Raw genomic sequence first — 127,387 nt, forward strand, 5'->3', positions numbered from 1 at the left:
AATATGACTTCTGGATGATACCTAACGAGGGAGAGAAACTTTTTCCTTCCTGTTCAGTAGTTAGCCATGCTGCTGAAACTCCACGGGTTCACTCAGAAACCATACTTTTCACAGAGGGTCCCTTCGCCATTGTAAGTCAGTGAAAGACAGTGGAATGGCACCTTCAGCTGGTATCTCTGCACCTTACAGGATCCCCAAAGCTTTCAAATCCACCTCAAGCCCAGGCAGTGGCGATGCGAGAGGAACTGAAAAAGCAAAAATAAATATTAAAGTGCATAAGAATCAAATATTACCTATTTAAATAGCAATTATGCAGTTGAAAACAAGATCATCACACCTGTACAAGAAAAGGCACGCAAGCCAAAAACATCTGCTTGGATCCACCTGCCAGGCACCTGTTTTGCTGTTTCAATGCCATTTGATTGCTGGAGATGTAGAGGCTCTTGTGAGGTAATGAGTGATTTTACATTATGCATGATTGAAAACAGGTGTTCTAATGCTGTACAATTCTATGCATGAATAATTCAGTTTGTTTAGAGCAAGATCTTTAAAAGAAGTACTGCATGGGCTTTATTATTTCTATAAACATGAAGGTTATTTTTTTTAATGTACAACGATTGTTCCTTTTCAGTCAGCTTGTTTATGGCAATTTTTGTGTAATTTTATAGATGAGGAGTAATATCTTGAAAGGTAAAATTGATCACACTTAAAACATGTAAGAAGTAAAATTGAAAGGTCTGTTAGCAAGAGGAAAAGCGGTATTAAAATTCAATGTTCTAAGTGAAAATGCCTGATTATTTCCTTCCTGCTTTGCCTGCTTTCTGATGGTAACAAAACATTCGTCTGAGAGCTATAATTAAGGAGGGGTGAACTATTTGGGAAAATAGAGAAATTGTTTTGTATCTCAGCCCAAACACTGAGCAGAGCCCAGACTTTCTTAAAGATAGAATTGATGCTAGCAGCCTTTCTTTTCTACTTACATATCATGAGTTCACACCCTCTTGTAATCCACTGTAGGATACCACTGAGAGAGACAATCTCTTTTGCTCCAATTCCCACTTCGAGTTTTGTCCACCCTCACTTTCTGGTGTCAGGAGTGTTATTGTCAGAATGTTGTGTTTCAGATAGTAAGTAGAATCCCTAAACCCCCAATGTTAAGAGTTAGAACCTCACCAAGAAGATATGAGCCTTGTTCTCTTAGAGGCTGAAGACACTATGGTGTTTCAGCCACATATCATTACATATTTAAAATTTCTGAGGTGTGACAGATAGAAAACATATCTGCTTCGATTAATGCTCTTTGAGTAACGGCAAGACAAAGGAGATGGAATTATAGTCAAAATCACATCACTGTTATTAATTTACATTTGTTGAGTGTTTCGTGCCATATAAACCATAGTATAAGAGAGTTATTGACACATAATAATTCCTTCCTAAAATATACCACCTCAGCAAGTAGTCTTGAGCTTTGAGGTTTGGCTCCCTTCCCTCATTTTAAGAGCTGTGGGGAGCTTCACAGGGGAATCTATTATTGAAAACCTTTTCTGTTAGAAGTGAATTGTAAGACGGGTCCTTCATGTGGGGAGCAACACTGGGAAAGTCACAAAGAAAAATAGAAGATTTGGTATGAAGGAGAACACTTTCATTGCTATTGACACAGTGAATTGACCTTATTCCCTCCTATGGGGAAAAGGTTGGAGAGCAGGCCTTTACAAGTATTCACCAAATATAAGCATTGGCCTCATAAACTTAGAGAATCAATGCCAGGAAGGGCTTCAGGGATCGGGACTAAAGGATATAAGTAAGAAGAAGATAGAAATGTTGGTCTGACAATTCTGAGCTAGCATAAAATGACCTTTTTCTATAAAAGTTAAGATAGCAAAGCTTTCTGATTCTGCTAAATATTTACACAAAATGTTTTTTGTTTTTTTTTTTTACTTCACATCTCAATGTTGATGGACACCTAAAATTTTAAGTTGAATCATGACATTGCAATTCTTGTTGGTCAAAGCTGATTGAATATTAGACATTTCATATGGTTCAATCTACCTCTGCTAAGCGTCTCTCAGTGGAAGGCATTCTGTATTCACGAATATGATAAACCACAACTTTCATTGCATGAGATGCATAACTAGTAATAACAAACAAACAAACAAACAAACAAACAAAAGCATGCTCTCTGGTAGAAGGCAACCACTTTATGAGAAGGCCTTGCACTGTGGTAGAAGTTGGTGCCCCACCTCATACCAAGAGGTGGAGTCTACTCTCCTTGTGAACCAGCTGCTTTGTTTAAATTGTTTTCATGTTTATTTATTTTTGAGAAAGACAGAGTGTGAGTGGGGGAGGGGCAGAGAGAGAGAGGGAGACACAGAATCCGAAGCAGCTTCCAGGCTTCGAGCTGTCAGCACAGAACCCTACACAGGGCTGTAACCCACAAACTCTGAGATCATGACCTGATCTGAAGTCTGAAGTCAGATGCTCAACCGACCGAGCCATCCAGGTGCCCTGTGAATCAGCTGCTCTTAAGGATTGACCAATAAAGATTGAGGCAGAGATCTGTGTCTCCTGCAATGATAACCGTCAAGATTCTGTGAGAATCCAGCCACCACGCTTGAGATTCTACATAGTGAGATTGTGTATAGGGTAGGCACCCTAGTCAACAGCCTTTCCTGAGCTCTCAACTAGTTGCCAATATTAGTTTGCAATCACGTGAAGGAGCCAACTTGGCCGTGCAGCCCAAAGGAGCCTTTCAGATGCCTTCAACCCCAGCCGCCACCTGACTACAATTGCTTAATCGATTGAATAGGCTGCAAATACTTAATTGATTGACTATAGCTGCAAATGCTTTGACACTCCTCCCATTGAAAGGTGGAGCCTATTTCCTCTTTGCAAATGTAGGTAGGCAGCCTCTGGCTACTTTGAACATTAAAATGAGGTAAAGTTCCCAGTCTACTTGTAAGAGGAATGCTAGTTTCTGCTCCTTTTCTCTGGGAATACTTGCTCTAAAAAGTCAGCTTTCCACTGTGCTGTGAAAAGCCCAAGTTACATTGGGAGGCTCTGGATGATGAGACACAATATCATCTGCTGAGGCAGCAGGTATTTGAGGGAAAAGTAGATCTCCAGCCGCTGCTTCTCCATATGATGCCACATGGATCAGAGATGAACCCAGCCAAGCCCTTCCCACGTTCCAGACCTACCAATTTGTGAGTGAAACCAAATGGTTATTTTAAGCCACTAAGTTGTGTGGAAATTTGCTGTGAAGCAATAGATAACCAGAAAGCGCTTTAAGAAATAACACACACTCAGCCCTAAACAGGTATGTGGATTTTGAGGAAGTTGGTTAACCTCTCAGCCTCAATTTCACATCTCAAAAATAGAGTACTGATATCATCTGCTTCCAAGGATTGTTTTGAGAATGAAAATGTGAAGTATTCAGAATTGTGCTTAACACATACAAAACCCCAAAATTTGTGAGCTGTTATAATTCTTGTTATTCAAGGCTTTACACAGAAATAAAATGTGTAGGAAAATTCTTAAGAGAGAATGTCTAAGCCACTGTCTGTAGCAATGCAAAACTCCTTGAGGTGATCCTAGATTGTTACCTTCTGCTTTTTAGGGTGACAAATGTAGGTTTCAGCTAGGAGATATTCACCTTGGGAGATAGACTGTGCTGGAAAGTTGGGCACCATGCAAATGTTAATTACGACTTTAAATGGCAAATATCACTCAGAGCATGAGTTTAAGGTACTTCTTTGTGCTTGTCTGAGGTGTCCAAAAGGGTAGATATTGTGGAGGGAAATTGAAAGATGGAGAAGTTGACAAAGATATCTTAGTTTTCTTCAGGTCAAGACTCCTTTGAGGCACCTGCTATGTGCCCGCGGGCTGATTATGACCAGTGAGAAGTTTCCTATGGACTAACAAATGGTTCGCAAGCCTATCAAAGTGTCTCTAGTGTGTAATTATCGTCCGCATTTAGGAAAGCTCAATGGCTGTCAGAGGTATGGTCAGTGCTTCGAAGGCATATCATCAGTGGTCAGTTGAAGCAGATGAGTATTATTGATCATTTGACTGTAAGCATCTGTACTAAATTGTCAGCATTTTAACTGTTGGTACTTTAGTACTGACTGACATTGTCAGTGCCTTCAGAGTAGAAACTATATCGGTTTAACTTAGAAATGCAGAAAGAGTCTAAGCTTGTTTTAACTGGGGAGGCAGCCTTTGTAATGGTCAAGTGCCAGGTGCTGACTCCTAGTTCACAATTTAGTAGCTGTGTGTCCTTGGGCAAATTACTTAACCATTTCATGCCATCGTTTCTTTATAAAGTAGGGATACTAGAAGTATCTACTCCTTGAGACCTTATGAGGATGAACCAAATTAATATTTGTAGAATGCTTAGAACAGAACCCAGCACACTGCAAGTGCCATGCAAGTATTAGTTACATAAATATTTTTTCTTAATATTTGGAGATGAGGAAATTGAGCCTAGACAAGTTAAGTAACTTAGTTGTCCTTCATATCCAGGTCATAATAGGACAAGACTTAGAACACGTACTACAGGAAAAAGATAATTATCCCAATACTGCTAAAAGTATGTGGATATAATAAAAATGAAGCTTGAGGTGAGAAATTAATGATTATATAAAAGTGTTTAAGATCATTGGGAAGTGCTGTTGTATGTTGGTTTATATTAACATATGAAAAGGTAAGACAAAGAAAATTTAGAGCTGCACAAAGTTATGGTTGTTTAAAATGGTTCAAATTAGGGATACCCTTGTGGCTCCGTCCGTTAAGCGTCCGACTTTGGCTCAGGTCATGATCGTGGTCCATGGGTTCTAGCCCTGCGTTGGGCTCTGTGCTGACAGCTGGAGCCTGGAGTCTGCTTCACATTCTGTGTCTCCCTCTGCCCCTTCCCCACTTGTTAGCTGTCTCTATCTCAAAAATAAAGAAGCATTAAATATTTTTAAAATAATAATAAATAAAATGGTTCAAATTAAAGTGGATCCTCAATATTCACAAACATGGTACTGTTGTTGCAATTCAGAAGCAAATGTCACTACAACCTTCATAGTTTTAAGTTTGGGAAAGCTTAAAGGATGTCAACACAATTGAAAACTTCAGAGAAGTGTTCTAAAGTTGAATGATAGCAACATGTTTCTCCAGGAGTGGGTGAGGAACTTTTGCAAAGATAAATAAAATGCCTCATCCTGAATTGATAGGGGTCAGTTGAGGAATGAGGATGTAAATATTTAAGTCAGCCCAAGGATAGAACAGGCAGGGCTAGTTCAAGAAAGGGCTGGAATAGTTGTCTGGAGCAAATCCACACACGGGATGAGGAGTCTACAAATGGAAAGGAAAGAGTGAGTGTCCTGTAGCTGTCATATACAGCGAGGGTGAAAAAGAAGCACATTTGCTTAAGATTAATTAAGTAAATGTGAAATTCGTAAAGTTTGTGAAATTGCCATCGAGTCTGTTTATGAGACCTGCTCATCGGGCAGGGGTTCATTCTACTCCCCCTGCCAGTCTGGCTAACTGCTTCCTTCCGATTCTCCAGTCATCTATCCTTCCCCAGTTGATGGCTTTCTTTGAAATCCATCTCAGACATAGTCCCTTCAGTTTGCTTATACATTGTAGATTATGTCTGTATCTACATCTGGAAAAGGAAACTTTGCTGTATAGTAGGCATGAATGCCAGGTCACAAATTGAGGTGTCTAAGGAATCTAATTTTTCTATAACTGAATTTATTTTCTCTTTTGAGCTTCCTTTCACTTTGTATTGCAAGTTAAATTCCTATTGAATATAGTTTCCCATCCCTAAACTCTGTTCTTGAGAAAGGAATACCTGGTGTTGAGACAACATGGTAAGAGATGGGTGGGGCAAGAGGAATCTGGTCCAGGTTGTCCTCATCTGATCACAGTGACCTCTTTGTAATGTGACCTCTGCTTCTCAGCAAATGCATGTTGTTCTTTTCTCCTTATTGCGAACCCTAGGCCTCTCCAGTCCAGCTCTCTCACAAGAGATATCGTGCTCTTCTCTGGCTCACAGATTACCTTTATCTGCTTCTGCTATGGAATTCCTGGAAATACGCTGCTGCCAAGGTCTTTCTATCTACATGTTCCATGAAGCCGTTTCTATGCTACTGCCCATTTACGAGGCTGGGTAGTGGGGAACACTGGATCTTGCTGGATCGCTGGACTTTCTTTAGATTCTAGGGCACATTCACCTTTCTCTGACATCCCAACCCTAGGCAAGGGCTGTATTATCCTTACCTTCCTCTTTGCCCTTCCTCAACCTGTAGAATTTTCTTTGTATTATCCGAGGAGACCTACTCTTACTTATTAGGAATCAGTCCAAGTCTTGTCAAAATTTTATTGCACAATACGTTAGTGTTCATGAACACAATAATCTTATATTCATTGGCATTCCAAAGCCGTTTTCAAACTGATGATATTTTCTGTTCTGATTTATCAACCGTCTGTTGGCACAACTGATGTCCCATAGCCTAGCAGACAAGGGAGAAGTCACTGAGTATAGGAGATAAAAAGGAAAGCACACCCATTAATATTAAAAGCTTATCCAGCTATTTGTGAATCAGCAAATCATAACATTTCTAGATCTGGCTATAATTGACTTCCTGATAATTTCTCCTATATACTTCCCAAACTTTCTAGAGCCCTCAACACGAATCCTATATCATGCCTTTTCACCTTTGCTCATGTGACTCCCCTTATCCCAAACATCTTCTTTTCCCTCTTTGCCTGGGCAATTCCACACTCAACAGTAAAGCTTAATGGAAAAGAGTGTGGTCTGGGTTCAGACCTCAGAGATTTAGCTTTACCACTCACTCCATGTGACGTGATACACAAATTACTTAACCTCTCCTCACCCCATTTTCTTCAGCTGCAAAAATGGGTATAATAAGAGTGCCTTTCTCAAGGGTTTGTTATGGGGATTAAATTATATAATATATATATAATATATTGTATAAATATATAGATTATATATAATAAATATATAAAAATTACTTAAAATGGTCTATTTACTTAAAATAGTAGTCACTCAATAAACATTGGCTATTTTTACTCACCTTTCAAGACTTACTCATGCTTACCCTCATACTACACCCATTCATCTGTCCTGGCTGTCATTAAGGCTGGAGGCCATACTGTATCTCCTGAAGATGGAGAAAAAAGGGCCGGGGTATTGACTGGAAAAGGCTTAGGGTGCATTTTCTCAGAAAGCAGACTTTTACATTTCATAGAGTAACCTCTTGCTCCTATATGTGCTGCAGTATCTTATGTTAAATGAGTCTGTTTCCTTCTCCAACCACACATAATATTATAAATCCCACTTCTGCTGCTACATTAGCACACCAGGAGTGGCAGGGGAGTGAATGTGGAAGGAAGAAAGAGATTTGTACCAAAATACTACTAAAACTAGTACCGCTATCCGTATTTTTTTCAAAGGAAAATAATGGTTAATCGAGACAAAATGACATAGTCAAGTTCATAGGCCACATGATAAGTAGTTAAATCATGACTCTGTTCAGCTCTTAAGACTTCTATCATCTTGGTGTTTAAATGTAATCCCACTTCTCATGGGAGTGTGCCTTCTCTGAAGAATAAAAGTGGTATCTAGGCATAGAAGACAGAGAATATTTTAGTTCTAGAAACTGGACCCTGGCTTCTCTCACTGCGCTGCAGGACCCGCCTGGCTTGTTTGGGTTGTAATCCCAGTTTCTTAAAGCCTTACTATTAAACTTATTGACTTGAGTTTTGTCCCAAGGTCTCAAATTTCTTTCCTCGGATACAGTTTTTATCTTAAGGCAAATCCTTCATTTTCTTTGCAGAAAATTCCAGGGCCTGGATATCATCTAGTCTTTGGGTAACATCTTCCAGATTTGTTTTAAGCTGATTACATGTTGCTGAACAATCAGATTTTCTGCCCTAAGCAGCACAAAACCAAGTGATGACAGCCCTGGCTCCTGGCCACCAGCAATGTAATGATGCAGCATGGGTCTTTGATAGTCTTGATTTGATCTTGGGTGTTCTCAAATGGCTACATATCCCTAAAGAGCGGGAAAGGGAGACTCCCTCACGTCCCGACACGTGGTGTGAAAGCTCATCTGTTATGGCTGTTTGTGCCATCCCTGTTCCCCCTCTTCTACACTCGACCTACCTTGTCACATTCCCTTTGCACAAGCCTACGTTTTTATATACTTAAATTTCTAATTGAGGCCCGTTAAGTGTTTTAACAAAACTACTTTACGAAATGGAGTGCCAGTGGAAATGTAGGCAGAACTTGGCATATGTATTTGGGAAGTATGAAACCTCGAATGTGAAAAATCTGGAGATAGGTTTTATTTTTCTGGTCTAAGTGTTCCATTCAAGTTTCCCTCTTTCGTTTTGTCGGTCTGTCATTTCCTGAGCTGCAGTTCCCGATGCCGTATGCCAACGCGTGATGGTGATTGCTGAAATTTGACGTTTTCCAATCTACCACAGTAGGGGCTACCTGTAGAGGCAGAAATGCATACCTAGAACAGGCAGCTTTATTCAGCTTCTCAGTACCTGCATGCAGAATTCTGGGAAGTGCTCGTGGCTTCCACCGTACAGAATGGAGCACTACAAAAGAGAATGCAGGGAATGAGAAAATGACAGTCAAGCAAAAGGTTCACTGAGCTTTAGTAAATTCTTGCCAGGAGTGGTGTTCTGGGGTAGAACATGCAAAGGACACCACATAGAAAAGTGTCGGAACTTCAGTTTGAAGAAAGCCAGCATAATGAAAGCTAACTGGAAATACTGAACATGACATACGAAGTATCAACATAGTTCTGGAGGAAACTATTTCTGGAAAGGATTAGGAAGTAAGGTGGCTTGAAATGATGAGAGGATGCTTACGAAATCTGGAACCTAAACTGGGATGTGAAGAGAGAGCAGGAACAAGATATATTAGAAGCAGAGAAAAGGGCATTTCAGGTGAAAGAGAGACCAGAGCAAGATTTCAGAATAGAAAAAAATTGAAGGATGAGCATGGGAAAATTGAAGGGGTTAAGTTTGGCTAAAGGGCTCGCACAGGTGACGGTGCCTGCCACCCTGTACGATCCAAGAAACATCTCTGAAATCCATGGGCAAGGGTTAAAAAGATGGGTTGATGTAGCATTATGATACATGGCTATTTTCTCTGTACTTTTTCTAATTGGTTAAAGGTGATTGTTAATGTGATTGACGCTAAACATGGAATCTCAGTTTAGGCTTTCTAAATACGTCTAAACCTTAATCTGCATCAGCCATGTACAGAAAAGGTGGTATAATCACAAAGGGAACAAGGTAAGATCATGAGAGTGGGTGAGATTAGAGTCATCTGCTTTCACTGGAAAAGAACCAAGGTATGTAAGAAACATCCAGAACACCTGTCTATAAATGGGCCCTGTGAAAGCCAGCACTCTGGAAATGACATTCTTTTCCAGTTTTGCTAATGAGTTTGGCTGCAAAAGTAAGAGGGAATACCCTGCCTTAGACTGGCTTGTTTGACCCTCTTCCACTGGGTTCTAAACTCCTAGCCTCAGTGTTGCAACCCTAGCACCTAGCAGAATCCTTACCACATATCAGTGCTCGCTAGATATCTGTTGCTTGAATTGATTTATCAAAATATGTCATGTGGTTCTTTCATCCAGAACAAGTCAAAGTTCTTTAATTGCATCAAGTCAATAAAATGATGAACTGAGACAAACTAAGTGCACACAATGGACATGGCTGGATTCCCCTTGTGTGTATTAAACTGTAAACAACTACAACCGAGTAACTTACAATAGTGTCACCAATGTCTGTCTCTTCAGGTATGGATGAGAGAACAGTATCTAGGTTGGACTTATCTGCATTTCTCTACTTGATATGTTTTCTGAATTTGCTGATGCTATGTTTGGTTCAAAAAGGGGTCATTTCCCAGTGTTTGCAGATTTAACAGATTTTTGTAATTGTTCAAAGTTTATTTTTAGAACCATCTTGAAATTCCAAGGCATTTTGTCCTCTCCAATGCCCTGCAACGTGATTTTTATTAATCCCTTATTGTCCTGGAAATGACCAATTTGTTTCTGTATAACAACAGCCTTCACCTGGAACTGGTGTAATTACCAAAGCATCCCTAGTAGTCTGGATTTTGCAGCAGTACCAGGAAGGTTTTGTTATATCTTGATCATTTTCATGACAAAACAATTTCTTGATTGGAGTATAAAGATGATATTTATCCTACTTTAACAGTCGTCTAAATGTGATGCAAAGAAGTATTTAGAAAAATAAGAGCAAAACAATGAAGAAAACCTGCAAAATATTTCTATACGTATAGTCTTTATTATTTGTTGAAAAGATATATTTTATTATAAATACTTAAGAAATAAAGCAAGCATAAAAAAATCATATCCCAAAATCAAAGTTTTATATATGTATATACATGTGTATATATATATGTATATATATATGCATGTATATATATATATATATATATATACATATATGTGTAGTCACATGCATATAAAACAAACTATCAAATATAATTTCACTTTAATTTAAGATAAGAATTAAAAAGAAAACCCTGAAAATAATGTTGAAGAAATTGCTGAAGTCCAGATGCATTTTACATTTTATTTCTATTGGAGTATAATTAATATGCAATGTTCTATTCATTTCAGGTATGTACCACAGTGATTTGGTGATTCTATGCATTATTCAATGATTACCATAAATGAAGTCACCATCTGCTACCATACAACACTATTACAATATATTTTTTTTATTTTTTTTCTTTAATCTTTATTTTTGAGACAGAGACAGAGACAGAGTGAGAGTGGGGAAGGGGACAAAGAGAGAGGGAGACACAGAATCTGAAGCAGGCTCCAGGCTCTGAGCTGTCAGCACAGAGCCTGATGCAGGGCTCAATCTCATGAACCGTGAGATCATGACCTGAGCCAAAGTCAGATGCTTAACCGACTGAGCCACTCAGGTACCCCTCCAATATTATTGACTATATTACCTGTGCTGTACTTTTCATGTCCATAACTTATTTATTTTATAAATGGAAGTTTCTAATCCCCATCACCTATTTCACCCATTGCCCACCCACCACCTCTCTGGCAACCACCAGTTTGTTCACAGTATTTAAGTGTCTGTTTTTTTGCTTTTTAGATTCCATATATAAGTGAAATCATATGGTGTATCTCTTTCTCTGACTAACTTTACTTAGAATAATATCCTTTGGGTCCATCTATGTTGTCAGAAATGCCAAGATTTTGTTCCTTTTTCTGGTTAAATAATATTCCTTTGTGTGTACACACACACACACACACACACACAAACACACACACTACATTTTCTTTGTCCATTTATCTATCCATGAACAACAGGTTGCTTCCATATTTTGGCTATTGTAAATAATGCTGCCATAAACATAAAACATGTGTCTTTTTTATTTAGTGTTTTAATTTTCTTTGGGTAAATATCCTACAGTGGGATTACTGGATCATATGGTATTTCTATTTTTATTTTTTTGAGGAACCTCCATACTGTGTCCACAGTGGTTGTACTAATTTACATTCCTATCAATAGTGCATGAAGATTCCATTTTCTCCCACATTTATTATTTCTTGTTTTTTTGTTTTGTTTTGTTTTGTTTTTGATACTAGCCATTCTGACTGGTGTGAGATGATATCTCATTATGGTTTTGATTTGAATTTTCCTGACGATTAATGATACTGAGCATCTTTTCATGTATTTATTAGCCATCTATGTGTCTTCTTTGGGTCTATTCAAATCCTCTGATAATTTTTTAATTAGATTATTTGTGGGGTTTTTTTTTTTTTGGTGTTGAGTTGTATGTTTCTTTGTATATTTTAAATTTTAATTCCTCATCAAATGTATCATTTGCAAATATCTTGTCCATTTCATTTGGTGGCCTTTTCATTTTGTTGATGGTTTCCTTTCCTGTGCAAAAGTTTTTAGTATAGTCTCACTAGTTTATTTTGCTTTTTTTCCCCCTTGCCTGAGAAGACCTATCCATAAATATGCTGCTATGCCAATGTCAAAGAGAATACTGCCAATGTTTTCTTCCAGTTTTCTATTTTCAGGTTTTACATTTAGGTTCTTCATTCACTTTGAGTTTATTTTTATGTATGGGATAAGGAAGTGGTTCAGTTTCAGTCTTTTGCATGTAGCTGTCCAGTGATCCAGCACCATTTACTACTGAATAGAGTGTCTTTTCTCTCTTGTAGATTCTTGCCTCCTTTGTTGTAGATTGATTGGCCATATAGGTGCAAGTTTATTTCTGGGCTTTCTATCCTATTCCATTGATCTATAGGTCTATTCTTGTGCCAGGACCACACTGTTTTGATTATTATAGCTTTGTAGTACATCTTAAAATCTGGGATTGTTATACCTCCAGCCTTCTTCTTGCTCATGATTGCTTTGGCTGTTCCAGATCTTTTGTGGTTTTATACAAATTTTAGGATAATTTGTTCCAGTTCTGTGAAAAATGTTATTGACATTTGGAATTGGATTGAATCTGTACATTGCTTTGGATAGTATGGACATTTTAACAATATTAATTTTCATACCATGACCATGGTATATCTTTTCATTTATTATAAATTGTCTTCAGTTTCTTTCATTATTGTTGTGTCGTTTCAGAATACAAGTCTTTCACCTTTTCAGTTAAGTTTATTCTTACATTCTTCTTGGTGCAATTATAAATGGGATGGTTTTCTTAATCTCTCTGCTACTTCATTATTAGTGTATAGAAATGCAACTGATTTCTACATATTAATTTTGTATCCGACAGCTTTACTGAATTTATTCTAATATTTTATCTCATTTAATCTAATATATCTTATTTGAATCATTTTTTTGGTTAAACCTTTAGGATACTGTGTATACTATCATGTCATCTGCAAATTGTGACAGTTTTACTTTTTCTTTACCAAATTTCCTTTCTTTCTTTTACTTGTCTGATTGCTGCATTTAGAACTTCTAGTACTATGTTGATAATAATGGCAAGAGTGGACATCCTTACCTTGTTCCTGATCTCAGAGGAAAATCTTTTAGCTTTTCATCATTGAATATGTTGTTAGCTCTGGTTTTTTGTTTTTTGTTTTTTTTTAATATATGATCTTTATTATGTTAGGGCATGTTCCTTCTAAACACTTTCTAGTTTTATCATAAAAATGTACTTTATCAAAAGCTTTTTCCTGCATCTATAGAAATGATTATATGACTTTTATAATTTCTTTTATTGTTAATATGATGTTTCCTCTTAACAGATTTGCATTCCTGAAATCAATCCCATTTGGTGAAAGGGTGAATGATTGTTTTATAGCGTGGACATTGTGGTGGATTATTTTTTAATTGTCTTTGAATTTATGTTGCTAATATATTTTTAAGTGTTTTTGCATCTATGTTTGTAAGAGATATTGGTTTGTACTTTTCTTTCTTTTTTTTCTTTTTCTTTTCTTTTTTTTTCTTTGTAGTGTCTTTCTCTGCTCTAGATATCAGAGCAATGCTGGTCTCATACACAGAATTTGGAAGTTTTTCTTGTTCTATTTTTTTTAGAATAGTTTGAGAAGAACAGGTATTAATTTTTTTAAATGTTTGATAGAATTCAGCTGTCAAGCCATCTGGATCTGGGCTTTTGTTTGTTGGGAAATATTCGATTACTGATTCAATTTCATTACTAATAATTAGTCTGTTCAAATTTTCTATTTCTTCCTGATTGAGTTTTGAGAGGTTGTATGTTTCTAGGAATTTATCCATTTCTTCTAGGTTGTCCCATTTGTTGGCATATAATTTTTCATGATATTCTTTTATAATGCTTTATAAGTCTGTGATGCAGTTGTTATTTCTCTTCCTGCATTTTTAATTTGAGTTCTTTTTTTCTTGACAAGTTTGGCTAAAGGGTTATCAATTTTGTTTATATTTTCAAAGAAACAGCTCTTGCTTTTTTTCTCTTTGTCCCCATTTCATTTATTTCTGCTCTGATCTTTATTATTTTCTTGTTTCTACTAGTTTTGCTCTTTGTTCTTTTCCTAGCTTCCTTGAGTATAAGGTTAGGTTGTTCATTTGAGATTTTTCTTTTTTTCTTGAGGTAGACCTGTATCACTAGAAACTTCCCTCTTAGAACTACCTTTACTGCATCACAAAGTTTTGAGACTGTTGTTTTCATTTTCATCTGTCTCCATGTATTTTTTAACTTTTTTTTTTTGCTTGGCACATTCATTATTCAGTACCAAGTTGTTAAGCCTCCGTGTGTTTGTATTCTTTCCAGATATTTTCTAGTAATTTCCAGTTTCATATACTATGTGGTCAGAAAAGATACTTGATATGATATGGTTTGAATTTTCTTAAATTTGTTGAGACTTGTTTTTTGTTTGTTTATTTTGTTTTGTTTTCCCCTAACATGTGATCTCTCCTAGAGAGTGTTTCATTTGCAGTTGAAAAGAATGTGTATTTTACTCTTTTGGACAGAATGTTCTCTGTGTATCTGTTAGGTTCATCTAATCTAATGTGTCATTTGAAACCACTGTTTCCTTGTGATATTCTGTCTGGATGACCTATCCATTGATGTAAGTGGGGTGTTAAAGTCCCCTACTATCACTATCTTACTGTCAATTTCCCCTTTTATGTCTATTAATAAATTGCTTTATATATTTAAATGTTCTAATGTTAGGAACATAGACATTTACAGTTGTTATATCCTCTTGTTGGATTGATATCATTATCATTATGTAGTGCCCTTTGTCTCTTCCTACAATCTTTATTTTAAATTCTGTTTTATCTGACATAAGTATTGTTACCCTGCATTTTTTTCTGCATTTTGTTTGTCTTTCACTTTTAGTCTATGTCCTTAGATCTATAGTGCGTCTCTTGTAAGCAGCATATAGCTGGGTTTTGTTTTTTATCCATTGGATCATCCTATGTATTTTGATGGGAGCATTTAGACAGTTTACATTTAAAGTATTTGTTGGTTGACATGTACTTATTGCCATTTTGTTAATTATTTTCTAATTGTGTTTGTAGTTCTTTCCTGTTCCTTACTTCTCTTGCTCTCCTCCCTTGTGGTTTGATGGCTTTTTTTAGTGTTGTGCTTGGATTCCTTTATTTTTTGATTTGCAATTACACTAAGTTCATATATAACATTTTATGTATATAGCAGTATACATTAAGTTAATGGTTATTCACGTTTAAATACATTCCAGAAGCACTAAATTTTTATTCCTACTCTACCTTTTATGTACATTATGTCTTATATTACACCCTTTTATTTTCTGTATCCCTTGACTAATATTTGTAGGTATTATTGTTTTTTGTTTGTTTGTTACTTTTGTGTTTAAACCTCCACACTGGTTTTGTAAGTGATTATTCTACCTTTACTATATGTTTGCTTTTACCGTAATTGTTTTATTTTATAATTTTCTTCTAGTTATGTCCTTTTCTTTTAACTTAAGGAATTCTCATTAACATTTCTTGTAAGACTGGTTCAGTGATGATGAACCAGTGGTGATGATTACTTTAACATTTGTTTGTCCAGGGAATTCTTTATCTTTCCTTCAGATCTGAATGATAATCTTGTTGGATATTCTTGGCTGTAGGTTAATTCCTTGCAGAACTTTTTTTTTTTTTCCAACGTTTTTTATTTATTTTTGGGACAGAGAGAGACAGAGCATGAACGGGGGAGGGGCAGAGAGAGAGGGAGACACAGAATCGGAAACAGGCTCCAGGCTCCGAGCCATCAGCCCAGAGCCTGACGCGGGGCTCGAACTCACGGACCGCGAGATCATGACCTGGCTGAAGTCGGACGCTTACCGACTGTGCCACCCAGGCGCCCCAAGAACTTTGAATATACCATAACACTCCCTCCTGACCTGCAATGTTTCTGCTGAAAATCAATTGAAAACCTTATGAAGTTTCCCTTATTATAAATGTTCTCTTTTCTCTTGCTGCTTTAAAAATTCCCTTTATCGTTACTTTTTGTCCTTTTAATTATTGTGTCTTGGTGTGGACTTCTTTGGGTTCATCTTGTTGGGGCTTCTCTGTGCCTCCTGGATCTGGATTTTTGTTTCCTTCCCCACATTAGGGAAATTTCCATTATTTCTTCAAGTAAATTTTCTGCCCCCTTCTGTTTCTTCTCCTTCTAGGAGCCCTATAGTGCAAATGTTTTTAAACTTGATGATGTCACTGATTTCCCTTAAACTATTCTCATTTTTTTTTTAATTTTAACTTTTTTGTTTCCAGCTTGGTTGCTTTACATCACCCTGTCTTCCAGTTTGCTTATCTGTTCTGCATCTTCTAATTTGCTGATTTCTTTGAGTGCATTTTTTATTTCAGTTATTGAATTCTTCATCTCTGATTGGTTGATTTGTTCTTTTTTATATTTTCTATCTCTGTTGAAATTCTCACTGAGAGCATCCACTCTTCTCAAGTCCAGTGGGTATACATATGACCATTACTTTGAATTCTTTATTATGCATATTGCTTATCTCCATTTCACTTACCTTCTTTACTGTAATTTTGTTCTATTCTTTCATTTGGGACATATTGCTCTTTCTCCTCATTTTGTCTAACTCTCTGTGTTTGTTTCTATGTATTAGGTAGGTCAGCTATATCCCCTTGTCTTGGAAGTAGTGGCCTTGGGTAGAAGTTCTGTAATGCTCTGTAGCTCAGTCCCCCTGGTCTCTAAACTTAGGTGCTATAGCGGTGTCCCTTGTGTGGACAATGTGTGTCCTACTATTGTGGCTAAATCATGATTACCTTCAGCTCAGCTGGGTGTGATGACCCATTTTGTCTGTGTGGGTGCACTTGGCAAGGTTTTGTCCCTGTACCATTGAGGGGCCTGTCTGGAAGCTCCTTGGTTGGAAGGAACAGCAATCTGACTAGGTATCTGCAGTTAGCCTTCTTGCCACAACTGCAGGTACACCAAAGGGCAGGGCTTATTCCTTGCACAGACAGCTGGATGTAATGCTGGAATTGTAGGCATGCTGGTGTGTGGGGATATTTGCCTTCCTTCCCTGGGCAAGTCACTTTGGTGTGGCACAGTGCACTGCCAAGGCTGCCTGCAGGGTGTGGGAGAGCAGGAGTAGCTCTGGAGGAATGCCTACCAACATGAATAGGTTAGATGGGGCTGGTTCACAGGGGGATGCCAATGTATGGCACAGCACAGCATGGCATGTGATGCTAGCAAAGTAGAGAAGGTTAGAACTGCCTCAAGCAAGAGTCTGGCTATCTAGGCTGGGGTATGGAAAGAGAAATGACACCTGGCAGCACTTCTGCTCCTGAAGAAATCTCTTGAAGATCTCTGTCCCTCCAACACACATTCTAAGATTAGTCAATAAATTTCCTTCACTTGTATCATGGGTGCTTTTCAAATTGCTGCTTTTGTTCTGTGTCTAAGGCCAAGTTATTTATTATGCTGACCCTTTAAAGGCAGAGGCTCAGTTTTCTATTGCCTAAAGGCAGAGGCTCAGTTTCTATTACCTTTTGGTTCTCTCTGGGCATTAAAGTTACTGAATTTTAAAGTTCCTTAAGTTAAGACTTAATGGTTTTCAAAGCCAGATGGGGACTTGTCTTCCCAGTGTGAGATCCCAGTGCCAGAGGTGACTGGTGTGAGATCTGGTCCTCTCTACTTCTCCATGCTTGTGATGTCCATCCCATTTGGAGGTTGCCTTGTGGGTTCACAACCATGTCTCACCCTTCCAACTATTTTTGATGTGTCCTCCTCTCTATGATTAACTGGGGGAGGTCTGCTCTTCAGGTCATTTTTAGAGTTAATTTTACAGATGTAGATGTTATCTTAGTGTATCTCTGGCACGAGATGGGCTCTGGATCCACCTACTCTGCCATCTTCCCTGGACCACCTCTGAATGCATTTTAAATCACTCATAGGCATACACATTACTAAAAGTATCTCTCTTAAGGAAGATTATGACAGATATTAAGAAGCTAAGGGCAATATTTTTTGATACGCTATACAAAGAAACATGAAAATGTACTTTTTCTACCTATCTACTTTGGCTCTTAATGATTTTTTAAATTATAAGTAATCATGTGATGTTAAAATTTATAACGTTATTACATTTCATAATAAAATTCTCAGTTATTTCAAATTAGGTTTACATTTAAATTTATGGAGATGCTTATTCCTGGTTCTTTTATCACAGTTTATTTCTGAGTTAGTTATTTGGAACTAACTCTTGGTTGGCTTGAAACAAAAAAGTTCATTGGTGCTTAATTATCTTAGCATTTTCATGTTTGAAAATGTTTTTTCTCTTCCTGTTATATTTAAATAGTATCAGATCTGCATTTAATATTTTCAGAACTTTTACACATTGTTCCACTGTCTTCTGTATTGAATTAGTGAGAAGATAAACTCTATGAGGGAAGGTAGTTTTGTCTGTTTTGTTTTCTTGTGTTCTGAACAAAGTCTTATTCAGAGAGTGCTTCATAAGCATTTGTGGAATGAACAAATGAATACTGGTTGATACTAGCCTGAATTTTATTACTGTTCAGGTGCCTAAAAAGTTCTTTAATAAATCTTAAATTTTAATAGCTTAACCAGAATCTATTCTAGCATTGATTTTCCTTGTACACTTATTACTGCAACAGAAATGGGCCTTTCTTATGTTTCAAGAAAATATTCCTTTATGCTATTGTTAAAAATATAAAGTTAGGGGCAACTTGATGCCTCAGTTAGTTAAGCGTCCGACTTCGACTCAGGTCATGATCTCATGGTTCGTGGGTTCAAGCCCCACACTGGGCTCTGTGCTGACAGTTCAGAGCCTGGAGCCTGCTTCAAATTCTGTGTCTTCCTCTCTCTCTGCCCCTCCCCTACTTGTGCTCTGTCTGTTTCCACTCCCCTCTCTCAAAAATAAGTAAACATAAAAAAATTTAAAAAATAAAGTTAGACAAATTCCTTTCTGAAAAATGGGATGGTGTATTTAAATGAGTTCATACAAATAAAATATTACATGGTTATAGTTATTTGATCTTATACATCCTTACAATATAATTATATCACAGATTTCATATTTTTACTATGTGAATGCTATTTAAAAACGATCCACATAAGAAACTATACTTAAGTTTCTTGTATGAACAACTTGTGGTTTTTCCCTGGAGTTAATAGTTATCTTATTGTTTGCTTAGTTTCTCTTGTATTAATTATTAATTTTTTCCAAAATCTTACCTAGTAGAAACATCATTTCAATATGTCCAAACACATCAATTGTCTTTCTTTGCTTTTTTAAAAAAAATTTTAATGTTTATTTATTTTGAGAGAGAGAGAGACACAGCATGAACAGGGGAGGGGCAGAGAGAGAGGGAGACAGAATCTGAGGCAGGATCCAGGCTCTGAGCTGTCAGGACAGAGCCTGACACAGGGCTCAAACCCACAAACCATGAGATCATGACCTGAGCCAAAGTCAATGCTTAACCAATGTAGCCACCCACATGACGCTCAACTGTCTTCCAATTGTATAATCTTTGGGACATCCCTCCCTGAGCCCACTAATCTGGACTAGATGTTTATTCTTCATGCTTGCTACACAGCTATTACCCCAGGTCCCCCTCACCATCTGCCTGAATATTCAATTTGCTTTCTTACATTATATTCCTGTGTCCTTCTTAGATTACCCTCTTGTTTGCCCATCTTTCAGTAATTTCCCTAGAAGGATGTACTCAAATGGCCTTGTCCACTTTATGTTTGCTTTGTTTGCTAGTTGTCCTTAGTGTTTATGCCTGTAAGTTGCTCAACTGTAGTTGCCTTCAGTTATATTTAATCTATATACAGGATAATCTAGCAATACCTAGCATATGCATTTAACTTGCTTCAGTTTATCTTTTTATTGAATTGATAAAAACAGACATAAATTTGTGTATATGACTAAACATCATTAACTAGAAGCTTCTGTTAACTCATTGAGCACTTCTATATGTTCCCATCTCTAATTTGGTAACACTAAGTATTTTTATATTGTCTGTATGTTCGTGACTTTGTTAATATTGTTATTTCTTCAGTATCTTTATCTCTTCTCTACAATCACAAAGATTTTATGAAGCCTCCCTTGCTGTTAGGAATATGGGTCATGTACACATTGTTTTATTTTTTTTACATTTATTTGTAGTGATGTTCTCTTAGCTACACAAATTTTCAATTAATTCTTTAAGTCCCTCATCTCTGAATAGCTCCAGTTTAAATTCCTCTGCAGTGTGAACCACTCATAGGAAACATGATTTTGAACTTTGTTATTTCGACCTTTGTGTTATATTTTCTTCTAGACTGAGATCTTCATGTGTTTTTTTGTATGTTATATTCATTTATTTTTTTACTTTAAAGTATTTTTACATCTTGTCTTTGTATTTCTTTTTATTCTCCTTGCTTTGGCTTAACAGAGAATCTTTATTTCAAGCTTTTGTTTTGTTCCAATATGGGTAAGTTCTCCTGTGCCCTTTTGGCATCTTATTTAAGGATAGGTTGTTTTCACCTCAGAACTACAATGTGCTTTTTCTATAGTTGTAATAGATGAAGTATGGGGCTGAAGGGGAGAAAGCAGAGCTCAGCTGGGCTATGTATGTGTTGCTGGAGGTTGTAGATTCTGCTCTTTTCTGAGATTTTGACACAGCAGTAGTTGGGAACATAGGAGGAATGATCCAGAACTTTGAACGAGTCAAACACTCTCTCCTCTTTTCCTCTGTCATCCCTCTATCTTTTCCTGATTAAACTTAAAACATTTGCTTCTATCCCAGAGCCACCACTTATTGATTTTTTTCTGTTTCTTTGCTACTTGAAGTATTTATGGGCCAGCTGAATAAGCATCACATGGAAGCTTGTTAGAAATGCAGAATCTCAGGCCTCACCCCAGATTTCCTGAACCAGAATCTGCATCAAATAGGGAATATATTGGGATGCCTATGGCACCAATGTTCACAGCTGGGGGAGAGGAGGTCACGTAGCATCTGGAGTTTCTTACGTGCCCTCCCAATTTTTCTACTTCTAAAGATGTTATCTTATTTATTTTCTCCTTATATTCAATTATAATAAATCCCATTTTACTACCTGAGACATTTAGCTCCATTTGATTTTTTTATTTGAGAGAGAGAAATAGTGTGCACAAGTGTACAAGAGAGAATCTTAAGCAGGCTCCATGCCAAGTACAGAGCCCAATGTGGAGCTCAATTTTCATGAAACATGAGATCATTACCTGAGCCAAAATCAAGAATTAGATGTTTAAATGACTAAGCCACCAGGCACCCCTGATTTTTTTAAGTGTCTTTATTTTATTTTGAGAGAAACAGCACCAGCAGGGGAGGGGCAGACAGAGGGGGAGAAAGAGAGAATCCTAAGCACGTGCCGTACTATCAGCACAGAGCTCAACATGAGGCCAAACTGAACTTTGAGATGGTGACCTGAGCTGAGATCAAAAGTCCAATGTTTAACCACTTAACTGACTGAGCCACCTAGGCACTCTTCCCTGATTTTATTTTTAAAGATCTATTTTTAAGTAATCTCTATACCCAACGTGGGGCTCAAACTCAAAACTCCAAGATGAAGAGTCCCATGTTCTACCAACTAAGCCAGCCAGATACCCCAGCTTCATTTGATTTTAATTATTAGCTGCTACCTCTATGGTTTCACTACCCGGCCCAAAATAGGATCCTTTATGATGGGGAAAGCCCAAGTGATTCTTTCTACCTTGTCCACTGAGATCATGTCACTGTAGCTAGAAACTTCTCCCACTAGCTTTTCTGTGATCACCTCTGACCCAGGCAGCTATTCATGCTTAATCTATTTCTAAGTTGGATAGTTTTCTTTAAATTTTGCCCATTCACACTGTCTCTCCCGAACTATCTCTAGGTAATGAAAACAAAGACCTAGCAGTCCAGCAAAACTACAAGCTACACACGAATCTTGCGTTTTCTATCCTTGGCTTCTATATCACGTTTATCTTTTTTCCATTGTTGTTGAGGTAGTCACGGTGATGGAGGGTATCCTTTTTTTATTTTTCCTGAGCAGAAAGGGGAAATTGTGGGGAAAGAAGCAATGTGTTTTAGTTTTACTCTACCTCTATCCTTAGGTCCCATCTAAACTCATTTTAGAATTAATGTTTGTTTTTTTTGTTTTTTATGGAAGCACAATCTTATTAAGATAAATGAATGTTTGTGAGTGTTGTCCTCTCCCCAAGGAACACTGAAATAAAAACAACAAAAGGATGCATTGTGAATTTGAAATCTCAGTGTTTTATCTTAAAATGCTTTAGCAATTGGATAATGCTGGTATTTTTTTTTTTTAATTTTTTTTTTAACATTTATTTACTTTTGAGACAGAGAGAGACAGAGCATGAACAGGGGAGGGGCAGAGAGAGAGAGGGAGACACAGAATCGGAAACAGGCTCCAGGCTCTGAGCTGTCAGCACAGAGCCCGACGCGGGGCTCGAACTCACGGACCGTGAGATCATGACCTGAGCCGAAGTCGGACGCTTAACCGACCGAGCCACCCAGGCGCCCCAATGCTGGTATTTTTAAGACTTAGGTACTGATGGAACTCCATTATTATGGGTTTTGCTGTCAGGTACTTTTTACTTATATCTCCTCGCTACATTCCTTTCAGCCTACTCAAAAATGCCCAGTGAGCTGTCCTTACTAAAGTTGTGTTGTATTCACAGCTTCCTAAGCTGCGAGCAGCATTAGTGCGAGCTTCCATACATTTCTTTCAACCTTTACCAGGAAGGGCAAACCTCCTAGGGTGAAAGATAATTCTGTTTTTATGATCACTCCTGCTGAATTGTACTGTATTATGTGTGATCTGACTGGAATGGTGCAAGTCAGTAATGTGCCACAATACCTCTAATGCCGAGTAACAGAACACAAAAGGACAAACAAAAAAATATTGTTATTTAGACAAAGAAAGACCCATGAGCTATATGCTATCGACCTAGCACATACATGGAACTTTAGCAATTCAGGGTAACATTAAGTAGCTCATGGATTTCATGTTCTTAGTTAAGTTAGGAAAGCAACTAATTTTGAAATATAAAATAAGTGATGTCAGGAAAGGGGGGGGCAGTGAACGAAAGGGAAAGGTGAAAAGAGGAGGGGACAGGAACAGATAAGGAAGATTAGCATTTTCAAAGCTTATCTGATTGACTGATGATAGTCTATTTGAGAGTGCAAATAAATTTATGCATAATTCACACCGTGAAATCAAATTGTTCTTACATGGTTACTTCTGGATTAAGCTCAATTTTTTAAAAAATTTTTAAAGGAATTTAAAGGAATTTTTTTAAAAAAATATTGAAGTATAGATGTACTGTATATAATTGTATGCTATGTTATGTTAGTTTCAAATGTACAACATAGTGATTTGACAATTCTATACATTATTTAATGCTCACCATGAGTGTAGTTATAACTTGTCACCATATAACATGATTACAATATTATTGACTATATTTCCTATGCTGTACTTTTAATCTCTGTCATTAATTTTATAACTGGAAGACTTTATTTCTTAATCTCCTTCACCTATTTTGCCCATTACCCCACCCTCCCTTCTCTGGCAACCACTGCTCTGTTCTCTGTACTTATGGGTCTATTTCTGGTTCAGTTTTGGTTTTGGTTTTGTAGATTCCACACATAAGTGAAATTATATGGTATTTGTCTTTCTCTGTCTGAATTCTTTCATTTAGCATTTTACCTTCGAGGTCTATCACTATTAACGCAAATGGCAAGTTCTCATGCTTTTTTGTGGCTGAGTACTATTCCACTACATATATAATATGTCTCTATATATTATATAGAGAGAGACATACCTATATAGAGAGATATTTAGAATGACATATCTATATGTAGAGATATAGAGATATATCTATATATAGAGTTATATATAAAACACAACTTCTTCATTCATCTACCAATGAACACTTAGATTGCTTCCATATCTTGGCTATTATAAATAATGCTGCAATAAACATAAGGGGTACATATCTTTTTGAATTTGTGTTTTCATTTCCTTTGGGCAAATACCCAGCAGTGGGATTATTGGATCACATAGTATCTCTACTTTTCAATTTCGGAGGAAGCTCCATACTGTCTTACATAGTGGTTGTACCATTTTACTTTCCTACCAACAATATACAAGGATTCCCTTTTCTTCACATCCCAGCCAACATGTTTGTTTGATATTAGTCACCTGACTTGTGTGAAATGATCTCTCACTTACATTTCCCTAATGATTAGCGATGTTGAGCATCTTTTTCATAAACACTGAATTTTTCATTTTAGCATCAGAAGGGACATTTTGGTGACATTATTTCCTCTCAAGATTACTTCAATTTTTAAAAGAAAAGTTTATCTATTTTGAGACAGAGAGGTAGAAAGAGAGAGAGGAAGCAAGTAAGGGAGGAGCAGAGAGAGGGAAAGCCAGAATCCCAAGCAGCATGTACACTGATGCAGGGCTCAAGCTTGCAGACCATGAGATCATGAGCTAAGCTGAGATCAAGAGTCAGATTCTGAACCGACTGAGCCACCCAGGTGCACTGTAAAATTATTTCAAATTAATGGTATCTCTCCATTTTGTCGAAATGCATCTTTAGACATGAAATGGTTTGGATTTCTTTTCATGTGGTAAATTTTTTAATACAACAGTGTGTTTCAAGTAGAAGAGTCACAAATCTCCCTATGTATTTAATAAATCAGGAAAAATGTGAGAGTAAAGAGAAGAGGTTTTTAGTAGATTTCATGTAAAGTATGTTTAGATTAGCTTCAATTTTCCCTCTGTGCTCATCTTCCAAATTCTGTTCTTCCCTAAATGGAAGTGTAGCTATCTATGTACAGACCATCTCATCAGTTTAGCCAAAGTTTTCTTACCAAGCAGACAGGTTGCTCAAGCAATTATTACATGAGAGTAGCTACTGATTTCACTGACCACTCGTCCCTGATTATTAATATTTCAGAGCTGAGCTTATAGGAAAATAATTCTACTTGCTTGGAAATATGTCCAGAGTTAAGGGAAGGAAATTTCCTCCCAGAAAAAATGTATCTAGAAAGAATCACAAAAGGTGATTCCTCAATAACAATGGTAAATATTTTATTTCATATTACAAACATTTACTGAATATCTTTTAGCTTCCAGAAACCATATCAGGAACCAATAAGCTCACCCCTTACATCATCCTTAAATCAGAATATTAGAATAAAAGGGAGAAGTATTATATTTTACATAAATTTAAATCTATCAAGTTGGAACATGTATTGGAAAATCCATACTAATTTACTCTTATGAATTGTTTTGTGTATCAAATTATTCATGTATTTTTTTTATTGAAGTATAGTTGATATACAATGTTACATTAATTTCAGGTGTACAACATAGTGATTTGACAACTCTATACATGCTTGCCATAATAAATATAGTCACCTTCTGTCACCAAATAATATTATTACAATATCATCATATCACCAATGCTGTAGTTTTCTTTTTTTATGTAAAAGAAAAATTTTAATGTTTATTTATCTTTGAGAAAGAGAGAGAGAGGCAGAGAGTGAGGGAGACAGAATCTGAAGCAGGCTCCAGCCTCTGAGCTGTCGGCGCAGAGCCCAATGTAGGGCTCAGACCCACAAACTGTGAGATCATGATCTGAGCCGAAGTCGGACGCTTAACTCACTGAGCCACCCAGGTGCCCTTGCTGTACTTTTCACCTCAGTGACATATTTACTTTATAACTGGAAGCTTGTACCTTTTAATCCCCTTTATCTATTTCACCCATCCCCCACCCACCTCCCCTCTGGAAACTACCAGTTTGCTCTCTGTATTTAAGTGTCTGTTTGTTCAGTCGCTTTCCTGTCTTGGTTATTATAAATAATGCTGTAATTTTTGAATTAGTGTTTTAATTTTGAGGGGTTAAAGACTCTATGGTATTTATATTTTTATTTTGGGGGGAAACTGCATGCTGTTTTCCACTGTTGTACCAATTTACATTCCTACAAATGTTGCACAAGGATTCTCTTTTCTCCACATCCTTGTCAACCCTATTTCTTCTCCTTTTGATATTAGCCATTCCAACAGGAGTAAGGTGATATTGTGATTTTTGTTTTCATTTTTCTAATGATTAGTGATGTTGAACATGCTTTCACGTATTTGGTCATTTTTATGTCTTTGTAAAAATTCTATTTAGGCAGGTCTTCTCATTTTTTAACCAATTTTTGGGGGTCTTTTGGTGTTAAATTTTAAAAAGTACTTTATATATTTTTACATATTAACTCCTTAATGAATATATCAGTTGCAAATATCTTCCCCCATTCCATAGGTTGGCTTTTTGTTTTGTTAATGGTTTCTTTTGCTTTTTTATTTTAATGTAGTCCTAGTAGTTTATCTTTGCCTTTGTTCCCCCTGCCTGATGAGACCTATCTAGATAAATGTTCCTAAGGCTGATATCAAATATATTACTGTTTCCTTCTAGGAGTTTTATGGCTTTAGCTCTCACATTTAGATTGTTAATCCATTTTGAGTTCTTTTGTGTGTGGTGTAAGAAAATGGTCTGGTTTTACTCTGTCCGGTTTTCCCAGCACCATTTATTGAAGGGACTGTCTTTTCCTCCTTGCATATTCTTGCCTCTTTCCTCACAGGTTAATTAACCACATAAGGGTGGGGGGGGCTCATTTCCTGGCTCTCAGTTCTGTTCTATTGATCCATGCGTCTATATTTGTGCAAGTACCATACTGTTTTGATTATTGTAGCTTTGCAGGATATCTTGAAATCTGGAATAGTGCTACAGCCAGCTTTGTGCTTCTTTCCCAAGAATGCTTTTCTATTTAGACTATTTTGTGATTCCAAACCAATTTTAGGATTATTTGTTCTAGTTCTGTGACAAATGCCAAAGTATTCTGGTAGACATTGCATTGAATCTGTAGATTGTTTTGGGTAATATGGACATTTTGACAATATTAATTCTTCTAATATGGAGCATGGAATATCTTTCCATTTGTTTCTATCATCTTCAGTTGTTTTCATCAGTGTTTTATGGTTTTCAGAGTATGGATCTTTTACCTCCTTGGTTAGGTTTTTCCCCTACGTATTTTATTCTTTTGGTGCAATTACAAATGGAATTATTTTCTTAATTTCTTTCTGCTACTTCATTACTAGGGTATAAAAATACAAGAGATTTCTGTATATTGATTTTGTATCCTGTGACTTCAATGAATTCAGTACTTCTAATTTTTGGTGGAGCCCTTAGAGTTTTCTATGTGTTGTATCATGCCATCTGAAATAGTGACAAGTTTTCTTCTTCCTTACCAATTTGGATCCCTTGTCTGATTGCTGTGGCTAAAATTTCCAGTACTATTTTGAATAAAAGTGGTGAGAGTGAATATCTTTGTTTCCAATCTTGGAAGAAAAGCTGTCAGTTTTTTCCACCACTGAGTATGAGGTTAGCTGTGGATTTTTCATATATGGCTTTTATTATGTTCAGGCACATTCCTTCTAGAGCTTTTGTTTTTATAATGAACAGATATATGTGTGGATTTATTTTGTTATTTCCCCCTTTGTGGATTTCTGTCAAAAATTTGGTAAATACATGAGTCTTGCAATGTCAGAAGTGGAAGGAACCCAAATGATCATCTTATCTAGTCTATTTCAAAAATTGGTTAAGAGATGACACTAACTAGGGACCCAGGAGTAGGGAAGTCTTCATGAGTCCTAAGGTACTCAAAGAACAGATCAGAGAAAGAAGTGCTACAAGATGGAACTGACAAGAAGTAGCCAGTGAGAATGTGGGAAGATAGTGTATTGCCTGTCTGGATTTCATTCGTTAAATATCCAAGCTATGCAAGGTGTCTTTTCTCAGCCTTGCTGGCTAACTTACAATACTTACCTAACTATGCTCTAAGTCAATCATGAAACTATTGACATTTGAGCTGAATAATTCTTTGTTATAGGGGCTGTCCTATGCATTGTGAGATGTTTTGTAGCATCCCTGGTCTCTACCAACTAGATGCCAGCAACACCACCCCACTCCAGTTGTGACAATAAAAAATGTCTCCAGACATTGCTAAATATCCCTGGAGGACAAAATCACCCCAAATGAGAATCACTGCTCTAAAAAAAAAAAAAAAAAAAACTTAATCTGTAGTTGTATTGATTCCTACTAGCTAAAGGGGTAGAAGAACCTGAAAATAGGTTTCTAGTCTTATAGCAAAATTTATTGAATTATTTTGGAAATGTTTTATGGCTTAATACCATAATATCAATAAATGTGATGTGTACTTTTCTATACACTCAGAAATTGCATTAGTAAACAGTCCTATAAGCTCAGGTAGAATGTTTGGAACATAAGCAAACTACAGCTTTATTTTTGGCTGCCACTATCCCTTTCAAATTTAGTCAAAGAAAGCCTTTCCCAGTCACTAGAGAAGTTCCAGCAAGTCCATTTCCCCTCTGGGCCTTCACTGATAAAAGTCCTCTGGGTGCTTTCAGTCACAAACCTAGTCTCAATTCAGAAAATAGAACCTTCATGCTTTGTCATAGTCCTGATCCCTAAATTGATCTGGCACTAAATCCTCTCTCCCCCCAGGCCAGGGCTCACTTGCGGTCAAAGGAAAAAGTAGCACAGCACGGGCTTCTACTTGGTTTTCCCTGCCATCCATTTCTCCTCCTCTAGCATTCTGCTACTTCTGACTCTTCATTGATCAAACTGAGATGCAAAATATCATGGTGAATAGTCTAGCACGGTGTGGCAGGTACTGTTGTCTATCAGCATTGAGACCCTCTTGGGGGGCAGATTTGTAAAGCTGTCATTCTACAGGCACATTTACTAGTTCTTCCTGCCTGCAGGGTTCCTCTGGCAATGCTTTGTGGCATGGATATTGTGTCTTTATTCCTTTGTCATTCCTCCTCACTGCCTAGTCTTCCAAAGTCCACTGCTCCCAAACTCTCCTTGCTGGGGTCCATGCCCTACTGGGACTTGCCCTGGTCTCCGACAGGAATCCCAAAAGCCACGTGTAGGCCCTCTTTTCCAGATGGGTCCCATTGGGTACACTGGACTACTCACATCCTCTGGCCCAGGAACACTTTGCAAGTGCAGCCCCAACCTGTACCCAGGCACAAGACTGGGGGGCCAACACAGTTACTAAACAGCCACAGGCACCATTGTTCCCTTTCAAAGAAGGATCCTTATGTAAATAAGGTTTTTCTAGGCTTGAGGAACCACACCCAACCCAGCTCCCAGGAGAAGTGTTTAATAGCAGTTCAGAGGCTCTTTTTAAAAACTTACTATACAATACTATCTTAATTGTGAACTTTGACTCTGTTTTGATTCCCAAAGAAAAGGTGAGTCTCCAAGAATCAGGTAACTGGGTTCTGGATAACCATTTTAAAGGTTTTTTAGTGGCCTGTCAGTGACTACATCAAACTGTCATTTTGACCTTTTGATCTAGCTATGTAAGTTTTTGTAACTTTAGTTTTAATTCTAACTATTATAGACCTTTAGCTCCATGATTTTTAAAAGTTCACTAAAATCTGTCTGATCTCTAGGTAGCAATCTATAAAATGATTGGATTACACCAAATTATTATTCAAGTTCATAAAAGACTTCAAATTGAGTATGTGCTATAAATTTCAAAACAAGACTGTATAAAAAAAATTTCCTTGGTTTTCATTAATCTATTTTTTATTAGAAGAAAAATTACATTTTCTTAATATTATGCCCATTCTGGAATTTTAAAGCATGCACAGTAATCAATACATACTAGTTACTTGCCATGGACCAAGAACTGTGCTTTAGAGTATGTTAATAGTGTGGTACAGTTTCTACAATATTCTCCGGTGCGTATTAGGATAAATTAACCTACCCTTAAAGCACCTCGCAATGGTAGGAGACATCTCATGTGAAAGTACAATGATCATCTTGCCACAGGCTCTGTAAATCTTTAGGACATACGTAGAGTTGTATTCTTTATTAACTAGAGCTGTCACTGGAAGTTGCTAATTCTTTCCCTAGCTGTGTCTTAGATTTATAACAGTTGCAACAGTTATTCCCCAGTTCAAACAACGTCTCCAGGAAGTTTTTCTAATTTCCCCAGTTTTATTTTTATGTATGTTCTATAGTATCTACTGCCATGATATGTAGTAAGGAGAAACAAAGAATGAAACTAATGGTTTGAATGGCATTACTCAGTGTTCATTAAAAATGAATCCAATTCCATCCCAGGAAAATGACTGACTCAGACATCTTAATCTTTCAAAATAGTTGTATACCAGTTAAATTAACCTCTATTTTCCCCAAATACAAAGCAGGCTAAAGAGAATATGATCATTTTATGACACTGAAAATTCTCAATTGCCATTCAGAAGGACTTCAGATTTTAGAGAAAGATGGGTTGTCTTTGGGAGAGAAAAAGTTTTCATGTCTAAAATTTTAATTTTTATACTGATCCACAAGATTCCTCATATCATTCTACATCATTCCTCATACACATTTCCTAAATAATAAAAACTGTAACAATAGCACGGCAGCTGGGTGGTGCAGTCAGCTATGCAACTGACTTCAGCTCAGGTCATGGTCTCACAGTTCGTGAGGTTGAGCCCTGTATGGGGCTCTGTGCTGAGAGCTTGGAGCCTGCTTCAGATTTTGTCTCCTTCTCTCTCTGCCGATCCCCTGCTCACGCTCGCTCTCTCTCTCTCTCTCTCAAAAATAAACATTAAAAAAAAAATTAGCAATAGCTAATATGTATTGAATGCTTAATATTTTATAACATCATTTTGTAGATATTATGACAAATTCCATTCTGTCTTCAATTATTCAGTTCACTTGTTTCCATGTTGATGTCACCTTTACACACCAAACCAGTGTGTATGACAATGCAGTCAGCACAGTATTAGGCTGAGACTTCACTGAGGAATCCCTTTTATGGATTCCATGGAGTCCTCTATTTTGAAGGGAGTTGTGGCAGCCAGCAGCTATGGATTCATAAGTGTGTAGAGTAACATAATGCAGAAGGGAATAGAAATGTTGAAGCTTTGGCCCTTTGTGATGCTATCTACAGAAGAAACCTAAAATATATGCATAAAGATCATATTTGCTAGATTTGCTTTCTGTTTACATATTAATATCCTTTTTTGACCCCTGAGGAAATTATAGTTAGAAAATAGGAGATGACCCAAATAAAAAAAGTACCAAGGCATTGGCTCATTTTGTTAATAATTAAGATATTTAAGGATTTCACACAGACCTCTTGGATGTACCTCTAGTCTGCCTGTAAAAATTACTGCCGTTGATTTCATTCCCCTTGGTAGTCTGTCGTTGATGACGGTGCTAATCTAATGACTATGCTGTCACACCTTGTATACAAGGGCTGATCTGTGGGTGGGGGAGTAAACAAGAACCCTGACAAGGACCACTTTTTTAACCACTTTTAAGTCCATGTATTTCCATGAGCGGATAGAGGAAAGGGGTGGGATGTTGGTTGTGGAAAAGAGAAAACTCTAAATTCGTGATAATTTCGTGTTGGCATATGGATCATCAGAATCTGCCCATCTGTCTTCTCACAACCTGTCCCCACTTCCTCTTTGGAGTTTTTTAAATTAATCATTTTTTGTTTTTTGCACCTTGATTACTCTCTTCCCTTCCTCTCTCCCTTTCTTTCTTCTTCCTCCTCCTCTTTCTTCTCCATTAAGCTCCTTCCCTTCCCCTGCCTTTACTTATCTCCTATGGATAGTCATAATTTGTTCTTTGAACACTTTCTCCCCCGTCCACTAATTTATTTTTAGACTTTGCCTCTGCAGTAGATGAAATTCATTCTATTTAAGAGCACATCAGTCTTAAGCAGAGCATGTAGAACGGTGGCTCTACTCTGGAAAAGAACAAGAACAGAATTTCTTCCAGGGCAGGTAGGCAGATTAACTTGGTTGCTGAAAAATTAGTAGCTCAGGGCCTTCTTTTCTCTGAACAGAGTCTTGATTTCTCTCCAGAAATGCTTCCCCACCACATAATGGAAACAATGTGTTCAATTAGGAATTGATAAGTGAATATATTCCATAATTTATTTGTTATGAGTAAACAAAGGCTCTCTCCAGTGGAAACCTTGATTCCTCTCCTGTATGGATTTGGATTCTTGTGCCAGAGGCATTCATTCTTCGTCTTGAACACACTGGTGACCAAGATCAGTACTTCTATTTCTTGTGCACTGTTGGAAAAATAGACCACACATGTGAGAAACAAGTTACAGAACACTTTGCAAGGCAACATGTCAACAAGTTGAAATCAATTTGGCACAGTACAAATTGAATACAGAAATGCCCCTCACCTGCATTATTTACAACTACATAGCTCCATGAAGTCAGAAGTATAGTAAAGGTTACAATTATTACATTAGTTAGGGTTAATATTTATTGCAGGGAAGATAACTGAATTTGGTATCAGAAGTGCCATGTTCAAATCCTGCTTAGCTATGCAAACTTTGGTAATTTACTTAAATTTCAATTTGATAATTGGTGAAAGTAATAACAGCAATACTGATAAAGTAATGTCTTTATTTCTAATGTGGAATAAAGGAGATAATTTTAAAACGTTGATTTAAGAAATGATGAGTAAATGCACCTCATCTAAAGGTGATATTGAGCCTTTATTCTTTTCAACAGACTTGGTATTTAAATTTTAATCTTAATGGCCTTTTAAACAAAATAGTATTAATCAAATTTCACAAAGTTCTATCTATTTACTCAACTTTGTCATATGGGAAAGTTTACCTAAAATGTGGGTAAATGTTTGCTTTACTCTATAAAGTAAATAAATTACAGCCACCAGGAATTAATGTTTTTATTATAAAGAATCCTATGGTGAAGCTTTTTATAAAACAAGCCTACTGTTTTGTTTTTTAATTTCTATAGATCTTTTCTCCAAGCTATTGCAAAGCTAATACTGCAACACCTATAAACAGCTTCACAACAATTAAAAAAAAAAAAAAAAAGCAACTACCAATTTGCCACCACATAGGCTCTGGTGTTAAAGGAAATGGGTTAATTGTAAATAGTATTTACAAAATCGCCATGTATCAACTTTTCAAAATCTGTTCCACTGGCTTCAAACCTTTCTACCTAATATTCAGACCTATAGATAAAACTGGCATCATACAAGGAAAAAAAAAAAAAAAGTGTAGTTGGAATCCTTACTGAACATTGTGGGAGGAGACTGCAACTCTTCAGGTAATCAGGTTTAAATGTAGTTAAACAGATCATTGTACATTCAGCATGAAGGTGGCTCCCTTTAGATCCCAAACAGGGACAGTACTGCAATATAGTGGCAAATAGCAACTTGATCGAGATTTTTTCTTAAGCATCTCCACTTAAAATAGCACCATCCACTGCATGTACAATTCATGTGCCCAGTGTCTTTCTTGATATATTGCATATCAAGTATGTATAGTTTCAGCAGGAAACCATAATGGATTTTTTCCTAATGTTCATTTATTTATTTGAGACAGAGAGTGAGCAGGGGAAGGACAGAGAGAGAGGGAGAGAGAGAATCCCAAGCAGGTTCCTGTACCATCAGCACAGAGCCTGATGCAAGGCTCCATCCCACAAACAGTGACATCAGGACCTGAGCTGAAATCAAGAGTCATACGTTAAACCTACTGAGTCACCACGGTGCCCTGGAGTTTTGTTTTTTTTTGTTTTTTTTTTGTTTTTTTTTGTTTTTTTTTAAGATCAAGCAGTTAAAGTTGTGGTTAAAAGGAATGGTGGTGTATCAAGACCTTTATAATCGGATACCAATTTTGTATCCTGCACTGTGTAGAAAGCATTTTGTAGCATTTCTTCTTAGTAGTATGATTTCCTCAGAGATCTAGTTTGAAAGCCAGAAAAAGGGCTTATAATGGGGGATGTAGGGGAGATGTCATTTGTAACTAAGACACTCATGTTTATAACATGCGTACTTTTAGATGTTGCTAAGTGTTCCAGTCTAAAATGCAGAATAGATTCAAGTTCTTCTAGTAAGTTTTAGAAAAAAATGGCAATAGTCTCTTTAGAAGTTCAGTGAAATACATGGACAGCCAGAGAAAAGTCAGCCTGCTTAAAATTTGTTGTGCTAATTCTGAAAAGGGGGTTATGTCTGTATGATTAGTATTACCACGTTGAAAGTCGGGATGTCCATTACTGTTTGATGCAATTTTTTTAATGTTTTAATGCAATTTGCTTATGTAGGATAAAGTTTTTGGTGCAGTTCAATATTCTGAGAAGACTTATCTAGAACGTCTCACCTCCATTTTTGGTAACAAGTTAACAGACCAGGGTCATTTGCTTCCTGACTCGGACTCTGTCCAGATGGGCTTTTGCCATCATGCAGATTTGTTCCAAAGGGTCAGACACTGAGCACTCAGACTGATGGCGAGAACCAGGTGTTAAAAAAGGAGGCCATGTGTGTCGTTGAGCTCTTGAATGCAATGGCTATTTCTGTCAGCTGCTGTGATTGACTCTGCTACTTGTTTAAGTTGTTCTTTCCCAGAAGGCTCCTTGAGGATTACTTTGCGGTCCTTATTGACACCTTTAAACTTTCAATAGCCATTATATTTACACTTTTTTTTTATCCTGTCATAACATTTTCCATCAGAATTATATTGATTTCTTTTTGTGAAAAATAATCCTCATAGTGACTGAATTTTTTCTATTTCTGCCAGGAAAAAAAAAGCTATTAAAACGCTTACACATCTCTCTCAAAGTGATCCTGTGCATTTAAAATACTTTTGTAATAATAAATACCACACAGACATATGTATCCAGTAAAGGGTTTCCATTTTTATGACACTTGCTTCTCAAGAACAGACATATTCTTTAAAGGAAAAAAAAGAAAGTTGCCAGCTCTGAATTGATTGACATTTGTTTACTTAACTCTCTCCTTTTGAAATCCTGCACACCTATTTCAACCTTGAACAGTTTCCAACTGTGGTATACTGGAACATTTTTTCATTTATTAAGTTCAGTGTTGCCAACCCAAACAAAGTATAATCAGCGATGATCCGAGCAGACCAAGCTGTCTAGCACCATACAATGTATCTGCATACTAATTTCCAAATTCCCTCACATTTCCAGAGAACTAATGGGATCATTTTCATTCTGTTACAGCAACTCAACAGTTACTGAATCACCATCTGTGTTTTCGTTAACCTGAATCAGATATGAATTCTGTTATTGCAAGGTAGAGCAGCTTGTTTAATGATTCTTAATCTTTTCTTTAATTAAATCATGCAGCCAACCTGAAAAATCTATCTTAATGCAAATTAGGAGGTTTTTTGGCATTCGCTTACAGTAATGCACTAATAAGGTTAATTTATGAAGGTTCTCTTCCAGTCTGTACAGATGATATTTGTTCACTGCATATTTTTAGCATATTGTCCCTTTTTGTAATATTTTAAGTAATAAAAACAGAGTTATTTTTCACTTACACAAATGAGAGATACTGTAAGCAGCACTCTCTGTTAACCAAAACTAAGTACAAAAAACAAAGAATTCTAGGTAAGGGGAGAATTCATTTTGTTGAATTTCAAATGCCAGTTCTCTGGAAATAATGGTCTCTCTTCAACCATTTTCAGTTTCTTAGGAGAAGAGAGCTGAATAATTAGGTGAGGAGGTCCCCGGAACTTTTTAAAAAACCTTTTGGATGGGAGTTAGTAATATAAAAAGTAAAGAAAATAATTTTATCTAAACTTATCAAAATGCAATTCATTGACAGTTATGTAACTGATAATTTCAAACGACCTTGTCTAAATTCTTTTCAGTTAGGTATTTATATTTTCATAATGCTAGATTCAGGATAAACATATAATTTTGGAGCTGGAAAAGACTATAAAAAATAGTATGGGATAAAATGAAATAGCAACTTCTAAGAACAGTGGGATTAAAAGTTAATAAATGAAAGAATGATACTAACTTTATCATTCTAATTACCTATGAGGCTTTCCTTCATGACCTGGCTCTAATCATCTTATGTGGCAAATCATGTCATGTCATGATCAAGACTTATGGTTAGTTCCTGTATCTACTGAGCCTTCTAAATCTACATGGAACAAAAGTCATTTGCATGAGTTTGTCATGGTAACTATATGAATTTCAGGGCCATATATATGCAAAGTATGTTACATACATGGAAAACTGTAAATATAAACAAGGTAGTAGATCTACTGTCAGAAACTAAAATTTACTGGAGGGATTATTAGCTTTGCTCAAAAGGTTTTCTAATGTGATTTCAAGTGAAGTATCAGTATTTCAGGAAGCATTTGTATTTCCCTTGCATGCTTTGGCCAATTTGCATGATTTCTCTCTAGTTAGACTGCTGTTTGCAAAGAATGGACTAAACTTTTAATACGATTAACTTCTGTTTCACATTACACTTTGAAATGTTCCGTATAGGATAACTTTTTTTTTTTTTGTTTTGATCTCGTCATTTATTCCTATGACATTTAAGCACAATCTCTAAATGATCGTCTGATTAAATACATGTAATTTTTTTTAACGTCTATTTATTATTGAGAGACAGACACAGAGCCTGAGCAGGGGACGGGTAGAGAGAGGGGGAGACACAGAATCCAAAGCAGGCTCCAGGCTCTGAGCTGTCAGTACACAGCCCGAGGCAGGGCTCAAACTCCCAAACTGTGAGATCATGACCCGAGCCCAAGTCTGTCCCCCAACAACTGAGCCACCCAGGCACCCCTGATTATATACATTTTAATGTCACAACCTATTTCTTTAGAACATAACTAGGTATAAGCTATTTCCAAAATGAAATTTCCTTGTTTGTTACTTATGAGGAAAATTAAAGTTAACTTTTCTTTAAATGCATTTTGGGAGATTTCATTATGGAATTCTGTGGTATGAGTATGTCATCTATCGCCCAAAGCACTGAGAAATAGTATAAGTAAAAGATGAGTGCTGTGGCCTTAAAAAAAGTAATAAATTGCAGAATACATTGCTTTGGTTACGACTAGGCCCCTAAGCTTTACCTCCTTTATCTATAGTATAAATATATGCAAATCTTGACCCATGGTTTTATTTCTCCTAGACTTTGAAAAGATAAAAACAAGCTGATTAATGAGGTAACAAATGTATTATTGCCTTTAACTTCCAAAGTCCAGTATGGCTGTTGACTATATTTATTATACCTCCAGGTAAAATTCAGTCCACAGGGAACTGAGCCCAACAGAAAGCATCAGTCATTTGAAGAATAATTACATAGCTTAATTATAATTAGAATCAAAGCAAGACACTGGTATTCAACTGCCACCAGCAAGTGGAATAAAGTATTTCAAATACCTCAGGTCAGAGATTAGAAGATATACAGGCATTAAAGTAGAGATATTCTCTGGCATGAGTGAAACCCAATGACACAGAAATAGTTTTATGTAGCAAATTGGTAAGTTACATTGCCTTTTTGCTTCTTTGAGGCGGAATCTATAAAATACTGAATTATTACCTTAGAGCAAAGCTGCTATTTTAAGAATTTTAAACTAATATTGACTGCTGTCAGATCAGTTTCTAGATTTATTGACTTAAGAAGTAGATATAAACTGAGGTGAAGGCAAGGTCAGGTCAATATTTATCTTGTGAATCAATAGATTTTGATACTAACAAAAAATGAAGCTCAATAAATATGTGGTTAATAGGAAGAAGAAAAGTCGGATCAAAAAGTTTGTAATTTTGAAATTTCCCGAGCAAATTTGACTCGCCAGTTTCAAATATTATGGAGTATTATATGCCCTCGGGGTATGCAGGAGAAAAGAATTCTGACTAGTAGTACTGAGAACTTAAGCTGTATAACAGGCATGTGCAATGTTCCTGTCTCTGTAAGACAAATGTTTTTCAATCATATTGTTTTATTAGTTATTAAGTTATTTCCTCATTGTAGCTTTTATTTATCTGCCCCAGAAGAGAAAGAAACAAAGAAGAGGATGTTTAATGCTGAAGTGGGATTCTGTTCAATTTTTAACCTAATGTCACTTGAGATGTGGTTCCTGGAACGAACTAGAATTGCTTGGTTTGACTTGTATCTTAATTCATCTTTGTAGCTTCTGTGTGCTCCAAGCTACCTGACTGTCTTAGTCTGTTCAGGTTTCTGTACCAAAATATCACAGACTGGGTAGCTTCTGGAGAATAGAAACCTATTCTCACAGCTCTGGAGGCTGGAAGTCGGAGAGCAGGATACCAACATGAGTATGTGAAGGCCCTCTTCCAGGTTGTAACCTTCTCATGGTAGAAGCAGACAAGAAAGCCTTCTGTGGTCTCTTTGATAAGGATACTAATTTCATTCTGCTCTCATGTCCTAATCACCTCCCAAAGCTCTATTAATTAAGATGACATTGGGCATTAGGATTTTAACAGGAAGTTGAGGGGGACATAAAAATCCAGATCATAGCACTGGCATACTGTAACACCAAAATGTTTAATTAGTGAACAGATTTATTACTTTTCCATAATTTCGGACTGCAGATTGAGACACTTCAATCCCTCCAATCAGTTCCAGCCAATAGAAAGATGGTCCAATGTACTGAAGGCCATAAGAAAATTCTACACAACATAAGGTCTCTGGTCTCCAGGTTCTTCCCATCTAATGTGAGTTTACAGAGCATGACAGACCCCGAGGACTCTTTATGAAGGATCATGTAGCTAAATAAGAATTGTCATATTGTAAAATCTGCACATAAGACCCAGAGATATGAAGTGCAGTTACATCAGGGGAGACTTTTGGGGTCCTAAATAAAGTAAATTGGGAGTAGATCCATAGTCTAGTCTGTATCAACAACAAAACACAAGATAAAGATATTTGTTCATCTAGTCTATCATCAGAATACTTAATATTTTGGTTAGAAAATTATCACAGAAAAATATGTCAAAAGTCTAAGCTGAAATATAACCTTCAAAATTATAGAGGGTCACGTTTTCCCCAGCCCCTAGGAAATTTCTTTTTATACAAACCACCTTTTGTGTGTTATATGCCACGTCTAAGCTTTTACAGGGCAGAGAATAGGACGTCATCATTCTACACCTTCAGTGCCAAGTAAAGGAGTCTGCACATAGTAAGTCCTTACTCAACAAATGCGGGTTGAATAAAACTTGATAAAAAAAATTACTGTAATAGATCACTACTGTCCTCAACTGGAATTGGTTGTTAATGGATTCCCTGACAAAATGTTTCATTACCTAGATGTCTGTGAGAAAAGATAGTGCTGCATTTTTTGGAATAAAAATTAAATGCATTAGCCATCGTGTGTGTTCCCATAGTATTTTCCACATGACGCCACAGTGTGTCACAATTTAAAGAAATATGTCTACTTGGTGTACTAGATTATTGGACTGCGTTTTCTTTTTATTTATTTACTTGGCACCTATAGGGCCTAACACCTTACCTTCCTTCTAGTGGAGATTCAGTCTTTGTTGAAATATTATCCTTATATAGAAACTTGTGATAAATGAATTACTGTAATAAATTTTAGCAAATGAGGGAAAACTTTTAGGACTGCTTCTCTTTGCTGTGAAGACACTCACTTTGTGAAAAATAGGGGGAAAAATAGACTTTTTATTATGTCATCTTATTTTGTTTCTATTGACAGATTTATCAGGATCTTTTGCACAAAGTAGATTTAAAGTATATAAACAATTTTTTTCTAGGTTTACAGACTCAAAAACTCCACATTTTAGTGTGAATGCTAGTAACTTTAAAATGCAGGCTTATTTGGATAATTCAGACACAAACTAACAAGGTTTGAATGCATTTTTATAGAAAAAGAACACAGAAAACTGGACAGTGGCAAGAGTCACCAGGAAGAAGACAACCATTTCAAGGTACAGAAGTTTATTGCCAATCTGACAATCATTTCTAGTCCACAACCTCCAAGTGCTAATTGCAAACTTGGGGGCTGTGCTTCACCAAGAGGCAGAAATTACGCATTTCCCAAAGTGTGGTCTATGGGTAGGGTGAGCACATTGTCGGGCATCCAAACCTAAACACTTAAAGGGGGGGTGTGCTTAATAATGTCTATTTATTAGTATTAAGAGTAATGGTGGGACTATCAGGCCAGGAAAGATCATTACCCAGAGGGGACCACTCGTATTGGCATTATTATTTGGCGTCCTTATTTTACAGAGTGAATTCTGGGCTCTGGTCTCATTGAATTCGATAGAATCTAACACTGGGCTGGGACTCGATGTTTTTACAAGCACCTGAAATGGTAGCAATGCAAATTTATGTTGGGTAAGTTGGAGTTGCAGCAATAGGTCAAAAAGGGGCAAACTCACCATAAAGAGACAGTTTACACAACTTCACACTTGCCCAGGACAATTTCACTCCTTAGCACACCTGAACATGTTAGACTCCTGAGTCTGTAAGATTTGCAAGATTTAGTATATAGAATTTTATAGTGGGGCCCCGAACATATAAATCCCCTATTTTACAAATTTGGTCCATAAAATCAGGCTGAGTAAAGAGAACAAGACTTCGTACAAACTGCAGTCTTTTACCAGGCATCACAAACGTCTCCCGGTGACTTACCCAAGAACAAATATGGAAATTAAACAGGTGGGATTTAAATTTTTCTTTAATTTTATCTATTCTTGAGTGGGGGAGGGAGGAGAGAGAGAGAGAGAGAGAGAGAGAGAGAGAGAGAGAGTCCTAAGCAGGCTCCAGGCTGAGCTGTCAGCACAGAGCCCTATACAAGGCTCGAACTCATGAACCCTGAAATCACGACCTGAGCCTAAGTCGGATGCCTAAACGACTGAGCCACTCAGACATCCCTGAAACAGGTGGGATTTATATAAACTACTTTATTATCACCCCTACCCCCACAATCCTAGGAGCCCCAAAACAAATATAAATTTAACAAGAGACAAAGCTTTTTTTTATCCTCAATAAAAACTATAAAGATTCTTCAAAACTAGTGTTTTAAGATCACATTTTAACTTAAAATACTTTCCAGAAGATTCAAAGGAAATATATTATTCTCAGAAAAAATTTTCAGAGTCCCTGATTATTGCACCCATCATTTCACTATGGTGAATTCTGGCCTGTAAAAGGCAGAGTACAGCACTGACCGGAACCAAACAGAAATCATTTATATTCAACTTTTCCAAAACATGACTCTTATAGTGGATTTTCTAAAGAATGTTATCTGCCAAGAAATAAGCAATGGGAGGAATAACCAAGTGTAGAAAAAAAAAAAGTTTTTTTTTAAATTTATTATCAATTGTGATACATGCAGATTTCTATATTTAATATGAAAACATTATAATTATAACTTAAATGCTTAAATATTATTTGACCCGAAACACAAGAAAAAAATCAAACGTGGTTTCTCAAAGCTGAAAGAACGATTTCTCATCTAAAACAAAAAAGGCACCATTTGTTTGATATTTTGATGAATAATTAATTTTATCACAGCTAAGATGACAGCTAATATTAGAAAATTGAATTATTAATTTTCAAATGTGCAATAAAAAGCAGAATAAACATAAACTGAGATGTGTTTTACGTATGGGTTGTATTGCTTACATATTCTATTTAAGAAAAATATCAAAGGAAACAGAAGGAATTAAAAATCTTGTCAACACTTCTGATGAATTCTTTTACTCAGTACTTTCTGTGCCACTTTAAAATATAAAGCACAAATAACATTATCTGATAATAAATGTGATTATTGAATGCTAAAGATAGACATTATCCATATCTCACATCTTTGTGTACTAATTCCAGGCAGGACAGCTAAATTACAAAGCAATAATGAGAAATATCTATGGTCTTAACAAATTCACCTCTAATCTTTACTGGATTAGTTTCAGAGATGAAAAGTATTTCTTTAGAATAGGCTTGTTATTTTTTTAGTCATGATCTTTTTGTGACAGCTCTTCTTGTTACTTCATGGAATAAAACTCAAAGAGGTCTCAGTCTTCCTCAAATGCACAATGTTCAAGGTTCAGTCCAAAAACAGGGAAAGACTCTATACAGCTCTGTTGCACTGGGGGCCAATGCTGATGCCCTAATACCTCCTCATACACCTCCCCTGAACTCTTGAGCCTTCAAAGCCTTAACACTTGATTCCTAATTAAGAAGGTATTTCCATAGTGTTGGCGTCCTAAGCACTTAAGCAGTATAGAATAGGACCACTACTCAGAGCAAAAGGACAACTAGAGGACATGCAGAAGTGGCTGGAAGGCCAACAGACCGACGGACATTTTTAGGCTGTAAGTCCTTATTAGAAGAAAGCAGTTGTTTATCCCTGACCTCACAAGGATTTAATCCAGATAAAAGATGAGTTCATATCCATTAAAGCAAAATGGCTTTTGTTCTTCATTGTGCCATTTACTATTCAGGCACATGCGTCAGGGAGCGCAAAAAAGAAACTTTCACAATACTGAAGTAGGACCCCAAGTAGAAAGTGATTTGACTTATAGCTCATCTAATCTGGACAAGAATGACTCTAAACAGGAATGCTTCTGTGATGATATTCAAAACAATAATGTTTAATCACTATTTTTGTACTCTACCATACCATGTATGCCCCCACTGAGGGGTCTATGTATGCTACTAGATTTTTTTAAGTTTATTTATTCATTCTGAGAGACACAGAGACAGTGTGATCAGGGGAGAGGCACAGAGAGAGGGAGGGAGAGGGAGAATCCCAAGCAGGCTCTACACGGTCTGTGCAGAGCCAATGCAGAGCCCCATGTGATATAAAACACATGTTTTATATATTATATACATCAAGTGACACACTTATTAATAATCCAATTAACCTATGAGACAGAGAGAGAGAGAACAAGCAAGGGAGAGGCAGAGGCAGAGAGACAGAATCCTAAGAGAGAAAGAGGGAGAGGGCTAGATCTCATGACTGTGAGATCAGGACCTGAGCCAAAATCGAGTCCAACACTTAACTGACTAAGCCATCCAGGTGCCCCTATGCATCTTTCTTTAAAAGATTAAATAACTTGCCTAATATTGTATAACTGGAAAGAAGCTGAGGTAGAACTCAAATCCCTTTTCCTGATATTGCACCACAATCTATGTTAAACTATTAAAGTGTCTGAGAATTGGGGCACCTGGGTGGCTCAGTTGGTTAAGCATCCAACTTTGGCTCAGGTCATGATCTCACGGTTTGTGAGTTTGAGCCCCACGTTGGTCTCTGTGCTGACAGCTCAGAGCCTGCTTCAGATTCTGTGTCTCCCTCTCTCCCTGCCCTCCCTCCCTTGCTCATGCTCTGTTTCTCTCTCTCATATATGTAAAAAAAATTCACATATATTATTATAATAGCCTCAAAACTGGTTTTCCTGCCTTTGTTCTTGTTTCCTATGGCAGAAATTTCTAGACTTGTATGTCTATTTTCCTTGAAGGTGGACACCGAACCAAGAACTAAAATTCCAAGCCTACTAGTCCATTGGTGGAACTATGTGAATAATTATAGCCAATGGAAGGCAACTGGTTGGGTCACGTTTCTAAGTGGAGGTTGTTGAATATGCAGTAACTACTTCTCACATTCCTCTTCCTCAGAAACCATGGAGATCTGTTGTGGAAGGCCACTGCATCACAGGATGGAAGGAGTATGGATCCATATGTCACTAATTAAAAGAGCATGATCCAAGAGAGCTACTCATCCAGGGACATCAACATTGGAGTTTGTGTGAACAATAAATACAATTTTAATAAGCCTCTGATATTTTCAGATTGTCACTACCTTTATGCTAACGGACATATTTCCCTACAGCCTATTCTCCACCAAGCTGAGTGATGTTATTAAAACAAAGCTCAAATTACACCACTCTTTTGCTCATGTACTTTACTCCAGTCACACAGGCCTCCTGGCTATGCCTGGAATTCACCACTATTCCACTTCAAGCCTTTTTACTTTTTCTATGCCTACTTCCTTGTCTTGTCACCCTCTTAGCCTTTCCTTGACCAAATTATTTAAAATGAAATCTGAGTCTTACTTACATCTTATATTGCCTTTCCTGTTCGAATTTTCTCCAGAGGACTTACAACTATCACACAATATTTTATTTGTTTTGTGTTTTGGCTGTTTGAACTCCCACACCTTGAAACACATCGAGAACATTGTAGGAAACCAGTAAATATTTGTCAAATTAAAGAATGAATTGATTCAACAAATTCATTACAGTTTTAATCTACTCAAACATTCGACATTCACTGAGTTCAATACATGTCTCTGGGTTACAGAATACACACACACACACACACACACACCATCCTTCATCTCTCACTAACCTTTTAGGTATCAATTTAAATATTGCTTCCTAAAGCCAAAAGCTCAATTCTCCTTTTTTGATGCCTTCGTCCATTATCAATCATGCTCTGCTCATGTTATCATGCAAGTTTTTATATATAGCCTATCTGTATCTATTCCCAACTATATGTACTTTCCGTAAGAGCAGGAATCATGAGTATTATTCAACCTTGCATCTCTACCATTTGTCACAGTTATGGTTCATAAAGTAAACTTTGAGTTCAGATATAAAACACTATTGCTTTGAATTTAGCAATTTAGAGATTTCTGTTAATTATATGGATTACGGTTTCATGGTATGAAGAGTGATAGGAAGAAACTAGAAGATTGAGGAGTAATTTTTATAAAAGAATAGAAGCTATTCCCTTCAAGCTTATGTGGCCTGAGGCATGAATCAAGGGTGATTTTCTGGCACCAAATGTTTATGGTGAGGCAAGGAGGGTATGGGCTAAGGGCCTTGAAGGGAGAGAATATTCTCACTTTCTGTCTGAAGGCACAAAAGGACCCTAATTACATGTGTCTAAGCCTTTTAAAGACAATTTTGACCAATATCAAGCCCCTAGAAATAATTACCCTGGTACTTCTTACTTTGAAAACTTAGTTGGTTATCCACAGGTTTGTTCGTGTAGTCATTTAAATTATTTTTCAGCATATATTTATTCCCTCCTTATCCCTAACTTAGTTCTATGTTCTCATGGGGGACAGAATGTACTTTTCTACTCCTTGGCTTGTTTGGACAATTGGATATTAGATTATGAGATGGTGTGATGTTCAGAATATTCTTACATTGTCAGACTTGTGCTCTTACATTCCTGTATTATTGTATGAAAAGAACATGCCTCAAATACATATTACTGCTGGCCCAAGGAAGAGAGATGTGTGGGACAGATCTGAATCCAGCCCACATTCTGAAGTAAAGTCCAACTAAACCTAGCCTAGATTAGCCCAGATTTGGACACCTGCAGATTGTGACTGAGAAGTCTCTAAGTTTGGAGATGATTTTTATGTAATTATTGTGAAAAGAACTGATAGAGAACTGTCCTTTTTTTCTTCCTTTCTTTCCAAAAATTTTTAAGGAGGCCAGGCAAGAAGTTTTACTTCTACATCTCTGATGAAAGTACTAGATATTTCAGAGAAGGGCAGGGAAGATGGCAGAGGAGGAGGATCCTGAGCTTACCTTGTCCTATGGACACACCAAAACAACTACTTATGTTACAACTACCTCCGGAAACAAGCTGAATGCTGGAAGAATCGACCTTCTATAACTGGTTATAGAGTGAAGGCCACATCAGAAAGGGTAAGGGGAGCAGGGATGTGGTCAGGAACCAAACCCCTGGCCTGACTGACCACTAATGAGAGGAATTAGCACCGAGAAACGAGGGGATCAGATCACATACCAGGTATCTCTGGCCCTGGGGATACATGCTAAGAAGATGAGTCCCCATAACATCTGGCCTTGAAAGTTGGCAGGGCTTAACTCCAGGAGACCCAGAGTGCAATAAGAAACTGAGTCACAGTATGTTAAATAACTGTGCTGGAGGTACAGCACAGAAACAGCTTGAAAACAGTAGCTGGGATATATGTGAAGCTATACTGACCAATTTTAGGACACGTGCCAAAGCGGCAGGGATCTGCAGATTTCTCCAGGAACAAAAGTATTAGTGGTGCTATTTCGCTTGCCCTCCTGCAGCCTAGATAGCTGGATGCTTGTGGGAGCTAGTTCTAACACTCCCCATTTACCTTGATAGCACTATGTGAGCTGCCCTGATGTCCCCTCCAGATCTGTCCCACCCAAACTGCCTGCCTTGGCAGGTTACCCTCCAAAGTGGCTCCTGCCTCACCACACCATCAGGTAGCTCCAGATGGTATTGGTGTTCCTCCAAAATGATTCCTGTCCTGGGGGTCGGAAGATAACCCAACATACGAGCATGTCCACAGGCACCTAAGCTAGCTAAAAAGGGAGCAAGCCCTAACCTTTCATGTACCCACAGCTGTCAGAGCTGATAAACACAAACAACCAGGATGTGGGCCAGTCTTGTACACTAGCAAGCTCATGGTACCTGTATCTGGGCTTTAACAGTGTTAGGAGCAAACTCTTCCCAGTGTGTCCACAATAGGCAAAGCAGGTCACTGTAGCCAGCTGAGCTAAGTGCCAGCCCCAACCACCAATGTGCCCACAGCAATCATAGCTGAGCAACAAAGGGATACAAACAGCCCACAAAAGGGACACCCCTGGAGCTCCTAACTCTAGAGACTAGGGGGATTGAGTTACAGGACAGCACAGAATCTCTTCTACACAAAGCCACTATTTTCAAAACCAGGAGGATATAGTTGGCCTACCTAATATATAGAAACAAACACAGAGAGTTAGACAAAAATGAGGAGACAGAGGGATATGTCCCAAGTGAAGGAACAAGACAAAAATCACAGAAAAAAAAAAAGCCCTAAACAGCATGAAGAAAAGTAATAAAATTGGTAAAGAGTTCTGAATAATGGTCCTAAAGATATTCACTAAACTTGAGAAAAAAGGGGATGAAGTCAGTGAGAATTTCAACAAAATTATAAAAGAAATGTATAAAAAAATAAGAGCTGGAGAATTTAATAACTGAAATGAAAACTATACTAGAGGGAATCAAAAGCAAATTAGAGGATGCAGAAGAACAGATCAGTGATCTGGAACACAGGGTAATAGCAACCAAGCTGAACAGTAAATATAAAAAATAAAAATGAATGAAAATATGTTGAAGGAACTTAGAGACATCACCAAGTGTAATAGCCTTTGTGCTGTAGGGGAATCCAAGGAGAAGAGAAAAAAGAGGGCAAAAACTTATTGGAGGAAATAGAAGCTGGAAAATTCCCTAATCAGGGCAAGAAAATCCAGGAATCACAGACAGCCCCTAGAAGTTGAAGCCAAGAATTTTGACACCAAGACACATAATGGTTAAAATGTCAAAAGGTAATGATAGAGAATCTTAAAAGCAGCAAGAGAGAAGCAACAGATAACGCACAAGGGAAACCCCATAAGGACAGTCGCTGATTTTTCAGGAGAATATACAGACCAAAAGGGAATGGCATGAAATATTCAAAGTACTGAAAGAAAAAAAAAAAAAAAAAAAAAAAAAACAACCCACAACCAACAATACTAGAATACTATACCTGGCAAGGTTATCATTTGGAATTGGAGATATAAAGAGTTTTCCAGACAAACAAAAGTTAAAGAAGTTCATCACCACTAAGCCAACTTTAAAAGAAATGTTACAGATGATTTTTTAAATAGAAAGGCCATATCTAGAAGAAAATTATAAAAGGAAAAAATTCATAGGTAGAAGCAAACACAGAATAAGATTAAGTACTTATAAAGCCAGTAAAGAGGTTAAAACATAAAAGTAATAAAATTTAAGTATTATCTACAAAAATGATTCAAGGGATAAAGATGTAAAATATTTAAAAAATGTAAAAATATGTAAAATATAACATTGTATATATATATATATATATATATATATATATATATATAAAACATGGAGGGAGAAGAAAAGTTCAGTGCTTTATGTGTTCAAACTTAAGTGACCCTCAACATAACCATTATACCCAGAAGATGTTATATATGAATCCCATCATAACCACAAATCAAAAACCTGTAATAGATACACACCCATAAAAAATAATAGGAATCCAAGCATAACAATAAACAAAACCATCAAACCATAAGAAAAAAGAAAAACTAAATACAAAAACAACCAGATAACAATTCACAAAAATGGTAATAACTGCATACCTATCAATAATTACTTTAAATGTAACTGGTCTAAATACTCTAAAACTCAAACAGTGGCAGAATGGATTTAAAAAAAAAAGACTCATCTATAAGCTGCTTACAGGAGACTACTTCAGACCTAAAGACACATACAGACTGAAAGTGAAGGGATAGAGAAGGTTATTCCATGAAAACAGAAGAAAAAAAAAAGACAAAATAGACTTTAAAACAGACTGTAACAAGAAACAAAGAACGATGTTACATAATGATAAAAAGAGACAATCCAATAAGGGGATATAACAATTGTAAATATCTATGCACCCAATATAAGGGCAAATAAATACATATAGCAAATATTAACAGACATAAAGGGTGAAATTGACAGTAATACAACAATAGGTAACTAATACCCTACTTACATCAGTGGGTCATCCACACACAAAAAATCAATAAATAGTGCTATGAACAACACATTAAACCAGATGAACAGATACAGCCTGAAATTTCATCCAAAAGCAGAATATACATTATATTCAAGTACACATGGAACATTCCCAAGATAAATCATGTTTTAGACCACAAAAAGTCTCAATAAATTTAAGAAGATTGATATATATCATGTATCTTTTGAGACCATGATGGAGTAAAACTAGAAAATCAATCACAAGAAAAAAAAACTGAAAAAAAAAAAACACAAACACATGCAGGCTAAACAACATAATGTTAAACAGCCAATGGGTCAGTGAAGAAATCAAGCAGAAAAAAACAAACAAAAAATGCATGGAGAAAAATGAAAATGAAAGCTATCTGAAATCTTTGGCACACAGCTAAAGCAGTTCTAAGAGGGAAATTTATAGTGATACAGGCCTAAATCAAGAAACAATAAAATTTCAAACAATCTAACCTTACACCTAAAGGAAACAGAAAAAGAACAAAGCCCAAAGTCAGTAGAAGGAAAGGAAGACAATAATAAATGTTAGAGCAGAAATAAATGAAATGGCGACTAAAAAAAACAATAGAAAAGATCAGCAAAACCAAGAGATAGTTCTTTGAAAAGAAACCAAATGTATAAACCTTCCATAAGACTCATCAAGGAAAAGAGAGAACCCAAATAAAAACCAGAAATAAAAGAGAAGTAATATCCAGTAATACAGAAAAACAGGATTATAAGAAACCACTATGAAAAATTATATTCCAAACAATTGGGCAACCTAGAAAAAATAAATTTCTAGAAACATGCATAGACAATCTAAAAAGCCTGTTACTAGTAGTAATATTAATCAAAAAAAGTCCAAAAAATAAATGCACAACAACAACAGAAACAACAAAAACACATCAACAAGGAAAATTCCAGACCCAAATGGCTTCACAGGTGAATTTTACCAAACATTTAAAGAATTAATACCTATTCTTCTCAAACTATTCAAAAACATACAAAAAGGAAAGCTTCTGAATATATTCTACAAGGCCAGAATTACCCTGATACTAAAACCAAAGACACTACAAAACAGGAAAACTTTAAGTAAATATCTCTAATGAAAATAGATGCAAAGGACCTCAACAAAATATTAGCAAACTGCATTTATCAATACATTAAAGGGATCATTCACCATGATCAGGTGGGATTTTTTTCTGAGGATGCAAGGGTGGTTAAATACTCACAAATCAATAGGAATTATCATATTAACAAGAGGAAAGATAAAAATTATATGATTGCCTCAGTAGATGCAAAAAAAGCACTTGACAAAATTCAGCACCCATTCATTACATAAATCCTCCACGAATATGAGAAACCCACAGCTAACATCATACTCAATAGTGAAAAACTGACAGATTTTCCTCTAAGATCAGGAGCAAGACAAGGATGTCCACTATCACAACTTTTATCAATATAGTACTGAAAATCCTAGCCAAATCAATCAGGCAATATACATATATACATACATGCCTTACAAATTGGAAGGTAAGAAGTTAAACAGTCAATATTTTGAGACATGATACAATATATAGAAAAACCTAAAGACTTCACACACAAAAAACTATTAGAAGTAATAAATGCATTCAATATGCAAGAATCAAAATGCAGAAAAATTTATTGTGTTTCTATACACTAATAACAAAGTAGCAAGAAGAGAAATTAAGAAAACAATCCCATTTACCATGATACCAAAAAGAATAAAATACCTAGAAATAAACTTAACCAAGGAGGGAAGAGACCTGTATTCTGAAAACCATAAAACACTAATGAAAGAAATTGAAGATAACACAAACAAATGGAAGAATATTCCATGATCAGGACCGGAAGAATTAGTATTGTTAACATGCCCATACTACTCAAAGCAATCTACAGATTCAAATGCAATTCCTCTCAATATGCCAATAGCATTTTTTCACAGAACTAGAACAAAGAATTCTAAAATTTGTATGAAATCACAAAAGACCCTGAATAGTTAAAGCAATCTTGAGAAAAAAGAATAAAGCTGGAGATATCACAATTCCAAATTTCAAAATATACTATAAAGATGTAGTAAGCAAACAACATTGTACTGGCACAAAAATAACATACAGACCAATGGAACAGAATAGAGGCCAGAAATAAACCCACATTTATAGGGTCAATTAATCTATGATGAAGAAAGAAGGGATACACAATGAAAAAAGATAGTCCCTTAAATAAATGGGCTGAGAAAACTGGACAACTACATGCAAAAGCATGATACTGGACCACTTTCTTACACTACACACAAAATAAACTCAAAATGGATTAAAGATCTAAATGTGACCCCTGAAACCATAAAACTCTTAGAAGAGAACCCAGGCAGTAATTTCACTGACATTGGCTAATGTAACACTTTTACAGTTAGATCTCCTCACACAAGAGAAACAAAAGCAAAAATAAACTACCAGGATTGTATCAAAATAAAAAGGTTTTGTACACTAAAGAAAATCATCCACAAAACAAAAAGGCAACCTAATTAATAGAAGATATTTGAAAATTATATATCTGATAAGGGATTAATATTCAAAATATATACAAGCTCATACAACTCAATACCAAAACAACAAAACAAAACAAAAACTTAAAGGACAAATAATCTGTTTAAAAAATGGGCAGAGAACCTGAATAGACTTTTCAAAGAAGACATACGAGGTGACCAACAAATGTGAAAAGATGCTCAACACCACTAATCACCAAGGAAATGCAAATCAAAACCACAATGAAACATTACCTTACATCTTTCACAATGGCTAGAATAAAACAAGAAATAACAAGTGCTGGCAAGGATGTTGAGCAAAAAGAAATTTTGTGTACTCTTGGTGGACACATAAATTGGTAAAGCCACTATGGAAAACAGTATCGATGTTCCTCCAAAGAGTAAAAATAGAGTTAAAATATGATCCAGTATCTCCACTACTTGGTATTTCCCCCCAAAAAACAAAAACACTAATTCAAAAAGATATATCCACTCCTCTATTTATTTCAGCATTATTTACAATAGCCAAGATATGGAAGCCACCCAAGTGTCCGCTGATAGATGGATAGATGGATGAAAATACACACACACACACACACACACACACACACACACACACACACACACACTGGAATATTACTCAGCTAAAAAAAGGATGATCTTGCCATTTGTGACAACATGGACGGACCTAGAGGGTATTATACTAAGTGAAATAAGTCAGCAAACAATGACAAACCATATGATTTCACTTACATGTGAAACCTAAAAAAAACAAAACAAATAAACAAAAAGCAGAATCAGACTGATAGAGAACTGATGGTTGCCAGAGGTAGGGGGATGGGCAATGAGTGAAGGGGAGCAGGAGATACATATTTTCAGTTATGGAATGAATAAGTCATGGGAATAAAGGGTACAGCATAGGGAACACAGACCATGACAGAAGGTAGCTACACTTGTGGTGAGCACAGCATTAAGTATAGAATTGTTGAGTCATTACTTTGTACACCTGGAATTAATGGAATATTGTGTGTCAACTACAATCAAATAAAAATATGTATAAAAAATACATTTTAAAAATGCCCATAGGGCTCCTGGTTGGCTTAGCGGGTTAAGCATCCTACTCTTGATTTCAGCTCAGGTCACAATCTTGAGGTTTGTGAGATCGAGCCCAGGTCAGGCTCTGGGCTGAGGTGTGTGGAGACTGCCTGAAATTCTATTTCTCCCTTTCTGCCCCTCCCTCATGTGCATGCACACACGCTGTCTCTCTCAAAATAAACTTTTTAAAAAAAGTAAAAATGCCTTAAAAATATTAAAGTAGAAATTCCATATGATCCAGTAATTGCACTATTGTTTTTTTTTACCCAAAGAAAATAAAAACCGTAATTTGAAAATTTATGCACCCATATTTATTATAGCAGTATCTACAATTTCCAAGATGCAGAAGCAACCCAAGTGTCCATCCGCAGATGAATGGATATAGAAGATGTTATACACACACACACACACACACACACACACACACACACAGAGGAATATTACTTGGCTATAAAAAATTTAAAAAAAAAAAAAGAATGAGATCTTGCCAATTGCTACCAACATGGAAGGGAGTAGAGGGTATTATGTTAAGTGAAATAATTCAGAGAAAGACAAATACCATATGACTTAATTTATATATAAAATCTGAAAAATAAAACAGATTCATAAATACAGAGAACAAACTGGTGGTTGCCAGAGGAAAAGGGAGCTGGGGGGATGGGCAAAATAGGTGAAGAAGATTAAAAAGTCCAAGATTAAGAAGTATTCTTAAATCACTATGTTGTACACTGTATACTAATACAACATTATATATCAGCCATACTTTAATAATAAAAAATACTAGAAATTTTATTGTTCTTAATGCTAAATCACTGGAAAAAGGATAAGTAACCTGTGGATCCTTTAATTTTTTATAAAACTCTTTTAAGTACTCCTGTGAAATTGTTCCAATTCACATATACATTAAAATGGCTAAAGAGCTTTCCACTTAAAATACACAATCAATTTTTTTTCCCAATTGTGACCAAAACCCACATGTATCCTTTGGAACGGGGGATCAACAGAGTGAAACCACTCAGTTGTGGCTTATAAATGTTGTCAGTTCCTGAAGCTGCTGGCTGCACTCTGGGAGTCCAGGAATGTTTCAGGATAATAGCTAACTGCATGGAAAATTGAAAGGTAAAGGCTAAACTTCTCTTAAACATGATACAGTCTTTGTGAGAACAGCCTATCATTTATTTCCTCAGACACATTCAATACAATGTTTTGTTGCAGCCGAGGTGCCTTTAGCCATGCAAAGCAGCATGTTATTCTCTTCTATCTGCTGCCAGAGGGACTGGAAAAGCAACAGCCTTATAGGAAATGTAAACATCTTTCATTTAGCTAAATGGAGTGTGATCTAGAGTCGCTATATTAAAGAAGGAGCCAAAGTAGACAAACATACACACGCATGCATACACACATGTGCATACATACATACACACACAATCTTCTGGCTCTCACCTTGATTCTATGAAAACTCGAAAGACAAATTCACAAGTCTATCAGTTTGTCTTTTTATACTTCATGAAGAATACCTTACAGTGTTTACTCTTGCTATGTGATTACAGTATTTTATTTATTTTTAAGTTTATTTTCAGAGAGAGAGTACATGCAATTGGGGAGGGGCATAAAGAGGAAGAGAGAGAATCCCAAGAAGGCCCTTCACTTTCAGTGTGGAGCCTGATGCAGGGCTTGAACCCACAAACTATGAGATTATGAACTGAGCTGAAATCAAGAATTGGACGCTTGGGGCATCTGAGTGGCTCAGTTGGTTAAGCGTCCAGCTTCAGTGCAGGTCATGATCTCACAGTTCGTGGGTTCGAGCCCCACATCCAACTCTGTGCTGACAGCCTAGAGCCTGGAGCCTGCTTTAGATTCTGTGTCTCCCTCTTGCTCTGTCCCTCCTCTGCTCTCTCTCTCTCTCAAAAATAAATAAACGTTAAGAACTTTTTTAAAAAAAAGAATTGGATGCTTAACCAGCCAAGCCATCCAGGTGACCCTGTGATTACTGTTGTATTTTTTTTTAATGTTTAAGTTTTTATTTATTTATTTTGAGAGACAGAGAAAGCGAGCAGAGGAGAGAGAGAGAGAGAGAGAGAGAGAGAGAGAGAGAGAGAATATCCCAAGCAGGCTTTGCACTGTCAGTGTGAAGCCGGATTTGGGGCTCAAACTCAAACTGTGAGATCATGACCAGAGGCAAAGCCAAGAGTCAGACATTTAAATCACTGAGCCACCCAGGGGCTCCACTACTGTATTTTAAAATAGCAAACATTTATGTAGCTCTTGAGCCATTGTTCTAAGCATTTTATTATTAATTCACATAATTTTCATCATAACCCTATAAGGGAAGTAATTTTATTATCCTCATACAACTCATAGTGTAACTAGGGCACAGAGAACTTAAGTGATTTGCCAAAAATCACACAGTGAATGATAGATTTGTTTCCAGAATCCATGCGTATTAAATCAATGCATAAATAAGACAGGCTGCAGTTTTTAAATGTGATTTATTTACAAATTATGATTTCAGATCTCACTGTGTATGCAACTTAGTAAAATCAGAACATTTCAAAGGGTAAGATTCTTTTATCCATCTAGTCATTGATTACTCTCTTCTATTTAAGGCTAATTATGAAAAACATTTACCTTTTTCTGTACACATCTTATTACCTAACTGTAACGTGAATTCATCACACACATAGAGAAAGCCTTGTTTGAGATATCAAGAGTGGGGCAGGAAAGAGAAAAAAAGATGCCCAAATTAAGAAAGACAAAGTACACGATGGTCATTTGTAAAATAGATCAATATTTTCAACTACTATAAAGTCAAAGGAAAGATAAACGACAGCAAGATGAATTTAGCCAGCTTTAGCGATAACTGCTATTATCTTTAGACCATTATTGGAGACTCAGCTCTATCTAAAGAGTGCAAGTGCATATGTAAGAAACTTATTTATAGGTAGTTGAACATTCAGTATTTCAGATACGTTAAGTACTTTACACATGGTGTGGAGTTTAAAAATAAAGTTGCACGGACTAAATAAGCATTCTGGTCCAAGATGGCAATGTAGGAAGACCCTGAACTCACTTTCTCCATAGACACACCAATTCAATACCTATTTATAGACCCATTCCTCCTGAAGAAAAACTGAGGGCTGACTGAACAGTTTCTGCACAACCACAGATAGACCACAAAGAAAAAAGCAAAAGAGAGAGCGCCAGTAATGAAGGAAACCCCCACCCCTGAAGCTGCCAGCTACTGTGGGGAAGGGAAGTGCTGAGGGAGAGTGAGAAGATACATCCACCCTGGGGCATGGAAAAAAAAGCTGCTGTTTAAAATAGTGATTGGTATATAAAAGACCCAGCCTTAGAACTCCACCAAAGAGCAGGGGAACTGTTGGAAATCTATCTGGGTCAGAAGAGCTGGCAGCACCACAGTTGATGTTTGCCCTCCATCTTGGTAGTTCAGAAGAGAGTGGTGTCTCAGGTGCCATAGCTGGCCTGCTGCCTCACAAGCACCAGACCTCTAGCCCACACCAGCCCCAGCCATACCTCAAAGGCAGCCACACAGTGGCATACACCAGGATGCACCCCTAGTCAGTGCTCATTACACACTACAGCTCCAGTCATTGCACCAAGGTGATAGAGACACAGAGCACCCCAGAACACTCAGGGCCCACACTTTTTGGCTCCAGACAGCATGCTAGGGCACAGCATTCTGGGATCTCCTGGCTCACAACTGCTTTGGCTTCAGGTACCTGGCCAAGGTGTCTTTTCTGTAGAATGCCCAAGGACCCCCTTCCTGCACCCGACCTTGGCCCCAGCTAAGCCACCAAGGTGCCCCTTGTGTGGAGTGCCCTAGGATACCCCAGCCCATGCTGCCCCTGGCTCCAATCACACTGTCAGGGTACCCCATGCACTAAGGACCCCAAGGTACCCTGGCTTCTACCCACTTCAACCTCAGCTGTCCTCCCAGGGAGCCCTCTGTGTGGAAAGTTCTGGCACTGCTGTGGACAGTGCCCATGTCAACCACAGGTGTCCTTCCAGGGTGCCACCTACCTTGGCTCCAACTGCCCTACCCAGGTGTCTCCTGTGCAGAACACTTGGTACCCCTGTCTCATGCCCTGCCTCAGCCCCAGCTACCCTTCCAGACTGCCCTTCATGTAGAGAGCCATGGGATATCCTAGGTTGCATCCAGTTCAGCTCCAAGTATACTGCTAGCATGGCCTCTCTGTGGAGAAACCAGGGCTATCCCTGGACCAGGCCATTCCACCTTAACCTGTCTAGCCAGGGCACACTCTATGCTGAGAGCTGTGGACCCCCAGGCTCACAAGCAATTCAGTTTCGCTATCCCGCCAGGGTTCTCTCTGTGCAGAGAGCCCGGATTACCACAGTCCATGCCCACTTCAGCTCTGGCTATCCCATCAGTGAAGCCCCAGCACAGAGTACCCTAGGATTCCCAACCCACAGCACCCACAGCTCCAGCCAGACAGTCAAAGTCACCGGGCACACACACTCTATACAGCGGGTGACCATACACAAGGCCATTCTTTTATTTTTAGGAAAAGTAGCTATTCTGCCTAATTCATAGAAACAAACACAGAAAGTCCAGCAAAGTGGGAACACAGATGAATATCCTCCAAGCAAAAGAACAAGACAAAACCCCAGAAAAATAACTAAATAAAATGAAGATAAGCACTCTGTTTGATAAAATGTTTCAAGCAGTGATCATAAAGATGCTCACCAGACTTGAGAGAGGAGTGGAGGATCTCAAAAATTCAACGAGATAACAATTAGAAAAAAGAACCAATCAGGTGAAGAAGAATGCCATAAGTAAAATTTTAAAAAATACATTAAAGGGAATCCCCAATAGATTAGTAGATGCTGAAGAACATCTCAGTAATCTAGACGACAGTGTAGTGGAAAGCACCCAAGCTGAATAGTAAAATGAAAAAAGAATTTAATTAAAAGGTAGATAGGGTAAGGGATCTCTTAGATAACATTGAGCAAATAAAGATTCACATTGTAAGGCTTCCAGAAGGACAGAAAGGGGCAGAAGACTTATATGAATAAATAATAGCTGAAAACTTCCCTAACTGGGAAAGGAAACAGACATCTAGGCCCAAGAAGCTAAGAGATTTCCAAAAAAGATGAACCCAAGGAAGTCCACATCTAGACACTCAATAATTAGAATGTAAAAGGCTAATGTTAAAGAAAAAAAAATGTAAATCAGCAAAAGAGAAGCAAAAAGTTATTTACAAGGGAAATCCCATAAGACTATCAGTTAATTTTTCAGCAGAAACTTTGTAGGTCAGAAAAGAATGGTATGCTATGTTCAAGGAGCTGAAAGGAAAAGAAAACCTACAACCAAGAATATGCTACACAGAAAGATTATCATTCAGAATTAAGAAATAAAGTGTTTTCCAAACAAAAATTAAAGAATTCATCATCACAAAACCGACCTTACAAGAAATGTTAAAGGGACTTTAAGTGGAAAAGAATAGGCCATAATTGGAAGACAATTATGAGTGGAAAGATATAAAATATGACAAACGCATAAAACCTGAAGGAGGGAGTAAAAAAAATTCTTTTATGAATTTTTTATGAACTTAAATGACCATCTATACGTGAACCTCAAGGTAACACTAAACCAAAAATCCATGATGATACACAAAAAATAGAAATTCAAGCATAACACCAAAGAAAGGCATAAAACCACAAGGAAAGAACAATAACAAAAATTACAGAATAACTACAAAAAATAATCAGAAAACAGTATGGCAATAAGTGCATACCTATCAATAATTACTTTAAATATAACTGGTCAAAATCACCACTCAAAAGACAAAGAATGGCAGAATGGTTTAAAAAACAAAACAAAACAAGACTTATCTATATGCTTCCTACAAGAGATTCAATTCAGACCTAAAGACACAGAGAGTGAAAGTGAAAGGATGAAAAACATAGAACATGAAAATAGAAGCAAAAACAAAAACAAAACAGTAGCAATACTTATATCAGACAAAATAGACTTTAAAATAAGGTGAAACAAGAAACAAAGAAGTATATCATATAATGATAAAAAGGTCAATCCAACAAGAGGATATAAGTAGTATAAATATCTATACATCTAGTATGGGAGCACTTAAGTACACAAAATAAGTATTAGCAGACCTAAAAGGAGAAATTGACAGTAATACATTAATAATAGGGGAGTTTAACAACTCACTTGCATCTATGGATATATCATCTAAGAAGAGTATCAACAAGGAAACCATGTCTTTGAATGACACATTAGACCAGATGAACTTAACAGATGTATACAAAACATTCCATCCAAAAAACAATAGACATTATTTTCAAGTGCATATGAAATATTTTCCAGGATGGATTACATATCAACCCACAAAACAAGTTTCTATAAATTGAAGAAGTTTGAAAGTGTATTGTGCATCTTTTCTGACTACAACCATATGAATCCAGAAATCAATCACAAGAAAAAAAAGAAAAAAACTGGAAGAACACAAACACACACAGACTAAACATCATGGTGCTAAATGGTCGATGGGCCAGTGAAAATCAAAGAGGAAATAAAAAAATGCATGGAAGAAATTAAAATTAAAACCTAACTATCCAAATTCTTTGGGATGCAAATAATCCAGTTTAAAAGGAAAATTTATAGCAATATAGGTACAACTCCAGAAACAAGAAAAATATCATTCTAACCATACACCTGGAAGAACTAGAAAAAGAAAAACAAAGCTCAAAGTTAGAAGTAAGGAAATAATAAAGATGAGAGAAGAAATAAATGAAAGAGACTTAAAAAATTAGGAAAAATAAAAAAACAACAATGAAACCAAGAGCTGGTTCTTTGAGAAGATAAATACCATTTATAAACCTTTATCCAAACTTATCAAGAAAGAGACAAGACCCCAAAAAACAAATTCAGAAATAAAAGAGAAGTTAACAACTTACATTAAGAAATACAGTGGATTATAAGAGAATACTACAAAAAATTACATGCCAAAACTGGACAACTTAAAAGGATAAATTCCTAGAAGCATACAATTTTCCAAAACGGAATCAGGAAGATATAAAAAATCTGAAAATATCATTACTAGAAATAAAATTGAGTTGGTAATCAAAAACTGCCAATAAATAAAAGTCCAGGACCAGATAAATTCCCAGGTGAATTCTACCAAACATTTAAAGAAGCGTTACTACATATTCTTCCCAAACTGTTCTAAAAAATGGAAGGGGAAGCAAACCTGCCAAATACATTTCATAATGCCCACATTATCCTGATATCAAAACCAGACAAAACACTACAAAAAAAGAAAATTGCAGCAAATATCCCTGATGAAAATAAATGCAAAAAACATCAGCAAAATACTAGCAAACCACATTTAACGATACATTAAATGAATAATTCACCACAATCAAATGATATTTATTCTGGGGATGCAAGGATGGTTCAATATTCACAAATCAATCAACATGATACACCACATCCAGAAAACAAAGAATAAAACTTATATGATCATCTCAATAAATGCAGAAAAAGCATTTGGCAAAATTCAACATCCATTTAGGATAAAAACTCTCCACAAATACGAAAACTCCACAGCAAACATTATACTCAATGGTGAAAAACTGAGTTTTCCCCCTAAGATCAGGAACTAAATAAGGATGTCCACTCTTACCACTTTTACTAATCATAGTACTAGAAGTCCTAGCCACAGGAATCAGACAAGAAATAAAAGCATCCAAGTTTTTAGAAGAGAAGAAGTTAAACTGTAGATGTTAAACATTTGCAGATAAGATGATGCTATGTGGAGCAAACCCTAAATATTCCACTAAATATATAAATATATATATATATATACATATATATATGTTTTTTATATATATATTTATATATATGTTTTTTATATATATTAGGTAATATATATACATACATATATGTTTTATATATATATATTAGAAGTAATAGTATATATTTATATATATAAGAAGTTATATATATATATATATGAAGTAATAAAGAATTCAGTAAATTTACAGGATACAAAATTAATGAGAAAAGCCAATTGTGTTTCTATACACTATAAATGAAGTAGCAGATACAGAATTAAGAAAATGATTCCATTTACAATTACACCAAAAAGTAAAATACCTATGAATAAACTTCACCAAGGAGATGGAATGTTTATAATCTAAAACCTATAAAACAATGATGAAAGAAATTGAAAAATTACACAAATGGAAAGGTATCCCATGCTCATGGATTAGAAAAATTAATATTGTTAAAATACCTGTACTACCCAAAGCAATCTACAGACTTGATGCAAATTACCAAAACACCAATAGCATTTTTTACAGAACTACAACAAAACTACTAAAATTTGTATGCAACTACAAAAGACTCCAAATAACCAAAGGAATCTTGAGAAATAAAAACAAAACAGGAGGTATTGCAATCCCAAAGTTCAAGATATACTACAAATATGTATTGATTAAAACAGTATGGTACTAGCACAAAAATAAACACATAGACCAAGGGAGCAGAATAGAGAGGCCAGAAATAAACCCACACTCATAGTCAATTAATCTATGACAAAGAAGATTAATCTATGACAAAGAAGGCAAGAATATACTGTGGGGAAAAGACACTATTTTCAACGAATGGTGACGGAAAAATTGGACAGCTACATCCAAAAGAATTAAATTTAATCACTTCCCTATACCATGCACAAAAATAAACTCAAACTGGATTACAGATCTACATGTGAGACCTGAAGCCATAAAATTTCTAGAACAGAACAGAGACACTGATTTCATCATCACTGGCTGTGGCAACATGTTTAGAAGTATGTCTCCTAAACAAAAGGCAAACAAAAGCAAAAATAAACTATTGGGACTATATCAAAGTAAAAAGTTTTTGCACAGTGAAAACAACCGATAAAATGACCTACTGAATAGGAGAAGATATTTGCAAATAATATCTTAGATAAGGAGTTAACATCAAAATACATGAAAAACATATACAAGTCAATACCAAAATACAAATTATTTCATTACAAAATGGACAGAGGACCTCAACAGACACTTTTCCAAAGAAGACATACAGGTGTCCAACAGACACATGAAAAGATGCTCAACGTCACTAATCATGAAAGAAATGCAAATCAAAACTACAATGAGATTTCACTTTTCCCCTTTCAGAATCTCTAGAGTCAAAAAGACAAAAATATTGGCAAGATATGTGGGGAAAATAAATCTTTGTGCACTGTTTGTGGGAATGTAATATTGGTGAAGCCACTGTGGAAAATATTATGGAGTTTTCTCAATTAAAAATAGAAATACCATATGATTCAGTAATTCCATTACTGGGTATGTACCCAAAGAAAACAAAAACATTAATTTAAAAAGAGATGCATCCCTAGCATATCTGGATAGCTCAGTCGGTTAAGTATCCAACTCTTGATTTCAGCTCAGGTCATGATCTCCTGGTTTGTGAGTTTGAGCCCCACGTTGGGCTCTGCACTGACAGCATGGAACCTGTTCGTGATCCTTTCTCACTTTCTCTCTCTGCCCCTCCCCACTCATGCTCTTTCTCTCTCTCTCATTCTCTCAAAATAAAAACTTAAAAAAATATATGCACCCTTACTACAGTATATTTACAATAGCCCAGATATAGAAGCAGCCCGAGTGTCCATCTATAAATGAATAAAGGAGATGGAGTATACACACAAACACACTGGAATATTACTCAATCCTAAAAAAGAAGTTTTATCACTTGCAACAAAACAGATGGACCTAGAAGGTATTAATACTAAGTGCAATAAGTCAAACAGAGAAAGCCAAGTACCATATGATTTCAGCTACATGTGAAATCTAAAAAACAAAACAAAACAATATAATCAGAAGTGTAAATACAGAGAACAAACAGATGGTTGTTGCCAGAGGGTGGGTGGGCAAAACGGGGAAGGAGAGTAGGAGATACAGGCTTCCAGTTATGGAATGAACAGATCACCGAGAATAAAAAGTACCGTATAGGGAACATAGACAATGATGGTGTAACAGCACTGCATGATGACAGATGGTAGCTATACTTGTGGTAAGCATAGAGTAAGCTATAGACTTGTCAAATTACTACATTACATACCTGAAACTAATATTAACCTTGTGTGTCAACTGTATTTCAATTAGAAGAAATTTTAAAGATGATGTTGCATGGGTTTGGGTGGTTCAGATGTGTTTACATCTTTTCGGTCTGACCTCTCATCCCATGCTGGGTGAGTGGAAAGCTACTGTAATGCCATGATTTGAGTAATTCCAAAAAACAATAATCACTAAGATTTCTTGAAGACTAGTTTGTACTGAGTACGATTCCCAGTATGTTGCTTAGATTTTCTCACTCAATCCTTACCACAGTCCAACAAGATAAATGCTGCTGTTACTATTCTCATTTTACAGATAAGGAAGTAGAGGCCATGTAGGTTAACATGATCCTACAGTTGGTATATACACCCAAGGCAATTTTGTGCCAGAAGTTGTGATTTTAGCATCATGCTATCTCTTTTCCCAAGCTTTCCCTTCTCTGTTCGTTGCCAGAAGGACTGCATTTTTCAGTGTCATTGATTTAAAAACATGGCAAAGAGACATCTGTTGAATGCAAATATTTCACTGAAGCGAAGGATGTCTGAGAAGTATAAAATGTTACAGTGGAGAACTAACTTGGGAAAAGTCTACGTGGGCTGCCAGAACGATGCATCAAAGGCAGCAAAAGCAAATGATAACAAGTGATAAAGGCAATTTTCCCTACCCCGTAATTAACTTCCATGATTGGCCTGAACAGCGATTGAAATCTTTTCAGGTAACAAGCTTTGTCTCCGTCAGGTCCTGTGCCACAATACTTGGCTCGCATGACAGTTGACTAAAGCTCCATCTCTGTTGCCAACTGGGGGTCGAATTAAGTTTTCAGCCCTCACGGTATTAGTTGTATCTGTGGGAACCCAGGGAACCCGTCAGCCAGTAGAACTGGGTCTTCACCTGAGGCCCTTCTGCCCCAACTAGGGTCACACATTCTTTACTATTGTATTTGCTGGGTTTCCAACTTCTTCGTAGTAAACGCGTCCCTGTGGAAATGAAGAGTTGCTCTGAACACTTCATTATGGAACTGGTCCAGAAGTCTTTCAAAGAGTCACACAACTTCTTTCTGCTCTCTCACCTCTGCATAGATTAGCAGCTCCCAGGAATCAAATCTTCCTCCAAACTAACCACCTCAAAATGTAGTTCACCTCATGCCTAAGTTTTGAGCATTTCTACTGCTTGGCAAAAATTACTGTCTTGTCTCACCTACCAGATCATTTAGGTCCTCAACGGAGATCTGAACCTGCATCACAGGGAACAGCCATATGGGTTGCCTTATTTTCTTGTTTCTGATGATTTCTTTTATTCTCATCTTCCATGCCTCCCCTGGTCCTTTATTTGGGTCCCCAAGCCCCTTGAGAGTGCCAAGCCCACACAAGCTGTGACAGGCTTCCCTTCTTTCACTAACTGGAAACATACAGAAAATCTACACTGAAGGAAACCTTTTCAAGTTGAACTTCTGTCAAGCAATTGGAGGAGCATGTGGTTTTGTGGTAAGATTTGTCAGAGTGAGTTGTGGAAGTGGCTAAGTGTTGCATATAGTAAATGACTAGTTCTGTGTTTGCAGAGTTGTGTGGAGGGTGCTTCGCTCTTTACCCATCACTTTCTGATCTTTTCCAAAGCTTAGAAAAATACCCCAGTTTTAACGATATCACAAACTATTTTTTTGATTTCAAAAAGTAGTGTTAGAAGTAGAATAAAAATGATCATGTGCTGCTATTAAAAACTATAGTTTTCTCATCAAATTATGGGAGGAAAATCTCATGTTTGATCAGTGTAGGACTTCTTTGTAAAGAATCTGAGTGCAATTATCTTTTCTCTTATGGGTTAATTCAATAAATAAAGACCAGGTTGTATGCTAGAGGCTTACATGCTGCGTTATAGTCTAACTGGGTACAAAAAAATAAACAGTTATATATGTAAGTTCTCAGATGACCAGGTTAAATCACACAGGACAAGCAGGCTAAGGAGGAAATCTGTGTGAGAAAGTCTGGTAAATTATAACAATTAAAAGAAATTCAATATGGCTGGAGAAGGTAGGAGAGTGACAGTGACAACATGATCTGAGAGAGGAGAGAATGCTCGTGAAAAGTGTGTGAGACCTAGGGACATTTTCCTGGTCAGTGAAAAATTATGGTAAAGTTTTAAGCCATAGCATGACATAACCAGATCTTATTTACCTTTAGAGGATTATGCTAGTTTCAGTGAGGGGACAAGAAGGGGTAACAAGGAAAGAGATGTAGTGGCTTTGACTAGGCTGGTGACAGAGGATATAAAAAAAATTGAATGAGGAGAACAGGAAAATTGGACAGAATCGACATTTTCAGGAGGTTAAATCTTTTAAATATAAAGGATCCCCATTCTCATGATCCAAGCAAAGTTTCAGCTGAGACTAAGTCTGCCCTTCCATTCCTTATGGTCCAACCACAATGACCTTCTTTCAGTTCCTCCACTTCAAAAGCTCTTTGCCATTCTTGGTCTTTTTCATATATATTCCCTCTGCCTAGAATGCTCTCTTCACCCCTGTTGTTCCAATTTAAGGTCTTCCCTCCAGGAAGATTGTCCAGAGTCCATAATCTAGAGTAGATATTCCTGCCCTACACTAATGTGTGTGTGTGTGTGTGTGTGTGTGTGTGTGTGTGTGTGTGACTCTAATACTTTGGTATGGGGCAGAGTGGTCTCTCCTCCATTAGAGTAGGAAGCTTGTCTACCTTACACCTTACAGTGTTGCCAGGGCCGGGACACTGCCCACACAAAGTAGACACCCAGTTAATGCCTGCTAAATAAATACGTATAGACTCAGGTAGTGAGTTTTTATTAAGTTTGTCTTAAATATGTCCACCACTGCAATATCAGTGTGACCAAAAATTTATTCTACTTGGATTACTGCTGGAAATAGATGCCTGAGAGTGACTATCTCCTACTTACAGCTGATGATCATAAACTTTAGTTGGTAATACAGACAACTTGGTCTAAATTCTTGTGGTTCCCAATCATGACTGCACAGTTGCCCAACTTGGGGAGATTTTAAGAGTACTCCTGCCTAGGTCTCATCCCAGAGCAACTGAATCAGAATTTCTCAGGATGGAGGGCACTAGTAATTTTAGATGATCACAGTGATTCCAATAGGCATAAGAGATTACCACTGTGTAATATATATTTAGCTATATCTAAGAAATACCATAAATATACAGATCTAGTGTCAAAAACACATTGCTTTAACCTATTAAGCTCACAAAACTGAATCATTATTGACTTTGCAATTCATTTGTTCAACCATTCTCAAACATTTATTGGGTACCTATTATGCATCATTACTACATTAGGTAATAGAGGTGCAGCCATTTTCAGGACTGAGAGTAACTTAAACTACTATTTATTTTTTACCTGAGATAACAAACATAGCAGCTTCCAGATCCATAAAATGTCTGAGCAAAACATAAAATGTGTGAGGAAAACCTCTTCAGTTATCAATATTTCCACCTACTTCACTTTGAAAGCCCTTGTTTTTACATTTCATCTTCTAAGGCAGTGATGTTTTAGGTTTACTTTTTTCTGCTTGCATGTGCTTTTGCCATATTTCTATAAAGTGTATGATCTTAAAAAGATTTAAAAAAAAAAGTCTGCTAAGATTCATCAGTCTGCTCCTGTGATTTTTTTTTCCCTTTATTTATACTATAATGGAGATTACAAATAAATTACTGAGAACAGGGGTTACTTATAGAAATAAAAGGATCTTATACTTTTGCACAGAATTGTGTTTATTAGAATATGGAGAAAGAGGGGCGCCTGGGTGGCTCAGTCGGTTGAGCATCCGACTTCAGCTCAGGTTATGATCTCACGGTCTGTGGGTTCGAGCCCCACTTTGGGCTCTGTGCTGACAGCTCAGAGTCTGGAGCCTGTTTCAGATTCTGTGTCTCCCTCTTTCTCTGACCCTTCCCTGTTCATGCTCTCTGTCTCAAAAATAAATAAATGTTAAAAAAAAAGAGAATATGGAGAAAGAAATCGTTGCGTCCTCTTTTAGTGTTTGCAAATTGAACAGAACTTTTCTACTCTTTAGTGCTAATTTCCACTCAAACACAAGGAACTCAGAGCTGTACCAGTTAAATTTGTTTGTAACTCTGTGACTTTATAAATGGATTTCAGGATGCAGAGCAAAAAATAGTGGGTCCTTACAAGATTTCTGTGTAAATTTGACTTAACTACATGTTACTGAGAGGTATGTACCAGGACTCTGCTTCAAGCCCTTAGGACTACCCTTGGGTTTCCTGAAGGTTTTCAAGATGTATCTGATTTGCAAACATCATTACCAATGGAATTTTTACCATCATTTTGGGGAGTAGCACTGCTCTGCAGAATAAAGAAGCACTTCTTTGCCCTTTCCATGTCATTTGCTGATGATTTTAATCCAACTGAACAAAGTTGAAGGCCTTGCTTCCATTCAGAACCCTGTCTCATTCATTCCTTCAGGCCAGTTTTTGTTTCTTTTGGTCATGTGAACTCTCTGCATGGGATGGGGTCGAAGGAGGATTGTAATTATAAAAATTATAGGCACCATCTTTCCCTTTTTTAAGGACTTTATGCAAATTTCTGCCAAGTTCCAGAGAATTGTCTTGACCAATGAATGTTTTCTAAATTTTAAGTTTTTACAATTCCTCTCATTTTTCTTTATATCTATTATTAGTAAGAGCTCTAATATAAGAAGTAAGGAAATGATGGCTATCTGCTAACAACTCAATTGAATGAAAAAATCATTCAACCAAATAACATTTAAAGCACACATTTAAAAAGAAAGCAAAAAAAAAATCACAATAATAAGAGAATGTAATATATTACTGAGAAAAGATATAGGGCTTAGAAGCTATACACACCAAGGATTGAATCCAGTCTCTGCGAATTCTGGGCAAATTACCCCAACTTTTCTTCCTAAACGTGTCTACTCGTCTAAAAATATTTAAAAAAATAGATAATGACTTCTATTTAAAAAACAAATTGATACGTATATTTTTTTTTTCAACGTTTATTTATTTTTGGGACAGAGAGAGACAGAGCATGAATGGGGGAGGGGCAGAGAGAGAGGGAGACACAGAATCGGAAACAGGCTCCAGGCTCTGAGCCATCAGCCCAGAGCCCGACGCGGGGCTCGAACTCCCGGACCGCGAGATCGTGACCTGGCTGAAGTCGGACGCTTAACCGACTGCGCCACCCAGGCGCCCCGATATGTATATTTTTAATATGCAAAATTACAAGTGCAGGGAAACGTTGTTCTATAATTGCATAGTTCTATTCTCCTATGGCTGTGGTAAAATAACTCAAGTATGACAAAAAAATATGTATGACATAGAAGTATGTCAATAAATGGCCTAAGTATTCATTTAAAAACTGTTTAATAAAGCATTTTTACTTGGAAGTCATTCTTGTTGAAAATTAGAGATGTAGTAGTGGTGAGGAAGCATGTGGCAGGCTGAGGGTCCAAGCACAAGCTAGCACACCCCTCCCCCAGGTGGGACAAGTATGATATTCCTTGGATACTCCCATCTACCCCAAAACAGGAGAGGATTAAAAAACAAATGGTTAAACTGATGAGTCTCCACCAGTTTACCAGAAAAAGGCAATCCCATCAACAGCCTAAAATCCAGGAACTCCCTACTGTCTTAATGCTAATGATTTGCTAGAGGGAAAACAACCTTAGCTCCACTATAGCTAGGCCTCCAGTAACTCTTCTGCATGTGAAAGTCTCTTGGAAACTGCTTCTTGATCCCCTGACTCCATAAAACTATTGCCCCAACACTTACCGGGTGCAGTTCTTCCTGCCCATGGGTCCTGTCCCTGTGCTTTAATAAAATCACCTTTTTACACCAAACATGTCTTCCAGAATTCTTTCCTGGCCATCAGCTCCAGGCCCCATGAACCCCCATCACCCCAAAACTTCATCGTATCACCACACATGATCCCTGACTCATGGATTTTATACTAATAGTAGGCAAAAAAATCCATTAAACTTTCTATCAGCTTCACTTTCAGCTATTAGATTTTTCTTGTACCTTCTTTTTCAAGTCAAGATTTAATGGAGGCGCAGAGTCAGCTGGAGTGTACCTTTCCTCTTCGCAGTTCTATCAATGCTCAACAAAATAATCTCTACCTAATTTTCAGGAGATTTTTGAACAATAAGACAAGGTCTGTGACATGAACTCTTCTGAGAAAGCAGAAAATAAATTCAAGAAGTTATAATTTATTGCTTCTCAAATGTTATATAAGGTGTTTAACTGGATTTATGCTATTAATAAAAAAGTAAAGCTGTACAATAAAAAAGTCAGAATGGGGAAATGTTTAGAGTTTTTCATTACTTAATGGTAGATATTCTGTCTAATTTTTAGAAGCCATTATAGCTTCATGAGGTACTTTGTCAATTAGATGGAGTGTCTAGAAAAAGTACATGAGCTTTGAGATGCATGTTGAGGCTTTTATGAGGCAAAAAAACCCAGAAAATAATATTTTGAGGTATATGGATATATTGGGTTGAGCCATAATGTAATCACTGAGGCAACCATTTTTGTTCTTCTAAAGTGTCAATTTCAAATAATTTGCTGTAGTTTATACTTAAAAACTGCCTTGACTTACCCTTAACTCAGAAAAATATTGAGCTGAATTGATACTGCATTATGAAGAAATTGTATTAGTCATAAGAGATAACTAACTTATAGTTACTCTTATTAATTGGTTATAATTTGTCAAGAGGTTTTGTGAAAACATCGATTCATGAAAGTTGTTAGATGTTGGATAGGTTATCAGTTGATATTGCTCATGGATTTTATTCTAACCTTTAAATATAATGTATGGGAAGTCCACACCAAGGAGAAGAGTTCTGCATGAGAAAAGCTGCTTTATCAGTTATTCTCTGAAATTGGTGACAGAAGGGAAAATCCCTTTAAAATATTTATAAAACCAAGTTCCACGACTGGGAAAAGTCCACAGTTGAAATTTTTTCCATATCTAACATTAGTGACCAAAAACAGTAGACAACCTAATTTCTGCAGGTTTCCTATGACAGAGGCAGAGTCAGAATTAGGTAGATCATGATTCCACATAGTACACTTATACTGCGTTCATATGTATATTTTAAAACAATTATATCCCAGGATATCATGTAATAAGTACTCCAGAAAATTATTCAGATCATTAGCAAGAGGTTGTGACATTTTGATGAGATCATTGCCAAGAACAGGGGCACAGAAACATAATCTTTGATTCTTCTGGGATATCGTACAGGGAAGATATAAAAAGAGTTGCCTAGGGGAAACAATGGGAATTGTTCCCACCACATTATATAAACTCAATAGTGTAATTTTTATTTAAAAATTATGTTTTGAAAAGACATGAATAGATACTTTTTCAAAGAAGACATCCAGATGGCTAACAGACACATGAAAAAATCCTCAACATCACTCATCATCAGGGAAATACAAATCAAAACCACAATGAGATATCACCTCACACCTGTCAGAATGGCTAAAATTAGCAACTCAGGCAATGACAGATGTTGGCAAGGATGTGGAGAAAGAGGAACCCTTTTGCACCACTGGTGGGAATGTAAATTGGTGCAGCCACTCTGGAAAACAGTATGGAAGTTCGTTAAAAGTTGAAAATAGAACTACCTTAAAACCCAGCACTTGAACTACTAGGTATTTATACAAAGGATATAGGTGTACTATTTTTTTTTAATTTTTATTTTTTAACGTTTATTTATTTTTGAGACAGAGAGAGACAGAACACAAATGGGGGAGGGTCAGAGAGAGAGGGAGACACAGAATCCAAAACAGGCTCCAGGCTCTGAGCGGTCAGCACAGATCCTGACGCGGGGCTTGAACTCACAGACTGTGAGATCATGACCTGAGCTGAAGCTGGATGCCTAACTGACTGAGCCACCCAGGTGCCCCATAGGTGTGCTATTTTGAAGGGGCACATGTACCCCAATGTTTATAGCAGCACTATTGACAATAGCCAAAGTATAGAAAGAGCCCAAATGTTCATCGAATGATGAATGGATAAAGAAGATGTGGTTTGTATACACACACACACACACACACACACACACACACACACACACACACACAGTGGAGTATTACTAGGCAATCAAAAAGAATGAAATCTTGCCATTGGCAAAAACATGGATGGAACTACAGTGTATTATGCTAAGCGTAATTAGAGAAAAACATATCATATAAATTTGCTCATGTGTAATTTAAGATACAAAACAGACAAATATAAGGGAAGGGAAGCAAAAACAATATAAAAACAGGGAGAAGAACAAAATACAAGAGACTCTCAAATATAGACAACTGAGTGTTGCTGGGGGGCTCATGGGTAGGAGGATGGGCTAAATGGGAAAGGATTATTAAGGAGGACACTCATTGGGATGAGCACTGGGTGTTTGTTGTATGTAGGGGACGAATCACTGGATTCTACTCTGGAGATCATTATTGTACTATATGCTAACTAACTTGGATGTAAATAAAAAAGCAAATAAAATAAAATAAAAACTAAAAATTATGCATTGATTCCAAATATAGTATGAGAATAAGGTGTATACTAACTGCTGACTAAAAGAAAAGGAAAGGTGATGAAGAAATGCATATCTTTTTTCTTATACTTAATAAAAGAGATTTAGGCACTTTTTTAAGCTAAGAGGTAGTGCGTCAGGAGTTGAAATAATTCCTTTGATTAATGGTCATTAAGCAAGTTGCAAGAACATTTATTTATATTCAATTTCAGTTATAGTCATTAAAAATCATCTTTTTAAATGTTTATTTATTTATTTTTGAGAGAGAGACAGAGAGAGAGAGCGAGCAAGCAGGGAAGGGGCAGAGAGAGAGGAAGAGAGAAAATCCCAAACCATCTCCACGCTCTCAGAGCAGAGCCAAAGTGGGGCTCAATCTCATGAAATGTGAGATCATGACCTGAGCCAAAGTCAACAGCTGGAGGCTTAACCAGCTGAGCCACCCAGGCACCCCAAAAATGGTCCTTATTAATTCATTCAACCGTTACTTAACAGTTGTGACAATTAACTTTAAGTACATTCTTTCTTGTTATCTTTGTAACAGCTATAGAGGACTGGAACAAATACTACCATTTTATAGAGGGGACAACCAAGAATTAAGTAATTTTTCCATAGTTGTCAGACTGCAAACAGCAAAGTCAAATATTCACATTCTTGTGTTCATTTCAACATCAAGTCTGGTGGTATTTCCTGTCTTGTTTTCCAATTCCGTATTTCAAATTTCTTATCATAATTACTTAGATATCGGAGAAGTTCTTTTTTTCTTATTCAATCTCTATTCAAAATCTTCCATGGAAAAAAAAGTAAGAATTGTTGCACCTGTCTTAATCTAACACCTCATAGTAAGCTTACCATTTTCTCATTGCTTCTCCCAGTCCTTACTCTACATGATCAATAGTTTAAGATCATACCATTAAAGCCCTGATTTGACTTGTCACAACAGGAGGGTTCTGTTATTCTCTGTCTTCCTGTTATTTTGCCATTTTAGAATATTTCATGGCAAGGGTGAGGCCTTCACTCTCTATACAGCATCCTTCAAATTTAAAGCACCATTGTGCATATTTAGTTCTTGGTACCAGATTTTAAAGAGAAGAGGATAAGGATAACCAAACTCTATCTTGAATAAGATATATAAGCTATTTAGAGCCAAGAACACTGTCACGTGCAATTTATTATTGTAACCCATAGGGTACCTAGGGTGACTTAGCATTGAGAGGTGGATAGGATCTTGGTCTCTATGCCAAATTCTGAGAAGTTCAATGGCATCCCCCCAAGTTCTGGGAATTCCCAGGGTCTGTGGTTCTTGTGATCCCCTTTGGATGGATTCCAGCTGTTGTAACTGTAAACTCTTGTTTCCACACACATGTCCATTCCCATGGCTTATTTCCATTCTCCACGAGATGCTGAAAGCTAGACATGGGACTCAGCTGCTTTTGCTCAATTTTCCTTTGTTCAATTTACAGAGATTATTTGTACATGGAGAAGTGTGTATTACACGTTTGGGGAGATAATGAAGATAATTAAATCACAAAAGTGCAAATAAATAAATAATAAATAAATGACTCTTAAAATTATTTTAACCTCACCTAAACACCACAGGCTATATTTCTTTAGATAGATTACAACATTATTGTTATCTTCCTGTTCCCATTTTCTCCTACTACACTCCACCCTGAATTTCTCTTTTCTAATGCAGAATGATGGGCCAATGGCTTTATTCTCACAAACTCTGACTGTTAGGCCTCACTATCTATACCCAAAGTAGAGTATCATGTATTTTTCTTCAAAGTGAATTGTTTCTCTAAGAACAACTGCAGTACAATGATGTCTTTTCATATAGTTGTTATAAATTTTGACCAGCAGAGAGGAGAGTGGGAATGTGTGAAGGAATTTAGTAAGTTGTCAATATAGAAACTGTGGAAATTTTCATAAAAGCCTGTATCATCTTCTTTGGAAAACAGACATTCTGGCAACACCAATCTCCCATATTTGCACAAGAACAGATATGCTAAATAATGACTGGCCCTGTTAAATGGAGCATATTTTCTCTGATATTCCAAAGCCCTCAACATTCCCCATCTTCTAGGAGGAGTCTCTTTCAGTTGCATGTTTGGCTTATAATGTTTACCAATTTTCTTGTCCTAGTTTACAATCTCTGAGAAAATGGATACACCTATAAAAGCTTTGTAACTAGGCAATCCGTAATGAAAGAGAGTCAATATCTAACAAAAAGGTAAACTCCTTGAAAAGAAAATAAACTGAAAAATGAGTGAAGACTGCTAAAGCTTCAGGTACTGCTTATATGAAGAAAAAATACCCTACAGGACTGCAAGACAGATCAGGATGAACTGTGAAGCTTTTTAAACAAACTAGACTGCCAAACTGAATCCGTAGAGTTTCTAAATTTAGAACAGGTAGACTGAGGCCTTAGAATTAGTGTTCCCAAAACCTTCACCAAGGGATTTTGATATGCAGGCAGGAATTGAGTATGCATCATAGGCCGATAGTACCTAATGTATCAACAAGTTTTTATTGAGCACTGTGCCTGCTCTCAATATTAAACTACATTTTCTGTTAAGTGCATAGACGCTTCTACATGAAATTTCCAGTCAACTGGTCTCCTAAATAAGAATGATTCTGCCATCTGACCCATGGGCAACTGAACAACAGAATGGCAGAAATCCTACATTGTGATTTGGCTCAAAACTATTAACTGGACCAATTAGATTCTCTCCCTCTGGCATTTGAATTATCAAATGAGAAAAGAATAATAGGTATATCCACATGCACTAAAAGTGAAAAGTCATAACAGAGACACTGGAAAGGCTCTCATTGGGCCATATGCAGTCAGAATTTAGGAAAGAGCACAAAGTACAGTTAACTTCAAAGTTGGCTTTGAGGTGGAGGAGAAAATACACACACACATACACACACATTAAACATTGCTTAAAGACAGGGTAAGAAAATAACTAAAATAAGAAGGAGCTGAGGAGCAGACACACCAATGGACAAATATCTGAAGAACTGGGAATAATTGGCAGCCTAGGAGATCCTCCAATGGCTAAGACCTCTTAGCACTTATTTTCATCCAGAACTATGCTCGTATTTCTTATCTGGGCATCTCGTTTTCAGTTTTTCCTGGGATCCTACACATGCATATCCTGAAAGTAAATTATATGTTATTATTTGGCAAAACGAAAATGTGTCCTTGTTCTTTATAATCAATTGTCAGTAATATGTATCTCATACCCACAGATAAGGAAGGAGGAAGGAAACTTTTTAGATAATCCAGCCAGCCTGTTCATTAAATTTAGACCCTCAGCAATGTTATTGATTCCTCACACCTACATCACCTGATATCTGAGAACACTTCCCAGGCGATGTATGAAAATTAATGTATTTATTTTGCCTATGTAATTAGGCAATTAAAGTTAGCAAATTCGTTTTGAGTGTTGATTATAGCATTACGCTAATAATTTATAAGAGTAGTCTCATTTTATTCCAAAGTGCCATCATGGGTTAAGGTATGAAATGACACGAACAATGCCTTGTGAAATCAGTAAGAGAGGGGACAGACTTGAAAGTGGAGCAAGACCCAGGGTTAGTTTCAAGGACGGGAGGAATGATGCAACTCCCTGTTGGGTACATTACTTGCAAAGAGGGCCTTTTGGAAACGTTCTAATAGTCACCTCCAACAAGTTCAATCAAAATGACTGTATTAAAACATCATATACTCCAAGTATTTTAAAAGTCAGCACCCAAGTACATATATTCAGTGAGAGGAGAGGAAGCTCCATTTACCTCTAGTCACTACAACACAACACCCCCTCTCTTCATAGGTAAACTTAAAAAAAAAAAAAAAATGAAAGAAAGCTCAACATTTACTACCTCCTTCTTGTACCTCTTACTCTCTTTGCCACCCCTTCCAACTCAGTTCTGCCTTATTACTACGTGAAACAGCTCTTAGTAAGGTCAACAGTAATGTCAATATCATTTAATTCAGTACATACATTTTTTTAATTTTTTTAATTTTTTTTTTTTTAGCATGCCTCTTCCTTGACAACCTTTTTTCTGTAAATACCTTCTTGCTTTGACTTTGTGACCCAATCGTTCTGAAAGATTCTCTTAGCATGCTATGGTATTCAGGTTTACCCTCATGTATCCAGCCACAAAATTTGGGAATTCTTCTTGATTTAGTCCCAGATTTCCTTATCCTCTCACTTTTATTTTATCCCTTAGTAATCTTATCTATGTTCATAGTTTTAATGACTATCTTGATATATTGATGCTTCTCAGCCTCTATGTCCTGGGAGGAAATTCTAATTAAACCACCTTTTTTTTTTTTATTTTTTAAAACATTTACTTATTTTTGAGAGGGGGGGAGGGGCAGAGAGAGGGGGAAACACAAAATCTGAAGCAGGCTCTAGGCTCTGAGCTATCAGCACAGAGCCTGACATGGGGCTCAAACTTATGGACCACGAGATCATGACCTGAGCCGAAGTCGGACGCTTAACCAATTGAACCACCCAGGTGCCCCTAGCCAGCTGTTGATTCAAAATGTAAAACTACTTCAAATTCAACATATCTAACTGACAATTAATAAATTTTCCTCCACTTATCCCTTTATTATACATTTATTCCAAACCTGGTTAACTTCAGAATATCTCAGTAAGGGTTACTTCCCTGAGTTTAGTTACATTAGCCATAAATGTCAAGAGTCATGTACAGTGGCCAACCCTTCTTTTATTCTTGTATGTAAATCATCACCAAGTCCTGTTAATTGGGCTTCTAAATATTTCTCCATTTCCAATACCAAACTACAAGACTAGTGGCATTTCTTGGATAGGAGCACTATAATTAACAACTAATTTGTCCACCACATCTAATCTGATCCCTCACCAATACAATTTCGACACAGCAGCCAGAATAATATTTTCAAAATACTAAAGTGACTGACACCAAGTCATTGCTTCTAATGCCTTCTATTGCATTCCATTATTCTGAAATAAATTCCAACGTATTTAATGCCCTTAAATGTGTGATCTAGCCCTGGACATTTTCCCAATAACATCTTACATCATCTCCTGCTTATTCTTTCACTCTAGCCCTATTTGACCTTAGTTCACGTATCATTTGGGTTTCCTTATAACAGGGAATTACGAGCTTCTCCCCACTTTTCTTAAAATACTTCCAAGCTCCTCCCCTTTTCTGGAAATCCATACCTACTATTCCTGCAGATATCAGCTAAAATGTCATATCCTCAAAGAAGCTGTTCATCCTGAAACTACGTCAATTTTTTTTTATAAACACTCACAGAAAGATGCTCTTACACTTTGTTGCCCTTCTCACTTCATTACTGTATAATAATTTAACATAATTAATTAATATTTCCCCACTGAATTCCAAATTCAGGAGATAAGGGACTGTATTTTTGTTGAACACCACCACCCTAGGTTTAGAAGAATCCTTGGCTCCTAGTTGGGTCTCAATGAAATACTGTTGAATGAAAACCTAGTGAATAGAAGAGAGAAAGAAAGTTGGTAATTGCAAGAGAAAAGGGGCCAGCCAGATGTCCGAGGCTGGATACTCCCCTTGTATGCTCCTGGCTTCTGTAATCTTGTTTGCCTCCTATATCTGCCAACTGCCTGCATAGCATGACTGGTAAGTACCCCCCTCCCCTTTCTCTCCCTTCCCCTCACCCCTATCCCCTCCTCTTTTCTTTTCTCTTGCGCCCCTGGAATCCCACCCATAAAAAGAGGCTGATGCCAAGGCTTAGGGCTCAGCCTTTGGAGGTGACTCAGCTGGGCCAGCACTGGTGAAAACAAACAGTATTTCCTGATTCCCCAAGTGGGTGTCACTGGTCTCTTCCTGGGCACTGAGTATTTGCTGTAACATTTTTGGTGCATTGGCTGGGAAACCAACACCCCTGCTGGCCCCTTGAGCCGTCAATGTAGGGGGCCAATGGAGAGGCCACTCATCGCAGGCCCCTGACAGGGAAAGGAAGGCATGCAGCTGGTGATTTCACTGGACCCTGACCCTCACTGGGCCTGGCAATAGTCGGCCCCTGCTGCACTCGAATGGAATCCAGGGGGCATCAGAAAATTCTGCCAGATGGAACATCAGATCTGGTAAGGGTCCCCAGGGACCCAGGACTAGGGCCCTAGGGCCCTAGGACCCAGGACTAGGGCCCCTAGGGCCCGTCCTAGAGTGGGAAGGGGAGCTTGATCACCTCCCAGGCGACATAGTTACCACACAGGGAAGTCCTGGTAGAAGTCTGCAATCTGTCTGAATGTGTGCATGAGGGCCCGTGCTCCACAGTGTTGGCTACGGAGCCTGAGTGGGTCCTACTCTGCGATTCAGTGATGACCTCATGTGGCTCAAGGCAGAATCAGGTCCACAAAGGCCTGATCTGAGTCAGGGGTTTATACTGACCTGCCAATGCTAAGAGGCATCTAAGTCCGCATGAGGGAAGAGGCCAGGAGGATGAAGTGACCTGTTCCCTTGTGTGTATCCTGTGACACTATATGCTGGGAGGGATCCATCTAGGATACCAGGATGGGGAGAAATTCCTCAAAACCAACTGTTTTGGAGTATATCATTACGAGTTTTAAAAAGGGATTTTCAGGTGACTATGGGGTCAAATTGATCCCCGAGAAATTACACACCCTCTGTGAATCAGAATGGCCTACATTTGGTGTAGGTTGGCCCCCTAGATGTCCCCACAGTCTGTTTATAAAGTAGTTAGTGGAAACCCTAGCCACCCAGATCAATTCCCATACATTGATAAGCAGCTGGAAATAGCCCAAGTCAAGCCTCTTTGGGTTCGGTTCCGCATTAATAGTAAGGGACACTGTAGGGTCTTAGTGGCACAGGCCAAGAAGAGGACCTCACAGCAGGAAAAAACTGCCCCCCATCCTCCAAGAAAATTCAGAAGAAGTCCCTCCATTTCTGCCACCATATGGCCCCAGCACCCTATCAATAGAGGGAGAGGAACCTCACCTGCCTGATAGTCCACCCCCATAAGTTTCACATCCGCCAGCAGCCATTCTGACCGAACCAGGGACACCTGAACTGGCAGGAAGATGCATTAGGTCCGTGGCTCAAGGTCCAAGGCCCTCAATGGCAATGCAGATGCCACTGCGGGAGACTAGGGGTCCCCAGAGAACAGGCCCCAACGGGACCCTACAAGAGGGGGAATCGGTTTTCTACTACGAACCGTTCTCCACTACTGACCTCCTCAACTGGACACACCACATGCTGCCCTACTCTGAGAAGCTGCAGATGATGATAGATCTCCTAGAATCCATACCCAGACTCACAGCTCTGCCTAGGTCAAATGTAAGTGGCGTCTGCTTACCCCTTTCAACATGGAAGAGTACCAAAAAACTGCCACCAAAGCCAGAAAATGGCTCCAGACTCTGGCATCAGATGGGCAACTAGACATTGAGGCTTGGGCATGGAAGAGAAGAGAAGCCCTGCTGGGACCCCAACACAGAGGCGGGAAGGGCCAGATTAGAAAGATACCAACTCATCTTTCTCCAGGGAGTAAAAGCAGGGGCCAAAAAGCCATCAACATGGCAAAGGTATCTGGGGTCATCGAAAAGCCAGAAGAGAGTCCGGCTGATTTCTATGAAAGATTATGTGAAGCCTTCACAGTTTACACCCCATTTGACTCAGAAGCCCCCCAAAATCAGTGCATGGTCAATATTGCCTTCGTGGGACAGGCCCAAAGTGACATTAGACAGATGTTCCAAAAATTGAATGGATTCACTGGAAAGATCACCACCAAATTATTGGAAATCACGAACAAAGTTTTTGTAAATCGGGATCAAGCTGCCAGAAAGGAGGCAAACCGAAGAATGAAACAAAAGGCAGCTCTCCTGTCTGCAGCCTTGGGATGACCACCCCCTCCAGAAGGGCCCCCATGGAAACCACTAGGGATTCAAGAACAAAAAAGAAGGGCATCACTGGGATGGAATCAATGTGCCTACTGAAAAGAATTTGGACACTGGAAAAATGAATGCCCCAACTGTCAAAAAGGAAAACCAAATCCACTCTACCCAGCTGCTACCAACCAGAACTATTGGAGGCTGACCTGATTGGACTGGCAGGAGTGGATTCTGATTAGGAAGGACCAGGCTCCATCCAACTAGGTCTCCATAAGTCCACAGCCAAAATGAAGGTGGAGGCCAGACAATAGACTTCATGATCAACACTGGGGCCACTCTGTGGTGCCATACAAGGTGGCACCTCTCTCAGGTCAAGAGGTCACCATCATAGGAGCTACTGGGATGCAAACCCAAAGGCCATTTTGTGGTCCCTGACAATGCCAGCTGGGGGGGTGGGGGGGGTCACCAAATAGTTCATAGATTCCTGTATCTACATGGCTGCCTGGTCTCACCATTAGGTAGAGACCTCCTAGCCAAGTTGGATACAGAAACAGCCTTCATCTCAGATGGACAGACACAATCGCACTTAAATAAAAAGGTCCAACCCATGATTTTGTCCTTGACAATTCCACAGGAAGAGGAATGGATATTATAGACTTCCCCTCCCAGAGAGCCAACTGCAGTCCCCGAGCTAGGAACTGAATGCCCTTCAGTTTGGGTGGAAGGAACCACCCCTGGTCTGGCAAAAACCACCCCCCAATATTAATTGACCTAAAGCCTGGGGCCCAACCTGTCAAAATATGCCAATATATGGTCCCAAAGAGGCACGCCTAGGGATCCAGATGCACTTGGGACAGGCTACTCAAACGGGGACTTCTAAAACGATGCTAGTCCCCATGGAATATTGCCGTGTTGCCAATGAAAAAGCCTGGGACAAATGATTACTACCCCGCACAGGACCTAAGAGCCATTAATGAATCAGTTGTCATGCTGCATTCAGCATCGCCTAATCCATACACTCTACTAGGACTTACACCCTTGGAAGCAGGATGGTTCGCATGTCTAGATTTAAAGGATGCCTTCTTCTATCTCCCAGCTAGCATCTAATAGCTAACCCCTATTTGCTTTTGAATGGGAAAACCCTACCACAGGGGCAAAGGAACAATTCACTTGGACTAGATCGCCGCAAGGATTCAAAAATTCACCAAACTTATTCATTGGGGCACTGGCATCTGATTTAGCCAGGTTTCTGGGATGGGACCTAGGATGTGTCCTACTCCAATATATGGATGATCTCCTGCTAGCCAGTCACACACAGACCCAGTTCTTGGAGGGAACCAGGACCCTACCCAGGCTACTAGCAGAGGCGGGATACCAGGTGTCAAAGAAAAAGGCACCGATTTGCCGACAAGAAGTTAAATATTCGGACTTCAACATTACCCAGAGCAAACGGATGCTGGGAGCCGAATAGAAACAGGCAGTCTGTACCATTCTGGTTCCTACTACCCACCGGCAAGTCTGAAAGTTCCTGGGAGCTGCAGGATTCTGTCAAATATGGATCCCTGGATTCTCAGAGTTCGCTAGACTTCTACAGGAGGCAATAAAGGGAGAAGAAAAGGCACCCCTTTTCTGGGGCCCTAATCAAGAAAAGGCAATCAAAACCACAAAAACAAAACTCACAGAGGCAGTGGCCTTAGGATTCCCAGATGTATCACAAGATTTTAACCTGTTTGTACATGAAAAGAATGGGATGGCCCTGGGAGTTCTCACCCAGAAATTTTGACCTTAACAGAGAACAGGGGCATATACCTTTCAAAGCAGATTGACTCAGTTGCAGCAGGATGGCAATTCTGTCTGAGGGCCCTGGTAGCCACCACACTTTTAATCAAGGAAGCAGACAAACTCACATTAGAGCAAAACGTGAACATTGAGTTTCCCCATTCTGTTATTACCCTGATGATGCCAGAGGGCAACACTGGCTAACTCAGGCTCAGATGACACAACATCAGGAACTGCTATGTGAGAACCCACGATTAAGATTGGAAGCCATAAAAACCCTAAACCCTGACACTTTCTTGCCCACAGTGGTGGGGCCCTGAGAGCGTGATTGTCTAGAGGTACTTGATGAAGTCTATTTTAGCTGATCCGACCTATCAGACAGGCCCTTACAAAATCCTGACTTCATCCTATATGCTGACAGCAGCAGCTTCACGAACAAAGGCAAAAGATACACTGGTTATACGGTAGTCTCTGATTTTGAGGTCATAGAAGCAAAGGCCCTTCCATAGGCCACAATGGTCAGCCCAAAGAGCAGAACTGTGGGTCCTAATAAGAGCACTAGAACTGAGTAAAGACAAACGGGCCAACATATACGCTGACTCGTGCTACGCCTTTTCCACTCTACATGTACATGGGGCTCTATACAAGGAGAAAGGACTTTTGACCACAGGAGGAAGAGAAATCAAAAATCAGGAAGAAATCCTAAAACTATTAAGGACAGTCTGGGAACCAAGGAAGGCGGAAGTCATCCACTGCAAGGGACACCAAACAGGAAAGGATTCAGTGTCAGATAGTAACTGACATGCTAACGCCACAGCTAAACAAGCAGCAGGAAAACAAACAACTCTCTCAAACATCATGCTGGCCCCGGAACTGCCAACTTCCCCCAAGGTACACAATCCAAGAAACAAAATAAGCACAACAGGAAAAAGGAGGCCAGACAAAAGAAGGATGGTGGGTATTACCAGACCGAAGAGCCTACATACCAGAGCAGCTAGCCCACCAGGTGGTTCTCCAACAGCATGATCTCACCCACCTAGGAAAAAACCGTCCCTTGAAACCTTATTAAGCTGTTACTATGTAATTGCCCAACTCCCATCCCTCTGTGCCTTGATCTCTCAACACTGCCTCCTCTGCACTCAAAATGGCGCCAAACAAAACCCCACTGGGACCATGGCAATCCAACACTGTGGTCAGACACCCTTCGAAGATTTAGAGGTAGACTTTACCCAAATAATGCCATATAGATACAAATATCTTTTGGTATTCATTTACACATTTTCGGGCTAGGTTGAAGCCTATCACACATGCACTGAAAAGGCAAGAGAAGTAACCAAGGCCTTGCTAAGGGATATCGTTCCCGGACATGGAATGCCATTACATTAACCATAGGCTCAGACAATGGTCCAGATTTTGTGGCAGAGGTGGTGCAACAAGTAGCCAAAACCCTAGGTATCCAGTGGAACTTCCACGCAGCCTATCGGCCCCAGAGTTCAGAAAAAGTGGAATGTATAAACTGGACCCTTAAATCAGCAATGGCAAAACTTTGCCAGAAAACTAACTTGCCCTGGCCAGATATACTATCCCTAGCTCTCCCCCCACTGTATACCCCAAGCAAAAATAGGATTCTCCCCATTCGAGATCCTATATGGAAGACCCCCTCCACTAGTCAAGTTCAGGAGGACCTTGACAGAACTAGGGAATTTAGAAATACAAAAACAATGACAAGGATTAGGAGAAACTGTATTTGAGATACATAGATGGTGACAGACAAGATACTTATTTTCCTAGGAATAAGTATATACCCTCACAAACCTGGGGATCAGGTTTGGATAAAAGATTAGAAAAGGGAACCACTCAAACCTACCTGGAAGAGACCCTATTTAGTTGTGCTAACCACACCCACAGCTCTCAAGGTTGCAGGACTAACTGCCTGGATCCACCATTCTCAAGTAAAGACACCCTATCTATCACCTAACAACCACTTGAAATGGAAAGTAACTGCTAAGCAGAACAATCCTCTACAGATCACCCTTAAGAAGATAGCAGATGATAAGAGGCCTGCAGCCAACACCTGAGAATTCTCTGTAACCAGAAGCTTGAGGAAATCACCAAGCAACTTAAATGAACTCTAGCAAATCATTCTCTCAGATTTCATTGCCATCCCCTACTTCTTTCTCTTTTCATACTTGCTGCTATACTCTTTGCTATGGGGCTAACCCAAGTTACTCCCACAGACTGGCTCCTCAGTCACAAACTCTTGTTAGCCTCCCTCTACTTATGAGTGTCAGGATGCCTTATTCTCCTTAGATGTATGTGATCTGAGTTATGACTGATGTCCTCCTCTGTATATTGTTCTCTGCCCTTGTAACAGTCTCCTACCCCAGGATGGGATCGCCCTATCTCCTGTCCCTGTTGCACATATTCCTGTTCCTAACCTGTCCAAAAAGAATCTTCTTACTCCTGCCATGCAAATGCATGACTTATCATTCCCCCAAGGCCCAAAGGGCCACTCTCTGCTCCCAACCGCTGAACCCCATCTACTGTCTTCATGAGGGTCAAACTTATGGTACAGGCGCACAGGGTTGCACTGTACCCTGTACCCTTCCCAACTTTTACTCCAATCCTCCCCCTGTACCCTTCCCAACTTTTACTCCAACCCCTCCCCCTCTACAAATTCCTGCTGCTCCAGTCCACAGAGATAAAATGACACCACCGCCATGCCCCTGTGCCACCATGTATCATCCCTGCATACCGAATAGATGTTACATTACCAAGAGGGTCACTCCCTGTACCAGAAGCAGAAAAAATTTGGGGGTGGGAAAAATAAAAATAAAACGCCACTGGGGGCTCTCTGATCCAACCTACTCTGAAGTTCCTCATGCCTGCTGGGTCACTTCTGACCTAATCCTTCAACCTCCATGAATCAGATAGGCCATTTGTCTTAGATCCCCATCTAGACCAAATATTAAATGCAACACCTCGCCTCCTCAATAATACCAATCCCAGCCTGGCCAGAACCTGCTGGCTCTGCTTGTCCACAGGATCCTCTTGTTACACAGCTACTCCTATAACACAGGCAACTGTAACCGTTACCCTGTTAGCTAAAGACCCAGACCCCCACGTGGTGAGACCCGTACCAACTGGAGTCAAACTGTCCCAACCAGCTCCCAGGTGCCTGACAAACAAAATGGGAATGGAGCCAGTCGGCAATCTGACCATTGGCCAATGCAACCAGACTCTTGACCGTCAGAAATTCAATCATCTTCTACAACCCAACCCTGGTGTCAGCCCCTCCGGGGCTTCTCTTTATGTGGGGGCCAGACACCTATGTGGGTCTACTGGTCAACTGGACTGGCATCTGTACCTGGCCTTCCTCACTCCTCAAATAAGCACTGTACCCAACAATCAGTCTCTTATAGTACCCTCGGCAGCATACACTCAATCAAGAGGAGCCATTCAAGTCATACCCCTGCTGATTCCTTGGGGATAATGGTAGGGATGGGCATGGGAACAGGAGGAATGGTCTCTTCAACCACTTATTAGCATAAATTATCCAAGGACCTAACAGATGGCATAGAACAGGTCACCAAATCTAAGACCAAGTAGACTCCCTAGCAGCGGTAGTCTTACAAAACAGAAGAAGGCTGGACCTGCTAACTGCCAAAAGGGGAGGGCTATGTCTCTTCCTAAATGAAGAATGTTGCTTCTATGTCAACCAATCAGGGATAGTCCGAGATACGGTCCAGCAGCTAGAGAAGCAAATCAACAAATGGAGGCAGGAATTAGCAGACTCATGGAACTCCTGGAGCAATATATGGAATTGGGTACCCTGGCTCCTCCCCTTATCTGGTCCTCTCCTAATGCTTTTCATAGCCCTCCTGTTTGGTCCTTGTATTCTTAATATGCTAACCACGTTTTTTTCCCTCTTGCCTAGAAGCTATAAAACTCCAGATGATGCTCCAGTTGGACCATTCTAGCTGTTGCTACACTCCTTTGGATGATGAAGAACCCTAGCTATCTCTCTCCTCCCTTCAACATCCCTGTCCAGCAGGAAGAAGCCAGAACACTCTTTGCCCCTCCTCCCATGGCAGCAAAGGTTTCCCTGGGCCCCACAAACTGATTTTCTCTAAGTCTAATACAGCAGCTTGAGAATCAAGATGGGGGAATGAGAAAGAAAGCTGGTAAAAGCAATATAAAAGGGGACCGGCAGATGTCCGAGGCCAGATACTCCCTTTGCATACTTTTGGCTTCTGTAATCTTGCTTGCCTCCTGCATCTGCTAACTGCCCATGTAGCACAACTGATGCCCCTTTTGTTTTTTTCTCTTGTTTTCTTTGTTTTTCTCTTTGTTCCCTGCCCCTGTTTTTTGTTTTTCTCTCTTGAGACCCTGAAATCCCACCCATAAAAAGAGGCCAACACCAAGGCTCAGGGTTCGGCCTTTGGAGGTGATTCCACTGGGCTGGTACGGGTGTGAAACAAACAGTCTTTCCTGATTCCCTGAGTGCATGCCGCTTGTCTCCTCCTGGGCACTGAGTATTTGCTGTAACAGAAGTGATTACTCAAAGTGTGAAGGCACTACTAACCATGGAAGAGTACAGTCACAAGAAATGTGAGGAGATATTCTCATAACATTTTAGTCAAGGCTTTAATTGTGAGAAATAGTAGTTCAAGACATAAACCAGCTCAGTCAACAAGGTTAGAGGGGAACTAAATAGAAGTGTACAACAGCATCTCTTGGAATCCAAAACCAGGAAGCATACCTGGGCTTCAGTGGGGACAAAAAATGGACTGGATGATAAGAAATTGACACTAACCTCCCTATCTTTCTGGGCCTACATCATTTCAGAAGTCTTTTTGTCTCTGTACTTCTATTTTATTCTAATTTTTAACAAGACTGAATTTCCTTGATTCAAGTTCCTTTTGGATATTGAAACGATGTAACATCTCATTTTCCAAAGAACTACAGTTATTATAGAACTTCTGCATCTGTTACTTCACATTCTTGAGAAAAGATTATTATAGTTTAAGTAGGGTGTCTATACTTAATCCAATAAACTATGGCCAGAGGGCTAAAATCATCAACATGGCTGTCTATTTCTTCTCCTTCCAGAATAGATTATGGAGTCATTATAGAGTTGTGGATTGAGGAACACCACGTAATCTGCTCTACTCTGCTTGGCAACAAAGTGTACATGGGGGACACCAAAGTTGGGGTGGGAGTAGGGTGTTGAGTCTAACACAGGTTGAGTGATTCGCAAAATTACAATTCTGGTGGCTGAGCTAGGAAATAAAATGTAAGAACTAGTGGGGGAAAAAACTAGTTTGTCACACCTTGTGAGTTTAGTTTGGAGAAAACGGACTCATTTATCACTGGGTCATAAAGTTTTTTTTCTTAATATGTGAGAAATTAAACCAATTAAAGCTTTGTCTAAATAAAAGTCCCCTCATGTCTTCCATATCTTCATTCTTCAATCTAACCTGATAACTCCTTTTCTTTTCTCCAAAATTAATGTAGATAACCTGGTAAACAGTTTCCTCTGGCTGTCCTCTGAGGCATAATTTCCAAAGCTCATTGACTGACAATTGAAATTAAACAAGTATAGTTGTGCAAATTTAAGCACAATATGAATGTTAAGACCATTCTCTGAAATGAAAAACAGTGGCTCAGTAAACATACTAATGGCAAGATTACATCTATGTGCCACATCTCTAAACATAGAGCAGGGTCAAAAATTTACTCTGAAACTAGAGAAATTGAATCACAGTTCAAAATTGAACCACAGTTCAGAATGCTTATTTTCCTTAAAAAGTGTTTTTAATTGCTAGTTATAGATAGGTGTGAAAAATGTTTGACTTGGCAGCCAAATTGTATATACTATTAAAGCTGGGCTGTAGGACTCTTGCCTTACAATCATATAGGATTTAAAGGATAGGATTCAGGAGTGGAATTGCAATGGACTTTGTGAGAAAGTTAGGCAATATAGGATAGGAAAGTATCAAATATTATTGTCACAGGTTTTTGTTATGTTTTGTTTTGTTTTACTTTTTATGGAGCTTAATAATATACTATATTTGCACTCAAAATAAGAGAGCTTTAGTCGTGCTCATTTTATAAAGCTACCAAAGTAAAAAAAATAAAAAGTAGAGTAAGTCATCACAGAATTAAATAACATGACAAAGTACATCAGAAATTGAGATATGAGAATTTATACACCATACCCTGTGTTTTGTGGATAGTGGTAGCCCACTGAAATCTAATTTAATCAAATATTTAAAGAGGTAATAATTAATTTTTAAAGAATTGAAGTGAACCATAACTAGAAAAAATGTTATTGTTTATTTTTAATGCCAGAACAGTATTCCTGATGCAATTTTAATATTTCATTAAGGCAGTTACTTTCATATTGTGGGTTTTATCCCAGGTTTTTATGTTTGATGCTATATTTTTCTTCTTTAAAAAAGTTGGAATTTTATTGCACGGCAGTGGTGGATGCTGACGAGTGTTCTTTCCCTATCCCTTTGAATGTGTTACATTATCACTAAATAACTAGGTCTTAGCCAAGCAAATTAAGGAAAGTATATTGGCTTGTGTTAGAAACATAACTTATAACCATGCACAGTGCTCCATATTTTCTGGGAATTAGGCAGAAACATTTTGCTAGATGTTTTTCTTCAAAACTTTTCTTATGCTGGATAGCTCTTAGGTAAAGTTTAATTTACAATAGGAAATGTATTTTAACATGTTCCTTGCATATTTTAATTAGTTTCAGAATCTGGTATATTTTTCACATCTTGAGCATTTGACTCTGAATTTGTGGAAATTCATTTAAGTCTCTCTTGTTTCACCCATGATTAAATGTGTGAACTACTAAAATTGAAAGGGTATACACACATTAACATGGCTGTGGAAATAGTATTTGGCAGAAGGATGCATGTTAAGTAAATGTTTGATAAAAAGATTTTATAATTAAAAAAATATTCCTCAATGTGATGAATGAAGACAACATACAGTTGCAGTTTTTATTTGTGAGATTTAAAAATCCATGCACATAGAGTTGTATTTATTTTTACTTCCCCCCTGCCCAACACTTTACTCTGACTCCAACTAGTGACTTTTCTGTTTTATCAGTGGTACATTTATATTCTGCCAGACTTGAAAACTTAGTCATCTGTGACTCTTGCTGCTTTAAGCTTTGTAACCAATGTCATAAATCTCTTTATTTTACTCAAAGAGAGGTTATTCTTTCAAAGGACAGTGGTAGATTTCTGAGAACAATCTTTCTCAGTAGTGGAAAATAATTAGTCCTTGGCTAGGTACTGCTTTAGTTCTGCTTAATAAACCTTAAAAGTAAGACCCAAAAGTATCAGGCCGTTTCTAAGAAATTTGACTGTGTTTCAGAAAGTAGCTTGATAATATTTATGTGAATACAAAAATATCTAGCATTCATCAGGCTAAGATTCACAATGTATGCCATCCAATAAAAATGACCAGACATGCAAAGAATCAGGAATAAACAACCTTTATGATGATAAACCAATGAGTTAAAAGAGATTCAAAACTGACACAGATGATAAACTATCAGGCAAAGACATTAAAACTGTTGTTGCAAATGTATTCCAAATGTTTAAAAAGTTGAACTGAGACAAAAAGGAGTGGAAGATATAAAGATGACCCAAATTAGGACTCTCACATAAGAACCACAATATAGATAGATGATATTATACAATGAGATAGATGGGATTAATGGCATACTAGGTATTGAAGAAAAAAGTAGTGAACTTCAGATATAATAGAAACAATCCGAAATAAAATACAAAGATAATAATTTTAAACATGCACAGAATATCAGGTATCTGTAGTATTTCAAAGAGGCTAATATAGATTTAATTGGAGTCCCTGAAAGATGGTATGGGAGAAAAATATTTGAACAAAAACTGGCCAAATATTTTCTAAATGTGATAAGATAATAATCTATACCTCCAAGAAACCTAATGAAATCAATAAACACCCACCCATACACCCACCCACCCACAGAAAATAAAAACCACAAGGTACATCACAACCAATGGCTCAAAGAAAAAGAAAACTTAAAAAAAAAAAAAAAAGAAAGAAAAATAAGATTAAGGATGGGAGATTTATTGCTAGAAACAAGGCAAGTGAGAAAATAGTGGAGCAACATGTTTATAGTATTTAAAGGGAAAAAAAAAAAAGGGAGGGTCAACCTAGAATTCTACACCCAGCAAAATATATTTCAAAAACAAAGGCAAAGATATTTCAATACATAAAAATTTATCACTAAAATATTGACAATATAAATGATGTTAAACCACATTTGACAGAAGTGATAAGAGATAAATCTGCATCTTCAACACAGAGTCAAGACCATCAAGAATGGTAACTTAGAAAATATATACATATTATAACCTCTAAAACAGTCATTGAGATAGTACAGTTATAGGAAATAATCCAACTAAGAAAATAAAAACAAAACAATAAAAATATTTAACATATACAAAGCATTTTTGTTAAACCCAACATTTAAAAATATATCACAAGCACTCAACTAGAAACTAGGACAGAAAAAACAAAACAAAACAAAAAGGATACCACAGCTTAAGATACAGACTCTCATGCAGAAATCAACGAGAGGAAACGTGATCCAATAAAAACAACAACAACAAAAGAAATCAAAGGACAACATAAGGAGCAAGGCAGTTCAGGTTCTGGAATCTCAGCTGAAAATCTGTATGAGTAGATATTTTTCAACCACTTCCTAAAACACTATTTTTTTTTTTTTACATATCAAATAGGAGGTAGAAAACAGAGGTTTATATAAATAATTACATTAAATGTGGTACAATTCCAAATTAAGAGGTATAAATGGTCTGATGGGGGTGGGAACAAGACCCAACTACTTGTTGCCTATAAGAGACACAATTCAAATACACAGAAAAATATAGGATAAAAGTAAAACGATGAAAAAAGTTATGCTGTGCTAATAAGACAGGTGGAATGCCCATTAAGTGTCAGAAAAAATAGATTTAAAAATGGAGATAAAGAATATCATTTAATAAATGGGCCAGCTTATTAAGAGATATAGTAAACCTAAGTATATATGCACCTAATAAAAGTTTTTCAAAATATATGAAGCAAAAACTAATAAAACTAAAAAGAACAATAAATAAAAGCATAATTATAGTCAGACATTTCAATAGCCTTCCTTCAATCAATACAACATATAAATAGAAAATCGGTATGCAAAGAAAAGATTTGAACAACACTATGAATGAAGTGTGCCCAATTGCCATTTAGATAACACCCAACAGCAGCAAAATACACACTTTTTTCCAGGTGCATACAGAACATTTACCAAGATAGACCATTTTCTGCACCATAAATCAAGTTTCAATAACTTTTAAAGTCTTTTTCTTAATATTTATATTTGAGAGAGACAGAGAGACAGTATGTGAGTAGGGAAGGGACAGAGAGAGAGAGAGACAGAGAGGATCTGAAGCAGGCTCCAGGCTCTGTCAGCACAGAGCTCAATGAAGGACTTGACCTGAGGGACCATGAGATCATGACCCGAGCTGAAGTCAGACACTCAACTGACTGAGCCACCCAGGTGCCCCAAGTTTCAATAACATTTAAAGAGTTTGTGTCATTCAAAATATGCTCTCTCATCTCAGTGATATTAAATAAGAAATCATTAAAAAAAAATAGGTCTCAAAAATCCACAATATTTATAAACCAAAGTACACATGATTAAATAGGAAATAAAATAAGAAATTATAAAGTATTTGATCTAAAAAATTAATATGCAACCTATTCAAACTTTTGTGATATTGCAAAAGCAGTACTGGGAAAATTTACAGCACTAGAAAAAGGAAAGTTCTTAAATAAATGACCTCAGGTTTCACATTAAGAAACCAGATTAAACTTAACATAAATGAAAGAAATAATAAATGCTAGACACAGAAATCAGTTAAAGAGAAAAAATAGATTAATTCAGTGGCACAAAAAGCTAGTTCTTGTATAAAAAAAATTCACTAAAATTAATAAAACTTTAGCCAAGTGGACCAGAAACAGAAACACAAGTTACCAATATCAGAAATTAGAAAAGTGACATATAATCTAATGTTACAATCTAATGTTATTTATTTATGCCAACAAGTTCAAGTTAGATGAAATAAAGAATTCCTTAAATGACAAAAACTACCAAAGCCTACTCAAGAAGAAATGGACAAATTATACCATATCTATTAAAGGAATAGAATTTTTTATTTCATAACGTTCCACAAAGAACATTTCTAGCCCAGATGGCTTCACTGGGAAATTCTTCATAACGTTTACAAAATAAAATCACCAATTTTACATATATTTTTTCCAAATAAATGAAAAGGAATAAATACTTCAACTCATTTGAGGTCAATATTATCCTGAAACTAAATGAACAAATACATCAACAATTAAAATAAACCTAGAAATAACTATCCTATATGAAAGTAGATGCAAAAGCTGTAAACATTTTACCAAATAGAACTCAACAATATATAAAGAGCAGAATGCAAAGTACCCTTGATTGTATCTCAGCATGAGAGGCTGGTTTAATATTGAATAGGTAAATCAATGTTATTCATCATATTAACAAAGTAAAGGAAAATGTAAAATCATCTCAAATGATGCAAAAAAATCCAATTTCACACAAAATGACATCTATTTCTGAGAAAAACTACAAGCAAACAAGGACTAAAGGAAACTTCCTCAACCTAAGGAAATCTATAGAAAACCTACAGTTAACATCATAGTTAATTGTGAAATGCTTTCCACCATGAGATCAGAAAACAAGAGAAGGATGTCCATTCTTAGCACTTCCATTCTCCATTGTGCTGAAGGTTCTATCTAGCATAGTGAGACAGGTGGAAAAAATACCCAGATTAGGAAGAAAAAAGTAAAACTGACATTTATATAGGACATCATCCTCTATGATATTGTCCAATGAAATCTATAAGAACTCTTAAAACTAATAAAGGAGTTTAGCAAAACTGCAGGACACAGGTAAGTACAGAAAAACCAATTCTATTTCTATATATGTGCAATGAACAATTAAAAGTGAAGTTGAAAAAACCCTTTATAATAGAATATATGAAATACTTGAGGTAAATTTGACAACTGATGTGAAAGACCTGCATATTAAATTCTACAAATGATTGCTCAATAAATTGAGAGAAATCATGAACATGTGTTAAAGTTCCCAATATTAAGGATATTAATTCTCTTAAAATTAAGGTACAGTTTCAATACAATAAAAAACAACATCTTAGTAGAACATTTTGTGAAAAAAAAATGACAAGTTGATTCTAAAATTCATATGGAAATAGCAAAGGACTTGGAATAGCCAAAATAAGCTTTAAAAGTCAGGACAAATTTGGACGACTAAGAACACTGGATTTCAAAACATTGTAAAGCTACACTAAGAGAGTTGTGATACTGGAATAAAATTAGAAAAAAAAAAAAAAAAAACAGATTCATGGAGAAAATAGAAAGCCCAGAAATAGACATACATATATGTGCAACTGATTTTTAATGGAACAAAGATAAATTAACAGAGAAAATATTTTATGAAAAATGAGGCCTAAAAACTTGGATATCCATATGCCAAAAAAAAAAAAAAAAAATCAACCTCTATGTATACCTTTCACTCTGTACAATAAATTAACTCAAAATGAAGTAAACACTTTAATATTGGAATGATACAACTGTTTTGGAAAATAGTTCGGCAGTTTCTTAAAGCAGTCAAACGCACATCTACCATAGGATCTAACCATTTCCACCCCAAGAAGTCACCCCAGAGAAAGAAAGCCTATGTTTACACAAAGAGTTTTATAAAAATGTTTATATCTGCTTTGTTTCTAATAACCAAAACCTGAAAACAACCCCAAACCCATCAACAGGTGAATGCATAATAGAAAACTATTCAGGGTGCCTGGGTGGCTTCGTGGGTTAAGCATTATCTGTCCTGGTCTCATGGTTTGTGAATTCAAGCTTTGTATCAGGCTCTCTGCAGTCAAGAGCAGAGCCTATTGTTTTAGATCCTCTGTCCCCTTCAGTCTCTGCCCCTCCCCCACTTGCTCATATACTCTCTCTCTCAAAAATATATAAATATTTAAAAAAAAAAATACTATTCAGCACCAGCAAAATGACTACTGAAATATACAACAATATGGATGGATCTCAAAATAATTATGGTGTGTGAAAAAATCCAGACCAAAAGAAAGAGCACCTAATTCATGATACCATGTATTTAAAAAGTTTAGGAAGTACAAACTTACGTATACTGAGAGGAAGAGGATCAGTATTTGCTAAATTTGGTAGAGGATGGGGTGCTGAAAAATAAGAGGGAGGGATTATGAAGGGCTAAAATGAAAATGTTCTGGGTAATGTAATATATTCATTATTTTGATTCTGATGATGGTTTCATGGGGGGATATATAGGTCAACATTTTTAAAATTATGCATTTATATATGTGCACTTTATTATTTGTAAATTATATCTTAATGCTGTTAAAAAATAAATAGAACTCGTAAGGCTCAGGAAACGACAGGAAGCAGAATACTTAAGACACACATACTTTGAAGTCTACACTAGAATGGATGAACTTTGACCATTCCTCCCCATCTTTGTCCTTTTTAGACTCTAATTCTAAGAGACAGACAGACACACAGAGATAGACACACACATGTACATGGACACTATATGCACAAGGAGACACACACACACAAAGAAAGGCACATAGAGACTAGCACATGCATGCAGACACATGCACGTAGAGGGAGACAGATACACATGGACAGACACACATACAGGGCCACAGAGAGAGACAGACACACATACAGAAGCATGGGGGGTGCAGAAAGACAGAGGGACAGAGAAGGGGGGAACACAGAGACAGAGGGAGGGACTTCAGAGGAACACAGGGAGGGCTGGGAGAGGGCAACACAGAGACAGTGAGGGAGGGGGTGACACAGGGGCACAGCTACACAGAAACAGAGATACACAGACACACGCTGAGACAGAGAGAGATACAGGGACATACACCAAGACAGAGGGATACAGAAGGGGAGACACACATGGAGGAGGAGAGACACACACACAGAGAGATACAGAGAAAGAGACATACAGAGACATGCACACAGAGACACACGGAAAAAGAGACACATGCACAGACACAGACATGCACAGAGACAGTGACAGACACTTATTTTCCTGACTTGTGTCATTTGCCTAGGAGAGGGCACACTACTTTGAATACTCAAACTCAATGACCATTGGAGAGAGATAATTTTTCCCCAAAAAAGTTTGGTATATTATGAAAAGAAGAATGAATTTCCAAATTAAATATGTTTGCATTTAAGTAAATATATTTATTCCAATTATCATTCCATATTTATTGATGGCCTACTCCACCCAAGACAAGCAGTGTACCAGGGCTTGAGGATACACAGGTGGAAAGGCATCCTTCCCAGAAAGTGGTACGGTGGGGGTATGTATATAAAAGAGGTAATTTGAAGACTCATATGGGTTCTTATCCTCTAAGTATCAGGTCCTGCCCAATTCACAAGACTACCTTGCAGCATGAGCCAGCACATATTGGTAGAAAGTGGAGAGAAAGTTACAAGGACACAAAAATAGAAAGAGGTGACGTTGCAGGGGTGATGAACACCTGGAAGTGGGCATTTAGCAAAGACGACTGGAGTAAAGCAAGCTCTGTTAAACATAGTCACAAAGCAGTGAGCAATTACAAACCAAAATTTTAAGCACTTTCTGCAAATAGTAAAACCGACCAACCAACCGTCCTACAAAGAAAGCAGAATAGCACAGCATAGGTGAAAGTCAGTTCAGGATCCGAAGTTGTGATCATAAGAAGCATTACCTGAAGCAGACTAGAACAGACTTCTAGAGATTTCACCAGTTCATTTAACAGGAAGAATTCTGTGATAGGTCAGCACATCACATCTGTGATGGAAAACCTATGCTGACAAACTTCTGTCACTTATGGGTGACAATTGACCTAGAAGTTAAGCGCTCTCCTCATGTTCTGATCAATTTCATGTTGATACTATCAGTAGCTACCTTATGTGTATTATTATGAATGCATGACAGAATGTGCATAAATCCCTTAATACTTTATTCAATGAAAGCTACAAATAGGTTAAAAATTATTATCAGAACTTCACTCTATATCACCTATAGTTTGTTAATTCTATTTATATTAGCTATATAGTAACATATAATCTATACATAATAGTAACATATTATATAATACATATATTTTCTTATACTGATCAAATATCTATTAAAGAAACTCTCCAGTTATAGTCATTGCTAGATATCTATTCTATAAGCAACATTAGGACACACAGAATACTTTACTTACTCATTCCTCACTTTCTCCCCAGTGTCCAAGGAAAGTATATGGTATATATTTGTTGAATAATAAGAATGCTTTGGGTGAATTCCATCTGAATATAGCAATCAGGATTCCATTGGTCATCATCAAAAGATCAGTTATATAATACCAGGGAGACTATCACCTAGTTACCTGAGCAGTCTATTCCTAAATAAAGTTAACAATGACATAAGGCCACTATCTCTCTAACATGTATAATTCTAGAAGCTTGAAGCTGCTCTTCCAACCTTCAGATGTGATGTTATCCCATATGTTTTAATAATGTGGTTTTAAAGAATAATTTTCATCTTATATCTTATATAGATAGAAATATATAATTGTATGAATAGGTTTATAGACATACATATACATATATATGTGTATATATATATATTATATATATATATATGTCAGTGTGTATACACACACACACGTCTTACAATGGATCAATAAAAAAATAGGCCAACCATTCACTATCTTGCTTCCTTAAATCCTGGGAGATTCTCATATGATAGCTCCAACAAATAACTAGAATGGGTCTTTGACCACATGCAGTACAACACAGGATATGCTCATTCAGAATGAGATAGTCTATGCTAATATTTATTCAATTTTTTTAATTTTATATTTTTGAAAATGTTGATCACTTTTTAGAATCACATATACCTACTTCATATATCTATCACATATTTTATTATTAGAAGTTTGGACTATAATAATGCCAACAGTAAAGTCCTAGCTAGCTAACTTTTTTCTCTATAGTTTTTATGGGGGCCTCACTCTCTAATCAGGATTTTGAGCCCTTCAATTGCTGAACTAGCAAACTATTTGTAAGTTACATATGGTCCTAGCCGAAACTGCAGACTTTGCAAGACTTTCCAAGAATTTCAGAAATGGCACAAAAGAAAATATTAAGTGTATCCAGTAGTAAAGGTATGATGAGGAAGACACATTCAATGGCAGAGTCAATTTGTTCAGAAAAAGAGCAGCACAGGCAATCAAGATAACCAGTGTTACCACATTACCCCGAGAAAGGTATTGAAAATTCTGGCCTCCATCTTTGCTAGAGATAAACTCATCACTTCACAGCTCAAGCCATCCAAAATAGAAAATGCCTGATTCTTACTCTCTCACAATTGGGTGAAATAACAAACCAAGTAAAGGAAAGCTTTTTCAATGGCCAGAAAAGCCACCTTCTACCGTCCCTCACCCCCCTCACAGAAATCCGTCAAACCAATCCATGTACCATATGAAATTAGATGCATTAAATTTATTTTACACCATCTCCATAATAGCTTTGGACCAACAACTTAGCAAACTAATGAAAGTAACTTCTGACTCTGAAGTACTTCTCTCCATTTAGAAATATTTCAGCCAAGGAGTTTAAAAATATATATATAGAAGGCAAATAATGTCATAAGAGAAGTGAATTATAATTAAAATAGCATCCTGATGACGAAGAGGAAAGATGCATGCCTGACTTTGCCAGGGCCTATGCAGCAGGGGCCTTTTTGGAAGTTGGAAACGATTGGATTGGCCAGAGTTCATTTTGTTGTGCATGGAGCTTCCTGTTGGCTGGCCTGACATAGGGTGTTATTAAGCAATTTGGGCTGGAGCATCATTATTCTCCATGAAGAATTTAAAGAAGATCTTGACTTGAGCCTATTGCAAGAGGAATCATGCTGTGCCATGCAGTATAAAAATATCATCAGTCTTATGCCCCTGGCACATTCAAACACCTAGTGGGATGAGCCAGGCACCAATGTTCAAGGTTTTATATAAGGTAACAGCTGCTTTGGTCAGACAGTTAATTAAATATGTTAATTTCCCATACAACCAACAGTAGCGACAACAGATCAAAGAGGGATTTTATGACATTTCTAGGTTCCCTCCTGTACCCAGGAGGATGGATTGTGCCCACATCATCTCCCAGTCTCCTTTGTGCAGTAACGCTGCATTTCCCCTTTGGAAAGAGCCCTGTTCTATGACACTGCAAATATTGTACATACTTTGGTACCACACTAACCATTGCCAATTGTCACCACTCCAGTCTTGAAAGGCTATTTGGGTCTGATCCCATGCTAGTGTTTGGTTAGTCAGTAAATATCACAAATCATGCTGAAGGTGGGGAATGGGCTGTTTCTCCATTTGTGTCATTCTGGCCTGGCATTTATGTTTTATTTTTGTGAAACTTATAGAGTGCAGATTATAAATCACATAAGAGTCATGAGTAGATGACATCCTAGGTAGGGGGAAGCACCAAAAGATTGCTGAGATGGTGTTATCATTTAATTACACGGAGTGCCCAAAACTGAGAGCACATTGTTTCAACATACTATGCAAATGTGCTTTTCTGGCAGTATGTGGCACTACGAAAGGAAGGAAATGTCTCAATTTGTGAAAAGAAGTCATCATACTATCTCAGAGTGCTACATGGAACAGTGACATGGAACGATGGAACCGCCTCTAATACTTCTGCATCAGACATGAATCTTCAAAGATTGCTGGGGAGATGGTATTCTCATTGTGACAATGCTACTGCTTTGATGCACCTAAGTGAAAGGTTCAGAGAACGGCTATTAAAAATCAGCTGGAGCAGGCAAGACTTTGGCTAATTGGCATTCGGGCAGAAATATTTATCAGCCTACAGGTTTCTCAAGGGACTTCAAAAGGCTCATGGTTGTTGATTAGGGAATCGATATTTTTATTTTCATGCCTAATGTTCCTTTTTTGGCATGACTTTTGGATAGCACAGGTATTGTCCTTAATGCTTAAAAATATCTACATATCTACAAATATCATCACATTTGAATGTACAGTGATAAGGTGAGAAAGGCTAACAAACCAGGGTTTCTGTCATAATTGTCAGCATGTCTATTTTTTTTTTTATTTGTAAAATGAGGGACTTGAGAGAATAAACTTGGAGAGTATATCCTGGTCTGATTTTCTATTTGAGAAAATGTATTAAAATCATAACAGTTTGACCTATCCTCAACCAGCTGGTGACTTTGAGCAATCTGACTATTCTAAATCTCCAAAATTTTGTGTATCTAAGTACATGATAAATGTGAATGTAATTAATGAATTGCAATGTGCTATAAAATATTACTTAGAAGATTCTGTTTTAGATGTATAGTTCATGCTCTCCGTAAAGAATAGGATTTTATTTCAAAATCTCAGAACAACGATATTGGCATAATTTAATCCAAGCCCAAAGGCCTGAGAATCAGAAGCTCTGATGTCCAAGGTCAGGAAAAGATGGGCATCCTAGCTGAAGAATACAGAGACAATTTGCCTTTCACTTTCTTGTTCTACTTGAGTCCTAGTGGATTAGATGACTGCCCACATGAGTGAGGACAGATTATTTTACTCTGTCTGCTGTATCACATGCCAAGCTCTTCCAGAAACACCCACACAGACACACTCACAAATAATGTTTTACTACCTATCTGTGCATCCTTTTGCCTATTAGAGTTAACACAAAATTAGCCATCATAAATGACTATTAACTTCCCTTCCTTTTCCTAAGGTCATCCACGGGATCAGTGAGAATTCAAGTAGAAGACAGCATAATCAACACCACAGGGTTAAGGAGAACTTCTAGGGCACATGAGAAAAGAAAAGTCCAACATCTGTTTGTTTAATTTGATTTCAAATCTCTAAGTCCGGTGTAGGTTTCTCCTGAGGGAACAATTTTGTCCTATACATAGATTCTAACTATGACTACATAAGACAAAATATCTTTCTGGTTGAGAGAGGAAGGAAGGAGTGATTCTTAAAATTATGGAGTCAGAATTATCAAGTCCACTTTAAGCATATTAAATATATATGGCTTATAAACTATTGGGAAAAATGGTGATAATTGATATGAAACTACCTACTCTTTCTTGAATGGGCAGCTGGAGGATAAGAAGGGCATGCAGCTAATAGTTTCCTGCCTTACGTTGGTGTATTACTCAGGCATCTCTAGAGAAACAGAATAGATGATACATATATTTAAAATAAAGAGATTTATTATAAGGCATCAGGTCATATAATTATAGAGGCCAAAAAGTCCCATGACCTGCTGTCTACAAACTGGAGACCCAGGAAAATGCCACAGAAAGCTTCTTTGCTTTCTATCTGACATTGCATACTATCTCAAAAAATTGAAATTAACATAACACTTACATGGAAAACATTTGGAGTAAGGTCCGAATTAAAATTCAGTCATTTCCCTATGCTTCCCCCCATCCCTTTTTTTAAACCTGCTTTCACCACAAATATTTTTAAGTTAATAAGTAGTTGGCACTGGTCTAAATACTTTAGATATATTATCTCTGACAAACTTTGTACTAATGTTATAAGGAAATTTACTTTCCTTACATGGAAAGAATATTTCACTGATGAAGAACCCCGGATATACAGGTGTAAAATAACTTGTCCCAGGTCACTTAGCCAGGGAGTGACTGAAGATTCCAACCAAAGATTATTTGGCTTCTTAACCAATATCCTTAACATTCTATCCCCCAACTTCCAAAGGCTGAAGCTGGAGAACTCAGCAAGAAGTAGCTGGTAGAAAGTGGATAAAATAATTATCAATACATTAGAATGGAGCCTTAGGTATAACTAATCTAACAGTCTCATATTGTTATGGAGGAGGGGAAATCTAGGGTCTGGAGAACAAGCAAACCAAAGAGAAGAGGATAATGAACTTGGATAAAGGACAAAGAGAAGGTCTCTAGTGAGTGGCTAAAGAACTCATGCTTTCATCCCAAGTTATTCTTAAAAAAATAAATAAAATAAAATATAAAATAAAATAAATTAGTTGTGATTCTACTTTATATTTGAATATTGTTTTTCAGTTTTATAGAGTATTTTAAAACAGTTTTCCTTATTTAATTTGATCCCTACAGAAACTCTATTATATAGGGAGGACGATATTATAATCTCAAGTTAATGGATAAAAACCTAAGATTTTAACTACAAAATGTCTTGAAATGGCATAACTAGCAGATCTAAACCCAAATATTTATTTGGTTTTTTGATTTGCTTCTAACTGCCAATGCAGTGTTCTTTCTAACCACATTATCCCTTTAAGGTAACACCAGGTTACCAAATGCAAATGTAACAAATACTAAAAAGGTAGGATAAATTTATGATTACCTTAGAAACGTTAAACTCAAGTTAGAAACAAAGGAAAGGAATTGCATTGCAATACAAATAAATGCAAAAGACGCATTTAGATTTAAAAGCAGACACTGTACTGACCTGAAGGAATTTCCTTGTCACAGGCTTGCTGTGGATCAACAGTGTAATGGAATTGTTCAGAAATTAGGAGAAATACTTCGTTCTGGGGAATGGGAGTGACAACTTTGTGTTCTCTGCATTGGTCGGAACAAATCAGTTTTGAGTTCAGTATTTGGTAGGCCATTGAAGAGAAATATTGGCAAGCAGAAGCCCAGGGGAGGTGACAAAGTGGTGAGGTGGAGTCAGGGAACAGATGGGTCTCTTGTGTAAGGCAACTAAGGGCATTGCCCAGCACCACATGTAGAATTCTAAGACTCCCCAAACCAACGTTTTGTTTTATCCACACAACACTGTTGAATAGTAGGAGCTAGACTTATTCCTAGTTTGCAGATGAGGAAAGTGAAAAGTGACCATTTCAATACTCAGGGTAGAAAACAATTCTCTTGCCACGAAAGAATTTAAAGATGCACTTGAAAAAGTATGCAATTATGCTAGAGAAATCCTAACATCAACTAGGTCCTATATTTATTTGCCTTGATGTTCTCTTATTACTCTCTGTGCTCTTGGGCCTCAAAATTCAACTGGAGTTAAATTTATTTACCTTAGTTAGCATAAACATTAATACCGATATTAATATAAATATATAATATGTAATATATACATTTTATAAGATACAGATAACTAAAATTTAAATTGTGTTCTCAATTAGCCTAACCATTTTCTAGGTCATGAAATTGTGAAAATTTATATTTCAGCACCTTCATAAAGTGTCCTTTTATTTCAGTACTTGAATAATTGAATCCTTTCTTCGCTATTACCGCTTCTATTTTTTCCAACTTTTGATTAATTTAGAAAAATTGAACCATTAGGTAAACAAAAATAAATTTCAAAAAAGATTTCATCTCTTTTCTGACACCAATTCTGACACCAACTACAATTGAATTCAATTCTGACACTAACCACGTGTGCCTGATTCCGCAAGTTAGAGGCAATGTTCTCCAAAAGACTGCACTCAACTTAGATGCCACAAGTCTTGGGTGCCACTTCCAACTGACAGACTATAAATTGTGTTCCTACAATCCCCTCTGGTTAGGTCATTTTCTAGAATTCACAGAACTCACCAAAAGCATTATACATGATTATAGTTTTATAATAAAAGATATAGATTGGGAACAACCAAAGGGAGAGATACATAGGGCAAGGTCTTAGGGGAACTTGGAATCCAGGCATATCACCTTCCTAGCACCTAAGTGTGTTTATGAACCACGAGGCACCACCATGTTCATGGTCCAGAGTTTTTATTGGGGTTCCATTACTCAGGCATAATTAAATCATGGACCACGTAATTGAACTCAATCTCCAGCCTTCCTCCTCTGTCCATCTGAAAGCAAGGCTGGTTGAAAGTTCCAACCCTCTAATCACAAGGTCTTTTTGGTGAAAGGCTTCTCCTATCCTGAAACTATCTTGAGGCTCCCAGGAGTCACCACCGTGGCATAACAGAGGCACTTCTATCACTCAGGAAATTCCAAGGATTTCTGAAGCTTTGTTCCAGGAACTAGGAACAAAGACAAGATATATTTGTACCTTGTTATTTATCTATCCATCTGTCTATCCATCCAGTGGTCTAGAATTTAAGCAGTTTAATTTTATTTACTACAAAAATGGAAGTACAATTTTTTATACAACCTATATGGCCTTTTTACACAACCATATTTAAACTTCAAGAAAATATTTAGTAGATTTAGATCAGCTATTAAATTTTTTTTAATGTTTATTTATTTTTGAGACAGAGAGATAGAGCATGAGCAAGGGAGAGGCAAAGAGAGAGAGGGGGAGACACAGAATCCAAAGCAGGTTCCAGGCTCCAAGCTGTCAGCACAGAGCGCAACACAGGGCTTGAACCCATGAACCGTGAGATCATGACCTGAACTGAAGTCAGACACTCAACCGACTGAGCCACCCAGGTGCCCCAGAGAGGGGTTATTTTTAAACACAGGAAAATTCCAGTAAAAAAAATTTTGTCCCTTTGCTGATCATTAACCAAGAAATTAAGGGATAGCTTTTATTGATTAGGCATGCACAGGATGATTCTGAGGACTCCCTATGCCTCACATTCCCTAGAAGTTTGTTATCTGAGGTTAAGGACTAATGGTCACATTGGAGTAAAGCTAAGTTGCACGACTGGAAGGGATTTGGAATGTCTTTCCCAACCTTACTGCAAATGAAGCACTGGCTTTGAGCTTTCTCTTTACTAAAAAGCATTTTAATGTGATATTTTAATTAAGTAGCTCTGCTTAACCAACAACTCAATCTGATGCTTTTCACGAGGATTCTTTTTTTGATCTAAATATATCTCTGGGACAAAAAGTACATTATCATTTATGTCAGGAAGTGACATGATCTTCGTACTTGTTAATCCATAAATAAGGATATGTCTATCACAGGCAGAGAAAATGAAGGGGTGGGGAAAGAAACAACGCATATCGGCAGGGTTTTAGTGTGTGTCTAGCAGAGCATGAGAAAATGAGGATGATGCTGGTTTAGCTTTCATTCTATTCATCACTGAAGTTGTGGGAATATTACACAGAGATACTGTAGTTCCTTAAGTCAATGTAACGTGCATGCACTTTACCAGGTTTATAGGTTTACCAAGATTTTGTGGTGACGTTTATACAAACTTTAGAATTAATTCTGAGGTCTAAAGGGAACAAAGTCCTGAAAGTCCTGTTAGATGGGATGGAGAATAAAGGCACACTTAAGTGTTGATGCTGATGCTGGAATGGCAGAGGAGGATTACTGTTGTCTGCTCCTCGTCCCTGAAATGACATCTTTTTTTTTTTCCCCCCTGCTAGGGAAAAACAGACTATCTGGTATTTTGACAAGCAAGAGTTTATAAACACTAGAGAAAACTTGGACCTTTGGCAAAGGAGGGATTATGAGAGGGGGTGGGGACAAAGAGTCTGACCAAGAATATCTAGATGAAAAGAAGCCACTGCTAAGCCACACTGCTGAAGAATCTAATGATAGGAGTTTTAGCTGCAGAGAAGGGTGAGTAGCAGGTTAGGGCCATCTCTTACTTATTTCTGTTATCATGGCATTGAAAATTTTGAATTTCTAATAAAAATCATTTAGGCTAATTTCTAATTAACTTCAGGGCACCTGGGTGGCACAGTCGGTTAAGCGTCCGACTTCAGCCAGGTCACGATCTCGTGGTCCATGAGTTCGAGCCCCGCGTCGGGCTCTGGGCTGATGGCTCAGAGCCTGGAGCCTGTTTCCGATTCTGTGTCTCCCTCTCTCTCTGCCCCTCCCCCGTTCATGCTCTGTCTCTCTCTGTCCCAAAAATAAATAAACGTTGAAAAAAAAATTAATTAACTTGAGACACTGAAGAAGAAAGACTTAACATGAAGGTAGATCTTTGTATCTTGGGAGTAAAAAAGGTTCATAACCACAGGATGGACTTGAATGATTTACGCTACCCACCTGGCTGTAGAATTCCTGTAGCTGGTGCTCATTAAGGGAGGAAGGAAGAGGAAGGCAGGGGTCTGAGAAGGCCCCGTTTGAGCCTCAAGGAGGCTACAAAGGGGCGAAGCTACCTTGGCAACACTTGCAGTATCTTATATTGACAAGTTCTCCTCTAATTTGCTGCATATCCTTCTGTGTCGCCTAGCTACCGTAAAGGATTCATTATTCATTAAATAAGTGATGAATATATACAAAAATTGCAGCCACACGGGCTGCACAAATGCATTTTCATATTATTAACATGGTGCCAACTTGCAACTCTTCGAAGTCTGAGTAAATGTTTTGACAAGAGGAGACAGTAAGGACAAATAAGAAGTAGCAGTCTTGAAGAAATTCAGCCCCACTTCTAGCAGCTTTAAAGTCTTAAGAGTGTTTTCACTGGGGCAGTACCAGATAAATTGCTCTTATATGTGCATGCAAGAGGCTCAAATTCCTTTGAAAGTTTATAATTTCTCATGGGAAAACACAACATAAAAGTTACTTTTACTCATAGAAAAACAAAACCATATTTTCCTGTCAACCTTTGCTGTTGGGAATTTCAAACTTTTTACATTTTTTTCCTGTGATTCTTAGCTGGCCCAGGGGACAGGCGTTTACAACATAATTTACTTTCAACGTGTCTCTGTAAATCATTGTAATACTCTCTATTGCTTGCAGGGGTGGGGTGGGGGGGGCGGATAGCTCCCAACGGGGCTTCTTGTCCCACTTTCCCTAGACTCCGACAGCCCAAATATGAACAGAAACTTTCCCTTTTAATGTCCAGCCTCAAAGACACATACACACACAAAAAATCATACAGTGAGTACAGGTAAAGATAGAACTATGGGCAGATTTCCACGGAAAAGATTACTTTTTAAGATTAATTAGGAGAGGGGAGATTTGCCCTAGGTGACATGGAAATTGTAGAAATGCTCAAGTCATTTCAGAGTAGGTAGGTTGCCCTCAGCCAAATGACTTAAATTTTTTTTTTTTTTTCATAAAATCCTAAGGACCTGTAGCGTGCTTTTGCCAAGCTGTTAATATCAAGGATCATTCAGTTTTACATGAGAATTTGATGACTTAGACACTGGTTGAACCTTCACCTTTTACAACCTTAATGGGAATTTATTAGCTATTTCACAGTGTGTAAATTTGAATCTAGGTCAGATGAGGAAGAAAAATAGGGCATATCCAGGCCTAAAGAGTAACCTGAAAAATAATATATCAGAGCAAAAAAAAAAAAAAAAAAAAGGTAAGGTGCAAAATTAAACAGATGATTAAAAGTATCTTAAGCAAGCAGAGATTTGAAGACAGAACCTAATAAATCAGGACTCTACAAAGACCATTTGAGCCAAATTCACATGACCAGTGAGCCTGATTCCTACACAAATGCTGCAGATGAAGGAGTTAAAATATCATATTAACCTGCTTCTGCTAACTGTCCGTAACAGGAAGTGTAACCCAGGTGGGTTTGATATTCATAAGATTAAAGCGTATGCCTACCATCAAATGGTCACCACATTAAAGCTGTTTTAATGAGGACTTGGAAAGATAATGAATGAACGGCCCTAATTCACCACAGAGAAGACAGCATGACCTCCTGCTGACCTCTTTGCCGCCAGGTATCTTAAACAACATATTAGTTCTGCTTCAAGCCAAAAATGGGACGGTCCGTAAGATAAAAACAAGCCAAATGCTTAAGAGAATGACTTCTGCCGGTGTTAAAGCCAGAAAAAAAATTTCTCCCTGGAGTCCTTATAAAAAGAACACTGTGTAACAGGATGAAAATCACCCTCACTGACACCTTTATCTCAGACAGAGCCCTCCGCTACACGAGGCTGTTTCCTACAGCGCCCCTCAACACTGTCCAGTGACATCATGCCAGAAAAATACCACTAGGTAAAGGCTTGGGTGGAGAACTATTATTGAAGGACAGGACTCTCTGCTGGTTTAGCTTAATCCTGAGTAAATTTTAGAGGATTTCGAGGGACCGCTTATCTCTCAGGTAAGCCTTCATAAATATCAAGCATTTGATAGATTTACAACAGCAGTGTATTAGAGATTGTACTTGCTGGGAACTACTCAGGGCACAGCCAATTTATTGTAATTCCAGTTGTTTTTCCAAGCAGCAAGAGTAGGGAGTAGGTCTTTGGAGGAACAGAGGACCTAGTGACAGCTTTTCCCAACTAAAAGACAACTTGCCTTCTGCTAAGAGATAAACCAAAGGAGTAGCTATGGTTAGAGAAGAGGAGACAGGGAAAGATTCTAGAGCCTCTTGTGGTCACTGAGCACAAGAACTGTCAAATAAGGTAAATACCAGTGAGAATTCACTTTAAGACTTGATCAACACAGATACAGTGAGTAAATACTTTACATTACAATGGTTTCAGATTTTTTCTCTGGAAGAAAACAAACATGTTGGATGGAATTGGAGTCTACATGAGCCTTGCACTGGGCTAGTTTTCCTAAATAAACTTATCAAGAAAGCCTACAGCTGTATTCAATGAATATTGTGGTTCATCTGTATGTGCACAGCCTCAGCTTTTTAAGGAGATCTTTAGTTTAAAATAGTGAAGAAAATTTAAGCAAGAGGGGAAAATCCTCAAAATTATTTTCCAGGCCAGATTTATTTTGGCAGTCACATTCAGGAAACTATGCAGTGTACCAAGTTTTGAGTATTGTATTTGGACACTAATCCATAACTGTAGTCATCAGTTTACTGACAACCATCTGCTTGGACACTACTCCCACATTTTAATAAGTAATGTTAAATTAAAATGGCAACAGACAATTCTGGCAGCAAAAGTGAAAGTGGTAATAGCACCCTTGAACCCATATAAAGAATTAGGAGTCAAACAGCAATACATATATAATTATCCAAACGCATTTAGGTAAAGGGTACTTTTTTCCCCTATCTTTTTCCATTACAACCAAGATTCTTAAAAGAATGATCTGTGTTCATCTTCGCTTCTTTATCTGTCACTTTGCTACCCACAGCAACCTTGCTTTTGCAGTACATTCCATTGAGTTCCAGCTTTCAACTCAAACTAAATTTTCTGTCATTATCTTACTTTACCCGAGCCATTCAATGTCACGGAGGTAATAACACGGCTTAATAAATGTTGAACACCCTCTACACTCTGGCGTTTTCTTAGTCCAGCTACCGCATATATCTCAATGACTCCCCAATAGCCACATTTAGCTTAGACCTCTTAAAGGAAGTATAGTATACATATTATACTTATACTATGTATACTTATAGTATACATAATCAGTGACCTACGATACGTTTTTAAATAAATGTTTCACAGGTATAGTCAAATAAAAATGTTTAAAACCAACATAGTTTTATCTATACCACCCACTTCTATACAATATTCACCAAACCTGCCCTTCTGTTTAGTTCTGTCAGAATCTCAGGGAAAAGAACCACCATCTACCCCATTACTCATGCCAAAATCCTACAGACACAGTTGATTTATCTTTCCTTTTTCAAAAACCAATTAGTCACAACATCCTGCCCATTAGGTTGCAAGTGATTAAGAATACAATATAAATTTGTTTAAAAAATAAAAAGAACAAAAAATCAATGGCTCTTTTACCTGAAAAGTTCAGTCTTAATCAGCTTTATGGTGGAAATTCTTGGGCCTTCTTAGAGGTCTTTCCATCTCTTAGCTTTGCTTTATCTCTGTATTGTTTCCATCGCTGGTAGGCTCACCAAATTAGATGGTTGCTGAGGGCTCTACATTCAGCCCATCCTCTTAACAATTCCAGCTAAAAAAAAACAGTGTCCCTTCCTCAAACTCTTAGATAAAGAAGTCAGAGAACTTAATCTTAGTGTCTCTCTTCAGACTGAATTGGAGAAAGCTCTTATCTCTGATCCAACAGCGTGGGTAGGAAGAAGCAGAGTCTGATTGGCTAGTCTGAATTGAATAATTCACACCTGGAATAAAGGTGAGGTCAGAACCACCACGTAAGTCACAAGACAGAAAAGCACAACAATTAGGGTGCTTTAACAACCAAGGGAAGTGTGTGCTAGCAGAATATTCCAAGAATATGCATTTTCTTTTTTCTGAATGAGAAAAATATAAAAAAATAAAAATAAAGGTGCTAGTGTTAAACTTTAACCTTGATATAATGATCACTATACATTTGTGAAAAGCAGGCATATTTTGGAAATCATCTGAGTTCCCTTAGCAAGCTTCTGTCTGTATTTGTCTCCTGAGCCTGCAGTGATTTTTATGCAGAGCAAGACATATTGGTTTTACTCTTTTAAAATGAATTATGGATTTTAAAAATGGATAATTAATTTATATTTTCCTAACTTAAATAGCAGAATACTAGTTCATGAGAGAGACTGAAGAGTAAAAGGTGCTTTTTAGTTTGAGGAAAAAACTCAGGAATGACTTAAATCATGGCCATTAAGTATATGAAGATTTTTTCATACTAATTTTACTCACCAGCTGTTCCTTGCCACTGCAAACTAAACAAAGAGGAAAGCTTAATTTCCATAAAAAGGATTTAGATTAGGCACAAGGAGTCTGGTGTTTCCATGCAGACCGAATGCACCTGTAGCAAGAGCAGATCCTCAGGTAGCTGCGAAAAGGAGTCATGCTTAGCCTACTGCAGTCACATAATGATGGCTTCATACACCATGCTGTTCTCTGATCCCTTGTGATTAAGGAAGTAGAAAAGCTCTGAGCTGGGTGCTAACATGTAGTCACCAGGGGAAAGAAGTTATGCCTTGCTCTTCTACTTCATTTCTAATAAGCTGTGAAAGATGCTATCTGCCCAGATTGGTTTGTACCAGAATGTTTTCAAAATTCAGGAATTGGAATCACCTGAAAGGCTTGTTAAACCACAAAGGGCTAGGCCCCACTGGCAGATTCTGAGTCAGTCAGTCTAGGATGGGCTTGGGAATCTTCTTTTCTAAAAAGTTCCTAGGGCTTCTGGATGGCTCAGTCAGTTGAGTGTTCAACTCTTGATTTTGGCTCAGGTCATGATCCCAGGGTCATGGGAGGAAGCCCAGTGTCGGGCTTCCACATTGAGCATGGAGTCTGCTTGGGATTCTCTCTCACCTGCATGTGTGCATACTCTCTCTCTCTCTCTCAAAAAAAAAAAAAAAAAATTACATTTAAAAAGTTTCCAGGTGCTTCTGAAGCTGCTTCAGGCATCCCACTTTGAAAACCATTAGCTTCACCATTGCCCATTGTGGCAAAAAAAAATAAAAAGACTTTGGGGATTCTTTTAAAACTAGGTGATTCTGAAATGCAAGTACCCAAGTAGTTCCCTATACTTAATGAATTAATTGTAAGCTTCTATAAGCAGTATTTTTTGAGAATATGTTGTATCAAATTGGAGCCATATAATAGGGTTTTCTCAATTTTTCTTCACATTCTAGGGGATCAGAAATCTTACTTCTAGAGAAATCTAACTTGTGGATTCCCCCAGATTTTTCTATCTCTTAGCTCCACTCTTTCCCTGATGTGTCTCCAGCCAACATACTCCCATCCTCACTTGAAAAACATCAGACTTTCAGAGATAAGGCCTGGGTTTTTATATTTTTACAAGACCTGACACTCAGTGAAAATAAAGTATTCAACTGGCCTAGTGTCTTTCCAGTGGGTCCTTGTGGCTAGGTATAATCTATCCAGCAGCAGTATTCTACATAGATTCCTAAATGCTACATCTCAGGCAACTTAGATGGAAGAGGAGATAGGGTACTTTTGAAAGCTCTAAGTTTTCTGAAAAATGGTTCAGAAAAATGGTTGTGAGGGAGACACTGAAATCAAAATACCATACAGAGAATCTGAATATAATTGTTTCGTGACTTGTGAGCATGGGATAAAAACAGTTTTTCTAAATGGACATTTGACATAAAAGATGATTTTATTCAATATGCACGAAAAACAAAATTATAAATAAATTAGGAAATCACAATGAGAAAAACACTTCTTGAAATGAACTCTCTTTTTCTCTTGAATGAACTGCCTCCTGGGTTATCTTGAGTAGTTCACTCAAGAACTTGTGAACTACTCAAGATAGGTCAGAAGTTCCAAGGCATGTCCATAGTAGAAGTTCCCACTGGGTTTGGGAAAAAAGTGAGAATCCTTCTGCTTTAAGTGGGTAAAATTCTTCCCTTACTCTTTTGTCTGATGCGCAGCGGTCAGTTCTTTGCCAAAGATGCAGAAAGGAGATCTTTGAGTGATTTAACCCAATGTTTGGTTGTCCTCACGTCCCTCAACCTTGGAGGTCCCAGGGCTTCAGTTTATTAATGACACTTTAATGTTAACAGAGAAGTCTCCTGTCAGTTGAGTACCAGTTTAATAAACTAGCAGAAAGTGATGTCCCACCAACCATGTTATGTATAAGGAAATTAAGACTGTGAAAAAACTCTGAGATAATACATGTACAGCACTCACTTTAGGGTCCGGCCCATAGGAAGCTGCTAGTGTACATAAAGCATAGTACCTCTGCAGGAATTTATACAGATTGGACATATAAACTGTCCATGGTGATAAGTTCGGTAACAGAATTAGGCTTGAGAGCAATGGAACAGCGAAGAGAGTTAGCACCTCAGTGCGGAGAGACTACAGAGAGGTTCTCAGAACACAGAACCCTAAGTCCTATGTGGCAGTTCAGCACGCAGACCAATCATCACATTTACTGAATGGATGCACAGGAACACAGACGATTTCACCATGAAATTCAGATAACATGAGACCGCATTCTGATGCGATACAAATATATTTGATCAGAACTCCTTTTTTTCCCCCTTTTTGGTTGAATTATAGTGCGTATTCAGTGGTTCTCAAAGCTGATGATTCATGAAAATAGAGGAGCTGCTAATAATCACAAACACTAGATGCTGCACAAGTTCCGATTCCATTTCACAGATAGAAAAGAAGGTATGGTAGAGTAGCAAAGGGTTCCATGCTTTTAAAAGTCTCCCAGGTGCTTGTGGTTATTGGAAAGGTCTGGAAACCATTGGTTTAATACAGCTGTTTTCCTCACTGACTGAAAACTGGGATCACCTGAGGCGTTTTAAAACTATCCAAACCTAAGCCCTGCCCTAGTCATCCATATTTCATTTTGTGAGTTCTCCAGGTAATCGTAATGTGCAGCCAAAGCTGAGGGCCACTAGTTGAAGCATATGGGTGTACTGCACTTAGCAAAAAATGGTGGGTGGGGAGATGGAGGGAATAAAAAATGTTAGACTTAAGAAGCACTGTTATGGAGGTTTTATTATGAATTATAAGTACTTTGAATCTGCTTTTGTTATTATTGTTTTACTCTCTTCTCAACTCCCAAAGCTTGTAAAGACATAGGGGAAGGTAGATATTAATTCTGATGCTAGTTTCCACCAAACAATTCAGCAGTGCTTGTAGCCTGCAGTGAGAAGAAATGAAGACACATTCTTCAAGTATCCCAGGCTGAAATGAAATACAGTCTCTGTTCTTTGGAAAGAAATAGTACAGCTTACCAAGTCCTTTTACCCAATAAATTACAGTGTGTGGCCAATCCCAATTAATGAATGTTCAATATTCAAAAACATGTTTTGGGGAGAATATCCTAAAATTTCAGAATTCTTTTCTTTTTTCTTTTCTTTCTTCTTCTTCTTCTTCTTCTTCTTCTTCTTCTTCTTCTTCTTCTTCTTCTTCTTTTTTTTTTTTACTTGAGAGAGAGAGAGAGAGAGAGTGCATAAGCAGGGGAGAGGGGCAGAGGGTGAGAGAGAGAATCCAAAGCAGGCTCTACTCTCAGCACAGAGCCTGGCACAGGGCTTGATCCCACGACCATGGGATCATGAGCTGAGCTAAAACCAATAGTCAGATGCTCAACCAACTGAGCCACCCAGCAATCCCCAGAATTCTTTTGTTGAATGTAATATGTCAAATTAATTCAAATTAATTTTAAAAGAAAAGAAAAAGATAGCTAAGGTGATTAATAAATCAAGTAATCATTGCAAACTGAAAACAAGTTTTTGCAAGTTTTGCAAGTTTTGAAACTCAAGGGGACATCATATTTTGAAAGGGATCATAATTCACTTATGGTAGACCTTTCTATTTTAACTACCTATATGCAATCATTAAGGGCAGGCTTTCAAATGAGGTGTGTCCTCAGTGAGTCCTCATTTGGGATGTTCTCATGGAAGATGAATGTTCTAACACTTTCCTTCAGTGTGAGCATTCATGGTTCTATGTCTGTTGTTTAGACCTGTTGTTAGAACCATAGACATAGAAATCCTTGAAGCCGTTGAATAAGAAGAAATTAGATATTGTAGTTAAGATTAAGATAAATTTTGAATTAAGTTTGTGGTTCAAATGCTACCATGAAACAAAAATGTGAAGTTGTTTTCCAAAAGGTATATCTTCTGTAGTTCTGGAGAATTCGATAAATAAACTCATAAGTAGATACTTTTTTAAATTTAAAATTTTAATTTTAATTTTTAATTTAAAAATTTTAATTTTTAATAGAAAAAATTTAAGTTTTAATATTTATGGCATGGGGGGGTGTGGGAATATTTCCAAAGTAAATAATATATTTAAGATTAGTTAATGATAAACATTCTGCCATTCATCTCTCATCGAATTGGTATAATTCTTTTGTCCTATTTTTGGAGAAAATTTGCCAGTGGTTTCTCCATGGCAGCTGACAGAGCTTTAAAGTTAGAGAACCTTTGGCGTGTGTGTGTGTGTGTGTGTGTGTGTGTGTGTGTGTGTGTGTGAATTATCTGTTATTTATTTATGCAAGGTATTTTGTCTTCCCTCTAAGCAGTCTTTTTCTCCTTATCTTACTCTGTTTTGGGTAACCTGAACATCTATGGTGCAATAGCACTATTTTAATCCAGCTAAAATCTGAGGGAGAATGACATTCTTTTTGGCTTTTGTCTGAACTTGATTTTGAGGTTTCTGTTTAATGAAAATACACTTTTTAAGTTTTAAAGCAAGGAAATACTCTTGTGTATATTTTGCATTAAATGCCAAAAATCCTTTATATAGGTCATAGATGAAGCCCGAGTGTAGGCCATTAGTTAATAAGCGATCATATTTATACCGTATATCATTTATTTATAATATATGAATGTTTTATGTTGTGTAAGGATACTATAGCTGCTTCCTGGTTCATCTCTATGATGAAATTTCCTGCATAGTATTGTAGAGTATGGAGTGTGACACAAGTCAAATGAGTGGGAACAGTTATCAATTCACGACTGCTATCCCACCTCAACCCACTTATGATATTATTTCTCTTCATGGAACTCCTCATATCCCATTAAATAATTAAAGAGAAGGGTTGATTTATTTTGCTTTCCTATACCTATAATGACCTTGAAAGAGGAAAGCAAGAAGGGAAACAGAATGTTGATCCTGTTAATAACTACATGCAGTCTTTGACCGTGGTTTGCTCGAGCAAGAAAAGAGAGCTCAATTGTCTTCTTCCTTAGCAGGCCCCTTGGGGTGGGGAGAGCACTCCAGTTTGGACCGAAAAAAAGCATCCCTTTGTTCTCAGCAGGTGCCAGATTGTTTTTGACATATTGCCCATGTATATGTTCACAGGTGCATGTGTGTATGTCACACATAGAGAAGTTTCCTTTATAGAGAAACCAAATACCAGGTAAACCTTGAAAGGAAAATCAGATCATGCTACTCTGTCGGGTATGATCAGTATTCTTTCTTTCAAAGAACACATAAGTGCATACATCCTAACTGTCTCATAGTATTCTATTGAGAATCTTCCCAAGATTCTGTATCATTGACTACTTTATATATTATTTTTATATTATACAACAATCTAAAAATAAATTCACAATATACTGTGAATATTGATAACAAGTTATATTTTGTGTCATACCACTTGGTTCCAACGGTTGTGAAATGCTTGTAAACGTTTTTTTTTCCCCTCTTCAAAAATTTACCACTCTATCATGATTGGGTAAAATGTCATTTTTGCTTTGATTTGGTTTTGTGTAAAATGAGATGTTACCCACTCCGGGCAATCAGGGTCTAAAGTTTTACCTCCTCTCTGAAGCTTTGCTAGATATTGCTTATTCATTCACTTATTCATGTAACAAGTACACGTTAAATACTCACAAGTGAACTCTGTCCTTTCCCAGTAGAAAACCTCTACTGAACTTCTACTCCTGATGTTTATAGTCACTCTTGCTTCTTCTATAAACAAAAGCTCTGGAAAAAGCAAGCAAACAGATAAACGAAAAAACAATAGCTCCAACATTTATACTATTATTGTAGTATTGCTGTCTTTCCCTAACCCACATTAATTTTGTTAAATTGCTTGTTTTTATTTATTTTTCATTTATATATTTTTTGTTGAAGTATAGATGATAGGCAATATTACACTACTTTCAGGTGTATAACATAGTGATTCCACAAGTCTGTATGTAACGCTATACTTACCACAAATGTAGCTACCATGTGTCACCACACAACACTATTACAATACATTGACTATATTCCCTATGCTGTACCTTTTATTCCCATGGATTATTCATTCCATAACTGAAAGTCTATAACTTCCATTCTCCTTCACCTATTTGCCCATCCCCCACCCCTTCCTCTCTATCAACCATCAGCTTGTTCTCGATATTTATAGGTCTCATTCTGCCCTTGATTTGTTTTTGTTTTTCGATTTCACATGTAAGTAAAATCATATGGCATTTGTCGTTCTTTGTCTGTCTTATTTCACTTAGCATAATACCCTCTGGTTCCATCCATGTTGTTGCAAATGGCAAGATTTCATTCTTTTTTATGGCAGAGTAATATTCCATTGCCGGTATATACCACCTCTTCTTTATTCACTTATCTATCAGTGGACACTTGGGTTGCTTTTACGTCGCTTCTTTGGATGTCTACCACAGTGTTAACACACACCTCTCAGATGTTTGTGGAATAGGAGGTCCTTCATAAAGCCTTAGGTCTCTACTATGCTTGTTATTATGATTATTCCTCATTGGAAAGTAGACCCAGAAACTCATAATGATGGAAACCTCCTGCACTCATCTCCTGGGGCTGCTGTAGCAGAGTAGCACAAATGGGAAGGGTGTGGGGGCTTCAACAACAGAAATTTATCATGCCACAGTTCTGAAGCCTGGAAGTCTGAGATCAAGACACTGTCAGGGTTTGTTTCTTTTGAGAGCTGTCAGGAAGAATCTGTCCCATGCCTTTCCCCTAGCTTCTGGTGGCTTATTGGCAATCTCTGACATTTCTTGGCTTAAAGACACATCACCTCTATCTGTGCTGTCATGTTCACATGGCATTCTGTGTGTACATCTGTGTGTGTGTGTGTGTGTGTGTGTGTGCGTGTGTGTGTGTCTATGCCCAAACTTCCCCTTTTTATACAGACATTAGTCACATCAGGTTAGGAGCCCACTCTACTCCAGTATGGTCTAAACAACTAATTACATCTGCAATGATCCTGTTTCCAAATAAGGCTACATTCTGAGGCACTGGGGGTTCAAATTTCAAAATATGAACTTTGAGGGGCACACAATTCAGCCTATCACACCTTCTTATCAACTGCAAATTGTAGAAAATTAGAGGAGGGGCAGATTTACAAAATGACCTCTGTGTGTTTGTTCTTCACCACCTCTTCCCAGTCTTCTTGTAAACCCTACTGTATCTGGTCAAGGCCTACATTTTCTCACAATTTTGAAAAGAAGCAAAAGAATATATACTCCATTAGGAAGGAAGATGACTGGAGATTGTGTTTTGTTCAAGGAGAATGAACGCAGCTTGGGACACATGCTAACATCTCTATAGATGTATTACTTTTGATCTTAAGTGCTTTAATGAAAAAAATTCTGATGGATAGAATTTTTATTGTTTATATCATAAAAGTATACATTCATGGTTACATATATATGCTTGCATAAATGTGGTAGTATTATGCACATGCCACGCTTATTATATTATTATTTTTGCCTGATTTGTATGATCCTAGAAGCCGTATGGTGAGGAGGGGACTTAGGAATGTAGGGTTGCTTTTCTGCCTTAGTAGGTTCATAGCTCTTTGGAGTTACTTATTGAGACACCCAAAATGACTCCAAAGAATTACTACTTGTTGTGTTCAACTTTACATGAAAACTGGATTATTCTGGATTTTGGCATCCCATTAGGTTTTGGGTATTTGTCTTTATTTACTTCCTTGTGGATTCAACACTATAAGCAACAATTCAATAAAAATTTACCTTTATTTCAATTTTATAGATACTTGTATCTCCACTGCCTCCAGTAACAGCTGATCATGTTAGTACCAGGTGATTATGGAAAGATATTCTCCAAAAATGTTAAAATAATTTTACATAACTGTTTTCTAGTTTGAACTTCGTGTATTGTAATTGATTGCTTGTGTGTGAGTGTATGTGTGTGTGTTTGTGTGTGTGTGCACATGAGAGAGAGAGAGAGAGAGAGAGAGAGAGAGAGAGAAGATGAGAGAGAAATTAAGTTCACATGCCATTTACTGAGAATTACTGAAGCCACAAAGAAGGATGCTTCTCTATGGATTTTTTTTGTTTTCTTTTGTACATATCTAAATTCAGTACATTTGGCGATTTTGCATGACTCTGTGTCCACCCAGGAGTAAAAAAATATCTAGCTCTTACAGTGTTTATCCTGTTCATAACATTTGCATTAAAAAGGGGGGCACACTGGACTCACATGAATGGAGTTACAGTATAAGGGATTGTTTCTTGCATTGCAATAAACCGATGGTTGAAATCTGTCTGACTGGAAACATTTCAATGGAAAATGAGGCTGCAAGTTTCTGAAAACAATTCCACCATACACAATGCTTGGCGGGTAACAATGATTGTGTTAGGTGAAGATCTTAGAAAATGTGTGTGTGTGTCTGCAAGCAGTTGGATAGTTCTTTTCCAATTCTTCCAGACAGATTGGCTTCACTACATTTTTACAGTTTGAATGATTTTTTTTTTCAAGATAAGATACCACCAGTCTAATACCTTTTCTGGCAGTGAGCAATTAATGTCTTCTCAATAGTTTTGGAGTCTGTCTTATTGTTGTATCTTATAAATGGTATTAACATGGAATATAAGAACTAAGAGAGAACTAGGGAATACATTTTGTAATATTTCACAAGGTCTTCTGGAAGCTTAAGAAAGCTAAGAAAACACTCTTGTAAAACTTGTCCCCTGACCCAAAACTTCCGATCCCCATCCCAGTAGGTTAAGCCACAGATTCTGAACTAAGCCTGAGGTTTCTCATTTTATTTTCAGCTTTTAAGATTTGCATAGTTAAATCTTTGATACGAACAATGAAAGGATAGAACGCAAGCTTCTTTAAGGAACATGTGCTCTGGGGTTCTTTCTTTGTTTGCTAAATTTATATAGCACCTTTGACCTAAGGTCTAGGACACTTTCTTAGGTCAGCTCCATCCCCACCTTTTTAAAATTGATCACTTGTGATGTAATCTGTGAATCACCCCAGCGACTCCCTCTGAGCTCCCACTGGCATCACGCACTCACTGGCTGCTCATGTCAGAACCACAGAAAACCACAGCATGTCACATCTATGCAACGCCAGCTCTCCGCGGAGAAAGACATCCGTCAATGTCTTATTGCAACCAATGCCCTCTTTGGGAATTTTTGTTGTAAAATGATGGCCAGGAGACTAATAAAAAAAATCTACACAACTACAAAAAGGTGCAATTGGTTATTATTTTTGCCCCTGTTTATTTCCATCGAAAAATGAGTGTCTTAACAGAAAATGTGCGTTGTGTTACTTCTTTAATACTCCTGTTAAAAGCCACACAAATCTTCAAGAAGAGACCCGATCCAGTTGAAAGCAAGTAAGAAGAGACAAATCAGGGGTCTGGGAAAGGAGAGTGATGGCCAAGCCAGAGCAGGTTTACTTCTCAGGGCAAAGCTACTTTTCTGATGAGTAAGCTTTTCTCCCAAGCTCCTCGGTTTCAAAAAAGGAAGGATGATGGAAACTGCCTTGGTTAATTGTCAGCTCACACCTTTCTTTAATGAGTTTCCTAGAAGTTTATGGTTAGGTTACCCTGGTGACTCAGGTAGGGTTTCCGTCAACTCCAGCTGAGGCTGTCAGAATGGGAAAATGGGGGTCCATTTTCTGATTAATGAAAATAATAATTATGTACAGATGAAAGCAAAGAGAGAAAGCAAAGAGCTTCCATGTTACTTTAAACAAAGAAGAGTTAAGGCCTTATCTTAACTATGCATTGGCACCGCAATGCGAAATGGTCATGCAAAATTAATTTTTAATGTGTTCAATTTATATTAAAAATTTCTGCAAGTGTGTGAATTTTTTTTCCAAGGCTGGAGTGCTACTTCATTTACAATATTCCCTGAAGGTGTTTTTTTTTAAAGAGACTCTTAAACTGAAGCCATTTTAAGGGTTTTATGAGACATTATGTGAGCTTTCATATGCAAGTTAGTCGTTAAGTACCAGATATTATATTCTGTAATATGCTTAAGTGATATTAGAGGCTGTATATAGCCTGCAGTAATGGCTATTGCTGCTTTTTTAATTTATCAAGAAAATGTTGCTTAAATAAGGAGCAAATCAATGCTGGGTTGTACAAAATATAAATGTAAGGAAGTAACGGTATTTTTTTATATACTTGCTTCTTCCAGCTTCACTGAAAGGGAAAAATACAACCTACTTTCAGGACGTACACTGACAGAAATTGTCAAAAAATAAAATCAAATAGCATATTTAGAATTAGAAAGCTGCTAAGAATACATAGAATGACACTGAACAACGGAGATCCACTGCGACTCCACTGGTTCATGATGGATATAAAGATGAATTTTATGCCCTTGATAATTGTTTTTTGTATGCTTTCTGGCATTCAGACAAAGTAAAATCTCTTACTTGGATTTAAACCAGTTAAGGCTTTGACTATTCTGCCTACAAAGGGAAATATTTGTCTTAAGCTGGATTCATTGGTCAAGCTTTGAAAAGCATGGATAAAGCCCCCACCTGGTGAGCAAAGTCGACTTAAAAAAAATTAAAGACAGATTCTTGGGCAAGGCTCCTCCCACTCTGTATCCCAACCACCACCACGGCCACCACCTATTTCAGAATGTTGATAATTCTGTGGATGGAGGTTTACACAGTCTTTTAACGTGGTCCTAAATGGAATTTTTTGTTTGTCAAGAAATACGACATGGCCTGTTATTGACAAGCTATCTATTGTATCCAAGGGATTATCATTACGGAAACACAGAAGCTGAGCTTAAAAATAAATCACATCTCACTCAAATGAAATAAAGACTCTCAAAATAGTGAATAACCCTAAGTAAAACAAAGATTCTCTCAACCTGGCAGTATGAAATGTATGTTATACTTACATTTTCATATTAAAAGCAAATGATTCCTTAGTTGAGATTATTCCCTTGAACATCTCTCCCCTTTATGGGCATTCTCAACACACTTATATATATCTTTTGGGCTTCTTAAATAGTATCTTAAATATCATCAATGTGCCGTGGAAATTTCACACTTTAAACAACTCACATTACTCAGAATACCAAAAAAAGAAAAGAAAAGAAAGTTCAATTGAGTTTTTCTTGACACTGTATTTTGTGAGACAAATAACAAAATAACAAGCCAATATACAAAACAGCTTTTGGAGAATATTGTAGGCTCAGTGTATGTTTTGTCCTACCATATCTAAAATATAGGTTAATGATTATTTATTAATTTTTACTTTCATTCCACAAACGTTTACCAAGCCCCAACTGCACTGACATAATGTTCTAAGAGCCCCTAAGCTTCCTTTAAAATCATCAACTAAAAGAGTACATTATATTCTCTATAATTTCAATGATCACTGTATTTTTAGTTTCCTAATTCTTAAAGAATGATAATAAAACTCTTTTATATGAGAGATAACTATCAAATAATCAGCATGTTTGTTTTTATTAGAGCACTCCACAGCCAACACTTAATCTTGAGTTTTCTGCTGCCTTTTCAATCTTGGGATTAATCTCATTTAAATTTACTAACTATTCTTATTATCTTTTTTTTTTTTCTTAATGTCAACATGGGCAGGCAGAGTTTTCTATTTGCAGCCCCCTCAAGCTATAAAACCTTTCCTTGTATTTGCAAGTTCCCTGGTCCCCCTGGGCTCCAGGAAAGCCAAAGCTGCGTATTTGAAAGAAAGACAATCTTCCAGCTCAGCCCTCTGCCTTCCTTGGCCCAGCTGCAGATCTCCTTCGTTCTCCACTTTGCATTATGATTAAATACATTTAAAATCAAAATCATCTTTTCCACTCGCCTTCCCTCTCCCAGCTGCTGATACCCACCCGATCCTTCTTTTGGAGTCAGAATTAATACGAATATTTAAAATCAAAATCATCCTCTGTTTCCTTGCCCTAGCCTAGCAGCTGCACATTTCTGCCCCCGGTACTGTTCTCAGTCTGTGGCTCCCCGAAATGTTTCTCAGAAAAATAATATGAAGTTGGCTTTTCCTGCCAGAAAGCCTAGCTTTCATGGCCCTCATTTTAACCTGTTTTCTTTTATAAGGGTGGTGAACATGATCTTGCCAGAAGTGAAGTGTGTCAAATTGTGGGTGTGGTACGTCAGGGGGTAAGCTTGATTTATATTAATTAATAATAGTATAGCATGGCGTGGGGACTGTCTGTGCCATTCATTCTTACAGAACATATTCAAACACATATGTACGCCCTGTCCGTTTGTGACCAATGCAGGAAAATAAAATGGAATAGAGCTTAGCTCTACCAGATCTTAAAATAAACATGCAGGAGAAATAAGCAAATAAAGTTTTTTGGCAGAGAGTTTATTTATTTAGCAACAGTGATGTAGTTGCTTACACTTTCTACAAATGTTTTATCTCTTTTTCCGTAGCACCTGTCCCTGAGTGAATAGAACCACATCTGTCTCATCTTGGCATAAGAAGTACACATCTACATCTGTGAGTGATGATTCCATTTTTGAAGGAAACAGTGTATACTTTTGCACTCCTGCAGTCTGGTTATATATATATATATATATATATATATATATATATATGGCACAATGGATTTTGTGTCTTGTCAGAAAGCTTCTAAATAGTGAATAGGAATTTTGGAACTGGTACAAAAATATTGAATTTGCAATTTAGGAAAGCTACGAATTTTACCTATATCTGTGTATGCATGTTGTACATGTAAATGCATATGTTATCAGATTAGCACAAAATATCAGATAAAGAATTCACTTAGTAGAAGATAGAATGTAGAAAAGAAAATACTTTAGCAAACACTTCAGTATTTTACAAGCTCATAAGATGGCAATGGTTTGCACATTGCTTCAGAAATATTTTCTGACAGAAAAAGATTAATTTTAGGTAGGGAAGAATTCAGGGTCTTAATTGATACCAATTAGAGTTACTGATTGTGATAATTTAGGGCATTTTGTATTTCGCACACTTCAATTTTAATACAAATAACCAATCTCTATGCAGAATCCTCTAATAATTAATGGAAGGGTTGAGAGGAGGTGGAGGGATTTCGGAAGCCGTATCTTCAGACAGAGCCAAAGCAAAAATTACAGTTCAGAAGATGCACTTTCTCTCCCCCAAACCTACCCTCACTGCTGTGGTCTCTATGTGAAACCACAAATGTGGCTTTCACCCTTTCTCTCTTTCTCTCTCTCTTTTTTTCTCTTTTCCCCAAATCCACTCTGATCTCCCAGTCCTAGTTCATTTAATTCCATGCAATTTGCCATCATTTCTTTTCTGGATTCGGCCGAAGCTTCCAAATTGACCTCTAAGCCTCAAGATTACCTTCTCTCCAACCTCTGCTCTCACTGCGCCCAGAAAGAACATTACAGAACTTTATCTCTGGGAATGAATTTCCCTGCTCATAACGGTCCAATGGCTCGCCATTGCCCTCATGAGAAAGCCCAAACCCAAACTCTCACCTGGTTTAGAAGATTCTGGAATAGTTTTTGCGAGGCGCCGGCAGCCTCGCCTTTATCCACTTCTCTCTGCCTTTCCCCACCCACCACTACTACCTCGAGCCATTGCTGAATTATTTTCACTTGCGAAAACCCTTCCCGTGTTTTTCTCTCTTCCTCCTCCTCCCCACCTTTGAGCTTTTTCTTACATGTTACTCCTTGAATCTGCAACACTGTCTCCTTCTACCCCTTCCCTGCCAGCCCCCCACATTACTTTTCTGAGCAAAATCACAAGGGGATGGGCGGAGCTCTGTAACACTTGGGAAGTCCGCGCGTGCAGGAATTATGAACTCAAACTTCATGAACTTCCCAGTTTTGTAGTTTTGGTGGATACGCACTTACTGTGTGCACAACACTGACTTAGGCACTGTGAGACTACTGTTAAAACACCCCCGAAGTTTGATGATGCACTTAGGAAAATCTGATATAGGCACAGCATGCTCATATACAAAATAGAAATGACACAGGGAAGATGTACAGGAAACAAATTATTTTGCTGTTTGGCCAAGAGTTAAGTTAAAATTTGTTTGACATCTTATTATACTTTGATATGCCATTACCTGCCCCCCCCCCCCCCCAGAAGAAAACAGCCAGGCTTTTTAAATAATGCTGATATAATGATTTGAGTCTTTTAAAGATAATCCTTTAGGTGATTCCATAATCTCCCTTGTTACCATTTCCCTAAATTTCCCGGGTCCCACAGTTTTGAATCTCAGCTTTATTCCCTTCTGCTTCTCTGGAAGTCTATTTGTTTTTTCTTGATCACTTCACGGTGAGAAGCAAGAGCAGCTGCGCTCCTAGGCTGCGTCTGTTCATTTCACTAGAGTCCTGTATCGCACCTACCTTTCAAATAGCATTAGGTTCGCGAAGGAAAAACTGAGTCTGCAAACTTCATTGGGTTTTGTTTTTATTTCAAGCACGCTGCTTGACCCAGCGTGGTCGCTGCGCTGCTGCATCACCATCTATCTCCTAACATTCCCTGAAAACCCCTGATTGCTTTTCGGTCTATACCTTGCTTTGTATCTTGAGTTGGACATGCCTCGGGGCTGCCGCAGCGCTGACCATTGGCACACACGTTTCTAAATACTTTTTTTTTTTTCTCCCTTTCATCTGAAGGCGAGAAGAGCAAGCTGCATAATTTACAATCACTTCCTGGGTGGCCACACCTTCCCCTCTCTCCTGTCTGGCCTCACCCAGCTGCCATCTGTTCTCCTAAGCACCCCAGGCCCTCCTGTGTTTGACAATGAACTGCAGTGTTACTCGCAGAATGAGCTGTGATAGAAATCGGAAATTCTTTCTCCATCCATAGTGTGTCCAATTTCCTGTGTTTTGTTGGTTGTGGCCAGTTTGTATATATAGGTACACTTCTAAGTTTCCTTTGCTTAGTTTTATTCCAAAAGAAAAAAAAAAAGACTTCTTAAAAATCAACCAAGATGGTTATTTAATGTGTATTATTTATTGATAGGACTCTGGATATTAGATAAAAATAAAGGCAGGCGGTTTTTTAAAACTGCCAAGACAATAAAAGGAGTTGTTTCAATCTAGTGGGAAAAATTATAAATTTGGGGAAACTTTCAAAATATGTTACTCCATCACTCTCAATGGAGTGAGAGTCAATGGAGTCTGGATTTAGATGCTTTAAAGACACATGTTAAAAAGAATATAGGTGAGAAGGATTTTTATCTATTGGATATGCTTTCTCTTCATAATTTTAGACATGCCTATCATTTACAAATTCCCCAAATTTGATTTGATTTGATTCCTGCTGTTTGCTTTGGAGTTAGCATTATTAGCTAGACAAAAAAATCTGCAATAAAATACTTAATAATGAACAATGAGCACTTAAAAGTTGCAGTAGATACTTTGGGTCAAGTCTTTCATACTCAACATAATTTACTTCTGAGGGGAAAAGCAGCATAGTGCATATAAGTACCACATATACATGTTCCTAATTAGTGATTTTTAACCTCAAAAACATTGATTTCAATGGACTCAAATTTACTCTATACTCAAACCACAGAATTGATCCATCAATTTTTTTTGAAAAAAATCTTGTATTTCTTGAATGCTTCACTATGTTTTTCCTTTTATGGCACTTCAGATAACCAGTAAAAATTTAGAATGATTTGCATTCAAATTCTGGATTGAGGAATATAGTAAGAAATAATCTTAGGCCCAGTGTGTGTGTGTGTGTGTGTGTGTGTGTGTATGTGTGTGTGTGTGTGCTTCTTTTTCAGTTTCAGCTAAGTTGTGCTTTTGAAATGTTGAATGTGTATTTACGTTAGTTGTCTGTAACTTAAGGAAAGGAAATGGTAAAGAACAGGAAAAATTAAAATCAGGGCTATACTAGTTAAGGCTGGAAAATATTACAGTGTTCTAAAAGTAAAACCCTTCTATTTGTGCCCATGAAATAGTCATCATTTGATATTGGATGCACCAGTAGTTTAAGTGCAAATAGCATATATCTACTAGTATATCCAATAAGGCATTTATAAACTAGCTGATACTCCAGTGACATCTCGAATCATAGTTAACTATATAGGGTTTATTAGAAATGCTCAATATTTATTTCCTTGTTTCATGACTTCTAAGATTTAACTGCAATTCATTTTCTCTTGCTAAGGTCTACATGGTTAACTGAAGTCCTGTGCCACTTGTTAGGTATATAACTTTGGCAGATTAACCTAATTCCTCTAAGTCTCAACTTCCTCTTCTGTAAATGGAAATAATATACGTTCTACTTTGATCAAAGTGGGTCAGCAAACCATAGCCCCCAGGCCAAATTCAATGTGCCACCTATCTGGGGGCAGCCCAGGTGCTAAGAATGGTGTGTATATTTGTGATGGTTTATAAAAACAAACAAAGAAAACAACAACAAAAGGAATCAAGACCATGTAACAGAAACCCTATGTGACCACAAAGGCTAAAATATTTGCTGTTTGGCCCTCTATAGATATGTTTTCCAACCCCTAAATTATATCTCAGGGTTAGCTTAAAGATTAAGTGAGATAACGCATGTAAAGAGCTTGGGGGGATACCGGGTGTATGGAAAGTGCTCAGTAAATGTCACTTGTTAGTGTTTTTAGTAATATTCATCAGGAAATGATATTAATATTCTTAACAGGCCCACTGATTGGTCAAGTCTCATTTTCTTCTGGGTCATCTCTTTCTCTGTCCTATTGTAAATACTATCTTGTGTTGGATAAAACTGAAAGCCATTCTTTTTTGGGAAGATGTAAATGGTTCTACTTTTTAAAGAAAACTTAACAATGTACATTTTTTCACTTATTTTTATTAATTTATTAATTAATTTTATTGTTTTTTAATCCAACTCTGATGCGTGGAGCTGTATCTTGGGAGAAGGGAAGTCTGGAGATATGTTCATAAAAACATGTCAAAGATCACTGGAAAGGAAATCACTTAATGTTCTCTCTTTGTGTGTGTGTTATTTTTATTTTTCTTGCAAAAGGAAGAATGTTAGTCACTTGATTTCTCCTTTTCTGAAGAGAGTCTTCAATTTGGAAAGAGTGATGTTTTCCCAAAGGGATGAAAAAAAAAAAAGTTGGAAGGAGAAATACTAAAGGGAAATAAGTTTATTGTTTTGTTTTGTTTTACCTTCAGAGAATGCAGAGCATTAAATCCCATGCTTTCAGAATGCCCTGGGAATCTTACAAAAACCCACCACAAACTAAGGTTCATACAAGTAAACATCCCTTCCTTCCTTAAGCATTAGATTAAAGTGTATTAAAAAAAATAAACCTTTGTCAGCAGTCCTGATAGTGGAATGCTATGGATCCCAGCCAATGGGTCCTTGGGAATGCCATCACAAGGGGACCTAGCCAGCTGAGGAACGCTGCTATGGAATCCACTCAAGGCGGTCTTGTTTGGACTCAAGCTTGAGTTCAGCTAAGTGTGTGGGAAAAAAAAAGAAATGAGGATACCCTCCACAAAAATAAATAAATAAAGTAGGAAAACCAGTAGGGGTTCAAGTTAAAAGGGAGGGCGTTATAAACAGACCCGATTTGGTCAGGCAACAGCAGGATTCATGAAAGCCATGGGTGGGTAGAAATGAAATAGGCCATGAATTCTCCACCAAATTCCTGTGTGAACAGGATTTTGGCTTTCTTACTAGGGTTTTCCTTGTTTCTCCACATCTGGATAGCCAAGTCACAGGATTCTAGAGTCCTCAGCTAAAAGAATTATCACAAGTCTATGAACACTAAATAGTAAAGGACATCCATCGGGCTTCTTATTAAGCACTAATGTGTGAATATTTTTATTACAAACTTTTCCACAGAAGGAAAGAAAAATGATGGGTTGTCTGCGCTTTTAATAAGATGGAGAAAATAATCCCATCTTTCCATGATTTGGGTGTTCATGTCAAGTTCTAAAAATGTAACCATGGCCAGTCTCCATAAAGTCAAAGCAAGTTTGAGAAGAGGCAAGATGGCATCAGAGGAAGCCTCACAGATAGCAATCAGATCCCAAAAGAAGTGAAGCAGACAGAAGCAAGAGGGTCTTGGTAGGTCACAGAAGGTGCCTGCTAGAAGGCCTACAGGAAGAATCTGTCCTAAAGCCTTGCTGGATAAGGTGAATCCCTATTGGTGTAAATCCTTTTGAAGGGACAAGCTGAAATCCCTCTAATGGCTGCTCCATCTATCCCATGCACTTGCACTCCAGATTCACACAGTTCCTAAACTGAAGAACAGATGTACATTTCTGAAGACCCAGGACTTTCCTTTATTGCTTTTCACCAAATCTGACTTGAACTCGCAGGATGATTCTTAAACACTCTTCCGGTTCAAAACGATCCCCTTTGGAGAGATTTTAAGATAACCTCACTAATCAACTTGGCAACAGTAGTTACTTATTTTCCAGACTGTTACATAAACAGACCAGCTAAAGCTCATTTAAAGTTTTGACATTGTTATGTGATGTCATTTTGTATCCTGAAACCTTATTTTTATCTTCAATGCCATCTATCCTGGTTCCACGCCATTGGCCTGGCAAATGTTACCCAAGAGACTTGTCTATTAGGAGATGCGAGGCTATTCCTCCTGTTACAAATATACCAATAGGGACAGAATAGGGATACTGAGAAGAAATAAAATGGCTGGTGCACTCACCTAATACTAGAAACGGTGGCCCTTTGACATGAGAGCATTTTGGAGCATTTCAAACCTGCTGGTAACCTCTAACTTATCTATATGTGTTGCTTCTATATAAAGAGAGTTCCAGGAATCGTCTGGACTCATGTCAAACATCTTAGCAAAAAATATTTCCTACTAAGCCCTCCTTGAGAATCTGAAATATGCCTCCAGAAATACCTGAGGCTTTTGCTTTAAGAAAATTCTTTCTCCCACTACGTCATTAAATGTGCTAGAATATAACCAAGTTCTAAGATGCTAAATATTGGGTTGTTTTGCCTTTAAATGTCCACATTTCCCGTCCCTTAAAAACATGTAAGAAACTAGGTGTTCCTTCAACATAAAACATCCGTGAAATGTTCACATTGGCCAAAACACTTGAGAAAATGATGCTCACTTCTGAAAAATGACAAGTTGCACTAGCATGTAGGGCCTGGCGGCAGGTACTCGAAGCAATCAACCAACAAGAACTGCCTGTATGTTCTGTGTGTGTGTTCGGTGAACACCAGGCCAGAACTGGAATGGTCTGTCAGTATCCTTGCAAGATGCAAACACTTTTCTTTCTTTCTTTCTCTTTCTTTCTTTCTTTCTTTCTTTCTTTCTTTCTTTCTTTCTTTCT

General features: G+C 37.4%; 1 long non-coding RNA gene across 1 annotated transcript; it reads right to left on the reverse strand.

The window, feature by feature from the left end:
- Positions 1–30,885: 30,885 nt before the first annotated feature.
- Positions 30,886–121,673, reverse strand: LOC121030528 (uncharacterized). Its single transcript, XR_005790278.1, has 3 exons — positions 121,586–121,673; positions 113,753–113,845; positions 30,886–32,205 (listed from the first exon to the last, which is right to left on the reverse strand). It is a non-coding gene; the product is annotated as an uncharacterized LOC121030528 (long non-coding RNA).
- Between the last annotated feature and the right edge of the window lie 5,714 nt (positions 121,674–127,387).

The sequence above is a fragment of the Herpailurus yagouaroundi genome, unplaced genomic scaffold, assembly GCF_014898765.1.
Source record: "Herpailurus yagouaroundi ecotype Mexico unplaced genomic scaffold, PumYag 140, whole genome shotgun sequence".
Taxonomy (NCBI): Eukaryota; Metazoa; Chordata; class Mammalia; order Carnivora; family Felidae; genus Herpailurus; species Herpailurus yagouaroundi.